Source organism: Cervus canadensis, chromosome 1 (genome assembly GCF_019320065.1).
Source record: "Cervus canadensis isolate Bull #8, Minnesota chromosome 1, ASM1932006v1, whole genome shotgun sequence".
Taxonomy (NCBI): domain Eukaryota; kingdom Metazoa; phylum Chordata; class Mammalia; order Artiodactyla; family Cervidae; genus Cervus; species Cervus canadensis.
This window is the reverse complement of record NC_057386.1, coordinates 112,942,602-113,085,996: the sequence shown is the minus strand read 5'-3', so window position 1 is coordinate 113,085,996 and position 143,395 is coordinate 112,942,602. Positions and strand designations below refer to the sequence as shown.

At 51.7% G+C, this 143,395-nt stretch overlaps 2 long non-coding RNA genes across 4 annotated transcripts; both read right to left on the bottom strand.

Annotated features, from left to right (window-relative positions):
- Nucleotides 1–20,578: 20,578 nt before the first annotated feature.
- LOC122420961 lies at nt 20,579–22,408 on the bottom strand. The gene is made up of 3 exons (XR_006263420.1): nt 22,353–22,408; nt 21,332–21,465; nt 20,579–20,775 (listed from the first exon to the last, which is right to left on the bottom strand). It is a non-coding gene; the product is annotated as an uncharacterized LOC122420961 (long non-coding RNA).
- Nucleotides 22,409–74,451: 52,043 nt separating this feature from the next.
- LOC122421615 lies at nt 74,452–138,004 on the bottom strand. Of its 3 annotated transcripts, XR_006263528.1 has the most exons (8): nt 136,884–138,004; nt 131,442–131,525; nt 130,896–131,315; nt 124,524–124,584; nt 82,421–82,562; nt 79,315–82,251; nt 78,408–78,527; nt 74,452–74,857 (listed from the first exon to the last, which is right to left on the bottom strand). It is a non-coding gene; the product is annotated as an uncharacterized LOC122421615 (long non-coding RNA). The 3 variants fall into 3 exon arrangements; XR_006263529.1 differs by lacking the exons at nt 74,452–74,857; nt 78,408–78,527; nt 130,896–131,315 and having other exon boundaries at nt 79,081–82,251; XR_006263527.1 differs by lacking the exons at nt 74,452–74,857; nt 78,408–78,527; nt 79,315–82,251; nt 82,421–82,562; nt 124,524–124,584 and adding an exon at nt 127,564–128,068 and having other exon boundaries at nt 136,884–137,989.
- Nucleotides 138,005–143,395: the final 5,391 nt, after the last annotated feature.

Sequence of the window (143,395 nt, the reverse complement as noted above, 5' to 3'; positions counted from 1 at the left end):
TGACTTTGTCATTTGCCGAGACGACCCCCAGGAATTCTCCACCTCTCTCTAGGTGGATGGCGATGCCTGGCAAAGCCAAAGGAAACGCCTCTTCAGCCGGACCAGGAAAATCACCCAGAGCTTCCCCCTCTGCCGGTCACATCCCACTCCCCCAACCCTCACCCTCGCTGCGTTTCGCCTGAGCAGGAGCCCATCGTGATGCACGAATATGTTGCCCCACACCCCGCCCTCACCCCTCCTGTGCCCTCATGTGAGTGATGTGTCACCCACAGCAAAGGGGCATTTCCAGCTTGATGGGGCTTCCCAGGTCAAGAGGAAGGAATTTTGCACAGAAGAAATGGAGGTGTTGGCCATCCTTGGAGGATCCCAGAGGAAGAAAAGGTCTTTGATGCTTGCAGGTGACTTCTTTGGATGGGGGATCTGGGACGAATCTTCGGGTTCTGGTGGGAGAGGTGCCCTCAGGTACCCAGGGCTCCATAGAGGGCAAGATGCTTGGGGACAGAAGGGTGGGGGGAGTGGGTGGTGGTTGGTGTCAACTGTGTGTGGCCAGGTCCCCCAGGGTGTTCCAGAAAGAAAGTCCATGGGTTGTAGTGACACTTTGTTGTTGTTTGGTCACTAAGTCGCTTCCGGCTCTTTGAGACCCATGGACTGCAGCACACCAGGCTTCCCTGTCCTTCCCTTTCTCCTGGAGTTTGCTCAAACTCATGTCCATAGAATCGGTGATGCCATCCAGCCATCTCATCCTCTACGGCTCCCTCTCCTCTTGCTTTCAATCTTCCCTAGCATCAGGGAGAAGGGAATGGCAAACCACTTCAGTATTCTTGTCTTGAGAACCCCATGAACAGTAAGAAAAGACACTCTCTCTACTCAAAAAAAATCATAGTTTCTGGAGAATTCCCTGGTGGGTCAGTGGTTAAGACTCTGTGCTTCCAGAGCAGGAGGCGCGGGTTAGATGCCTAGTCTGGAAATTAAGATCCCTCATGCCACGCCATGCAGCCAAAAAAAAAAATAGAAAAAAATCATAGTTTCAGAGTCTGAGTGGGGGCTCCGGGACCACCTAAGTACCTACTGTGCAGAGGAGAAAGCTGAGGCCCGGAGAGAAGAGAAGGGCTTGCCCGAGGCTGGAGATCAAGGTGGTCCTCTGGGACCAGGAGGGTCTTCACCTGATGCTGCTTCTAGGAAAAGATGGCAGTGAGCACCACTCGTGGCTGATACCCACTGCTGGGGCCCCCAGAGAAGGCAGCCCACCCCGGACAGGCCCCAGAGGAGACACAAAGAATCTGAGTTTGGATCTGAGCTCGGCGAACACCACTGAAGCACAGGGCCAGTGGCCTGTAGCCTGAGGCGACATGTGTGCTAAGATTTAGCAGAAGAGCAGAACGAAGGGAAGGAAGCAGACCCACTGGGCTCGTATCCCAGCTGCTTGACATGCTCGCCGACCGTGTGGCCCTGAGCAGCAACCTAACCTTTGTGGGATGGAGTACATTTCCACCACCGCCCTCACAGCACGTCCCCTCCTGCAAACCAAGTGTTTAACTCGACTTAACCCATTTAGCTCTAGTACAGTCCTGGGCTATCATTGTCCCATTTCCGAGGTGTACAAACTGAGGCTCTGGTGCACATAAGGAGACATGAGAAGTCAAGATTCCAATGAAAAATCCAAAGGGTAGCTCATCGTATACCATAGTTGGTATTTCCTACCCACCCCGGAACCGCTGTATCACCCTTCTTCCTTCCTTCTCCCCGCTGGTACCCACTACTTTGTCCCCTGTGTCTGTGGGTCTGCTTCTCTTTTGTTGGATTCACTGGTTTGTTGTACTTTTTAGATTCCACAATAACTATAAATGGAGTATATTTTAAAAACTTTAAAAATTGTGAATGACTGTATTGTACACCTGCAACTTATATAATATTGTCCGTCAGCCATACTTCAATTAAAAAACAGTTATAAACAAAAAAACCAAAGTGATTATGGAAATGAATAAAGGGACAATGTGTGTCATTTAATAAAGCAATGATTTAAGAAGCAAGGAGAGGCATGATTGGATGGTTGGATGGATGGATGGTTGGATGGATGGATGGATGGATGGATGGATGGTGAATATACATTTGTCCTTCTCCCGGGCTCTAAGGCACATTTTGCTTTCTCCTTGCTGGGTGAAACTCGGTGTTGGTGGTGGAAAAGCACGGCCACTTCATTTTCAAGGACCGCAGAAGGGAATTTAGACTCGTACCTCTCCCCTATCGTCCGCATCTGCCAAGAATACGGCTGAAGCCACTCCGACAAATGAAATTCTGACAAAACATGTCACAGGCTTGAAGCATCTGTCACCGAGAGGAAGAGACGCACATTTGAATGTGAGAGAGGCGCCCCAAGCTTTCGAATGACAATTGTGCGGTTCCCTCCAACCGTCCCTCTGACCTTCCGCCAGCAAGGAGGGCTGTCTTCGGTAAACATCCCCCCAAATAGTTTATCTTAATAAAAATGCCGGTGATGGAGACGGAGTTAATTTGAAAGGGTTTCTTCGGCCATTTCTCTTGTCAGCCCATGGCTGGGCGATGGCTAGAGTCAACCACTGCCCATGCCTGGAGGGGTCCTGCAGGACCCATGTCCGTGGCAATAGGGCAACACGACCCTGTGTAATGAAGCTCTGAGGAGCCCAAGTAGGTGATTTCAGCTGGCACGCTGGACTTGACGTCAGACACGGCCAAGGGCCAAACTCTCACACCCTCACCTCTTTGCCCTGGAGTTTAATAGCAGAAGGCGGGCGACTAGATGTCCATTTTACAGATGTGAAAACTGAGGCACAGGGAGAGGAAACAGAAGACTGTGGTCCCCTAGCAAGCTGTCTGGAGGCCTGGAAACTGTGTTTTCCTTCCCTGAACACACGTGCCACTGCCAGCTGGTAACTGCGTGCTGCAGATATAAAATTCAGTAAATGGCAGCAGGAACCCCCGGGGGTCCCTACACCCAGTGAGCGGAAAGAGTAGGGGCTTAGGCGGTGGGAAGCATGGGTTCAGATTCCATAGAGGCTACCTCCCGGCTGGATCACTTGGAGGACGTTGCTTAACTGCTCTGAGTCTCAATCAGAAAAGTCATAATATTTCGCAGGAGAGTTCTGAGGGTCCGACAGCTTTGCACGGGGATATAAAGGCCTCACGCAGTGCCTGCCACAGAGGAGGCCCCGCCAAGTGTAAATTCCCTCCCCCGATTCCTAATCCGGCGTCTTTTCACCCAAACCCGTCTGCATCCCGGTTTTGTCCAGGCCTGAGCCTCCACACTGCCCGACCCCGAAAACCTTGCAGATGTGGCAAAACGAGGAACGCATTAGGCTGGCCAGCGATGGTCTGCACGGCCGTGTTTATGTTTGCAATAAAAGCAAGCAGGTGCTGGCAATTTAACTAATCAGGTACCATCCTGGCCCCAGACGCCCGCCTGCCGCCGCTCTTCACTGTGGGCTAATCTCTGCCTGGCCTTCCCCAAGCCCGCAATTAGCCTGGTCCCCTGGCCCTGCACACGGCTCGGATTACCGCCACGGGATGGATGAATGGACGAACGGACAGACCATCAGTGGTCCAAGACCGGCGGTACAGAACTGAGCACTTCTCAGACCCCTGGAGAAGAGAATGGCAACCCACTTCTTGCCTGGAGAATTCCATGGACAGGGGAGCCTGGTGGGCTACAGTCCACGGCGTCGCCAAGAGTGACTAACACTTTCACTAACTTCTGCTAAAGAGATGGACTCTATCAGGGGTTTGCCCAGGGGAAGATGAGCAATTTCTAGAAGTTGTACAGACCTTCAGACAAACCCTAGTGTGGGTGAGGCTGCTGCTGCTAAGTCACTTCAGTCATGTCCGACTGTGCGACCCCATAGATGGCAGCCTACCAGGCTCCCCCGTCCCCTGGGATTCTCCAGGCAAGAATACTGGAGTGGGTTGCCATTTCCTTCTACAGTGCATGAAAGTGAAAAGTGAAAGTGAAGTCGCTCAGTCGTGTCCGACTCTTAGCGACCCCATGGACTGCAGCCCACCAGGCTCCTCCATCCATGGGATTTTCCAGGCAAGAATACTGGAGTGGGGTGCCATTGCCCTCTCTCCGGGTGAGGCTAAGCCTCCAGAATTCAACCTGATCAACTTGGCCCTACAGAATCTGACAGAACGGCTCGTTTGTGTCTCCCCCAAGGTCCATCCTGCCCCACGGGGGGACATTAAGCATCTCTCCTTGGTTGTAACAGGCACTCCAGAGCTCCTGCTTCCCCTGCTGGTGTAGGGCTCCCCAGGACCCTGGCTCACGGGTCTCATCTGATCTTGTCCTCCTGAGACCAAGTCCCACAGGCCTTCCTGACCCGGCCCTGCCCTCCTCCTTCTTCCCTCCTCCCTGCCTCCCCACCTGCCATCCGTCCAGCCCTCTGGGGTCCAGGCCATTCCTTGGACACTCAGCTTCTCTCTCTTCTTACAGCCTCACCCATGCTGTTCCCTCAACTTAGAAATCTGTTCCCAGAGGACTTCCCTGGCGGTCCAGTGGTTGAGACTCCACACTTACGCAGCAGGGGATGTGGGTTTGATCCTGGTTCCGGAAACTAAGATCCCTCATGCCCCATGGCATGGTCAAAAATAAATAAATAATAAAAATAAAATAACTCAACTTTTTATTTTTATTTATTTGGCTACGCCGGGGCTTCGTTTCGGCATGCGGGATCTTTAGCTGTGGCGTGGAAACTCTTAATTGCAGCATGTGGGATCTAGTTCCTCCACCAGGGATCAAACCTGGGCCCCCTGCATTGGGAGCACAGAGTCTTAAGCCGCGGGACCACCAGGGAAGTCCCTAGCCAAGAAGGCACTATTGTCCATCACTGGCAAACAGAGGTACTGAGGCTCAGAGAAGCTATGTTTTCGCAAATAGCCAAGCCCCCAGCCCTGCCTGTCTACTCTAAAACCGCGCTCCAAACGTTCCGCGTCACGTGACCCGTGAAGTCTCTGGCTGCCCTTAATGTTTGTGGTTACCTGCTTACTGTGGGCTGGGAGAAAGGAGACTCAAGTTCATGGTGGGTAGAATAGAGGGCATCAAAGAAGTCTATCTGGCTAGACCACAGGGCCTTTGTAGAACCTTGGCAGGAACTGGAAAGAGTAGACCCCAAAGGGCCACAAACCACAGAAAAAAATCAGTTCGACTCAGACCCTGAAGGTTTCCCCTGCTGCTTGCTGGGTTCCTGGGGAAGGGTGGGTGACCACGTTCCCCATCCATCTGGGAGGGTCCTCTTGGGGGCACTGGCCTCCCTGTTCAGCTGGCCTAACGTTTTCTATTTAAATGCAAATTTTGACTTTTCGCTTGGCAGCTAGCAAAAGTTTTTTGTACTGGAATGAGGGTCAGGATAATAATTTATCCACCGGCCTTTTTCTAACAATTATTATTTGTTCAAGGGAGAGGGCGGGGGCCCCAGCGATGGGGGAAGGGGCTCCGTGCCAGCACACAGGGTGGCCTGCAAGTGTCAGGGGCAGAGGCTGAACCTCCATCCCTGAGGCACTGCAGCCAAGGGTAAACAGAGGGAGCCCGCCCTGGGGATCCCAGCCCCTGGGGCATACAGAAAGGAAACTGGTGTTTACTTAGACCTCAGCCCTGTGCTGGGACCTGAGTGGGCCTGAGGACTTCTTGATAAGTAAAGGTTGGTCTCAGGGAGCTCCCAGTTTGATGATGGGGACAAAAAAGGAAATAGACCACCACAGTACAGGGTACTGCCAACTTGGCACTGAGGCTGGGACCCTGTTGAGGCTAATGAACTGAATGCAAAGTCTGAGAAGCCTTCCTGGAGGAGATGGCAACTGTTCATAATCCTAAATATGATGAGGGGTCAACCAGGCCTTGCTCATATTCTGGTGGAAGAGTGTCCCTTGGCACCCTCTATGGGGAATAATTAGATAAAATCTATTGATATAATAAATTGGCACTTATATTAGAGAAATTCTCCCATATGCACACATAGATGTATAAGGTTACTCAGTGAACCTTTTAAGTAATGGCAAAATAGTAATGGAGATAACCTAGATGTCCATTAGTAGGGGACTAGACGCATAGATGATGATGCAATGACACCATGGAGTACTATACAGCTGTATAAAATGAACGCAGAGGCCCTTTATTTACTGACATGGAAGATTTCCAAGTCATGGAGAGTGAGGAGAGACACAGTGAACATAGAAGATTTTGTGGGAAAAGCATCAAGTGTAATCTTTTGTAGTATTTGATTACATTTGCAAAAAATGTCTCTGAAAGGACTCATGCCAATTGAACACAGGGTTTGCTTGGGAAGAGGGGTCTTGGAGGCTGGAGGACAGCCCCGGGAGGGAGCTTTTCAGCATGTTCTGTACCTTGATGATCTTGATCCTGAACGTGATACTGATTCAAAATGGAATTTTTAAACAAGGGGAGGCTAACCAGACTGTTAGACAACAAGAGTCCCAGGCAAAAAGGTTAACAAGTGCAAAGACTGTATTCATTCTCCAGAGAGAATGAACTAAAAGGCTAACCCTCCTCAACAATAGGGGTGGCAGCTGGGATGGGTTAATCAGGATGGGCTCTGGCTTTTCACCACCAGCCCCTAGGGTGGGCTAACCCGTTGTGGAGGAGACTTTAAGCTCATTGTTAGCTTAGGGGTTAGTTCATTGCCTTTCCACACTGGGAATACGTCTTTCTAGAATCAGTTTAAGTTTTTCCTTCATTGGGGGTTAGCTATCTCACTGCATCTCTTATCTTTTGGATCTCAGATGAAATGCTATTCAGAGGGAGCTTTTGCATCAGTTAGCTACCGCTGCATAACAAAACATCTCAAATGTCATGGCTTCAATCAGCAGGCATTTGTTTAGCCCACATGTCAGCAGGTTACGTGGGTAGTCCTACTGATCTGGACTGATAAAATGATCACTGCATTTGAGGTCAGTCAGCAGATCAGCCGTGTTCTGTCTTGTCTAGGCGGACCTTGACTGGGATGGCTTTTCTCTGCTCCGTCAAACTTCCAACCTCCAGCAGAGGACCCAGGCTCATAATCAAGGTGGTGGCGGGGTTCCAAGGGAAGAAGCAGAAATGTACAAAGTTCCTGGAGGCCTCTGGTTGGAGATGGTCCTATATTGCTGATACCACATCCTGCTGACCAAAGCAAGTCCCATGACCAAGTCCAGATTGCAGGGGTAGGAAATAAATGCTGCTCTTGATGGGTTGAGATGCAAAGGTGCATTGAGAGGGGAAATGGCTACAGGGAACATTGAAAGACTGGGCACATTTTTGCAATCAACTTTCCCCACCCCCCTTCTGTACTGTATCTAGGGAAACATCCCCAAAGGTTGTCACTTCACCTATGTGGTTTCTCATGTCACACTTTTTCCAATGTGCTCTTATTTATTTAGTTGTTAATTTGTTCTTGTCTAAGTCTTCCACAAAAATGTAAACTCCCGAGGGCCCAGCACAGTGCCTGGCACATAGTGGGAGCTGGAAAAACATTGTTCTGGTCCCATTTCAACCAACATCCACACCGCTCCCCATCCTGGGATGAACAAAATAATCCAGTTCAATTCCAGCTCAGAGTTGGGGAGATGGTGCTGTACCAGCCCAGACATTGATGCCTGGAAAGCAGGGGTACAGAGCTCAACCCAGCCTGGACCACATTTCCCAGAGCCCCCTACCCCCCAAGAGTATTGGCATATCCTCCCCCCACTCCACAACCCCCCTGAGGAGTCTGGGTCTTGCCTCATAATTGCATCTGAATGCAAATAGCTCTGCCAATGTGAATATATTAAAATCCGCGTTGTCAGCAATCACAGTGGAGTGGAGGGGAGGGAAGGAGGCGGAGGGGGACCCAAAATACAAATGACTATCTGGATGATCGCTCCATTCCAGGGAGGCTGGGAGCGGGTACCTCCTTGTGTCCCAGGAGGGTTTCCTGCTTAGCTCCCTGAAGAGACTCACCACTGGGGCCTAGCTCATCCTGGCGGTAAAGTTGAGGCACTAGCAGAAGACAACACCTACCTCCAAAATGATGCAGGCGGTGTCTTTCAAAGGGGATCACCTGCCAGGTAAGGTTGATTTGTGGGAGGTGGATAAAAGAGGGCAGGACCCTGAACCCCAGGGGACCATGAAGTTGAGGTGGTGCTTGTTCACCAACTCAAATAGCTCATTCATTCTTTCATCCGTTCAGCATTCCCTGGGCACCCACTCAAATTTATTGCAGTGTTAGGTCCTTCTTAAAAGTATCTGAGGTCCCCTGCAGTGCCTCACATGGGTGAAGCTTCTTTACCATCTGGCTCCTGCTTCCCTTGCCTCAGCAGCACCCCCTCCTGTCCCCTGCCAGCACAGCACTTCATACAGGCCTTCTCCACTTCTGATGCCACCTCCAAGAAGTCCTCCCAGACTGTCCCCTTGACCACAGCATCTGTATTTCTTCATAGTCCCTGATATCGTCATTTAAATTAATTTACTTTTTCTTATCTCTCTCTCCCCATTAAAAATGTCAGCTCTGTGTCTGTCATTTTCATAGCTGAGTTCCATACGTTCGTTCATGGCCTGCCTGGTACCTGACAGTAGATGTTTGTTGAGTGACTGAGTGAGCGATCAAGAAGAACAGTGGCTGTTACTTGTCGTCGCTGCCTAGGACATGCTGGTTTTCAGAAGACACGGGGAAAGGATGCAGTAACCCTGTGTTCTGAATCAGGAGGTGGGAGGATACAAGTCCTGGGATGAGATTCAGAGATGATCCCCACTACAGTGGGGGAGGCCACCCGTCCATCTCCAGTCCATCTGGAGACACCATGGCAGCCAGGTGGACACAGTCCCTGCTCTCACGGCCAGCATGGGAGGCAGACGACGATGGATCAGACAAATATGTAGTGTGAAGTGGTGACACGTGCCGAGCAGGGAAGTTGAGCTGGAGGAGGGGTTAGATAGTGCTGGGGACATGGGCAGTGTCAGGGAAGGAGAAAATGCTTTTGGCAGAAGCCCAGATGGAGAGAGAGCAGCCCTGTGGGGACCAGAGAGAATTGTGTCCCAGGCAGAGGGACTAGCCCGGCCAAAGGGAACTGAGCTGGCATGTTTGAGAAACGGCAAGAGTTCCAGGGTAGTGGAATGGAGGGACTAGCCTGGGGCCAGGTATGAGATGCTATGAGAGGGATGGGGTTTTGAGAAGGGTTCCATGGTGGAAGCCATTGCAGAGGACAAAGCAGACCCAGGGGATCGGATAAACAGATTCCAGGCTGCACTATGCTCTGTGGTGAGGAAAAGCTGAAGGGGCCCCAGGGAGAGGCAGAGAGATGAGTGAACGGGCCGCTGCAGATGAAGGGGTGATGGAGGGGAGCTGGCGGGCTTGGAGCGTTTTAAAGGCAGAGTTGTCAGGACTCGCCAAAGGGCCGAGTGTGAATGGAGAGGATTCCAGGGTAACCCGGGGTGTGGGGCCTGAGAGCTGGGTGTGGCACGTGGGGGACAAAACAGGCCACACCCAGTTTTCAGTCTGGGCAAGCAGGCTGGCAGCAGGTCCAGGCCCCTTGAATCCTTGTGGCCCACTCCCACGTCACCAGAACGTCCTCGTCAAGTTGCCGTCCAGCTTCCACTTCCAGCCCTGCAGTGACGGAGGGCTCACCACCCAGCCAGGGAGCCGGTTTCCTTGTCACAAACGTTCTTCTTCTTAAACTCCGCCAGTTTAATCCAGGCCAGAAAACCAAGAAATGAAAAGAGGAAGGGAGAAAGGGCGGCCAGGAATGGGAGAGGGTAAAGTTTTCCGAACCCTGGAGCTCAGGGCTTCGGCGTGTGAACCTGGGAGCGGAGATGTAAACCTTGAATCGGTAACATCCTCTCAACAACTTGACTTCAGCGATGTCACCACCCCCGAGTGACAGGCCAGGAGACAGCGGCTCAGCAAAGAGGATGGACTCGCCCAAAGCCTGCAGGAAGTGCGTGGAAGAGTCAAGATTCAAACCAGGGTCGGGATCCCAGCTGTATAGTTCAGTCTTAGCATCCCCCATGGCCTCAGAACAGAACTGATCAGGGAAATTCCTCTGTCCCCCCGTCCTGCAACCCACCAGGCACGGTGATGCCCCAAACCCCCGCCTGCTGGTGTGAGCCTGGGGCCTCCACCTTGAGGGCACGTGAGAAAACAATTTGGGGTACATGGTTTCCCCAGAGTTAGTGGGGGCCACCCTAACCTTTTCTGACACCTGGCCCAGCTCAGGCAAAATGCCTGGTTTGCCAGTCTCTGCCCCAGCCTGTGGGCACTGCCTCACCCGTGCCACACCCAGCGCCCAGCACAGCCCTTGGCACATAGCAGGTGCTCAATTAATGCACGTCTGAATCACGGGGTCAGGTCATGTCCTGTCCCCTCCTCCCTGGTAAGGAGAAAAGATCATCAAGCTCCCCACTTTTTAAAAATATTAAAGATAAAAGCCAGTCCATCCATCCCGGGGTTTCAGTGGCAGGGGCCGAGAGTCTGGGTGGGTGTGCCAAGTCGCTCTGGGACAGGGCGCCCGCGTCAGCCCCACTGCGAGCCTCTGATAAGAGGCACTCGGCCGGCGAATCCAGACGGCTTGTCCATCAGCCTATTAAACACCATTCTTACAAGTTTTTTTTTTCCTTCCCCCTTTTCATTAATACGCAGGGTGAATAGAACGTTGAATAAAAATCAGCCTTTCCCCACAATTGCAGGATTGAAAGGTAACTGTCAACAGAGGGATTTGGGTGACAAAAGGACCAGTTTCGGCGCTTAGCAAATGATTTTCGGCTTGTCATTTCAATGGGCTGTGTTTTTCAGAGATTGTGGGGTGAGTTTTTCTTTTCTCTTTTCTTTTTGAATAGCATTTATTACCATGCTTTTAAAAAAAATTTTTTTTGTGTGTTCTCTTTGCAGCCGTCCTTCCTTCACAGATGCTGTGTTTCCATCCTTCCCAGGTCTTCTGGATGCGACCTTCTCCCCAAATAAAATAAGATTAAATAAGACACACACAGATCTGGGAGGCCAAGGAGGGGAGAAGACGTTGTGTGGGGAGTGGAGAATTTGGAGGTAGGGAACAGAGGGCGGGGGTCTGAGTGGAGGCAGGAGGGGACCTCTGGGGGCGTTAAGACTGACCTGGGGCTCAGCCCGGCCAGCGCTGGCCTCAGACCTCACCGGGGGCTGCCTGTTTTTCTCAGGGTGGAGATTAGTGACCCACCCTTGTCCTGTCTTCCTCTGGGAATTAGTGTCCAGCAGCGCCCTCGCTGTCCAGACCTCACCATTGTGATCTGGATGGCTTAGGAGGGCCCCAGGTCTGTACCATGGTGTGTCATAGGCTGCGGTCCAATGGACATCCGGCAAAGTTCTGATGTGACTACCAGTCTCCCATCGTCAGCTCTCCAGATAGGCAAGAAGACAGAGGGACAGTACACAGCACACATAGTCAGTTAGAATATCAAAAGAGCACCTTCTGCACCTCCAAGCGAAAGTAAGCATCACTTTTTATTTCTATCTTTTTTATTTTGGCCTATGGGGGCTTAGTTCCCTGACCAGGGATAGAATCGAAGCCCCCCACCCCCACCCCACCCCCGCCCGCATTGGAAGGCAGAGTCTTAACCATTGGACCACCAGGGAAGTCCCAGCATACTTTTAAAGAGTTCTTTTAAGAGGGTATGACCAGGAGTCAGGATGAAGCCTGAGGGGGTCCAGCTGCAGCTGGGCAAGTCTGTTTCAATTCCTGGGCCTCTTTTTTCTCATCTGTGAAATGGGCCAGTGGGACCCAATAGTGACTCCAAACATCTTTTAAAAGCCCAGAGCAAGAGATCATGAGCAGTTAGGAAAATGCAAATTCAAACCATGAGGAGACGTCATCACTCCCCTATCAGAGTGGACAAGGCGGCGTCCCTGGGGTGAACAGAGCCAGGGCAGCATTGCAGGAGAGATGCTGGGGCAGGAGGGGCTGAGCTCACGAATGCTTTGAAAGCATCGCTGTCTACAGTGGAAAGGTTCTAAGAAGGCATGGACCGGATGGGACCTCCCGGGTGAGGTTGAGCAGATCCCAAGAGTGTGTGAGGTGCTAGTAACACACCCAACCTCTGGCCAGACTCTGACCAGCTCACACTCACCAGCCCATTTGTCCAGCCCTGCTGCAGCCAGTAGCCTGGACCGTCCACGGGTCCTGAAGACAGCCATGAAAGCCACCCCCCAGGGTATTCCCCATGGTCATCGTCCAACCTCTGAGTAGATTCAGGACTCATCTTTGATGGATCTGGGATCCCCCCCTCATTGAGGGCCCAGAGCCTCTTTTTCCTTAGTATTTATTTACTTTTTCGGCTGCATCAGGCCTTAGTTGCAGCACGTGGGATCTCCGTCACATCATGCCAAATCTTTCCTTGTGGCGCAGGGACTCTCTAATTGTGGTACCTGGGCTTAGCTGCTCCCCTAGTATATGAGATCTTAGTTCCCCAACTAGGGATTGAACCCACATCCCCTGCATTGCAAGGCGAATTCTTAACCACTGGACCACCAGGGAAGTTCCCTCAGAGCCTCTTGAGATGCTGCCGGTTCCCAGAAGGGCCACCGGCACTGTCCCCCTTTCCCTGCCCATCCATGCTCCACACCGTACAGACTGGCCCACCGTCGATGGCGACGGTCCCAGGCCATCTCTGAGACAGGCTGCATTTTATTAGTATCAGAAAGTCGAGTGCTGTGATTCACAGCCTTGGGAAGAACTGGCTCCGTGCCCCAGGCATATCGACAGGTAGACAGGAATTACAGGCTGGTGAAGAGTTTGCATGTAAGTTTCTTGGGAGGGGGAAATGAACTCCTTCTACCAGCCTCTTCCTACCCCACTTCCCACATACCCCATCTTCCAGGTGGAAGCTCTGCTGCCCAGCCCTGGTCCCCATGCTGGGTGGGAGACACTCCCTTGCCTCCTTCCCACTGCTTCCTGTTGGCAAGACTAGGGCCCCCAGCATGGTCCACTTGTGGTGACTGATGGTCAGACCTGGGCCTGGGAACATCCCTAGGGTCCCTTCTTTAATGATTAAGGATGATTATTGCCTGGCAGGTACTTGAGAGAAACTGGAGGAATAGATGTATGGAAGGATGAATGGATGAATGGTTGGATGGATGGATGGATGGATGGGTAGATGTATGAATGGATGGATGGATGGGTGGGTGGATGGATGGATGGATGTAATGATGGATGGATGAATGGATGGAGGGAGGGATGGAGGAATGGAAGGATGGATGGGCAGATAGATGCATGGATGGATGGAGGGAGAGAGGGAGGGATGGATGGATGGATGTATGAATGGATGGGTGGGTGGGCAGATGGATGGGCAGACAGAAGGATGGATGGCAGATGGGCAGGTGGATGGATAGATGAATAGATGGATAGATGGATGGATGGATGGATGGATGGATGGGTAGATGGATGAATGGATGGATGGATGGGCGGGTGGCTGGATGGAAGGATGGATGTATGAATGGATGCAGGGAGGGATGGATGAATGAAAGGATGGATGGATAGATGGGCAGATAGATGCATGGATGGATGGGTGGATGGGTGGATGGATGGATGGATGGGTGGATGGATGGAAGGATGGATGGAGTGGTGGATGGGAAGAAGAGAGGCAGGAATGGAGGATGGGAGGAAGAAAGGGAGGATAGGAGGATGGATAAATGAATGAGTAGATAGGGGGATAAATGGATGGATTCTTTCAGAGTTGAACAAACTCAGATTTAAATTCTTATTCCTCCACAACTTATCTGTGTGATTTGTTCAAGTTGCCTTTTGTCTTTGAGCCTCACATTTCTCAACTGTAAACTGGGGGTGGTGATGTTCAGCTTGCTGAAAGTTCTAACAAAAATCGTACATATGAAGGGACTGGTCTGATTTTCATCACATCGTTCTCAGAGTTTCCTGGCAGTGGCTCATCTGACACATAGTAAGTCCTCAGGAAGCCTTGAGGTTGGGGCTCACTTTTAAGCCTAAGGTCACCTGGCTTTCTTTGGGGCTCTGAAAGCCCTTTCCTCAGTGGAATCAAGGGAATTTCTGATGTTGACTCCCACTGAGTGAGGGGAGCAGGGCTGGGACACAGCCTCTCCTCACTTGTGGGCAAGGTGACCCCTGCCCCAAGCTTGTCCTTCTCAGGAACCCACCAACTTGGAAGGTCCAAGCCCAGCCTCACAGGGGGGACCCAAGGAAGAAAGAGAAGCAGCAGCCCCATTTCTCCAGCCTCCAGCCCAGGAATTGGAAAGGGGGGAGAAGCCGGAGAAGAAACAGGTCCACACGCTGATGTCTAGATCAGACACAAGCTCCCAGCTGCCCCTTCCAAGGCAAAGGGGATATTTGGAAATCTGGGGAATTTTCCAAGTGACCTTCAAACCCACTCTGCTTGGGTTAAATTCAGGAAGTTTCCCAGTGCTGGATATGTCACCTGGCGAAGGGCCCTGCTTGGCTAAAGACCCCTCCAAGTGTCCTGTGAGTGAACCTGGTGGATGAGAAGAAAAGTGCACGATCATTGTTCTCAGCTCTTCACCTGCTCTTAGCTCACCGTCAGGGGAGACCTGCCACATTCCAGACTGAAGCTACCCTATTCCAAACTCTCCAAAGCTTGCTCTGTGAATGGTCCCCGCTCCTCCTATCTAACACTTCCTTCTAGAATAAAGCAGCAGGGAATCCTCCTCACAGACAACATCCTCTAAAAGGGGCCCCGGGAAAGGGCTCTCAGAATAATTGAATAATCCCGACAAGTGTGAACAGCAGTGAAGGAGGCATGTGGAGGGGGAGTCCAAGGTGAAATTTATTTCTGTCAACTGGTGGTCTATTTCCCTGATACTATTTCCTTGTATACAGATAAGGAGTTATCTTAAATGACCATGTCTTTTTCAATTTGTACTTAACAGTCAATCCCATTTTCCTTATATGATGCTATCTCAGCTGGATGAAAAATGCATTCAGTAATCCCTAAGGATCTTCATATATCAATATCAAATGGTCTGAAATTGACCTGTTATAAAATCCAGTCCTTCAAGCTAGCAAGAGACTAAATCAAAAAGAAGCAAATTTTAGCACTCACGGTGTTTTTTGTAAGCTGACTGCTCTGGCACGGACTTTGGAACTTTAATGAGAACAAATTCTCAACATCCATTAAAAACCAGAAAGAAAAAAAAAAAAACTACTCCAAAGAAGTATCTGGATTATTGATACAACTTCCTGATGGATGGGCCTTCTCAGACAGATGGGCCCTGGCAGGAATACTAAGAAACAGAGGGCGGTTAACAAGATCTATCCAACAAAAGTTCTTAGGAGCCTGAGGCTTTTGCCCCAAGAATGTCAAGGACTACACAGGGAAGATGCTTGGGCTCAGGAGAGAAGGCCCAGACACGCACCTCATGAGACTGTCTTTCACGTGCCTTGATCCCTTCTTTGGCAGTAAATATGCAATAGGCATTCTTGCAAATTTTCCCCTGATGCCAAAATAAGAGTCATTGTTCACAGCTCTTCACCTGCTCTTAGCGGTCATCAGGAACTCTATTGGGAAAGCAAGTTTCTTCCTGGCTTCTAAAGTCCCCCGGCTTCTCCCCATTAGTAGATGAAATGGGAGAAATTTCTAAATTCTATCTTATGGAGTACTCCAATAGTTTGGCCACCTGATGAGAAAAGCTGGCTCATTGGGAAAGACCCTGATGCTGGGGAAGATTGAGGACAGGAGGCGAAGAGGGCGATAGAGGATGAGATGGTTGGATGGTATCACCGACTCAATGCACATGAGTTTGAACAAACTCTGGGAGATAGTGAAGGGCAGGGAAGCCTGGTGTGCTGCCTTTTGTGGGGATGCAAAGAGGCAGACATGACTGAGCAAGTGAACAACAAATGGAGTGCTCAGAATAACCCTCTGATGTTAGAGATGGAAAAAGTGAGGCTCGGGGCAGGAATGGGGCTCGTTCAGGGCCACAGACCTAGTGGCAGAGCTGAGGTCCAAGCCCAGGCACTCCTAACTCAGAAGTTCTACCCTTAACCAGTGTGCACTTTATCCCAGTAGATATTTAAATCACATTTGCCAGTGAAAGGAGGGGGAGGGGAAAAGAAAGGAGAAGGGTGGTGATACAGATGGTGCTACAAAGGGTCTGGGCTCCTTGGAGTCAAAGAGAGGAAGGTGAGGTCCCTGGGCTTGGGGCATTCAGTGCAGGCTTCCTGGGAGACGGGGATTAAGCAGTGTGTGGAAGGGTGAAGATGGTGCAGTGGATTCTGCCTGATGGCCTTATGCGATGCCCTTGCTACTAATTAGGCAGCACGTGGGATCTGTAGTGAACCCAGATGCAGGAGACATAGGTCCTGCCTTCCAGGTCAGGACTAAGGTTACCACAGGGAGGGGGAGAATGGCAATCTCCAACTTGCTTTTTGTTTTAAAGGTACTGTTTTTTTTTTTATGTGAACCATTTTTAAAGTCTTTATTGAATTTGTTACAACATTGCTTCTGTTTTATATTCTGGTTTTTGGCCACAAGCCACGTGGGATCTTGACTCCCCAAACCAGGGAATGAACCCACACAGTCTGCTCTGGAAGGTGAAGTCTTAATCACTGGACCACGGGGATGTCACCCAGAACCCCGTCTGTAGTCCCAGAGAAGACTCTCTACTTCCCTCACTGACTAGCTTGGGGCTCCTGGTATGCGGAGCTGGGACTGCCAGGTGGAAACCTTACCCTTCAGCAAGGACAGGTCTCCTCCAAGAAGAGGCAGACCTGGGGTTTCTCTTGACAAGCTGATACTCTTGTGTGGGCTGGATCAGTGTGTGGGGGGCTCCTCCCCGAAGAGACAGTGGCGGTAAGGAAGATAATTTTCTCCGTAGAAGGAATGAGCAGGAAAACCCAACAAGCCTGGTCCAAGTTCCGGTGTGATCAAGCCGGTGACCTTGGGCAACAGCACTCACCTCTCTGACGCTCTCATGTTGGTATTAGAAAGTGAGGCGATCAAACCAACTCTGGGTGGTTACAAGCAGAAAAACCATGTCAAGAGTTCCTGGTATGTTCCAGATGCTCACAAAGCATTGGCTCTTTTTCCATCCTGGGTGGGAAGTCAGCTCTGTGAGGTCAGGTGTGTCTTCTGCATTGTTCGCCCCTGGGTCCTCAATGCTGAGGCAATCAGGGCTCAGTGAATATTTGTCTAATAGGTGGACAGACAGATGGATATAGAGAGTACCAAGCTCTGTGAAAACTAAGTGTTTCTGCAACCTTGTCCCCTCCCAAGGGAAACATTCTGCTCCTTCAAATCAAGAGCCAGGAGTGGGACTTCCCTGGAGGTCCAGTGGTTAAAATCTCACCTTCCAGTGCAAGGGATGTGGGTTTGATCCCTGGTCAGGGAGCTGAGATCCCACGTGACTCATGGCCAAAAAAACCAAAACATAAAACAGAAGCAATATTATAACAAATTCAATAAAGACTTTAAAAATGATCTACCTCAAAAAAGAATCTTAAAAAAAAAAAAAAGCCAGGAGTCACCACTTCCCTGACCCAGACCCTCTCTCAGATCCTTCTGGCTCTTCCACAAAGGGGCCAGGACACCATAAATTCCCACCTGGACCCCCAAAGTGTATGAGTGTGTGTATGGGTGTATCCTGCCAACACTGAATCTGAGAAATGAAAAGAACAGCCAGATAGCAAATCTAAACACATCCCCAGCCAATGCTGGAGTGTTTGATGAGCCAAACTCCTGTCAAGGGTGGGCTGGCAGGTGCAGTGGGGGCATCCCTCTAAACCTTCATTCAGTAGATATCCTCTGAGTACGTATGTAAGAAGTGCAGCCAGCCTGAGAGCATCACTGGGTACCAAGCACTTGGTGAGTAGTTTGGTACATCCACTTACCCGAGTACCACAGCAACCCAGCTTGGCAAAGGCTGCTCTTCCTTACAGCCCGTTAAGGGAAACTGAGGCACAGGAGGTTAAAGAGACTTCTGAGGAGACATGGATGTAGGATGAGATTGAGCCCACATGGAGTGTGCCATCCAGCAACATGGGCATTAGCTACAGTTCCACAAATGTTGGTGTATTGTGGTATATTTGCGTATCCATCATGGATGCTTTGGCGGAAATGCATGTGAAGTTGCCTGAGCAAATGCAAGGAAGGCTTCCTGGAGGAGGTGGCATCTAAGGTCTAAGTCATATTCAATAGTAACAGACACATTTACTGGAAGTTTCCCAGGAAATGGGCAAAATGATATTACTTTTCCTACCAAAAGATATTTGAGAGACTTCTCTGGTGGTCCAGTGGCTAAGACTCCACATTCCCAGTACAGGGGACCCCAGTTCAATCCCTGGTCAGGGAACTAGATCCCACATGCTGAGACTAAAGATCCCATGTGCTGCAACAAAGACCCCGTGCAGCCAGGGCCTTAATTAAATAATTTAATTAATTAATTTAAAAAAGATATTTAAGCCAAAGAATGGTCTCCTTTGAGCCCTTTAACTTCTAACCATAACACCTTCCAAAAACTCCCCATCAGACTCAGAATACAATTCAAACTCTGCTGTAGCCCATTTGTGGTCAGGCCCCTGACCAGCCCATGCTCTCGGCCCTTCACTGAATTGATTCCAGCCACACTGGGCTTCTGCCCATGCCTTGACTACTCTGAGTTCTTGCCGGCCCCAGGACCTTTGCACATGCTGTTCTCCATGCCAGAAGCAGCTTTCTTCCACTTTTCATGTAACCAGCCTTCTCTCATCTTTGGATCTCAGACTTAGAGTCCTGTCCTCGGAGAAGTCTTCCCTGACCAGCCCTCCAGTGTATAGTTGCTGTCCCCTCATGTTCCATCTAAGCCCCTTCTTTTTTCCCTTCTAGGACACTTATAACTTCCAGATATTTTGCCCACTTGTCTCTTGATTCATTTGATCCATCTCCCCCACTGGACTATGGGGTCCAAGGCGGCAGGGATTACACCTCTCAGTCATGGCTGTGTCCCCCAGCCACCATCACACAGTAGGCACTCAATAAGACTTATCAAATGAGGGACTTCCTTGGTGGTCCAGTGGCTAAAACTCCACCTTCCAATGAAGGGGATGTGGGTTCAATCCCTGGTCCGGGATTAAAATCTCACATGCTGTGAAGCATGGGAAAAAAAAAAAAGACATCAGATGAATGAGTGAATGAGGAAACCAACAGCTTCCAAATTTTTAAGACTGGTGTCAAGCTGAGGAATCAAACATCAGACATCCCTTACGTGGCTCTTAAAGATTGAGCCCCCCCCCAAAATATGAGGAGGGTAGACACAGATGGTCACAACGGTGACCTAGCCTATGAGAGCATCAGAGGTGGTTCCTGAAAACCTTGCCTGTGTGCTCAGTCACATCCAACTCTTTGGGACCCCTTGGACCCTAGCCCGCCACACTCCTCTGTCCATGGGGTCCTCCGGGCAAGAATACTGGGATTCGTGGCCATTTCCTCCATCAGGAGATCTTCCCGACTCAGCGATCAAACCTGCATCTCTTGCATCTCCTGAATTGGCAGGTAGATTCTTTACCGCTGAGCCACCTGGGGCACCTTGCCCAGCTGGGCCCAGATGTACCACCCGGAGTGTGCTGGGTCAAGGCAGTAGTGGGTATAGAGCCTTTCTTCCACACCACTCTGTTTTTCAGAGTGGCCCCAGAAACACCCACATCAATATCTCTGGGAAGTGAAATCATGTATTAAAAGTACAAATACCCTGGCCACCTTCCCCATCCTGCTGAATCAGAGCCTCCAGGGCTGGCCCCTGGGCACCTATATTCTTACCAGCTATTGTAGGAGATCCTAAGTACATCTGAGTTTGGGAAATGCTACAAAGATTCATATGGTCAAAACTATGGTTTTTCCAGTAGTCATGTACGGATGTGAGAATTGGACCATAAAGAAGGCTGAGCACCGAAGAATTGATGTTTTTGAACTGCAGTGCTGGAGAAGACTCTTGAGAGTCCCTTGGACAGCAAGGAGATCAAACCAGTCAACCATAAAGGAAATCAACCCTGAATATTCATTGGAAGGACTGATGCTGAAGTTGAAACGCCTATACTTTGGCCACCTGATGTAAACAGCTGACTCATTGGAAAAGACCCTGACGCTGGGAAAGATTGAGGGCAGGAGGAGAAGGGGATGACAGAGGATAAGATGGTTGGATGGCATCACTGACTCAATGGACATGAGTTTAAGCAAACTTTGGGAGATAGTGATGGACAGGGAAGCCTGGCATGCTGCAGTCCCTGGGGTCACAAAGAGTCAGACACGACTGAGCCACTGAGCAATATTTCACAAAGCCAGCCAGACATTCAGAGCCAAACTGACCCAAGAAGCAAGTTGCTTACAAGCAGCTTGATGTTCTGTCATCCCTGCTCCCAGGTCTGTCTACTCTTGAGCATCAGTGCATCTCAGGTCAGCCTTTCCTCCCTCAGGTCAATAACTTCCCCCTTCCCAAGAAGACCCTGACAGCCCCACCCTGTTTGGTTCAAACTGACTTGGTCTGCTCCCAGGTCTCCACGTGGAGCCCCAGGAACTTGCCAGCTCAGGAGAAAGATCTGCAAACAAGATGCAAACATCACTCATCCTGTTTGGTGGTTGAAGAGCTTTTATTTTTTTAAAGAAGAGGTAAAAAAAAATCTCTGATGATTGACTGCGTTTTTGCATCTTCCAGCCATTTGTTGCCATGTGATATAGACATTTGCCTGTCAACAAAAACGCCGTCAGTTTTACAAACACACTGATTCCACTGGCCTCGTCAGGAGGGAGTGTTTTGACTGGCTTCACTTGTTGAGTGTGTGCTGCTCTGCCCCGACCAGCTGCAAGAGAGATTGAGGCCGCCTCAAGCTTTCTCTTCCCGACAGATCTCCACCCCTTCAGGCGAGCAGAATCCGACCAACAGACCTAGTCGGTCCATGAGAAATGGGTGGGATTCAGGAAACCAGGCCTGAAATCATACTGTAACATCTTCAAGACTTAGACAAGTCACTTGGCTTCTCAAGCCTCAGTTCCCCCTGTAAAATGGAAATCAGCCTCCAACATTCATTGTGAAGATTAAGCTAGATCATCTATGAAAAGGACATAGTGTGTAGGGGAGCCAGCCTCCAAGAAGGTGCCCCGTAATCCTTGGTTTCTGCTAGCCATGCCTCAGTGTAGTACCGTCCCACGGGGAATCAGAGCTAGTCTACATGATCAAGACAATCCAGTGGGTACAACGCTGTGGGACTTCTGAGGCTAGGTCACAAAAGCCATCGTAGCTTTTGGACCACCCCTTCTGGGCAAAGCCAACCACCGTGTTGTAAGGACGCTTGAGCGTCCCTGAGGATAGATCTACATGGAGACCAGAGGTACTGAATCCCCTGAGAACCAGCCTACCGTGAATGAGCCATCTTGGAATTAGACTTCGCTGTCCCGGGCATACTTCAGAGATGACAGCCCCAAACATCTGACTGCAACCAGCAAGAGCAATCCTGAGCCAAAACTGCCTTCACCCAGCAGCTCCCACATTCCTGATCCACAGAAACCATGAAAGATAATAAATAATTACTACGGTTTTCACACACACACACACACACACACGGTTCTAAGCTACTAAATCTCGGGGTGATTTATTGCACAGCACTAGGTAACTGATGCACAGAGTAACTGCATATACAAGATTTGGCGTACACCTCTACCTCAAGATATTTGTTGCCAATACTTATTGCTTCCTGTGCTGCAGACACAGCGCTTGCTCATTTGCATATATTTACATAGCTCACTCCATCCTCACCCGACGCCTGTAAGGTAGACTCCAGCACGAGGGTTGTTTTAGAGACGAGACGCAGAGACACGGAACAGCTTGCCCGAGATCAATCACACAGCCTGGAAGTGGCAGAGCTGGGATTTGAACCCAGGCCTGTCTGCCTCTGAAACCAAATTCTTCGCCAAATTCTAGGTCATCATATCCATTCCAGAGCGCAATGTGACTTGTCATTATTATCACTATTATTGACTATTGAATGGGGTGTTTTTTATTTTCCCCAGTAAGAGGACTAGTAGAAAAACCAAATTATCTCCAAGCCTCCCCCGATTCCCCGGTCCTCCAAGGCAAATGGGACACACCCCAGACTCCCCTGTCCTAGGGGCTTAAAGTCAGGTGGCCTCAGGGGACGGTTTGGAGGAGACACAGATTCCCAGTAGGAGCGGCCTGTCTGCTGGCGGCACAGCCTGCCTGCCAGGGCTGCAGGGGTTAAAGAGAACAGCTCGGCTGCAAGAAAATCTCTCCGACGGTGTTAGAGCAGGGGAAAAAGGCAAAATGATTGTAAATTCCGCCAGGGGAATTCTGCCATGAATCCGGCTCACCTTTCGCGGACTCCCCCCGCCGCCCCCCGCCCCGCCTGAGAGGATAACTGACCTTTGGAGGGAAATAATGAAAAGAAGAAATTCCTTGGAGAAAATAATGTGTCCGGGCCCCAGTAATGAGATCGGCTCCTTTTATGTTGCCATGGCGACGGCAGTCATTTTATAATACAAAATACATGAATGGGTGCGGGCAGGGGCAGCCTCATCAACCAAAGGGGTGGGGGCGCGGGCCACTGGGCGGTAGGGAGGGGGTTAGCCTCTTGCAGGCTGTGGTCTGGGGGTCGGGCAACGGCTAGGGTCAGGGGCCACCGTGCCTCCTTTCCCCAGAGAAGCAGGCCTGGCTCAGGGTTGTGGTGGTTTCTTCCTAGGCTGGGGTCTGGGGATGCAGAGAGGGGCTGGGGGGCCTGGGGGCGGCATCAGCTTCATAGCCTGCGGAGATGGGGCAGGGGACCCAAGGTTCTGGCATACTCATCATTTTAACACAAGCCCCCGTTTCCCTGTGTGTATTTCTCTAGGACAGGATTTCTCTGTCCCTGCCTAGGAGAGAGGGAACAGTGGCTCCATTGTACAGATCAGGAAACTGAGGCTCGGCCAGGTGAAGCAACTTGTTCAAAGTGACGCAGTAGGGATTCCAGCTGAGTTCCCACCAGGGCCACTGATTGGGGTTAAGATCGTGGACTCTGAGTGGGGCACAAGGGAAATTTCCAGGGTGTTGTCGTGGGCAACGACTGGTGTAAAAATGCATTGAGCTCTCGCTTAAACTTTGTGCATTTGGTAGTTTGTAAATTAAACCTTAATTTTTAAAACATGTTTGTGGGGGGTGGGGTGGTGGATGGACGTCTAATGCCACACGAAGATGAAGTGTGGGGTCTTGGCTGTCAGTTAGACCAAAACTCAGACCCCAGCCCCTCCCTGCCCAGCTTCCTCCTCCGGGTCCCCCGTCCTTACCTGTAAAGTGATCCAGTAACGTGCCTACATCCTAGGGTGTCAGAGGGTGTTACCCCGGGATGGACTTAGCTCACGACCCGGGATTCAGGAAAAGCCACAAAGTGCAGCTAAGAGTCTTCACTCTCTCCTGCTGTTGTTTTGTGTGTTATGATGACCATCACAGGCAGAGCAGGTGGGGTCAGGAGACATCCAGAGAGAGAACAGGAAGAGAGGAGAGAAAGGGAAGAGGAGGAAGGAGGAGGGGGGAAATGCAACAAGGGGAAGAGGAGAAAATTAGGTCAGAGAAGAGGCAGTGGGGCCCAAGGTGTGAAACTGGGTGTCCAGAAGAACTGTTCGCTCTTGTGCTGTATGGCCCTGGGAAAAGCGCTGTCCCTCTCTGAGCTACGGCTTCCTCGTCTGTAAAAGGGTCATCAGGGAGGCCCAGGGTGCACATAGTAGGTGTGCAGGCTACTGAAGGAGGAGAGAAGGAGAAGGGCCCGGGGTAGGGGGCACCCTTCCTCAGAGCATACGTTTAACAACCACCACCTCCCTGGGTTTGTATTCCTGGGTCAGGAAGATCCCCTGGAGAAGGGAATGGCAACTCACTCCGGTATTCTTGCCTGGGAAATCTCATGGAGAGAGGAGCCTGGTGGGATACAGTCCGTAGCCCTCTTTTCAGGGGTCAAAAAGAGCCGGACATGACTGAGCAACTAACACACACAGACATACACACACCTCACCCCTGGCTACAGTTGCCACCATCTGTCTATTCCTCACCCTTGAAAGCCAGCTCTGAGCTCTGTCACCAGCCATGGGAACCAGAGGCCAATTCCAGAGGGGACCCTTCGTGGAAAACACAGTGACTGTCCTTAAAATAACAGCCCGGTCAGGTTTTTACAGATATAGGCCTGAGGGGGTGGTACAGAGGCCCACCGCAGGGGTCCCTGTCGAGAAGAGATATTAGGACAGGCCAGCGGGTGTCTGCAGAGGACCCGACGTCAGTTCTGGAGGGACGGCCTGGAGGACCGCATCACTCAGCACCCAGCAGGCTGGCCTGCAGACAGAGCCAAGGCAAGGGGCAGCCTGCCTCTAGCTCCGACCTGGCCTCTTGCCTTTGAAAGAAGCTGGGCTACTTTGGTGTGTCCCTTGGCTCTCTGAAAAATGGGCTTAACATCCACGAGCCAAGAGCTTCCAGCGCCATCTTCCCCCAGCACTGCACATCTGTTATTTCTATGAAGTGTCACAAAATGTGATCATTTCCCATTTTACAGATGAGAAAACTGAGGCTCAGAAAGATCAAGCAATGTGCCCAAGGTCACCCAGCCAGTGAGAGGCTTGACGGGAGTTTGAGCTCACCTCTGGCTCACTCAGGAGCCCACAGTCCTGAGACTGTGAAGCTCTGCCTCCCAGGTGCCGTCTGAGGAGAGGCCCAGCTGTGTGCAGAGCTCACGACCCTGTCTGTACACAGCTCACTGGCCCTGTCATCCTCACCACTGAAATCCCTAAACTGGACTGGAGAACCGAAGGTGAAATGTTCTATCTAGGGTGTTAGTACTGGGGCCAATTGAACGTTTCTTGGAAAAATTCCATCTTGCTGGTCAGTAATCCCTGAGAAAAATATCTTGGGGCAGAAAGGAAATGTCAGAACAAGCCTGCTAGTGAGAAGACAGAACAATCTTTTCATTCCCGTGTTCTATTACATGTCGCCGCTGCAAGAGCTGGTTACGTTAAATATAAAAAGTTATCTGGCCAAGATTCGTAGGACCTGGTTTCTGAGCCCTATTTTGCCATTTGCCTGGCAGCATGATCACGGGCCTCGCTTTCCCCATCTGCAAATTGGGAACTAGGAGATCTTTAGGAATCCTTTCCATTTCTAAGTGTCAACAGTCCCTAGGACACCCTTGTGTGGCCAAGCTGGCCATGCTAAGCCCATTGCACAGATGGGGAAACTGAGGCTGACAGATGGCAGAGGGTAGCCCCGAGCCCCACAGTGGTTTTGAGCTGGATTCAGCCTTAGGGCTCCTACCTGGGGAACAAAGCTGAGCCCCCTGGTCTTCAGTCCCTGCCCAGTGAGAGCCCGTTGACCTTGCAGGGCATTGGGACCCTTGTGGGTGTCTGGGTCCCCTAACCCAGGGCTATATGCAGTGTCATGGGGACATCTGGGGGTCATCTGGCAGCCTCCTTGGCCTCTGGGTCTCTGAGACATCCTGGGGCGTCACGCACATCTGGCCGGCTGGCGGGAGCTGCAGCTAACATCTGGGGGAGAGGAGGAGGAAGCAGCGGAAGGAAGCTGATGCTCCCAGGGTCTGAGGGATGGAGTCCTGGCCCTGCTCCAGCGAGCCAGGTGAGCGCTTCATTTTCGGGTCTCGGAATGTATGTATGAGTGAGTGCAAGTGTGAACATGTGTGCGCACGTGTGTGTGTGTGCACGTCTGTCCGTGTGATTGCACGTGTGTGGACGCATGCGTGTCCAGGTGACTCAGCGGTAAGACAGCTCAGAAACCAGCTCCACCACTTGCTGGCTGTGTGACTTCAGGCCAGTCGCTTCACCTCTCTGAGCCTCTCCATCCGAGATGAGGGGTGGCTGACAATTACCTCCTCCAGCTGGTGAGGTTTGCTGAGTTAATGCACAGAGACCGACTAACACCAGCCCGCTGCAAGAGCTGCACAAGTGGCCACGATTAGTCCTCTTTTCTTTCCTGCCCGCTGTGTGTCTGGGGGCTTCGACGTTCCCCACGACAGGGCTGGCCCATTTGGCTGTGGGTCTGTCCGCCGCTCCCCCGTAAATTCAAGAACCGTCTGCTACAGGAATGCCGTATTTCTATCATCTCCCAGACAGCGTCAGCCTTTTCAGAGCTGTTTCCCTTTGGCCTATAGCCAGGTTTAAGAGTTTTACGAAAATTCCCAAGACCTTTTGCCGTCTGGACTTGAGAAGACAGGGCTGCTGGGGCCAGAGAGAAAACTCGAGGCTACTGAAGGCAGGAAGCAAGCCGGATTCCTGGTCCCGAGGAGGTACGGCCAGGCTGGCGGGAGGCTCTGAAAGGCCAGGACATTCTTCCCCGAGTTAAAAACATGCAGCTTGTCAGCTGCAGCACAGCCTCTGAACTAAATCCATTCCAGAAAGCAGCAAGGTACAGCAGCATCTACACTTTAGCCTGGGAAGCAAAGGAGGGAGGGCTGGCTCCCAAAGCTGCGGGCCCCCAGCTGGCCCGTGTCCACCACGGTATCAACACTCCTGGCAGCAGCATTCTTTCTGCTGGGTCTTCATATCCTCAGCCACTCTCCCTGCCACACGACACCCAGTTCCGGGGTTCAAATCTCAGCTCCGCTCCTCGCTTGCTGTGTGTCCTCTGGAGAGTTGCTCTACCTCTCTGAGCCCCAGTTCCCTTCACTTTAAAATGGGACCATCAGATAACCAACAAGGACCTGCTGTACAGCACAGGGAAATCTGCTGTTCTGTAATAACCTAGATGGGAAAAGATTTTGAAAAAGAATAGATACGTGAATATGTATCACTGAATCCCTTTGTTGTACACCTGAAACAACAGTGTAAATTCACTATAATATAAAAGTTTTTAAAATTAAAAAATATGAAACTAAATCACTAAAAAACATGAAAATAAAAAATAAACTTTAAATGGGACCAAGAAGGCATGCCTCCAAGGATGAACAGAGATGGTGTCTGTGAATCTCTGCCTGCTCTCATTTCAGAGTCAGGCGGGACCCACCCTGGGAGGAGCTCTGCCTTCCCTGATGCATGCATGGTAGGGGATGACCTCAGACCTGGGAGACAGGAGGCCTGAGCTGTGCTGGTTGTGTGGCTTTGGGTAAACTCCTGACCTTCTCTGTGCCTCCATGAAATAAGATGGTTGAACAGGATCAGCAAGTCCCCAAATGATTTTTAAACATCAAAGTGGCCAAGAGATGGTGGTAGGTGGCAAACAAGCAAAAAAAAAAAACTTTTATTTTAAATTCTCAAATATTTGTTTTAATACATCTTAAAAATATCACCCCTTAAGTCCTGGAAAGTGATGGATCTTGTTGCTAAGGCTGAGGCTAACATCTTTTTTAAGTGACTTAATGTAAAGTTGATGTAAAACATGACATTGGATAAATACTAGAGCAAGATATCGGGGTGGTACAGGAAGGTTTGAGGTTTGGGGACACACTCCTGGTGTAGCGGACAAAGGAGTCCAGTTCAAATCCTGGCTTTTTCCTTTCCCAGCTTCAAAATCAGGAGCCAGCCACCAAGTCTCTGAGCCTCAGTCTGCCCCACTAGGTTGGACCCCAGCGGGGACCAGGCGTGGGCATGCTCCTGTGTGTATTGGGTATGTTTTCAACAGCTCACATGCTTGTGTGCTGTGGTGGGTACCATGCATGAGTCGGGGGACAGGGGGTTTACCCGGTGGCTCAGCAGTAAAGAACCTGCCTGCAATGCAGGAGACCTAGGTTCGATCCCTGGGTTGGGAAGGTCCCCTGGAGGAGGGCACAGCTCCAGTATTCTTGCCTGGAAATTTCCATGGACAGAAGAGCCTGGCAGGCTACAGTCCACAGCGCGGCAAAGAGTTGGACATGACTAAACCGACTGAGTGTGTGTGTGTGTCTAGGGCAGCTGTGTGCTCACCTGCTGGTGTCCATGGTCTCCAGGTCCCGTGTGTGAGACAGTGAGTGTGTGCATCAGGGGAAGATGCTCCAGAACTAAATCCACTGGCTGGAGTCCGGGAGGGACCTCCCTGCCAGCCTCCCAACCAGCCCCTGTCCTGCACAGGCTTCCTGGTTCCATCACTCTGTGTAGAACCCCCAGGTGCAGGAGAGGAAGGCACCCCCCGTTGCTGGGCCCCCAATATCCTGGCGCATAGATTCCTTCCACCTTCCCCGCTCCCTCCCAGAGGTGGGTCCCATGACGCACCCTCAGCGTACAGCGGTGAGCCCAGGGACCCACAGGGTGGGAACTGGGATACCACACTAGGCCCCAGAGCCTGGCGAGATGATGGTAAGCCCTGCCTGTTCAGTCTCTCCTCCCAGCCCTGACCCCTGCCTTCGCCTCATGGGAGAGTTTTCGTGATCCCCACCCATGTCCCATCTGTCCCACCTAAGATTTCATCTTCTCTGAGATCACTGATCAGGGACTTCCCTGGAGGCCCAGTGGTTAAGACTCGATGCTTCTAATGCAGGGGGCGCAGGTTCGACCCCAGTTCTGGGAACTAAGATCCCACCTGCCGAGTGGTGTGGCCAAGAATAAATAATAAAGTCACTGATCTGATGGGAAACTGGGGCCCAGAGAAGGGATGTGACCTATCTAAAGCGAAACGGTGAATTTTTAGTGAAGGAAGGAGGTTTGCAGCTGTCTTAAATTTGTCTCACCGAAGGTGGGGAAGGAGATGCAGGCTCCTGCAGGGTACAGGAGGAAGAGGGGCTCTGGAAGGACAAGGCCTCAGGGACGCCTGCCCCACTTTAGACACAGGCTCAGGTGACGGGCGGGAGAGGAATCACCAGGATCCTGGGGGATCTCAGGGAAGAAGCATGCCCGTCGGTCACTACAGACACCCAGCCTTCTGTCAGGAATCAGAAAGACAGTCTCTAGGTTGCGAGTGTCAGGGTTGGGCTCTGTTCCCTCGTCAGAGGGGACTTCCTCATCACCCAGGCCCATCCAGGTTCCCTCAGAGAGGAAAACTTCATCACATTCAGGTAGACGCAGAGGGAGTCCAGACTCTGTGAAGAGAAGCATCTGCTAGGAGAGGATTAAGGCACGGCTGATGGGGCAGGATTCGAACCCAGGCAGCCAGCCGCAGATTCTGGGTTTATACTCCACCACCCCCAGCCGGAGGGGGCAGGGGACTTCCCTGATGGCTCAATGGTAAAGAATGCACCTACAAAGCAGGAGACCACTGCAGTGCAGGAGATGTGGCTTCGATCCCCGGGTCGGGAAGATCCCCTGGAGAAGAAAATGGCAACCCAGTCCAGTATTCTTGCTTGGAGAATCCCAGGCACAGAGGAGCCCGGCAGGCCACAGTCCTTGGGGCTGCAAAGAGTCAGATACAACTTAGCGGCTAAACAACAACACAGCAGGAAGGAAGGTCCCCTGGCCAGTGCCAGAGGGAAAACCCCAGAGCTCTGGTGGACCCAGGGTTCTTACAGACGCCACATCGCAGGGTTTCCACCCAAGGGACCCGCCCAGAGAGGAGACAGAAGCAGCTGCTGGGTCCAAAGAGCGTGGAAAGGGCCAAAAGTCAGTGGGCTCAGAGTGGGGCCCAGATCCAGCGTTGCCCCGGCAACCCCAGACAACAGCCTCACAAACAGGACGGGCCGGGAGGAGCCAGGGAGGGAGGGAGGCCTTCCGAGGCGAGGATGCGGGGCGCCTGGCAGAACCTGACAGGTTTGAGGAGCCAGAAGCCAGTGTGATGCTGGGAGCAAGGAAGCCTGCACACAAACGGGCCCAGAGCCATCAGGCTCAGGGCAATTCCATGGGAGAGGATCCTGGCCAGGGTCCAGGCAGCAGTGCCAGACGCCCAGGGTTGGGAGGGGTGTTAGAAGTCCCTCAGTCAAACCCTCTCACTGGTGCCAGGAGCCATGTCAAGGATTTGTCTCGAATCTGGTTGCATGTCTCCAGTGACAGGGAGCTCACTCCCCATTTCAGGTACAGACAAACCTGTGGCATATGGAGCTTCATCACTTCCCACTCATCCATCCGTCCTTGGACCACACTGAACAAAGGCTGGAAAATGCTCAGGTCCCATGTTGAATGGAGCTGAGGTAACATACATGAGGTGACGTACAAAATCCATGACTGAACAAGATAGACCAGGTTCTACCCTCAACGGGCCTACAGTCTGGCAGGAATTCATCAAATAACGAACTGGGTCAGGGCTTCTTGCCTCTAACCCATTCCTCACTCTGAATCCAGAAAGAGCCTGAGAAGACCAGATCCTTGCCCTCCCCCCCTCCACCCACCCACTAGACTAGGGGAAAAAAAATACCCTGTCAATCATCACTGCCCAAAATGTAAACGGTTAGAGGATTTTAGAAAAGCAATCACGTGCTTCATCCCTGAAAATGTAAAACCTACCTTAGAGACCAGCAAATACCTGTCCTGGGAGTCTGTCCCACAGAAACAAATGCACAACGCTGAAGAATATGCGTCGCCCGCAGCGTTCTCTGTCACGGCCAAAAACCAGATAGGCAAGGCCAAACCAGAGCGCTTTGGCCAGGGAATGGGGAGTGCTTGAGGGTGCCTCTGTGGCACCGAACAGTACCAGCCCTCAACAGGAGGGAGCAGAGCTGTGCCAACCAGGTCAGGAGACGCCCAGGAGACTTTATGAGTGAGCACAGCAAGGTGGAGAGATGTGTTTGTAACACGATCCCATCGCTGTGAAAGGAAATCAATCACAGAGTCTCACGTGCGTGCTTGCACGTGGCCGACGACACTGATGGGAGCGCGGGGGGACAGGTGTGACAGTCGTGGGGAGATTAAGACCAGGTTGTTAACTTGGGTGACCCAGTTGGGAGGAGGGGAGGAGGAAGCCAAAGAGAAAGAAAAAAAGAAGGAAATAAAACTGTCAGCACTAAAGGAACGGCTCCGCAACAGGACATTCATGCAGGTATATAAAATTACACACGTGGGTAGCGTATAAAGGAATTAAAGATAGAGACTGAAGAGACAGAAGATGCTAATCTGCCCCCCACCGCTCCTCCCCTCCCCAGCCTCCTCATCACCTGCAACATCATGCTGTCCTGACCACACCCAGGTTCTGCCCACCTCCAACCTTCCTCCTGCATTGCCCTCTGCCCCGGACGCCCTTGCCTGCAGGCCACATCACATCGAAGCTTCTTTTGGAGGATCCCCGAGAGATGCTCTTTGAGCCTTAAGACCACACGGGTGAGCACCTACCGTGGACCAGCCGTGGGGTGGGCTTGGAGAGCCGGACTCGCCGGCTTCATCCCCGCACGGCCCCAGCTCTGTCCTCTGCTCCACTGAGCATCGTTCTCACCAAGCGCTGACCCCTCCATCCAAGCCGAACACCCCTTCTAGACTCTCAGCCCTGCCTCATCATTCATTCCAGTTTGAACTTTTTCAGCTTGGCAGGCAGGGAGGCCAGGAGGGTGCCGGGAAGAGGGTGTTTAGGGAGGCAGGTAAATGTTAGGTGAGCACAGGGGTGATGACCACAGGCTGAGGAGGAAACTGAGGTTCAGAGGGGCAGGTTCACGTGCCTAGGATTACGCAGATGGGGAGGTGGGCTTTGGATCCAAGACACTGACCGTTAGAGAGTTAGGGAGACTGGAATCGACATGTACACACTGCTCTGTTTAAAATGGATAGCCAGCCAGGACCTCCTGGACAGCACAGGGAACACTGCTCAGCGTCATGGGACAGCCTGGACGGGAGGGGCATTTGGAGGAAAATGGATACATATATATGTATGGCTGAGTCCCTTCGCTCTCCACCTAGAATTATCACAACATTGTTAACTAACTATACTCTAATGATTCCCTGGTGGCTCAGACGGTAAAGCCTCTACCTGCAATGCAGGAGACCCAGGTTCGATCCCTGGGTCGGCAAGATCCCCTGGAGAAGGGAATAGCAATCCTCTCCAGTATTCTTGCCTGGAGAATTTCATGGACAGAGGAGCCTGGCGGTTAGAGACCGTAGGGTCGCAAAGAGTCAGACACGACTGAGCGACTTCACTTTCACTTTTCTTTCAATGTAAAATAAAACCTAGAAGAGAAAGAAAAAAAGAGATTCTGACCTTTAGGCCCAGCCTCCTTCCTGGGTGCCACTCTGCTCACTGTTTGGAGGAGGACAAGAAGAGAACTTGATTTAGTCAAAGCCGTTTCAGGACTGAGGTTGCTCATCCAGGGGGGCTCCTTGCCTAGACTCGGGCTCTGGAGTTGGGGGCTGGGGGTTGAAGCAGCTGTCGGGGGCCCCCAACACGGTCATGCTCGGGACCCCTCCTTCAGGCTTCCCAGCCAGGAGACACGCTCCACCCTGCCCCCAGCCTGTGGTCATCACCCCTGTGCTCACCTAATATTTACCTGCCTCATTAAACACCCTCTTCCCGGCACCCTCCTGGCCTCCCTTCCTCCCAAGCTGAAAAAGTGCAAACATCGTGGCCCGTGGAGCAGGCCCATAAATCAATGGGGTTTGGCAGAAGCACTGCTGCGTCCCCGTCACCTCTGGCTGGGAGGCAGAGGCCCGCCCTGCCAGGACTCAATCACACACTCCCGTGCATGGACTCTGCCTGGCTAGGGACACCACAAGTTTCCCAGGAACCTGGGGACAGAGATGCCTCGACAAAGCCTTAACATTAGGCGCCTCTGCAAAACGAGCAGGCCTAGGTGCTGTAAGCCACTGTTGTCCACTGGGATCTCTAAGTGGGTGAGTCCCAGCCCAGAGAGGGAGAGAGCCTTACCTGAGGCCACACCGCAGTCCGATCAAAGCGGTTCCCCAGTCATACAGGAGATGGCCACGATCACCTCGACAATAAGAATCGATACCACCACCATCACTGTCATCACCATCATCACAGCCATAGACCATCCTGGGACCCTTGCTAAGCCCCCATACAATGCTAATTACTTTACATGAGCTTCTTCTGAATCCAACACCATTGGGCCATCTCCCTGTGTCTGCCTTCCCCAAATACTCCTCCCAACTATTTTTTCATCTTTTCTTAAAAAATATTACCTTGTTTTTTCAACCTCAGTCTCATCTGAAGCAATAACATCCATGAAACCACTGGGAAGATGTACTTGTCAGATCTGTGTCTAGTATCTATTAAAACAAATACATGAACATGAAAAACTGAAACTTTACTCATCTCCTGTCCTGCTTGGCGGTAAAATGCAGACCACCCTCTGGCAAATGCTGAGTTCTTTTGTTTAATCTTCACAATGACCCTTTATGGTTGGTAGACTCTGCCCATTTCACAGATGAAGCAAACTGAGGCTTGGAGGTAATTAAACAAGTAGCCTGGCCAAGCAGCCCAGGAGAGGCAGAGCCAGGATTCAGAGGAGGGTTTGTGTGAATCCAAGGGTCAGCTCAAAGCTCCTCCTTTGGCTGCTTCTAGAAGTCAAACATGCCAGGAGCCTTTAAAATCTATTCAGTAGTCATAGATTATTAGAGGCAAAAACAACTACTCCCTCAGCATTGCTCCCATTTTACAGATACAGAAGCTGAGGCCCCAGTGGGCAGACCCTGCCACCCAGCACCCTCACCCCACCCCCATAGCCACACAGGTCCTTCCCCAGAGCTGTACTCAGCACTCAAAGCAGTGTGTGACACATAGGAATTCCATGAGGGTCTGCAGAGAAAGCAGAAAGGAGAGAGGGAAGGAGGGGAAGGGAAGGAAGGAAAAAGAGAGAGACAGTGAGCCGTCACATTCTAAACTGGACCGAAGCCCAGAGAGGGAAAGAGATTCGCACAAGGTCACACAGCAAGGTAGGAATCAGGTCACCGGATATTGCAGTCTCTCCACACAGAACCCCCCGTCCGCCTGGTCCCCCGTCTTCCACACACACACCAGGACGGCCTGCACCGGCCCTGAGCTGGGGCCTGGGGAGATACGGTGGCCAGCTGCCGGCCAGGGCCCAGATAACGCAAACCCGGACTTGCAACTCTCTGTCCCATGAGCCACGCCATCCCAGTCGGAGAGCTGTCAAGGAAACCGGCCCTCTCGTCACAGCCAAATGAATTTCAACCAATTTATCTGTCAGGACGGCACTCCCAGGCCCGAATCCTGGAGCTTACGACTGTAGTCAAAATACACCCCTGACTCCCTCCCCTTGTGAATTACGGGCCAGCATCACAGGTTCCTGCTGACCTGCTTCCTTCTCCTTGCCCACTGGGAGGCTGCAGGCCATGGCCACGAGGGTCTCAGCTCCCCATGGACTGCTCCTGTCCTGCGGCTGCAGGAGGGCTGGGCGCTGGGGTGACACCAGGCTGGGCCCTGCCCGTGCTCAGACCCAGAGCCTCCTGCCCACCATGCCAAGGCCTTGGTGCCCCTGGCATCTAGATGGAAGGACTGGAGTTGGCAGCTGGGGGCTGGAGGGAGCCTGTCAGGGAAAGAAGTCTGCCCAGGGCCCCTGGTCACCTGGCTGGGGAGAGGCCACAGCGTCTGCTGATCAGACCTAAAGAACAGAACTGAGAGGCAGGGGTACCTGCCAGACCTCCGGGTCCTGGTGCTCCAGCCACGGGTTCTAAGAACACCCATTTCCTCCACTCTAATGTGTGACTTCCCTGGTGGCTCAGATGGTAAAGCGTCTGCCTACAATGCTGGAGATCCGGGTTCAATCCCTGGGGTGGGAAGGTCTCCTGGGGAAGGAAATGGCAACCCACTCCAGTATTCTTGCTTGGAAAATCCCATGGACAGAGGAACTTGGTAGGCTGCAGTCCATGAGATAGCAAAGAGTTGGACATGACTGAGTGATTTCAATCACTCACTCACTGTGTGCCAGGCTTTTTATCAATGCTGCCTCCCACAGCCGCTCTGCAAGCTGGCTCTCACATCACCCTGTGGACAGATGGGAAAACTGAGCCTCAGAGAGTTAAGTATCCACCCAAAACCATCCAGGTAGGATGGGAGAGAGGCAGGACTCAGTCTCAGTTCCCTGCATCTTCTCATTCAGCCTCTTCCATGCCTTCAGGCCTGGGTCAGGACACTGTGTGGGTGTGGCAAGCAAATTATACCTGTGTGTGAGTGTGCTGAAGCTCCAATACATTGGCCACCTGATGCAAAGGGCTCACTCATTGGAATCGACCCTGCAGCTGGGAAAGATTGAAGGCAGGATAAGAGGGCGACAGAGGACGAGACGGTTGGATGGCATCACCGACTCAATGGGCATGGGTTTGAGCAAACTCTGGGAGATGGTGAAGGACAGGGAAGCCTGGTGTGCTGCAGTCCACGGGGTCATGAAGAATTGGACGTGACCTGGAGAAGGAACAGTGACAACATGAGTGTGTACGCGTAGTAGAGAAGCATGTGTATGTGTGCAAGTATGTATATATGCCCCATGAGTGTGTGTGAGCAGCCTGCAGTGTGGACACATGTGTAGGGGTCCTGGTGCATGTGTGTGTACATGTTGGCGTGCCTGCTGTGATGCTTGCGGGTGTTTGTACACACATGTACTAACGCTGGTGGTGCGTGGTCGTACATGGGTGACTGGGTGCATCCCTGTGAATGTGTGTGTAGGTGTGTGTGCACAGGTGGGCATGACTGTGTGTGTGCACCGTAGCTGGGTGTGAATCCACTCACGTGTGTGTTACAGTGCATCCATCCATGTGTGCCCACTTGTGTGTGGATGTGAACGTGTGTTGCGGAAGGACCCACACACGTGTGCACCACCATACCTGGGCAGCCTCAGCCGAAATCCCCAGAGGCCACAAACTGGGCCTCACCTTTCGTTTCAGTGCCTCTCAAGCGAAGGGCTGGACTCCATCAATACTAGGAGGACCGGAGTATGTTCAGGTAGTGATTTTCATATAAAAACACGACAGCCTCATCAATCAGGTCGAAGCTGCGGTCATCACAGCCTCAGGATTAAACACACCTAGTGGCTTGTTTTGGCATCAATCACACACATTTGCTTTGGGCCAGGCTGGGCGAGGCAGGTCACGTAAGAGCAGCCCAAGGGGGCCACTCTCCTCCCCGGGTGGGTCGGGCCCAGGGCCAGGATCCCCGCTCAGCCGCTCCCCAAGAGGCAGGTGCTGGGGGGCTAGTGAAGCGGGGGTCAATAGGCGCCCAGAGGACTGAGGAAGGCCGAGACTGAGGGAGGGAGAGACTGGCGTTTATGCCCCAGGCCTGCTGCTGTCCGCTGTGTGTCTTGAGGCAGGTCGTTTGACCTCTCTGAGCCTTAGTCTATGGGGATACTGGTCTCACTTCACTGGGATGTTATGGAATCAGATGAGATCACACGGCAAGGGTCTGGCCCTGCACAGGGCGCAGAGTAGGAGCGCAGCCCGTGTTCCCTGTTCTTTGCCGTGGAAACCAGCTCAGATCTGGGGGGAAAGGGACCCACCTGGCCCAGCTCACTTCGTCTGAACTGATACTGCATCCCTGGAAACCACAGGTTCCTGTAGGTACTGCCTCCTAAGGTTTGCGACTGGAGTCTGTAAGGTAACCCGTGAAAAGCTTTTGCCATACAAACAGTGCTCAGAGAAGGCCCAGCTGCTATTATTATTTTATTATTATTATTATATCTGTCATTCATGGATGTAACTCCATTTGCTCTTCCTGTGAATTTAGGGCCAGCCTTTCCCATCCTTTCCCCATCTCCCTCTCTCTCTCTCTTTCCCCATCTTATTGGTGCTTGCAGCTTCTGGGGCCCCTCTAGGCAAGAGGCAGGCCTGGGGGCAAATATGGCCTGAGGTTCCTTGGAGGCATCGTGACAGCGGCATTCAAACTCTTAGCTGCACCCAGAATTTGTTGTTGTTTTTCTGTCACTAAGTCATGCCCAACTTTTTGCAACCCCATGGACTGCAGCACGCCAGGCCTCCCTGTCCCTCACTGCCTCCCAGAGTTTGCCTGAGTTCATGTCCATGGAATTGGTGATACCATTCAACCTTCTCATCCTCTGCACCCAGAATGGGGATCCACAAAGGGCTAGATGGAGACAGTGGGAAGGGAGTTCCTTCTGAAACAACCAAACAACACCCACCACAACGGGAAACCAGGGGTTGGAGTCCTCAGGTCCTGGGGGAAGCAGGAGGGCAGCTCAGAATCCTCCTTGCCATCTCTGAGCCTCAGTTTCCTCATCTATAAAATGGGACTGTACTCACCCCAGCACTGGTTGGAGGTCACCCTGCCTGTCTGTGCCCACTGGGATCAGGGTGCTTTATTGACCATCAGCCCCATGCACCCCACCTCCCAAGCCCAAAGGGCCTCAAATGATGACTTGATTTGGACAATGCCTCCCACGGAGCTCAGAGATCTATTATGGAAACACGTGACCAGAGCTGATGGCAGAATGTGTTCAACTTTAGCTGGTACCCAGACCACACGCCTGAGGTGCCTGCAAGTTTTTGTTGCTTTTTTTTAATGAAGTGATTTTTCCCAAACAACTTGACCTCCCTGCCTCACAACCTCTCTGAATTACAAACTATACCTCGGTGCTGGTGAGCATGGAAAAGATGCCTGGATGCCTATAATTTTGCGACCCCCTGTGGTTGATGATACAGACCAGGAGGTTCAAATGGCTGAAGCAGCCGATGGGCCTCCACCTCTTCTTGTTGCCCTCTGCCTCTTCCTAGACTACGGTCCCCAGGAACTGCAGTTCACTGCTCCCCATCACTCACCTGCAGTGGGCCCCCCACTCCCAGCTTTTTTAAACAGTATATGTCATTTAGTGTCATTTCTAGAAAGAATAAACACCAACAGACATATACATATCAAGGGTCACCATTCACAGTTGCCCAGGTTGTGCACTGGACAACTACAGTCACTCCTAACACAGAGTCCCCAAGTCTTTCCTCTCCAGTCTCTATCTTTCCCTTTTGCTTTGGACCTGGAGCTTCATGGCCGTTTTGCACGTGATTCTGCTGCTGCTTCCCGAACTCTCTCAGTAAGGGCTGCCAAGCCACGTCTCTGTTTCTCTCTCCGCCTCTTCCACGGCCTCACCTCTGTCTGTCATTGCTCCCTTCTCCTCACTCTTCCCCTCTCTCAGACTCCCAGCCAGGCCTCCCCAAATCCAAGGCCTGTCCCCTCTCCAAAAGCCCTGGGTTCAAATCCCACCTCCTCCTTTTCTCAGGGATAGACCTTACTTAGACAGATGACTTCACCTCTCTAGGCCTCCTTCTCTCTAAACTCAGAATATTAAAAGTTTCTACCTTTTCCCATTGTTGAGAGAATTTCTTGAGTAGGTGTACATGAGGATTTTACCACGTACCAGTGCACAGTGAGTGTGCAGTACACATTTATGGCTGTGGCTGTGGCTGCTGGTTCTCCTGCCTTTAGTATTGTTACTATTATTATTACTGGGGCTTCCCAGGTGGCTCAGCGGTAAAGGATCCGCCAACCAATGCAGGAGACACATGAGATGCAGGTTCGAGCCCGGGGTTGGGAAGATCCCCTGGAGGAGGAAATGACAACCCACTCCAGTATTCTTGCCTGGGAAATCCGATGGACAGGGGAGCCTGGAGGGCTACAGTCCATGGGGTCGCAAAGAGTCAGAGACAACTGAAGTGACTCAGTACATTATTGTTATTATTACCCTCAAGCAAGAAAAAGTTGGGAAGGGTGATCCGGGCAGATGGAACAGTGAGGGTGAAAGTCCCGAAGAGTGATGGAACGTGGCTTGTATGGTGGATCTGGGGGAAGGGATCATCGAGGCCCCTCAGAACTTGTAAGAATGATCAAGGTCTGCAACATGATGAAAGATCAATTTCCCCCAGGAACCAGGGCAAAATTCTCGTAAATCACCCCTGCTAAATGGAGCCAGCAGAGTCAAGGACTCATTCTCAATTTCCACCAAGCCGCCTCCCAGGCCTCTCTCCTCAAAATAGCGCCCAGATTCCAGGGCTGGGAACCGTGCGGCCCTGCTGACTCTGGAATGCAGTCAGGGGGGGACCTGGGACCCCCTCCTTGCCTCCTGCCTCAGACGGAAGCAGTCTCGGGCATAACCACCCCGGGAGACCGATTTCTCTTCCATAGTCTGTCCTGTTCCCAGCAACCAGCCCCCACTGGGCCCTGCTTCTCTCCTGCTCAAGAACATTCCACAGCTGCCCACTGCCTGCCAACCACTGGCCGACTCTTCATGCTGACACTCGAGACCCTTCCCAGGCGTCTTTTGCTTTTCCACTTCATTTCCTCAAGCCTCCTCTCTCTCACCACCCACAAACCTCCTGCTTTAGCCACATCAGGTTCTCCAATCTTCCCCCAAAGGCCTCCCAGTCTTTACACCTTCAGGCCACCTGCACAGGCTCCTCCCTCTGCCTTGTATTCCATTTTTTCCCTTACACTCTGGAGAACTCTCACTAAGCCTTCCAGATCCACTCCCAATGGTGCCTTCTTGGTGACCTCGGCCCAGAGTCAGCCTCCTCCTTCTGCGTGTGCCCTCACCTGCTTCATACACCTGTGGACAGGCAAACCTACAGCAGCACCCATGGAGACGCAGGATATCACAGCTAAAAGGGCTGTTAGGAATCATGGAGTCCTAGTCCTACTTTTTAGCAGCAGAATCTTTTGTTCAAACAAAATTTTTATATGGAATTCCAACATATAGAATGGATAAACATAGCTTGGCCCTAGTCCCACATTAATTGCAACTCTTTGGGTCGTAAGCTACAGAAACTCAACTCGAACTTGCTGAAGCAAAAATAGAAATGTATAGGCTCAAATAACTGAAAAGAAAAAAAAAAATCCAAGACATCAGGTATGGCTGGATCCAGGAGCTGAAATGATGATACTGGGAATCTGTTTTGTATTTTGGTTCTACTTTCTGCAGGAGACCCAGGTTCCACCCCTGGGTTGGGAAGATCCCCTGGAGAAGGGAATGGCTACCTACTCCAGTATTCTTGCTTGGAGAATTCCATGAACAGAGGAGCCTGGTGGGCAACAGTCCACGGGGTCACAAAGAGTCAGACGTGACTGAGCAGCTAACACTTTCACTTTCACTTCCTTTCCATTGTCTTCATTCTCAGACAGGCTTTTCTCTAAACCATGGTCAAGAATGGTCTCCAAAGCCTGATCTTCCATCCTCTGGCTCAGCCACTCCAAGGGAAAAAGAATCTCATTCTGAAGTTAGAGCAAAGGTACCATGAGAAAGTTTCGTTGGTTCTGATTGGCCAGATGCGAGTCATGGGATTGGTCCAAACCAATCACTGTCAGGTCACTTTGCTGATCTCACCAGCCCATCCTGTGTCACTGGCCACCATCTGCTACCAGGGGTCAGTTAATCCCTTCAGAACTACATAAACTGATGACAAGGAGGGAAGAGAGATTGCCCAAGGTAAAATCAGGGGGAAAAGAATGTGGACAGGTTCCTCCAACATGATACCCCTCCACTGAAACCTCCTCCATTCTCATCCATCTGCCTTTCTTTTAGCCTGCAAGACATGTTCTGAATCCTTAGGACTTCTGCAGGACGTGATTTGAAAATCACAGATCTAATATCATTTTATAGAAAAAAATTGAAGGCCCAGAGAGGGAAAGTGTCTCCCCAAAAGCCACACAGCACTTTCCAACATCACATTCCCAATTCCTTGAAAGTGCCTGTTGCGTCCTTGATGAATCTCCTCCCTCTCTGGGTCTGTAGCATCTCCATTACCGGGTTTGGCTGAAAGGATTTGTCAGTTGTCGGCTTGCTTGTCTAACTAAATTAATGTTTTACATTTCTCCACCAGTTTGCAAACTTTTTAAAAATTAATCCCATCATTTCAACAAGTGTAACAACTAAATTATCATCTTTACATGATTAAGGAGCCTGCCGCGTCTTCTCTTGGCAAACACTGCATGCACATAATTTTACTAAATGTAATAAACCAACCATAGAACTATTAATTTTGCCATGGTATTCATAACAATTAGAAACGCATGAACCTTAAAATGATAAAAACTGAATGGAATACTGAAATCATAGGAAATTCCCAATCCTCCCTCTGCAGGCTGAAGACAATGTCATGAGATGCTGAAGAAGGTCGAGAGACAGAAATTGAATGTCATCAGCCTCTTAGCTACACTGCAACACACCCAGCATGAGACAGATCAGGGTGAGAGCACTTGGCTAACTCAATGAGGCTTTTCTCAAAATCTAGACATCTATGAGGAACAAGATGGCAGGAAAAATTCCCTTCCTTTTCAGAGCTCTAACAGTCTCCCAAAGAGTCCAGTCCTGGAATAGCTAGTACATGGCAAAGGTACCATCACCTCACTTCCCACACCCATGGCAGACATTATTAATTGATCACAGCACTCTTTCTTGCCAACTGTAGATAACTTGGAAGCTCAACACAGTCCTGCCAGGCAGGAATTACCAATCAATCACAGAATGATAGTGACTGTGATTTAGTCCAATCTTACTAGCTTACAGGGAGAGAAACTAGGTTGCAGAGAGGGAAATGACTTGGTCAAAGTCAGACAGAGATTCAGGCTGGAGTCTAAGGCAGAAGCTGGGATGATGTGACTTTATTGCTATAGGCCAGGAGGCTGACCTCTCACTGACAAACTGCTCCTCTTTCAACCTCCTAAAGAGAAAGTCTGACCTACAGGCCACTAGTGGATCAAATATCCCAAAATCCCCTCTCTTTTTCCTCCTCCTGCAATTTTATCCAATTTACACTAACCCTTTTCTTCCCTGCATTATTGCTGGAAATCTCCTGGAGAACAATTTTGCAGTTTGTGTTTCAAAAGACTCATATATCAAATATGCTCTTGCTTGAAATTCCTAGAATTTATCCCAAGAACTTAAATATACAAATGTCCCCAAAGCATGTTCATCATGCTTTGTTTTAAATAAAATGGAAATAACCTAATAATTTAACTTATTGTTTTAAAAATATTTGGACTTCCCAGGTGGCTCAGTGGTAAGAATTTGCTTGCCAGTCAAGGAGACACAAGAGACACCGGTTTAATCTCTGGTTCAAGAAGAGCCCTGGAGTAGGAAATGGCAATCTAGTTCAGTATTCTTGCCCAGAAAATTCCATGAACAGAGGAGCCTGGCAGGCTACAGTCCATGGAGTCGCAAAGAGTTGGACACAACCAAGCATGCACTTAAAATGAGATATTTGTTAACATAAAAAAAATTGATCATGGTATGTTTTCAGTGAGAGACGCAACTTTTCAAACAGCATATGTTGTTTGATGTCAATTCTATAAAGAATAAATAGCAACAGACACACACACACATATTTATATATATATATAATCCCATGGACAGAGAAGCCTGGCAGGCTGCGGTCCATGGGGCTGCTAAGAGTCGGACATGACTGAGCAACTTCACTTTCACTTTTCACCTTCATGCATTGGAGAAGGAAATGGCAACCCAGTCCAGTGTTCTTGCCTGGAGAATCCCAGGGACGGGGGAGCCTGGTGGGTTTGCCGTCTATGGGGTCACAAAGAGTTGGACATGACTGAAGTGGCTTAGCAGCAGCGTATACCCAAGGTTGCCATACATAGTTGCCCAGGTTGTTCACTGGACAACTACAGTCACTCAGAATGCAATATGAATGGTGCCCAATGGAATAGGGCTGTGCCCCATCCCTGCATATAACTTAAAAAACATGGTGGGTTATTTACCAACATGGTAATAGTGGCTATTGTGGAGAGGTGATTTTTTTAAATGTTTGTCGTCATTCTCTAGTATTTCTGTAATGAACATGGTTCACTTGTGTAAAATGCATACAATAATAACTTTTTCATAGCGCTTTCCTGCTTGTGACCCACTTATGACCTAGGCTGGCTTATTTCACTACCTGCCCTGGCTTACTCTGATGCGTGTGTATGTGTAACAGTAGTAAATAAGCACTGATGCAGGACCCATAGGGGCCAGGTATTGTGCTAGGGCTGCATCTCGGCCTTCTCGATTCTCAGATCCAATGGAAGGGACAGACATCAAGCAAATCCTGCAAACCACCGTGGGCCAGAGCTGTTGGGGGGCGCAGAGCACCCTGCCCAGCTGCGCAGTGCCAGGGGCTCTCAGGGGGCATCCTTGGGGTGTTCTCTAAGGTGTATTGCAGGGCCACCTTGCCTCCCCACCAGACCAAGCATCTATGGGCACATGCTGTGCCTTATCAGCCTTTTCAGACCAGAGAACTCAGACACCTTCCAACAGAGGCTGGGGCTGGCCAGCTTCTAACATGGCCCTGAACCTGGCACCTGGGACTCTCCATAACATTCAGTTAAATACCACAGAGCTGGGACTTCCCTGGTGGTCCAGTGGCTAAGATGCTGAGCTCCCAAAGGAGGAGGGCCTGGGTTCAATTCCTGGTCAGCGAACTAGATCCACACGCTCAGACATGTTCACATGACTCAACTAAAGATCCCGCATCCTGCAACGAAGATGGAAGATCCCGCACGCTACAACCAAGATCCCAGCCAAATTCAAAAAGAAAACCTCAGAGCCCTGAAGCCAGCAGAACTGGGTGTAAATCCAGACAATGACTGAACCTCAGTTTCCTCATCTGTGAATTGGGAAGAACCACAGTTCCTAACTCCTGAGGACTCAGTGAAGTAAAACAGGCAATGTGTAAATGAACGCAGGGCTTGGAGCAAGTGTTCCATGGATGGTAGCATTTATTATTTATTGTTACCATTATTATATCAGGGCCTCGGCTGATGAAAGGACCAGACATCAGCTCCACCCCATTCTTCAAGACAGGGCTGGAAGGGGATCAGAAAGAAAGCATTTTCCCAACCTGGCCATGGACAGAGGGCTGGGCAGCTGCTGGCAGGAGATGTGACCTAGATATTTTCAAGGTTCACCTCCCTTTGTCCCCCCTTCCTACCTGTCCAGTCTCCAAGCATTTGGCCCCAGACATTTTTCCGCTTAGATGGCAGCTCGTTTCCTCGGAGGAAATTGCCGTCTGTGTATCTGTGACTCCCACCCTTCAAGAAAAATTGAGGTGACCTGAACAGGTCTGAGAACTGGCGTCTCCCTACCTGGCCCCGTATGCCTCTTTGTCAGCCAAGAATTTCTCGTTTTCCTCCCCAAAATGTATCACAAGGCTGGTTCCAAAGGAAAGGAGCTGGACTCGGAGTCAGAATCCCTGGCTTTCAACCCGGCTCTGCTGTAAGACGACAGGCAGGTCCTCTCATCTCTGAGTCTGCCTTTCTGATACTGCACTGGTCTTGGCTCAGACAACCCCAGCATTGGATTCCTCCTGCCTCCCAGCCTGGAGAGATTTTCCTTTCAGGCCTCTGTACCTTTGTAAAGTCCACCACACCTTCCAAAGAATGCCTTCCCCAGGCAAAGTTGCCTCCTCCAACCCTAAACAAGATTCCACCCACCTTTTCCTGAGAATCACCCCTGAACAACCTCATGCTCCCAGATGAAGAGACTCAACATCTAAGTGGTGGTCATCCCCAACGTCTAAGACTATCTCTGCACGGGTGGGCCCGCAACACTCCTAGGCTGGATCTCCAGACCCCTGGGATTACCATGTGCTTGGGCAAGTCCCCTGTGCCTGAGACCCCTCTTCTGAGGGCTTGGTTGACCAGCAGGCTGGAGTCATTTCATCCTTCAGAGAATACACAGTCTGAGTGATGTGCTCAGGTGTGGATTGGGGTGCCAGGGGTGCAAAATTGAGTAAAGCCCAGCCCAGTGTCCAAGGAGCTCCCAGCCTGGGGCAGGAGGACAGAAAAGCAGATCATTCCAACACATCATGGCTTTCCAGGCAGAAAGGGCGCAGTGGACAGGCAGAAGTAAAAGAGAAGCGGAGGGAAGGTGAAGGTGGCTTGGTCATGAGGGTGGACGGGTGAAGGTGGGGGCTGTGGAAGAGGCGGGTGCTGATGGTCCAGACGCGGCGGCTCCTGAGAACCTGGTGGAAGGATGTGAAGCAGGGAATGAGCTGCATTTCGCAGTGATGCCTCTGGCTGCCGTGGGGAGACGGGCTGTCGGGGGGCGGAGCAGGACCCGGGAGCCGGATGTAGAGGGAGAAGACAGAGGCCTCAAGGGGCTGGAGGCAGTGGGGGTATGGAGATGCATATGGACTCAGGGGAGACTCAGAAGGTAAACTCTCCAGGCCTTGGGGATAGTTGTTAGGGTCTGGGGGTGACGGGAGGAAGGAGCCTGGGGGGGTGCTCTAGGACCCTCTATTCAAGAGACAAGGGGGTCACTTCCCCCAGAGGAGGTGGAGGAGGGAAGGAAGGGGACGGTGGGTTCAGTTTGGAACATGTTGAGCTCAAGACATCAGCTGTCCACAGCTAAACACAGTGGATGCTCCAGAACAAACACGAAGACACTGACATCATCGTCATCAGATGACTCAGCAGATGAAGGACAGGTGTATGCAACAGGAAACTGGGACAGGGGGTCCGTGAAGATTCTGGAATCTGGGTGTCTAAGCCCCCAAGATTGGCCAGGAGGCCCCGCTTTCAACCAGAGACCTCGGCTCACCTGGGCTGAGTTGGGTTGCCTGTGTCATGGGGCAAGTCCCTTTAGTTCTCTGAACCTCCTGGGGTTGCTAAGAGGATCAGAAATAAAATGGGAAGTGTGTAAGAGCGAAAAAGAAACTTTCTCAGGGGCATCGTGGAAAACATTGGGTGAATCATGCTGAGTATGGTTATCAATGTTATCAATGACCCCCCCACCAGGTGCCAGGCCTGTGCCCACCCAGCCGGGCTGCAGCCCAGCAGGCCCCTGGTGACCCAGCACCCTTGGCTTTGCTCCACAGAGAACCTCTTCAGCCTCCCTGATGACGATGCTCCCCAGAGACGCCGGAGCCTCCATTTGCAAGGAACTAGAGGAAAATCAATGAGAACAATGTAGTCAAAACAGTGTCGGCAGGCGTCGGGCCGGCCAGAGTGAACATTACCGGGGACTCAATCGTGCCCCTTATCTGGCAGTTTGTTCTCGAAAGGGAGCTCTAGCCTCGCTGCGAACCCCATAAGTCTTTCAGTTTGACTTGAAACCCTCCATTTTTCCTCTTTAGAAAAATGTCACCGACATTCTTCTGTTTCATTACTCTTGGTCTCCAAGGCTCTGGCCACAGGGAAATTGTTAGCGGAGGGAGGCAGCCTGTGCCCGCTGGCCACCGCGGGATCCGGCCCCAGCTGGCAGGCCAGTCCCTGCTGGACATGGCCTTCTTCACCCCGACTGTCACCCTGCTCGGGCTGGCAACCCCCACCCAGCTGTAGAGCCCCGCTCTACTCCCACTCCCTGTGATAAACCCAGCCGAAGCCCCCCAGAGGCCCCTGCTTTCGGGCCAGTGGACATCAGCTTCCCCCTCTGTCCGGCCCTGACCACGTCTTGCCAAACCGATCTGTCTATCTCCATCTCTGCCTCTTTTTTCATCTCTCTGCTTGTATATTCAACAAATATGCATTGAGCACTTAGGCTAAGTCGCTTCTATCATGTCTGACTCTGTGAGACCCTATGAACACTGACTGTCTCCTCTGTCCATGGGATTCTCCAGGCAGGAATACTGGAGTGGGTTGCTATGCCCTCCTCCAGGGGATCTTCCCGACCCAGGGATCAAACCTGCATCTCAGGGGATCTTCCCGACCCAAGGATTGAACTTGCATCTCTTACAACTCCTGCATTGGCAGGTGGGTTCTTAACCACTAGCGCCACCTGGGAAACCCATTGAGCACTTACTACTTGCCAGACGCTTTCAAGAAGCTGCAATGCAAGAGACCTGGGTTTGATTCCTGGTTCGGGAAGATCGGCTGGAGAAGGGATAGGCTACCCACTCCAGTATTCTTGAGCTTCCCTTGTGGCTCAGCTGGTAAAGAATCTGCCTGAAATGTGGGAGACCTGGGTTCAATCCCTAGGTTGGGCAAATCCCCTGGAGAACGGAACGGCTACCCACTCCAGTATTCTGGCCTGAAGAATTCCATGGACTGTATAGTCTATGGGGTCACAAAGAGTTGGACACAACTAAGCAACTTTCACTTTCACTTTCAAGAAGGTGAGCCTATGCAGCAAGTGAGACAGGTCCTTGTGGTTCTGAGACAGGCAGTAAATGAAGAAGCAAATGCATAGATGCAGAGGATTATATTTTCCAAACAGGGTCACACAATCTCCTCTGTCTCTCAAGAGGTGGGTCTTTTGTCTCCTTTCTCCTTGAAACTGGGCAGGCCTTCATGACGGTCTGACCCACAGAGTAGGGCTAAAGTTTTGCTATGTTACTTCCAAGGTGGGGGTCATAGCAGCATCACAACTTGCACCGAGTTCTTTGGGGAGATTCGTCCTGGAGCCCGGCCGCCATGCTAGGAGGAAGCTCAAGCAGCTCGTGGAGGCCCCCACATGTGGGGGAGGAGAAGTCCCCAGACAACAGTCATCCAGTCAGACACACAAGTGAGCAAGCTTGGACAGGAATCTTTCAGCCTCCAAACTATTGTAGCCAACCCCACGTACAGCAGAGAGGCGCCTTTTCGGCTGAGTCCTACCCAGATGACAGAGTTGTGAGCCAAATAAATGATCCTTGCTGTTTTGAACCACTCAGTTATGGGGTAGTTTGTTACGCAGCTGCAGATAATGAGAGCAGCCTATGAAATCACGAGTGGGGGGTTAGTGATGAGTGCTAGCAAGAAGAATCAGACTGAGTGAGGAGATAAGGAGAGTCAAGATGAGAAGCAGGGGGAGATGGAGCCTGGCAAACCTGGACCTCCATTCCAGCCCTGCCTGGTCCCAATGGCCAAAATATGTTCACCAACCCCACGGACGTGCTGGGGACACGTCAGCTGAGGAAGGAGGAGCTTACAAGTAGTCTCACTCCCAGAATGCAAATTCCAACTGCAAAGCCCCCAGCCTCCGCTTGCATACTTCCAGAGACAGGGAGATCACTCCCTACCCAGGCACCCCATGCTGTGGGGATGGGCTTCCTTCCACCAAGGGAGGCTTGCCTCCCTGCACGGCCCTCTGGGGCCTTGTGAACACGAGACAGGGACACGTGTCCCCGTGACTGCCTAGCTCCACCCACATCCATGGTGGTCCTTAGAGAACAGAGCTGGTAGGACCCCTGGAAGCTTCCTGAGTGTGTTCAGGAAGGCATGGAGTCACAGTCAGGGAGGACATTTGTCATCACATGGGGGTGTAGGTAACGGAGGACACGTGGCAGGTGTAAGCAGAATAGGGCTTCTGAGCCTCAGTCACCACGATGTGGCTGAAACTGTAGCAGAATCATGCCTACACGGTCACAAGTTCTTTTGTGGGAACAACTCACCAAGGGGATCCTGACCCCCACCTCACCCCTAAATGGGAGCAACTCCCAAAATAAATGCTTTGGAGTCATGAAGACCTAGAGTTTGGGTCCCTTCTAAGCGACATGCACTTACTGTGTGACCTCGGGCAAGTCACTGACCCTCTCCGAGCAGTCAATGCCAAAACGACAAGTGTGTGTTTGTGGCCTCCAGCAGCTTTTCCAAACCTCACTAGTTTGTGTATCTCCAGGTTAATTTCTGCCCTCTTCCTCCTTCCTGTCTGAGGTGACCTACTTAGTATTTTTTCTCTAAATTGATCTCCTCCTTCTGCAGAAATAAACATTTTTAAAGAAACTTTTAATCACCACCTCAAGTGGGAAATGAACATTAGATGCCATAAATCAAAAGGTACCCTAAAAATGAAAAGAAAAAACAATGGTGCTGAGTTAGAGACAAACCCTGTTGCCCTCTCCACCCTCCCCCTCAGCAAGGCTTTTCAAAGAGAGATTAGCAAACCTTAGAAAGAAGTGTTAAAGACACATTAGCACCCAACGGGGACTCTCTCTGGTGTTCAGGGAAGGTTGCAGGAAACCACTTTCTCATCACTGGTTTGGGAAGCAGCTGCACCCCTCCTGGCCCCGGGAAGGTGGTCCAGCCCTTTGGAAGCCCTGAGGTCCTGACCTACGTTGACAGAGGCAGGGAGCAGCTGATCTAAGGGGTCACAATAATGGCTTTTTGCCCCAACTTCCCCCTCCCAACAGTCCAAGCAGGGGCAGAAGGTCCCCAAGCTGCAGAAATCAAGAATGACGTCCTGGGGATAGTGGGGACATGTCACCCTATGGATGGCTATAGGCTACACAGGCACTGGCCACCAGTCAGCATGGCCACAGCCCAGCTCCAGGAGATCAAGGGGGTGGTGGAGGCGCTGGGTAGGGGCAAGCCTGGGGACCGCGAGGGGCTGCCCCATCCTCCGGGGGGAGCCTGGCAAGCACCTCCCATCCCCCACCCTCCACCTAGGCACTCGCTGGGTCTTGGTTTATCCCACTCCTTTGCTACAGGATGTGTGTCCCTCATTCCTCTTTGAAACTCAACTCTCTCTCCCTCAGTTTCCCTTCTGCACAGAACCAAATTATCCATCAGGTACGGTAGTGATCTCGGGTGGTCTCAGCCTGAAACGGTGTGGAGCGGGGCTTGGGCTCCCAGCCAGAGATTGAGGCCAGGTCACGGCGGTAAAAGCACCAGATCCTAGCCACTAGACCAGTGGTCAGTGACAAGGGCCCTGGCCCTTCGGCTTTGCAGATAAGAATTTTCACCAAGACGGAAAGTACTGAAACAAGTAAAATGTTTCTTAAGAGGAAAAAAGAGTACAGTGCGTGTGGCTAGATACGCACATGGGCAGACCCAGAGGGAGAATTCCTGAGTCGCATCCTCGTGGCGATTTGAATTACTTTCATGGGGTATTTCTTCCGGGTTTCCCTTAGCCAGTCATTTTGATTTGCCTGGTTCACAGTCCGTATTTGGTATAGTTCACGATCCTCCCAAGTCAAGATGGATTTTACCGCAAAGGCGTCTGGATAGAACATCCCTTGACCTAACTCCCCTTTGGCCTCCAAGAGGCCTTTTCTGCGCACGTGTGGTTGGGGAGGTCCCCTGACTTCCGGAAAAGAAATATGTGGTCTGGGCAGGGCCCACCCTCCTCACCTTAATTGTCCTGCTATTCTCAGCTTGGAGTTTCCATCCACAGGGAATGAATCTCCAATCGCTTTACCCTGGGGGAGGGAAGGGGGGCTCATCTATCTCCTGCCTCAATAGTCCCAGAGCCTCGGGCCCACAACAGTTTTAGGGTTTAGTTTTTCTCATTTTGAAAAACACAACTGTTTTTCAAAAACTATTTTAAAATGTTTTCATTTCTTCTAAAATCCGAAGGGGGAAGGAGGCTTTCTGAAGATCATGTTTTAATATCTAAAATTAATATTTTCATCTTTAGACCAACAGTCATAACGTAATTTTTAATTTTTTCAACAGAGAAAGAGACCCACGAATAATAATAATAATAATAACGTGGCCTCTGTAAAACGAGGAAGAATAAAAGCACCTGCGTGGAAAGCCTTAGGCCGGAGACCCCGGCACCTGGGATGGATCCAACAAATCCTTCTATTGTTCTTCTCATCGGTGTTGTTCTTAGAGAGGTGAGCACTCATGTAGAAGACAGGGTGCAGGGTGTTCTGGGCCGCTCTGTCCCCGCTCTGTGTGACCTTGGGACGCTGTCCCCGGGCTGGCCTCAGTTTCCCCCACTGCTCAGTGAGGGTCCTGCAGCCTGGCATCCTCTTTGTGCTCCTTCGCTGCCTCTCCGCCTGGGGAAGTGAGAAGCCCCAGCCCCACCACACCCCTGGGGGAGGCAGACCAGCCGGCAGTGATGGGACGGCCCACTGTCCAAAATCATCTTGTCCCCCCTGGCAGGTAATATTACAGTTTCAGACAATAATTGCGGCTTCTCTTCTTTTGTTTATTTTCTTTAATTCCCGGATGTTTGACTTGGCCAGGGCCCAGGGCCTGGTGTTTTCACCTGGGCCATCTCTCATTCCTGCTCCCCGGCATCAGAGCTCCCTGTAGGAACGGGTCAAGCATCTTTCAGGGGCCTGGTGGGCACAGCCTGGGCTGGGGGAGGCTCCTGATGGAGTCTGCAGAGTGTAACCAAGGTGATCACTTCCTGAGCACCCACTCTGTGCCCGGTGCTGTTCCAGGCCCTGGGATTCAGCTGGGAAGATCAGAGGCATCTCTGGTGGGTGGTGGAGGGGGGGCTTCCTCAAATCTCAAGGCAGAGAGTAAGGCAGATATAGAGCAAGTAAAGTGTTCCCTCTTATGAGAGGGGGGCTGGGGAAAGCAGGGGAAGAGAAACAAGGAAACGCCTAAGAAGACAAGTGTAGATGAGTCTGCAAAGGTCCCCCCAAAAGTAAGTGATGGTTCAACATCACGGATGCATGCACAGCTCTCAACTAGGAGGACAGGGAAGGAAGGGCACCCAAGCCAGGTGGAACAGAATGTGCGAAGATTAAGGTGCTTTCCAGCCCAACGAGGGAGGTGCTTTCCATCCCACTCTCCAGATGAGGAAACTGAGGCTCAGAGAGGTCACATAGCTGGTAACTGGCAGAGGTACCACTTGAACTCAGGGCTGCCTGATTCCAAAGCTGGTTGGTAACCACTAGGCTATGCTCTCCCCCTCCCACAACATCTTCCACCCTTCCAACATCCCCATCCTCAACCAGCCTCACCGGAGGAAAAGGTCAGAACCCAGATCACCTACTTGGATTGGTTTTAGGGTCTCCAGAGAGGCCATTACTTCTGTGTAAAAGTAACAGCCAGTTCCTCAAATGCCTCTAGCAGAGTCATGAGGCCCATCGCCTATAAAATATGACACCCCAACCCACAAGGAGTCCAGAGAAAACCCAGGTGGGAATACTGAGGCTGAGGCCGCTGAAGGCTTTGCCCAAGGTCACCCAATGTCCGGAGACAGAGAGGTGGAGTCCCAGGGCGCAGGCCCCTGAGCCCAGCCCTGTCCATGGGCAGGACACCCCCTCCCCAGCCCTCGGTTCAGGCCCCAGCCCCCTCCTTTCCCCCAGGACAATAGGGCCTTTCACAGCCAGACAAAGGGAAAAAGTTTAAAAGGCGAGAATTATGTTTCCACCAAGGCAAGGGGGGTGGGGCAGGGGAGCGGAGGAGCCGGGCCTGGGGAGGAGCTGCGGCGGCCGCAGAAACGGACCTGTGTGTATTTATTCATGTCTGACACAACACAATTTGATTTTCCACATAAAAGATCAAATAATATTTCAGTTACAGTTAATTACACACCCCAAAAGCACATCAAAGGACGGTCCGCGTCCACCCAGCCCTTGCTTCGCCGCACCGCATGCGCCCAGATTTCACGCCTGGCTTCGAGGCGGCTGCAGCACAGAAGCTCCGCGGTTCACGCCCACATGGACCTTTGAGGCTGGGCTGGGGGGCTCCAAGGTGCCTCCTGGGCCCTCAGGCCCCTCGCTGGGCTCCCAGGACCGTCCAGTGCCCAACTGATGCCCGGCCTCCCCACCAAAATAGTAGCCCTGGTGCCAGTGTTTTATAAGTCCTGCTCTCCCACAGAAGAGAAACCCCCCCAGTGACACCAGCACTCCCCCTGCAGGCTGGGGAAGGGAGCAAAGTGGGCACCAGTGTCCCCATTTGTTTGATGAGGAAACTGAGGCCCAGAAAGAGGAAGTGATTCACCCGAGCTCACACAGCCTGAAAAAGTCGGGCAGGGATTTTAGGTGAGCTGGATGACTCCAAAGAACCTCCCCTTCATGATGTACCACACCTTGCTGAAAAAGAGTCCTGGGTCATTTTTATGTCGTCTGAATTGAAGCCTACAAATTGCCAGAGAGATGGCTTCTGTGTCGTGTTTGTTGAATGAATAAATGATTGAATAAAGGAGAAAGAATGAGAAAGTGAAGAGGAAGGACGGGAGACAGGGAAGAAGGAATTGGTTTAACATCAATCACATCAACAGAATCACCCTTTTCTCAGGAAGCCCTGCTGACCGACCAGCCACAGGGTGAACCCCTTTGGGGTGCAGGAGCAAGGCTGAAGTGGGAACACTTAGGAAGTGTGACCTTGGGGGACCGTTAACCCTCCCAGAGTCTTAGCTTACCCTGCGATGCTTCTCCGAACACTCACTGTGCCTCATGGTGGAGGAAATTCTGGAAAGACCAAGTCTGGGAATCCCAGAGTCTTAGAATATCGAAGGTGACAGAATCTTAAAATCAGGAATCTCAAGAACAAGAAGAGACATCCAAGTCCAGAGCTATCGTGAGGCCCAGAGAGGTTGTGTGCTCAGCTCAGGATAGCACAGCAGGCGGGGTTGGGCTTCCTGGCACCTCAGGTGCAGTTTGGGGTGGTGGTCAGTGCACCCCGGAACCTGGACAGAGCTGCACCCTGCCAGAATCTCCCATCGGAGTCCCTACCTTTAGGAAAGGCCTTTAAAATACCTGCAGAAGGCCTGTCCCTGGCTCCTCCCCGGGGTGAGAGCTTGCTGGGAGCAGTGCCTGGGGGAGTGGGGTGCAGAGACCAGAGCTGGGGGCCCCCAGAGCAAGGTAGACCTAGATCTGCTCAGATGGCAGCTCTGCCAGAGGGAGGCAAGACCCCCAAAAGCTGTTCCTTCTCCCCCTACTCCAGATCCTAAAAGAGCCACGGGCCTTGAGCTGGAATCAGGGTCTCGCCGGGCCAGCCACATCCCCTCTCTGAGCCTGTTTCCCTTCTGCGAACTCAGGCCCACAGGAGGCTCAGAGGATGATGCCTCGCTCGTGAAGGTTCCCGGCTATGGGCACTGGGGCGGGGGGTGCGGAATGGGGGTGCAGAAGGGCTGGCGGGAGGCCAGGCAGAGAGCAGGGGCAGGGGGAGGGCAGGAGCTATTCTGGGCCCCTCTCCCTCCCCGCACCCATGCACCCATGCTCAGACGGCAAACGACCATCCTGTTTGCCAGGCAAAGATGTTTCCTGTGCTGGCCGCAGCCAGGCTGAACCTGCCTGGTGCCCGCCGCAAGCTCTTCCCAGAAGCCTCTGCTTTGCGGCCACCTTGGGGCCAAGCCCCGCACAGCCAGCCTGGCTCCCGCTGCACCCCTCAACTGTCCCATACCTCCAGCCTCAGTTCCCTCGTGCCCCAACCAGAGTCAGAACTCCCAGACCTCACGGGGCGGGGACGCTCAATAAATAGGATCAGCCAAGTAAGGCCTGGCACGTGGTAGGTTCACGCTTCAAATCAGTGGCTTGACTGTCGATATGTCTCACACTTGCTGGCACACAGCAAGCCTCAGACACAAGGGAGTTTTAGAGCGATGGTAGGTGACGGTGGCCCCGTTGCCGTATTTACGCTCCCATCCTCGGCATGGAGTGCACGGTTCTGTGGACAGCGGGTGCCTTTGGGGTGCGTGCTGACCTTTTCCCTCATCACCTTGTCACCATTTGTTTGTTTCCTTGAAGGCAGGGCTATGTTTTATTTACCTTTGTGCCTTGCAAATATTCACGAGTATTTATTGAATGGATGGTAGATGGAAGGATGCATGGACAGATGGACGGATGGGTGGGAGAGTAGGTGGATAGGTAGCTGGAAAGAAAATGAGTGGATGACATTTTGTGGTAGACATTTATCTGTAGTTGGATCTTTTACAACAAGAATATATTACTTTTTCAATCAATTTATATTTGAAGGAAAGATGCGAATAAAGTTGTGGGGTTCACTCCAAACCTACTAAATTAAATTTTGAAACAAACAAACAAAAAGAATGAGTGGATGAGTGAATGGATGAGTGGATGCTGCTGCTGCTGCTCCTGCTAAGTCACTTCAGGCGCGCCCGACTCTGTGTGATCCCTTAGACGGCAGCCCACCAGGCTCCCCCGTCCCTGGGATTCTCCAGGCAAGAACCCTGGAGTGGGTTGCCATTTCCTTCTCCAATGTGTGAAAGTGAAAAGTGAAAGTGAATTCACTCAGTCGTGTCTGACTCTTAGCAACCCCATGGACTACAGCCCACCAGGCTCCTCCGTCCATGGGATTCTCCAGGCAAGAGTACTGGAGTGGGGTGCCATTGCCTTCTCCTGGATGAGTGGGTAAATAAAAAGAAACCAAGGGTGAAAAAGCACTCTTTGGCTAGAGGACTCAGAAGTCCTAGATTCAAGTCTGCCACCTCAACTTATTCTGCTGTGTAGCCTTGGGCAGTGAAGTCAGCCTCTCTGAGCCTGTTTCCTCATTTATCAAAGGAGCCTGGTGACTCTGCTCTGGCAGCTTCCTGGGAGGTCTGGGAGATTCCTTGTGAGGCTGGTGGAAATTCCTTCCTAAACTGTAAAGCTCTCTGCCCTGGGCAGGTGGTGGCCAGTCCTGAGTCTCCTGGGGAGGCAGGCAGAGAGAATGAGGCCTGGGGTGGTGTAGCCTGGCAGGCGATGGAGGTCCTGAGGCCTGACACCCTGGTGGGCTCTAATCCTGCGTGGCTTCACTCACGGGCAGAAGCTCTCACTCTAGTAAAATTTTATGGCCTCTGAGAACAGGCAGAGAGCTGCCAGCAGCAACTTGCTGGAAATTTATGACTGGCCTCCTCCCTCCTGACCCGCCCTTCCTCAGCCCAGCTCTCACCAAAACTCAGGGCTCTGGGCTTGGCACAGAGACCTGAGCCCCTCACTGGGGCAGGGCAAGAGGGGCTGAATTAGGAGAGGCCAGAACATTGTGGTCAAAGGCAGGACAGAGTCAAGCTGAAAGACCTGCATCTGAGAAGCATTTACTTGTCAAGATTGTGCAAAAGACTGTCACACCTTACATGAGGTTACAAAACAGGCTCTTATCTAAGATCCCTTTGGAGAAAATAGGAATGTGGCGACAGCAGCCACAAGTGTCTCATCTAGTCCCTGAATATATCTTTTCCCCCCACCCCAGGGCCTTTGCACATGCTGTTTCCTCTGCCAAGACACCTTCTCCCCAAACTATGATTTGCGTAGTTAGCCAGACTGCATGTGTAGAACTGATATGGGTAGGCACACATGTGCATGATGCTTATGTGAATGAGTGGGTTTCTGACACCTGTGGCATGTCTCATGAACAGGAAAACCAGAGGGCTAGGTGGTGGGGCTGCATACATCTGAGGCAAGTGCTGCATGTGGCCCCAGGTGGGATGGGAAAGGGGGCAGCACCCCCATTTCTGGGAGCTGACAGGTCCCCAGCACTGCATGGCCTATATGCGTATGAGCCCATTAATCTGACATCAGGGTTACTTATTTAATCTGTGTTTCATAGAGGCAGAAACCTAGGCATCCAAGATCTGGCTAGGGGATTTGAACCCTGACTCTAGACGGGTTCAGCACCCCCATCCAAAGCTGGAAGAGCTAAGGAAGGGTTCTAAGGGGGCTCCAGCCCCCCCCACCATCACTGCCAGTGTGGAGGCTGCATGGAGAACAAGCAGGGAGTGAGGGGACCGCCCGGGACCAGGCTGACGGTGGGGAGGGGAAGGAGGAGGACCAGAGACTTAGAGAGCCTGGGAGGGGGCAGGCAGGGCTGTGGGGCGGCCCCTTCCAGGCCAGGCTGGGACCCGCTTCCCCCGCCAGCCCTGCCCCACGCTGGCTTCGAGGTGGCGCTCTGGTGGCGCAGGGCCGCCGTGGTCAGCGCCCGTCAGGCTGATTTACGGGCGCTCCCCGCCCGCCGCGCACCGGCAATCAGCCGCAGCCGCCAGATCTATTATTGATGAACTTTCTGAGCCCCGCTAATTAACTGCACGCACCCACTGTGGCGGCCAGCTAAAATACGGGCCTGGACACACCAGCCAGTGTCACGGGCACCACCCCCTGACCCGATGGGGCCCAAGGCAGAGAGTGGCCCCCCAGAGGAATCTCAGCTAGCCCAGACTCAGCCCCCCACTCCCAGGCCCCTCCAGGCTCATGCCCTGACCCCTGGCAACCTGCTGTGTGACCTGGGGCCAGCCACTTAATCTCTCTGATCCTCAGGCTCAGATCACCTACAGCAGGCAGCAGGGGACGGGAGCTGAGCGTGCTGCAGATGGAAGGGGTATGAAGATTACTGTCAGTCCTTTGAGGGAAAAAGGCCGAAAGCCCCATAGTTAAGGGCACAGCTTTGGAGCCATACAGACCTGCGTGCAACCCTGCCTCTGCCGAGAGCCAGCTGTGCGGCCTTGGGCACGTTCCTTCCCTGCGTCTCAGTTTCCAGATCTGTGAAATGGGTGGCAGCAGTCCCTGCCTGTGGGTTGTTGGAAGGCGTTAACAGCTGGGGCCCGTGTGACAGGTTGTTGGAAGGAGTTAACAGCTGGGGCCCGTGTGACAGCTCAAACACAGAGGAGTAGACAGTCGGCGCTCAGTCATGCTCCCTTCCCTCTGTCCTTCTGCAAAACAGGCGCCTCTGGCCTCTTGCCAATAACAGCCGCCCCGGGGGCTCCCGGCTCCCCCCTCCCCCTTGAGAACACCTGTGCAGATCCCCTTCCCCGGCCCCATGGAATGAAAATTATGTAGAGAGGCCCACACTTCTCCCTTGCAGACAAAGACTGAAAAATAAAAATTCCACACTGTCCCAGGAGGCAGCTGAAGGCTCAGGAAAGACCCCAGCCAAGACCCCTCCTCCCCCAGGGCACGGGGGCTGGCCGCCAGGACCCCCGTTCACCCTCACAGCTGGTGGAGAGCCAGGCAAAATGGTCCAGGGTGGGGAACCCCCATTCATCGGGAGAGAAAAGTGAGGCCCTGAGACCGGAGCCAGTGACCCCCAGTCTGGCCCCCGAGTTGCTCCCTGGAGTGTGATGTAAGGACGCTGAAGGCTTGCAGGGGCGACCAGGAGGGAGCTGAAATGCGCTGAGCGCCTTCCTGGGAACTGGACTGTGGATTCAGATACCGCAGAGTGGGCCGGGGTCTGTTCACAGACAGCGAGGAAAACACCACTGAAGGGCAGGACCATACCAGCCCTCGTGGTCATCTCCCAGCTCTCCTGATAACGGCACAGAAAACCCCACCCGAAGGCTACTGGGTCTTAAACATCTAATGGAGGGAGCTGTCAACCTGGGCCCTGAGGACAAGCCACCCCGGCCAGCCAGTCTGAAATGCGCTTGCACATCTAGCTCAAGAGTGAGTTTTCACTTCCGGCAAGTCGTCAATTCAAAGCAGTGTTAGAAAGTTTCGAATTGAAATGAAAAGCAAGTCCCTTTAAATACACATGAAGTAAGAGCAGCGCAAACGCAGTGCTGAGAAGGGCAGCATGGGGAAGGACACATAGCAGCTGGGGAAGCAAGTTTCTTTCCAGCTCAATAGATGGGTGGCTTTCGGGCCTGCCCCTCTCCCAGGAGGATGCCCACACCCAGCCCGTTCACCAGTCATCAGCTAACAGGTAGTAGGTACCAGCCACGCGCCCCGTGCTGGGCTGGCTGCTCACAGTACTCTGCAAACAGATGAAGCCCTGCCCTCTGGGCCTTATAATCCAGCAGAGAAACCGGTGTATCGGATCCTCATGGACGGTGATGAATGTCCTGAGGACCCCAAGCTGTGCTAGAGAAAAGCAAAGGGTGGGTGGGATGTGGCGGGCCGGTGGACAGGAAGTCTTGCCATACGTAAGGGGAACCCAAGGGACGAGAAGGTGCAGGCTCTGCTGACAGCAGAGGAAACAGCAAACACAAAGGCCCTGAGGCAGGAAAAACCACCACCACCCTCTTCCCCAGAAGGATTGAAGGGGGGCGGGGGTGGGGCAGTCAGAGATAAGGTAGACGGGTCCCAGCCCACTCAGGACCTGGAAGTTTCCAGAGGATTTGGGCTTTGTTCTGGGTATTATTTGGGCTTCCCTGGTGCCTCAGACAGTAAAGAATCTGCCTGAAGTTTGATCAGGAGATCTGGGTTCGATCCCTGGTTCAGGAAGATCCCCTGGAGGAGAGCATGGCAACCCACTCCAGTATTCTTGCCTGGAGAATCCCGAGGACAGAGGAGCCCGGTGGGCTACAATCCATGGGGTTGCAGAGAGTCAGACATGACTGAGCAACTGACATTTCACTTCACTTCTGGGTATAATGGGGAACTACTGGGTTGTCTTTATTTTGTTTAGTTTTCTTAATCAGGAGAGTGGCTTGCTCCCGTTTGAGTTTTAAGCAGACCCCCCAGCCAGTGTTTGGATCACGGACTGCGGGGGCCACTGTGGAGGAAGGGAGGTCAAGATGAGGGGGCTTTGTCTGTGGGGGTGGGGGGTGCAAGCAGGTGCCAGAAAGCAGTCAGACCTGAGGGTGATATGGAGCAAGGAGCAGCAGGGTTGGGTGTATGAAGTTGACAGGTATTTATTAAGCACCTACTGTTTACCAGACCTCAGGCTGGGCACCAAGGAAACCTCAATGAGTGACACTGGGAAGGAATCCGGTCCTCACGGGGCTGGCTTTCCAGGAGAGGGGGAGATAGCACACGGTACGCCCACACCTGTGAGTGTCACACACGCACTTGCACACATGCAGAAACGCACTCTCCCCCTCTCCCCCAGGCACACACGTACACATGCATGTGGGCCCCATGCGCCTGCCTGCACACGCCTGGCCCCCGTCACCTTTGCACACGTGCACGCACGCACGCAGTCCTCGGCTTCACTTATGAAAATAATCTCGGTGATGACGCTGCATCGGGCTGACGTTGGCAGGGAATAATTGAGATCCCCTCGCTCCCGTTTTACCAGGTGATTCATTGAGAACGCAGTTCGCCCTCGCCTCAGCCCCGCTGAACGCTGCGAGCACTAAGAATACTTTCTTTTATTGTAGCGAATGACATTTGAATTCATTTTCCTCCCCATTATGCGCCGAGATGGCAGAGACGGAGGGGTTATTACCTGCCCGCCATTATGTAACATGACAGAAATCCGCCACGGCTCACTGCAGTCAGATGCCTCTGGGGCCGCCGACCCCAGGCCTCCTGGCTAAGAGGGGAGAGCAAGCGTCTGTGGGCCAGGTCCCCATGAGGCTGTGCAACTGCCAGGGGGCTGTGGCCTTCACTGTGTCAAAGCTGAATTTCCTGGTTCCTAGAGAGAAACCAGTCCATCCCATTCCAGCCCAATAATACAGGCTCTGGCGCTGCTGAAATCTGACAGACAACCTGGAGAGCTGTCTCCTTCCCCCTCCCCGGGAGTGGGAAGGGTGCCCAACACTGGGAGGGAAGGGTCGAGGGTGACCACTTGAACCTTGGCTGGGAGGGTGGGTATCACCCTAAGCACACTGGCTGAGCCAGGGACCCAGAATTCCAGGAACGGCTGGGGGATGTCCACAGGGGTACCCAGGCATCCCCCCAACAACAGGTGGCCAGCTGGGTGGTCTCTGATATGTGGGGTTCTTCCTGAGGGCAGCCTGGCATTCTGGACCCAGTCCCGTGCACAGAGGTGACCCTCAGCCTTCCTCAAGTGCATCCTCAACCCCAGATCACATTCCTCCCATTCCACCCGGCACTCGGGCCTCAGCGCAAACTGTTGCACTGTAATCAATGACGTCACTTCTGCAACCCTGTCACCGAGGACCCACAGGCCCACTGAGGGCTGTCACTGAGCCACCGCATGGGCGTTGGAGGGCCTCGGAGGTTTCCCAGGCCCCCGTCCCGTTAGAAACAGGAGCCAGTTTCTGACACTGTTGTAAATGGTCCAAAGGCCCTCGAGGATTTCCTCTGAAGGCCCTGTGATGGGACCCACGTGCCGTCGAGTTAAACCTGAGTTGGTCAAGACACCACTGCAGTTTATTCAGATTGCAAGGTGGGAAAGAAATGGGCAGAAAAAAGAAAATAAAAAGGCAATGACAGGGCTTCCCCCATGGCTCCGTGGTAAAGAATCCGCCTGCCAGTGCAGGAGACACAGGTTCGATCCCTGATCCGGGAAGATCGTATGTGCTGCAGACCAACAAAGCCCAGAGTACCACAACTACTGAGGCTGCGCTCTAGAGCCCGGGAGCTGAAAGTACTGAAGCCCATGAGCACCCCTAGAACCTGTGCTCAGCAACAAGAGATGCCACCGCAATGAGAAAGCTGCTCGCCACAACTAGAGAAAAGCCCGTGCAGTCACAGGGACCCGGCACGGCCAAAAAATAAACAAGTAAATAAATAAGGCAATGACAGGGACTTTTCCTACTTCTTAACAATTTCTAGTGTGTTTGATGAAGTCGATTGTACCCACAAACGGAAGAAAGCCTCCTTCACCTGGGGTGGGCTCGGGGGTGCTCCTTTCACTTCCTCAGCATCCCACCCCCTGCCTACAAAGCCTTCCCCTCCCCTCCCCTTTAAGCACTGATGTCTGAAACTCCTTTCACCAGCACAGTTTGTTTGCTTACAAAGCGCCACTGGCCATTACCAGGTCTAGCCCTTTCCACCCCCCACCCCCCTGCCCCGCATCCCTGCCACCTGGAGCATCTTCTCCTATGGGTCCTGGAGGGCCCTTGAGGACATCAGGGGTCTTTGCTGGCATCCCAGCCTTTGGAGAAGCTGGGTTTGACAGCAGGACAGAGGCTGTGCGGGCCAGGACCATATGGATCCTAAACGCTGCATCCAGATGGGGATGGCTGGGCTCCCTGATACTCAGAGTCCAGAATTTCTACAGTGAAACAGGAGAAATCTCCCCCTTTGTCATGGATTAAAATTCCAGATTTGACACCTTGGTCATGGGACTTTGAAATGACGGCCAAAGCATTAACCCAGAGCTGGACAGCAGGAGCCTGGGCTCCTAGGACGTTAAACCACGTGTTCTCAAGGAGCTGTCATCTCTAAGTTTTGGAAGATGTGAGCTCTTCACTTTGGAGAACTTTGAATCTAGGCCGTAGAGACCTTTCATCAGAAGGATTGGAGGGCTGCCTCGTCATCACCCACACGTAATTTCACAGTGTCACCAAGAAATAGCATGTGTTATTTCTTTTATCAGATGTAATATACTTATTGAATACATTTTAGAAAATACCTATAACTGTGAAGTCATGAAAGAAAACCACCTAAAATCATCAAGTCTGGAAATCACCGAGCTTATCATATTATTACCTTTAAACTTGTTCTCCATACATATGTGGTGCATATTTATACAAAATGGGATAACATGGATAATTTGACATCAGTAACATGATCTTTCCATGTTGTTAAGTGTTCATTCATTTGTTCATCCTCCGACAAATTATCGAGCGCCTACTGTATGCCAGGCACCATCTTAGATCCTGGAAATGCAACAGTTTAAAAATGAATGGGTAAGGATTTCTCTGGTGATCCAGTGGCTAAGACTCCACGCTCCCAATGCAGAGGGTCAGGGAACAAGATCCCGCATGCTGCAACTAAGGGTTCGCATGAAGATTCTCCATGTTGCAATGAAGGTAGACGATCCTGAGTGCCACAACTAGGACCTGGCACAGTCAAGTAAATAATTTTTTTTTAATTTTAAATAAATGGGAGAACTAAAATCTTGCCTGCTTAGAGCTTTTCTTCTGTTACATTCCGCTAACCAGCAAGTTGGTCATATGATATCCCACCGTGGGGATGTAGCATTATTCATTTAACCAGTCCCCTGTGGTTGGACAGTTAGGTTGCTTCTTCTCTTGCTGAGATGAACATGCTTTTATAGCTGAATCTTTCTGAGACACAGTGATCGTTGATTTCTTAAAGAGGGAGCCCTAAAGATGAAAGGGCTGAGCAGAGAGATAAATAACTACATATTTATGTACATTGCTTTGGATGTCTACTTCCAAATTGCCCTCCGAAATAAATTCTATCCATGTGGATGCTTGCCAAGCAAGGAGGGAGGGTACATGGTTGTAGTGGATTTATTTAGACTAGACAGGAGAAAGTTAAGGAGTTTCTCAGTCTTTATTTATTCATTTTGGGCTGTGCTGGGTCTTGATTGCTGAGCGCAGGCTTTGTCTCACTGCGGCAAGTGGGGGCTACTCTCTAGTTGCAGTATGTGGACTTCTCACTACAGTGATGTCTCTTGTTGAGGAGCACAGGCTCTAGGGCCCATGGGGTCAGTATTTGCAGTTCCCTGGCTCTAGAGCACAGGCTCAGTAGCTGTGGCACACAGACTTAGTTGCCCCAAGGCACGTGGGATGTTCCTGGACCAGGAATCGAACCCATGTCCCCTGCATTGGCAGACAGATTCTTAACCACTGGACCATCAGGGAAGTTCAGAGTTCCTCAGTCTTAAGAAACAAAAGTATGAGATGGTTCCCAAGACCTTGAAGGCATGGGTTAAAGGCCATTTTCTAAGAGGCTGGAGACAGGGAGTGAAGTGAAGGATGAGGAAACCCCATCACTGCAACAGGGACAATTTCCTTCTCGCAAACAGCTTTGGAGACTCAAAGTCACTTGTGTTCCCAGAACAGAGTACCACACTCTCCAAAATGACGTCAGCTTAGAAGATGATCCTCCACATCATATATATCCAGGGATACCAAGTCTCAGAAAGAAATTATGCAAAAGGGACTTGTGAAGTCTGGGAGTAGTGGAAACAAATTTTGGAGCAAGTCAGACCTGGGTTCAAACTGGTTTGGTTATTTTCTTCCTTGTGGTTGTGGAAGGCAGTAAAATGCCCCCGACCCACGTTCCTGAGATGTCCATGTCTTAATCCCTGGGAACTGTAATGTGTTACCTTACATGTCAAAAGAGACTTTGAAGTTAAGGATCTTGAGTTGGGAAGATTATCCTGGATTATCTAGGTGGGCCCAATGTCATCATGAGTGTCCTTATAAGAGGAAGGTGGGAGGGTCAAACAGAGAAGGAGGTCAGAGTGAGGAGCTTCAGAAATGCAAGAAGGAGCCACAAGCCAAGGAGTGTAGGTGAACTGTAGAAGCTGGACAAGGCCAGGAAGGTTATTCTCTCCTAAAATGTTCTGAATGAATGCAGCCCTGATGACGCCGTGATTTTAGCTCCATGGAAACAGTGACAGACTTTAATTTCTTGGGCTCCAAAATCACTGTGGCTAGTGCACTGCAGACTGTGACTGCAGCCATGAAATCAGAGGATGCTTGCTTCTTGGAGAAAAGTGAATTAAAAAGCAGAGACATCATTTTGCCAGCAAAGATCTGTATTGTCAAAGCTATGGTTTTTCCAATAGTCATGTATGAATGTGAGAGTTGGATCATAACGAAGGCTGAGCACCAAAGAATTGATGTTTTCAAACTGTGATGCTGGAGAAGACTCTTGAGAGTTCCTTGGACAGCAAGGAGATCAAACCAGTCAATCCTAAAGAAAATCAACCCTGAATATTCATTGGGAGGACTGATGCTGAGGCTGAAGCTCTGATACTTTGGCCACCTAATGCGAAGAGCCAACTCATTGGAAAAAATCCTGATGCTGGTAAAGATTGAGGGCAGGAGGACAAGGGGGCAACAGAGGGTGAGATGGCTGGATGGCATCACTGACTTGATAGACATGAGTTTGAACAAACTCCGGGAGATAGTGAAGGACAGGGAAGGCTGGTGTGCTGCAGTCCATGGGGTCACAGAGAGTTGGACATCACTGAGTGACTGAACAACAACAATTCATTTTGGAATTCTGACCTCTAGCACTGTGGTGGTGGTGGTTTAGTTGTTAAGTTGTGTCCAACTCTTGCGACCCCATGGACTGTAGCCTGCCAGGCTCCTCCTTCCATGGGATTTTCCAGGCAAGAGTAGTGGGATGGGTTGCCATTTCCTTCTCCAGGGGATGTTCCCAACCCAGGAATCAAACCCGGGTCTCCGGCATTGCAGGCAGATTCCTTACTGACTGAGCTATGAGTAAACTGTAAGGTAATATATACCTGTGTGGGAGGCTCTGGGTCTAAGTCTTAGTTCTAGCCAGGGGCTCCTTCATGTCCCTTCTCTGAGCCTCAGTTTGTCCATCTGTAAAGTGGGGAGGTAATAGTAACCTTCCCCCAACCCCCCGAAACAGACGATATGGATAGCACAAAGGAGAAAGTGTTCACACACCATAGAGAGAGATGCCCACCCGAGGAGCCTGCTGTACCTCCAGCCCCCTACCCACCCACCGGGAAGGGAAGGAAGAGGTTATTCCCAGGGCCCAGCCCAGATGGGGCTTAAACTCCAGCCAGACAGGAGCCAATTTCCCCAGCTCATTATCCCAAACCAAATTAGGAGCAGCCTGGACTGCGCCACTCCTGGCTTAATTGGGGCTCACAGACGCCCCTGCCCCGTGCCTCCTTTCTTCCCCCACTCCCCCGTCCCCAGCCGGGCCGCGCCTTGAGGGGGCCAGAGGCTATGCAGGCCTTGCCACCTGGGCCCGGGCGGACGCCCCAGTGTAATCAATTAGAGCCAGGCCAGGCCGGGCGCATAATGGGGCACCGCTGGGCAGCTGGGCCCGGCTTCGATCCCGGCCGCCCGTGACCCCCAGGGAGGCGAGGCAGCCAAGACAGGTCTGCAGATGGCGGTCCCCAGGGCCCTCTGCCCCCACCCCGACCCGGGGCTACCCGGCGGACGGATGGAGAGGCTTCTGCTCCGGGTGGACCCCCCGACAAGCCTGGGACTCTGGACTTCGGTGTTTGGTCTCCAAAAAGAATGAGAAATATTCAGGAAATACTGCCTTGCTGGGGTCTCAGTACCCACCCACCCCCCAAACTGGAGCATCTTTCATCCCTCAGAACCACTGGATGCTCCCCACGGCCCCCATGCTGACCAGGCCCAGACCCCCCAGGGGAGCCCCTGCAGATGCAGCCAGACTGAGACGGGCCAGAGCTTTCTTTGAAGAACCTTCTCCAGGGCCTCCTGGGCCCCCTTCCCACCACAAAGGTTGGTTCAGATTGGCAGGGGGCATGGGGAGGGGGTCACGGGATTCCCATCTGGGGACCACAAGGAAGCCTGCATGGGGGGGTCTCTGCCACGGTTTCCACCCAGGATGCTGCCTCATCCCCCACACAACTGCCGTCACCCCAGGAAACAGGGGTGCAAGTTGTGGAACCCGGGAGGGGTGTGGAAACTTAGGGAGGTGGCAGGACTGGGGGGAGCCTCCTGCATAGATAGGGGTGGGGTTGAGGATGTCAGGGGATATTGTTGAGGGTTGGGGGGGGAACATTGCCTGAGGGCAGGGACTTCTCTGGGATTACCCTGTTACCCCCTGTGAGGACACACAGGAGGTGTTAAGAACTATTTGCTGAACTTGTGTGAATGGGCCTGTGAGGGAGGGAGTGTGTGTGTGTGTGTGTGTGAGACAGAATGTATGCAAGTGTATATGACTATGCATAAGAGAATGTGACTGTGTGTGTGTATTTGTGTGTCCCCGTGGCATTTTTTTCCCTCCCTCTGGGCCAGTGTACATATCTAAGAAAAAACCCGAGGGGTTTGCTTCCTCTGGGAGACTGCAGGCCCCAGAGCACCCCAGCCACCTGCTGTGGGAACTTCCTTGCCCAAGTGCGGGTGAAACACAAATTTGGAAAAACAAAAGTGATGTAAAAAGACTAAAATACAAATCACCTCTAGTGACACCACTTAGAAACGTGCCTGAGCAGAAGCGCTCACCTCGCAGCCCTGCAGGGCAGGTTCTGCTAAAAGCCCACTTCACAGATGAGCAGCGTGAGGCTGGGGGAGGCCAGGGGTCAGGGTTGAGCTGCCACGGTGGGGTGCTGAGACCAGAATAAAGCCAGGCCTTGAGGAGAACGCTGCCTTGCAGACAGGAAGGAACTTACGATTCCTGAGGGCTTGGTGCCCCTTGGGGCTGAATTTTCTAAGTCAGGTGCCCAACACAACAGTGTGAAATTGAATCAAACCCAACCCAAGAAACTCTAGCAGGCTTTCGGTCTCACACCTGCTACCAACTGGCTGTGTGACCTTGGGCAAGTTCCTTACCCTCTCTGGTCTGTTTCCCCATCAGCACTGCTGCCTCCAACAGCTTAGAACTCAGGGAGGGCCTATTCTATTCTCCTTCCTAATATAAAAACCCTCTCTCCTTCCCCCAATAATTCGTGCGAAATCTGCCCAGCCACTGCTTACACACCTCCCCCAAGGGGGAGCTCACTCTCTCAAAAAGCGCCAGGTTGTACAGTTGGCCAGTTGAGCCACACAGAGAGGCACGTGGACTCAGAAGCTGGACTGCCCGACTTCTAGGCTCGCCTCTCATCATACCAGCTGTGTTACTAACCCAGCAGTGCCTCAGTTCTCCCATCTATAAAATGGGGATATTTCACTCACAGGGCTTCAATGGTTTCAGGAAAGCCAGTCTGCCTCAGCAGCTGCCTTAATGCTATTTGAACCGCTGTGCATCTTTCCTGCACCCACAAACCCCCTGCAAAAAAGGATGCTTTCAAGCCAGAGTAGGATGGTGCGGGGTTGACTAGTCCTGGGCACTGAGTGAGGGCCATCAAAGTGCTCGTTACTATGATCGCTCACAAAACCCTGCCCTGTGTTCAGAGGTATCTTCCTCCTTGTCCCTTCCACTTACTAGTCCTCAATCAGGAATCAGCTTACCCATTTGACAGATGTGGAAACTGAGGCCAGGGGGGATGAATCTACGGCCCAGGTTACCTCTCAGCACCCTGAGCCACAGGGCTGCTGTCACCCGGGGCTGGGCCTTCCATTGTCCGCCCATCCTTGTCTGCTTGAGTCCTAGCTGGATGGGCAGGGAGGCCAGAGAGAGGGGGTTGGGCTGAAGCTCCCCTCCCCAGCCAGGAACACGGTGCCGGGTGAGCAGGCTACGGTCCAGCCACCAGCGCAGGCTGCCTAATTGCCGACGCGCGGCCGCTGCCCTGGCCCGTGACACGGGCCCCTGACAGACGTGATTTATGAGGGCCCTCGGCAGAGCGGAACCCACTCAATTGCCTATTACCTCACTTAGCAGACACCTTGTCACCGCCCGAGAGCCGGGTGTTAAAAATACAAACCAGGCGGCCAGCAGGCCCTGTGCTCGGGCCCTCCACCTGCTCCCAGCCAGAGAGCCACTCCCCCAGCCCCGCACTGGCCAGGCGGCCCGCTGATCTCCAGTTGGGCTGGGCTTCAGGAGAAGTGGCGGAGAGAAGTAGGTGTCGTCGGCCTTGGCGGCTGAGTGGAAGCAGGACAACTGGAGAGGGGACAGAGCTGGAGTTTAGCGTCTGTGAGCCCCGCCCCCCTCAAGGCAGGGACCGTGGCTGAGCCAGACGCCCAGTGTTGTTGCCAGGGACACAGAGGCCCTGAGTCAGATCCCGTCTCCACCCTCTACTGGCTCACCGACCTCAAGAGACTCCCTTAGTCTCTCTGGGCCTCGGTTGCCTCATCTGTAAAATGGGTGATGCAGACGATGAAGTGAGTGAATACAGGCTGTGCAATTAGGAAAGTGTCTGGAACATCGCAGATGCCCAGGAGTATGGTCCTTGTGATATTCTTTTTCTCCTCCTCCCAAGCACTCAGCACCTGGCCAGGGACACATGTGTTCTAATCAACTGATATACCATCATCTGCCTGCAACACAAGAGACCTGGCTTCAATCCCTGGGTCGGGAAGATCCCCTGGAGGAGGGCTTGGCAACCCACTCCAGTATTCTTGCCTGGAGAACCTGCAAGGACAGAGGAGCCTGGTGGGCTACAGTCCATGGGGTCTCAGAGAATTGGCCCTGACTGAAGTGACTGAGCACAAGCAAGCACATCATCATCATCACCATCAGCACCATCACCATCATCATCACCATCAGCACCATCATCATCACCATCACCATCATCATCACCATCAGCACCATCATCACCATCAGCACCATCATCACCATCATCATCACCATATCACCATCATCATCACCATCATTACTATCATAATCACCATCACCTTCACCATCACCATCACCATCATCACCACCATCATCATCACCTTCACCATCACCATCATCACCACCATCATCATCACCATCATCACTACCATCATCACCATCATCACTATCATAATCACCATTACCTTCACCATCACCATCATCATCACCACCATCATCATCACCATCATCACCACCATCATCATCACCATCATCACCACCATCATCACCACCATCATCATCACCATCATCACCACCATCATCATCACCATCATCATCACCACCATCATCACCACCATCATCATCACCATCATCATCACCACCATCACCATCACCTTCACCATCATCACCACCATCATCACCACCATCACCATCACCATCATCATCACCACCATCATCATCACCATCACCATCATCACCATCACCACCATCATCACCATCATTACTCAGAAAGATGGGTCAGGCCATTCTTGGCAGTGGGAACCGCTCATCTTGATGATGAGAATAACCCCTGACATTCACATGGATTTGTAAAGCCATCGAGAGCTTACCCAGATGCTGTTCCACTTCCTCCTCCAAGTCCTGAGGAGACGCGGGAGCCCGGAACTCTGTCCCACCTGGCTTTGAGGCCACACTTGGCAAGCTTACCCACTGCTTATCCACCCCTTGCCATGCAACTTCTGGCCAGTGCAGTGCCTCTCTGAACTCTGGGAGGGGTGGGCAGCTCAGCCTCCAGGAGTGTCAGTGCAGCCCCAGATCAAGGAATCACTACTCAGCAGACAAATGGCCTGAGGTCCTGGGCTAATGGCCAGCATTCCTGGGCCTGGCAAGACCACACCTGCTTCCCTCGTGACTCACCCACCTTCCTGGGGCCCCGGCCCAGGTCCCTCAGCCATATTATGGTTTAGAACCAACATTAAAAGAAGCCACAGTTGAGATTTTTCTACAAAGTCGCGCATTCATTCAACAAACATGAGATAGAGGCAATACGGCATCTACTAAAGGAGCTCACACTTCAAGTGGGAAGATAGTGGCTTCAGTTAGAACAAGGGGCTTTGTGGGTTCCGTCAGGGACAGTCACAGCAGAGGAACTAAAGCAACACTATGAAGGAGGTGGAGGAACTAACTAGAAGGAAGGAGTCTCAGGGAGAAGGAACAGCACATGCGAAGGTCCCCAACCTGGAAGAAGTGCCAAGAACTTAGAACTGGAGCAGAGAGAAAGAAGCAAGAGAGGCTGGCCTTTTCCAAGACTTCCCACATTAGAAGGCAAAGCTGGGAGGGACTCGGTCATGTGATCATTCATTCATTCACCCTCTTGGTCATTCAACAGTTACTGCTTATACTCCCTGCCAGACCCGACTGGGAGCTGGAGACAGGGAAATAAACAAAGGAACACGTGAGACAGGTGAGGGAAGCCCAGGGGTCATGGGCGGAGCCAGTGGGAAAGGCATTAGGGAAGACTGCTTGGAGGAGGGGGCTCCAAGCAATCTAGAAAATGCCTCCTTGTACTTCTAAACTGAGCTCAGGTGTCAAGGGCAATATTGGTCCCAAAGTTCTCCCTGCTGTCAAGGGTGAGGAAAGTCCAGATTTCTCTGGTAAGTTGGATATTCTCATTCATTCATTCATTCATTCTCCCAAGTGGAAAGACAGGTAGAGGTAACTCAGACCCAGCCCAGCATTCACCTGTCTCCATGCTGCTGCAAAGGAGACAGGTGAGCATAAACAAATGCAAATTGGTGACCGGGGTGATAGAAGGTGGACACCCAGTGCTAGCTGGTCACAGAATCAGTTGGAGCCTTGAAATGAACAGACTGTCAGGCCTCACCTTGGGTCACTGACTCTGCCTCTCGGAGTCAGGGCAGAGAATCTGGATCCTAAAACCCCTCGGAGGTTGGAGAGGACTCAGCCTGGCACTAGCCTGCCAACTGTCATTTCAGAACCCACCAGGCCGGGAGCACTGAGCCCCCGAGTGGCTGAGCTGATCTGATGGCAGGCAGGACCAGCTCCTGCTGACTTCAGGTCTTATTTTAGCCTCTCGTGTGTCCCCAGGAGGCCCAACGGGAGGAGGTTGGATATTTTACAAGGGGGATTTGCACGGGTATTTTCAGTCCGGATGGAGGATCAGGCTGGTCCTAGCTGGCCAGCTCTGCAAGAAGAGAAACCAGGTGCTGAAATTGAATACGACTCCCCACCCTTCACCCTCTCTGAAGAAGCTGGTCCCCCTAAGCCTGGGGTGGGGGCTTTCCAGTAAGCGATGGACCAGAAGAACCCATGTGGGATGGGTCAGACCTGTCACCTGGAGGTTCCAAATAACTTGAGACTCCTTGGTTGCGAAAGAATGGGGAGGTAGGTGACATCGTCCCCATTTCACAGATGCAGAAACTGAGGCTTGGAGAGTCCAAGGCCAGCATCTTAGGCACACTCAACCCCAAATCCTGTGACAATGAACTAGATTTTTCCTTAAAAGGCAGCATCGGTGCCTAACAAACATCACTCCAAGCTGGTGATTAATAATAATTGTGACAGCCAGAGTTTACATGGCTTTGTTCTAAGCACTGAGTACATTTTGTTACTACCTTCTTTTCATCCTCGAAAAAGCAAGAGAGTTCCAGAAAAACATCTATTTCTGCTTTATTGACTATGCCAAAGCCTTCGACTGTGTGGATCACAATAAACTGTGCAAAATTCTGAAAGAGATGGGAATACCAGACCACCTGACCTGCCTCTTGAGAAACCTGTATGCAGGTCAGGAAGCAACAGTTAGAACTGGACATGGAACAACAGACTGGTTCCCAATAGGACAAGGAGTATGTCAAGGCTGTATATTGTCACCCTGCTTATTTAACTTATATGCAGAGTACAGCATGAGAAACACTGGGCTGAAAGAAGCACAAGCTGGAATCAAGATTGCTGGAAGAAATATCAATAACCTCAGATATAATGACACCACCCTTATGGCAGAAAGTGAAGAGGAACTAAAAAGCCTCTTGATGAAAGTGAAAGAGGAGAGTGAAAAAGTTGGCTTAAAGCTTAACATTCAGAAAACTAAGATCATGGCATCTGGTCCCATCACTTCATGGGAAATAGATGGGGAGACAGTGGAAACAGTGTCAGACTTTAATTTTTTGGGCTCCAAAAATCACTGTAGATGGTGATTACAGCCATGAAATTAAAAGACACTTACTCCTTGGAAGGAAAGTTATGACCAACCTAGATAGCATATTAAAAAGCAGAGACATTACTTTGCCAACAAAGGTCTGTCTAGTCAAGGCTATGGTTTTTCCAGTGGTCATGTATGGATGTGAGAGTTGGACTGTGAAGAAAGCTGAGCACCGAAAAATTGATGCTTTTGAACTGTTGTGTTGGAGAAGACTCTTGAGAGTCCCTTGGACTGCAAGGAGATCCAACCAGTCCATCCTAAAGGAGATCAGTCCTGGGTGTTCATTGGACGGACTGATGCTGAAGCTGAAACTCCAGTACTTTGGCCACCTCATGCGAAGAGTTGACTCATTGGAAAAGATCCTGATGCTGGGACGGATTGGGGGCAGGAGGAGAAGGGGAGGACAGAGGATGAGATGGTTGGATGGCATCACCAACTCGATGGACATGGGTTTGAGTAAACTCCGGGAGTTTGTGATGGACAGGGAGGCCTGGCGTGCTGCGATTCATGGGGTTGCAAAGAGTCGGACACGTCTGAGCAACTGAACTGAACTGAACTGAACCACCTACAAAGCAGGTACTGATAGGATGCCCATTTGATAGATGAAATAAAGCTGCCACCCAACTTGGAAGTCAGGCAGAGGGTCTACAGAGCCCTGAGTTTCCAGAGACCCTCTCCCTCCCCAGACCACCTCCCCAAACCCTCCCAGCCCTAATGCCGTCTCTGATGAGTCCTTGAGGCGGAGGCCTGAGAGTACGTTAACAAGACACAAGACACACAGCATTCTCCAGGCCTTGGTTATACCTGCCATGTGGGAGCTGACAGTCTGGGGTTGATAGGCAAAACTGGAAGCCTGAGTTTGAATCCTAACCCTGCTCTGGCCCGGCTGTTGTTCGTTTAGAAAGGTCTCTGGCCTTGGGACTTCCCCACATGCCCCGTGGCCAAAACACCGAAACATGAAACAGAAGCAATATCGCAACACATTCAATAAAGACTTTAAAAAGGTCCACATCAAGAAAAAAGAAGAAAAGAGAAAGATTTCTGGCCTTTCTGAGCCTCAGTTTCCCCTTCTGAGAAGTGGGAGAGTCTCTTCCCACCCAATCTACCCCCCAGCATAGAGGACTGGATCAAGCAAGTGGGAAAACACTTCCCAGGCTGCAGACCAGGAGGCTGAGCAGAGAGGGGCTGGGAGACACCCGAGGCCCTCAGCTGGGCAGGGACCACGTGGGCCCTTACAAATCCATACGCCACTGTCAGAGTGACAGTTAAGGGGGAGTCAAGGAAATGGAACCCCACTCCAATATTCTTGCCTGGGAAATTCCATGGACAGAGGAGCCTGGTGGGTTACAGTCCATGGGTTTGCAAGGAGTCAGACACTTCTGAGCGACCAACATACCCAGCCCATGGGTCTCAGGAGGACGGGGTGGGGAAGATGGGGATCAAGGAAGGGCCCCCAGAGGCCTGGGTGTTGGAAATTGCAGGGCTGGCATTTGCAGGAATGACCCAGAAGGGCACCTGAGTGGAGGAAGCCGGACACGCAAAGGCCTGGGGGGGACTTCCCTGGTGGTCCAGTGGTTAAGAATCCGCCTGCCAATGCAGGGGACACAGGTTCCGTCTCTGGCCCGGGAACTGAGATTTCACATGCTATGGAGCAGCTAAGCCCCTGTGCCACAGCTACCGAAGCCCCGGCTCTAAAGCCCGCAATTCACAAGAGGAGCCACACAATGAGAAGCCTGTGCAGGGCATCAAAGAGTAGCCCCGCTCGGGGCAACTAGAGAAAGCCCACGCACAGCAAGGAAGACCCAGCACAGCCAAAAATAAATAAATAATTTAATTTTTTTAAATAAAGAAGGCATTAAAAAAGGGCGGGTGGAGGCTAGAGGTTGGACCGCGGGAAGGGGCATGCATAGAGAACAGCAAGGCGTTTGGACGGCTGCAGCTAAGGATGCGTGAAGGTCTGCAAATAGGTGTGTGAAAGGTGGCTTTTCACCCGTGCCAGTGCGCGCGTGTGAGCCTGAGCGCGTTCTCCGTGCCCCGGATCCCCCAGCAGCGCTCGCCCCGGCATTTGTTTGCTCGGTTCCGGCCCTCCCCCGCCCCCCGCTGCCTCCTGGCTCCCCCGTTTGCCAGTCGGCTCTCTCTCCCTCTCCCGGGGGCTCCATGGGTCACTGAAACCGAAACAAGCGCCCGCTCTGATGGTTAAACCAGATGCCCAGACCTCGTCCCGCCTGGGCCCCATCCTGGGTCAGGAGGAGCCTCGGAGCTGCTGGGGAGGCCCCGCCCCGGCAGCATCAGACCGTGGGGGGCCTCGGTCCCCAGAGGGACAGGGCCAGACGAGGGGAAACCCAATCCCCGACACATGGAGATCATTTGCAGGAGGGACCGAATCCGTGACCAGCGGAGGGGAAGGAACGTGAGGTGGGGGGTGGGCCGGCTGGGGAGCAGGGGGCGGGGGGGGGCGGGGGGGGGGGTGAGGGGGCGGTCAGTGAGAGAGGGGCCGGGGCCAGCTCTGGGCCAGCCCCAGACCAGGCTCCAAGGCTGGGAGCCCGAGGGCAAGGTTCCCACCCTCTCTGGGCCTCCATGTCCTCCTTGCAAAGACAGAGAGGACTGCAAGAGATAGCTCGCAGCCGTACCTGACCCTGTGCCCAGCACACAGTCAGCCCCCAGCAAAAGGGGCTGATGCAGAGCTGAGGCCCAGAGAGGTTGTGTGACTTGCCAAAGGGCACACAGCGAGTCAGCACAGGAGCGGCGCTGGAATCACTCAGAAGCCTCTGGGGAAATGACGCATCCGCAGGGAGAGCTCAGAGGTGGCGGCCGGCCACCGTTGGCCAAACTGGGCACAGTTTGAGTGGCCTTTGTCTCCCTGTGGGCAGGTCTTCCTTCTACCTGTTTCACTGGGAATCCGGGGACCACCCTCCCCTCACCAGAATGGCTCCTACCCATTTTGTTTGGCTTTTCATTCACATAGGACACAATTCACCCATTGGAAGTGTAAACTCAAGTTTGGGTATATTATATGATTAATTTTTTCAATTGTAAAATATACATAGTGTTAAGTTCACCACTTAAAACCATTTTAAGTGAACAATTCAGTAATATTAAGTACATTCACAATGTCATAATCTTGTGCAACCATCACCACTAATTCCAAAATGTTTTCAGCACCCCAAACAGTAACTCTGTTCCCACCAAGCAATGAGCCCCCACCCCTCCTCCGCACAGCCCCTGTTAACGTCTACCCTCCCCCTATGGATGAGCACATCTAAGTGGAAGCACACAGTATTTGTCCTCCTGTGTCTGGCTTCTTTCACTTTGGGTTTTCCATGTTCATCCACGTGGTCGCCTGTGTCAGTATCTCATTCCTTTTGAAGGCTGAATCAAACTCCGCTGGAAGAACAGACCGTCTTGTGCTGTTTTCATCTGTGATGGGCACTTGGGCTGTTTCCGCCTCTTGGCTCCTGTGAATAATGCTGCTGTGAACGTGAATGAACCCTGCTGGAGTCTCTGTTTATGAGTCCTTTGGGTGAGCGAGTACCCAGGAGAGGAATTGTGGGGTCACAGGGTGACACCATGTTCGCTTTTGAGGACCCACCAAACTATGGCTGCACCAGGAGTCGGCAGCCCCCTGGCTTGGAGTCCAGCCCATATAAAGACGGGGGGACCGGGGCCCAGAGCTGGTCACCTCTCGCCTGGACTTCGCAGGAGACTCCTTGCTGCCCCTGCCTCTGCCTCAGCTCCTCCTGCCAGAGACATCCTCTCCAAACTCTCGGAACCCACGCGTGGCTCCCCATGGCTCTCTGGATAAAATCCTCAGACGTGGTGCCTTTCATGGAGCCCTCCTGACTCCAGGCTGGGTGGGGGTCCCCCCTCAGTGTCCCACCTTTGCATCTACACCCACCACAGCACTGATCAGGTGCCCTAGGCTTCCTGCTGACTCACCTGTCCCTGTCTCCTCATGGTCCTGAGTGTGGGAGGTGCTCAGTAAATAAGTATATTTCACAGATGAGGAAAGGGGACTCAGAGAAAGAAAATAACCTGCCTGAGGACAGCGAGCTGAGAAGCGAGGGAAACCTGAAACGGGTTACCTTCTAATTCAAGAAGATAGCAGGCGTCAAGTGCCTGGCACATAACTGGTGTTCAAAACATATTAAGTGCTGGTTTCCTTCCCATCCTTTGCCTTGAGCCTAAATGTCCCTGGGTCCAACCCAAGTGTGTGTCAGTCACTCAGTCGTGTCCGACTCTTTGCGACCCCAAGGACTGTAGCCCACCAGGCTCCTCTGTCCATGGACTTCTCTAGGCAAGAATACTGGAGTGGGTAACCATTCCCTTCTCCAGGGGATCTTCCTGACCCAGGGATTGAACCCAGGCATCCTGCATTGCAAGCATATTCTTTACTGTCTAAGACACCAGGGAAGCCCAGGTCAAGCCCAAGCCCTCCCTCTAACTCACTATGTGACCTCGAGCAAGGCTGTTGCCCTCTCTGAGCCTCAGTTTCCCATCTGTGATCTGGGGGCTGGAATTTGAGGCTTCTCCAGCCGCCACCACCCCCCCACCTCCGAGCAGATTCCTAACAGCTCAGCTGGACCCCCTCGCCGACCCCTCCTGCCCACAGGTAATTAGAGGAACGCAGTGGGGGTCGAGGGCAGGGGGAAGCCCCAGCAGGCAGCTCCTTCCTCTGAAAGGGGCCCCTCAACACTGCCGGCCCAGCCCCCGCTGCGAGAACAAAAGGCCTTGTGGACGTTCAAAGCGAGGAACCGGGCGGGAGGCCAGCGTGGGCGGCCGCAGAGATGGCCACGGGGCTCGTGGCGGGGATGGCCGGCAACTGGAAGCTGTCCCCATCCATCAGTCAGCGGTGACAGCTCCCGGGGCCCTGCGGCCCCCTGCAGCCCAGCCAGCTGACCATCCCGGCTGCACGGGCCACCCGGCCCCCTCCCGTCCGGTGGCTCCAGTCTGATGACCTGAATAATGGAGCCGCCTTGAGCGTCCAGCCACAGTGACAGACACTTCTCTGATCCAGGCCTCTCACTCTGCCACTGAGCGTTACTGTCTCAGCCACAGCCCCGGCCACCAGCCCCTCGTGTGAAGAGAGAGATGTGACATTCCGACGGGGCTGTGAGCTGGTGTGGCCAGGGGCCTGGGAGTCCAGGAGATGACCAGAGCTTGGCCTTGCTTGATGCCAGCCCCCTGTGTGACCCTGGGCAAGTGTTGATCCCTTTCAGGGTCCTCAGTTTCCCCTTTTGTGAAATGAATGTGTCACATCCCAGCTTCAGTGGGTGAATTCTGTGGTGCTCAAGGGTTTGGGGAGACAAGTGAAATTGAAGACCATCCACTCACTTTTCTGAAATGAGATCATCATTGTAAAACACTCAGCCCAGGGCCTGGCCTGAATCTTACAGACACAGACCATCAGCCAAATGACTAGTTAATACCTGGGAAGGAAAAAGAGTGAAGAGTCCAGGAAGGGTCCTGAGAGGCAGGGTTGGAGATGAGCCTGGAAGAGCATTCTGGGCAGAGGGAACAGCTGGTGTGGATGCTCAGAGTAAGGATCAAGCTTGGGGTGGGGGTGTGTTTGAGGGATATGGTAGAGGGGGATGATGGAGGGAGGCAGACCAGGCCATGCGAAGGGACTGGCTTTGCTGCGTGTCTCTGGGAGGCTGTTGGCCTCTCTGGTCTCCACACTCTGTCTGTTCCATGAGCTCCATGCTGGGATCTGCCACGTGGAGTACGAGGAGGAAAAGAGACAACGGGCTAAAGGGCTCAGAACGGCCTTGCATGAAATAAACACTCAGGATCTGGGAGCTATTTTGTATCATCGTCATCCTCGCCATTGTGCAGCACGCTGAGCGCTTTGACAGATCATATCGGCTTTCTGTCTCCAGGTGCTTATCTTTGAGAGAACACTGGAGGCCAGGGATGTCGACGGGTACGAGAAAGTTCTTACAGCTTGGGTGGTAAGAGGAAGGGGGAAAAAAAAATTGGAAAACAACCTAAATGTCCATCAGCAGGAGGATGACTCAATGAATAGTGACATTTTCATACCGTGGACGAGTCTATCGCAGTGACAGTGTGGCAACTGGAGCGTCACGTATCAACAAGGATCAGTCTCAAACGAGGATGTCGAGCCAAAAAAGCAATCACGGAAAATACATATGGGATGCTTGCATTTAGAGAAAGTTTTGTAACATGACAAGCCGCGCCGCAGACCACGTGTGGATATGCAGGTAGGTGGTGGAGGATAAAACGGGGTGGGGGAGTGATCAAACCGACTCAGGGGAGCAGTTCTCCTGCGTGGGGAGTAGGGGGCAGCCCTGGGGGACTGGCCAAGCCCCAAGGCTCCCTTCCAGCATCCTCTGCTGTATTTTTATGATTATCTGACATGGTATGTATTGTAACCTTTTTTTGTTTATCATTAGTGTTCCTTACTAGAATGTAAGCTCCATGAGGCCAGGGATCTTGGCCTGATTAGGTCTGTGCTGTGTCCCCAGAGCCTAGAATGGTGCCTGGAATATAGGCTCTCTGTAAATGTGTATTGAATGGGAAGGAGGGAGGGAGAGGAAGAAGGAGGGAGGGAAGGAGGGAGGAAAGAGAAGAAGCACGAGAAGGAATAAATTAGCATTGCAGAGAGAAACACAAGGCCTTCCTTATACAAGACTGCCCTGGTGGCTCAGACAGTAAAGAATCTGCGTGCAGTGCAGGAGACCGGGGTTTGATCCCTGGGTCAGGAAGATTCCCTGGAGAAGGGCATGGCTACCCACTCAAGTATTCTTGCCTGGGAAATCCCTTGGCAGAGTAGCCTGATGGGCTATAGTCCATGGGGTTGCAAGGAGTCGGACATGACTGAGCTACTAACACACACACACAATAACTTCCTTACACAAAGGAAAACATCAGGACCCCAGGGGAAATCAGAGGGTGGCTTGAGAAAATGGAGGAAGACCACCCCCTCTATTACCCCTGCCTTCGAGGGTTCCAGCCGCCCCACCCCGTGGCTCGGGGGCCCCCACGCACCTGACATTCTCCCTGGAGCTGGTGGGAAGGGAGCCTATGCTTTGAGGTGAACCCTCTCTCTCCTCTGTTGGGAAAGTAGATAGGAGACGGGGTCCACTGGGCCACAGGGAGTCTGCCTGCCTGGTGTGGAAGAGGTTTGTCATCTCCGAGTCAGGGTGGCCCAAGAAATACAGATGCCCTGAATGACCATGTTCTTTGCCACCATGGCCTCCCCCAATGGCCTGAGGTCAAGATCTCCCAACAGACTTAAACCCGCCAAGCCAGACACCCTGTGCCCCAAGCCCAGGTCCCCAGGGTCCCACCCTCTAAAAATTTTTACCAGGTGCATCCGGTTTTCTCCATCCCCAGTCCCCCTCTCTGCAGGATTCCACTGCAGCCTCCTGGCTCATCTCCCTAAGACCCCCTCTGACCCCTCCCAGCCCTCTGCTCGCAGTTGACCAGGTCCCCTCTGCTAGCCCTGCCTCCATGGCCCCCACAGAACTCAGGACATAGTCTCTGCCACAGCCAGAGGCCCTGCCTGCAGCTCCCCAGAGTCACCCCCGCCACCCCCAACCCACACTCTGCTCCAGCCGCTTCCCCCGAGGTCCCCTCCCACTTTGTACACACCGGCTCCTTCTCTCCTTCTCTCCTTTCCCCGACCCCGACACCCCCCATCCAACTCCAGGCCACCAACCCCGAACGTTCCTCCTTCTCCTTCAGTAACTCAGCTTATAAGCACTTGCCCCACCACCTCCATCAGGAAGGCTTCCTAGACTTCCCAGCATAGGTGAAGGCCCTCTCTGGGACTCTGCCAGCACCCTGGGTTTCCTGTTGCACTCGGCAGAGTGAGATGCAGTGGGGCAGAAACCATGTTCTGTGCATCACTGCACCCCCAGTACTGGCCCCGGGAAAGGCCCTGGTTACATACCTGCTGAATGAATGAATGAATGGACGAATGAGTGGATGAATGAACAAATGAACAAACCACATCTGTCACACCTGGATTTAAGCCTCAGGATCCTTTGGAAGGTCTAGATGCAGGGATTCAAAGCCATCTGAACTCGAGGCCTCCGGGGGGTCTGCCTGGCCCCACAGCCCCTTCTTGCAGGGAATAAAGACATAAGGAGTTTATCGCCTGTTCCGAGCACTTGTCCAACCCCACCTGTAATTCTCCTGCCAAGTAAAGTGAGCATGATATAGCTGATAAAACTGCTTTAAAATTCCCCTTGGCCCGATTTCCCTACAGGAAAATGGTTGGAACCCTAAATCTTGATGGGCATGAAATACAGCCAGGGGTGGGCAAGAGCCACGCTGCTGGGAGGAACCAGGGAGCAGGGAGCTACAGCCTCATAAATTGCCTGGAGCTGCCGTCCTAGAGGCTCAGCCCAGAGGAGGCTTCCTGAGCAGCTCCCATGGTGGGGGTCGGCCGGGCGGGGGCAGGGTGGGGGGGAGGTGGACCCTTCCCCAAGCAGCATGGAAGACTGTCCAGATGAGATAGGCATGAAACATTTCTGGAGGGGGCGGGGCAGGGGGAGGAGTTACAAACCCTAAGCCTTCAGCCCCTCTGAAGCACCTTCTTTAATTAATCCCTACAACAGCCCCAGGAGGAAAGTGCCTCCATCATGTCTGTTTCCAGATTTGAGGCTCAGAGAGGTTCAGTGACCTTGCCCCACCTCACACAGCTGAACAGGACAGAAGAGGAAGACAGAGGCCAGGCCTAAGGATGGTCTGGTATGGGGAGAGGATGTTTAAACATTAACTTTTTCCTTTCCAACCTCTCTGTATCCTTACAACTTCCTGTCTTTGGCAGCTCCCACCACCCTTCGCAACAAAGGGGGTGCAGACCTCGAGAGATCTCAAGGAGGAGCAGGGTTCTCCTGACAGTGTTTTCTTCCCACTGTGTTTATTTTTGAAGACACCGTCTGTTGGCAGCCACGATATCAGTTTCCTGTTATGTTCGGCGAGATAAAGCTTCCCTTTTAAAAAATCTCTTTGTGTGTTTGAAGTGAGTCAACTTAAAGAAAATACTAGGTAAGTAATACAGGTGGTGATGAGTTATACCCAAATCCGCAGCCCGCACCTCCTCTCCTGCTGGGTCAGCTCCTTGCGTACAGTCACTGCCTCCTCCCTGGGGCGAAGCCCAGGAGGTAGGGATTGTTGCTGGCTTAGTTCATGGGTCTCTCCCAAGTGGCCTAGTGCTCAGCACTCAGTAGATGCTCAATAAATAAATGTGAAATGAAGGCAGTGGCGATACAGGAGTGGGGTACTGAAAACTTGCTCAGCCAGCCCCTTTCCCTGCAATTCTAAAATCCTCCGATCCTGATATTCTGTTGTTGTCCGGGATTTAATGGACTCAGATTCTAGAGTCCTAGGGTGCGGGGAACCCAGGATCTTGGCTCTGTGGTTCTCTAATGCCAGCCTTCTCTGTCCCTAAGGCCTTCGGTGGCTCAGATGTGTGTGCAGTTGCTCAGAGACTCTAAGAATGTGGATGGATGGATGATGGATGGATGAGTGTAAGAGTGGATGGACAGACAGGTAGATGGATGGAAGGGTGGTGGGCAGTGAATGGACGGATGGGTGGATGGAAGGATGGGCAGATGGATGGGTGGATGGGTGAGTGAGCGAATGGAAGAACGAGAAGGAGAGAGACAGGATAGTTTAATGGATGACTACTTGGCAAACCGTTCATTTTCATGAAGAGTGCCTCGCCCCTCTTCCAAAATCTTCCAATCATCCACCAGCTTCTTCATCCCGATCCTGTCCAAGACACGTCCCTTTAACATAACATCAAACTAATGACTGCAAGAAAGAATTGCAAGAAGATAAGAACGAAGCTTCAAATACTGGTGAGACCTGCCAGACGAGAGGAAACCAGCCCTGAGAACATAAAGAGGAATGAACGGCTTAAGCATAGACCTGAGGCAGGAACTCAGTGGCACTCGGAGTATTTAAGGAGCGGAACTGAGAGCCATGGGACTGGGGCTCTGCAGGAAGGAGAAGAAGAGGGCCTCGCGGGCAGAGTTTGCACTGGGCTTGATGCCGCGGGTTTCACACAGGGGGCTGACCCGACCACCGACACGGCGCCCGACTCACCATTGCTCCCTGGGGAGGAGGGGCAGGGGTGGGAACAAGAGAGGGTGGCGAGGCAGGGAGGCGGCCGAGCACGGGCTCGGGCATGTTTGGAGGAGGACCCGTCAGGTCTTAGTGATGGGTGGCCTGTGGAGAGCGGCCAGTGCAGGAAGCAGGGGTGACTCTCACATCTTCTGGACTTCAGCTCTGAGAGCGCGGTGGGAGCCGAGATGGAGCTAGGGAAGCCTGGTTTGGATTGTAGATGGGACGCCCAGCGCTCTCCTCTTCCTCCATCCACAGAGAAATGCTCGTGGTGCACCTACTATGTGCCTGGTCGTGCCCTGGACTCACAGACAGAACTTACCAACTCCCCCACCTCCCGGCCACCCAGCACATCATGTACCTGACCAAGTTCCCACCAGCTCACCAAATCCCCTGGGAGTGACAGGACCAAGTGTCCGGGGGTGTCAGATTCCCCCCTGGTCCCTCCCCCCCAGCAACCAGCTGGCCCCATGTTCACGGCGCCAGGCCTCGCAGAGAGCAGGCGACCTTCCCGAGTGGCTGGGGCCCTGGGTGCTAATCCCTGCCCCGCCTCCTCCTGGAGGGCACACCCAGGACTTAACACAGTGTTGGCCCGGGTCACCCCAGGAGGTCATGCCCTCAGAGAAGAGACAACAGCTACCCAGCTGGGCCTCACCAACTGCGTGACCTTGGGCGGGCCACGTTCCAGAAAAGATCACCCTTAGAAGGTGTCATCTGTTGACCCGTGTTCACATGGCACCTTCTGTGTGCCAGGCTAAATGGGAACAAAAGAGACCCCTCTTGTTGGACCCCCACCCCCCACCACCAACATCCTACCCAGAAACAGATGAATCGAGAAAGATTTCCAGAGTGAGGGCTTCTGGGGAAACCCAAGAGAAGGCATAGATCATCACAGATTACATACATCCCTTCTTTCATCTCACCTTCACGTTACCCCCCAGGACAACCAGGGAGACATGGGGAAATTGAGGTCCTCAGAGCTGGAAGTTCCTTCCGAGGTTGCATACATATCACACCTGCCTTTTACAGCTGATCCTGAAGTGTCCGTCTGGGTATCAGCTTTATCTGACAACGAGAGAGGCAAGTGACCACGTGACCTGGAGGCTCTTGGGCAGAGAAGAATACACTAAGAAATGGAATGTGTTCTGGGGCTGTCTGATGGAGGACTCGAGGGTCTCTTGCCTCCTCTGAAAGCCCCCTCCTGACCATGCTAATTCTATCCCTTCCAAAAAGGATCTGAGAACTCCCCAGGTCCCACACAAGAGCCAGGGTTGGAAAGATGAATCGGTCAGGGTTACACAAGGCTTTGCCTGTTGCTAAATTTACAACTGCAATGTGAACCTCAGGACAAAGTAAAAACACTTGGGGGGAAAACTGGGGCCAAAGGGAGAACTTCAGACACCTCTCCAGGCCCTCTGAGTCCAGCAGAGCGAGGCACTTCCCAGTTGGGCCCGGAGAGAGGCTCTCGAAGGCAGCCTTGCAAACAGTAGGAGAGTTACCAGCCTGCCCAGCCTGAAGAGCTTTGCAAGCCTGCCCTGGTCACCGGAGCTGCTGTCTGCTCTCTGGCTCCTGCCTGGAGGGCCTTGTTCCTGATTCCAAAAAGGAAGGAGAGAGAGAGAGAGAAAGACCCTCTTTACTGGCCCTTGAAGCAAATATTTTTTGGTAAAAGGAACATCTCTCCCTACAAACATCTCCACACGAATGAAGATATTAAGTTCATGAGTACTGATATAAAATGTTCGGAGCAAGCACAAATCCATACCTTACAAATATCTACTAGGTTTGACCTAGTAGATGAGTGGACCTACTCATCATGAACATACATTTCACATGCAATGTTCATAAATACATTAAAAAAAAAGGATGTGCCCGTGTGTGTCTTGCTTATGTGTGTACAGACACTTGCCCCCGTGGCAACATGAACGTTCAAAGGTGATAAGCACAACATATGTGCTCACATAAGATTTTGGACCCAATTTGCTGCACACACACACACACACACACACTCTCTCTCTCTCTCTCTTTCCATCAACATCATAGGTAATTCATATAGAGCTAACTGTGTACCAAATGGGCTTTCCTGGTGGCTCAGTCAGTAAAGAATCTGCCTGCAATGCAGGAGATGCAGGTTCAGTCCCTGGGTCCAGAAGATCCCCTAGAGAAGGGAGTGGCTACCCACTCTAGTTTTCTTGCCTGGAGAATTCCATGGAGAGAGGAGCCTGGCAGGCTATAGTCCATGGGGTCACAAAGATTCAGACACCCCTAAGAGCAGCTAACACTTTCACTTTCACATGGACCAAATACCGTTCCCCACAGCATGCCCGTGTTCTTTGCGGCCCCATGGGCTGTAGCCTGCCAGGCCTGCCCTACCTAAACAAGGGCTCCTATGGGCATGGCCCCCCACACGGAGAAAGGGCGGCCCCAGCCCCCAGCCCTTGGCACTGCCGGGGTCTCATCGGCTCCCAGTAAGACACGGCAGGGGGCTCCGGGGGCAGCTCTGCAGGTGGGGAGGGAAGTCCTCTATGCCCGGGGTCCCCAACCCCCAGGCCGCCGACCGGTACGCTACATACCGCCGCATCAACACGCTGGTGTGAGGCTGTCATTTCTCTGACAGGGAAACAAAGGCACGAGCCTCAGAGTCGCCCGCCCAGGGTGCCAGAGCCAAGTAAACAAGGATGCTGGCAGGTCTAGCATCTCCAGCTCCAGCCAGCCCCGAGGGCCCATGCCCGTTCCTGCTCCCAGCCCCCCGCCCTGGGTTCCAACCCCAGACAGTGCCATTTTCTTCCTGCTACCCAGATGGTGCCTTCTCTTTGTCTTGAGGGGTTTTCTCCCTTCCCTTTTCTTTTTTTTCCCTCCGCTTTCTTTTCCACCTCCCCCCCTCCCCAGTTCAAAGGATGAAGGAGCAACTCCCAGGATGGCATCTGAAAACAAAAGTGGCTGCTGTCACCCAGAGCTGGGGGATATGGAAATGAGCTGATGGGTATGCAAATGAGGCTCCTGGGTGATTTGCATAGAGGCAGCCGGGGCGGGGCCGAGGTGGAGCAGGTGGGAGAGGCTGTGGGAAGACCTCCTGGGGGCCCTTCCCCCAGGTACCAGGCTTCTCCAGGCCCACCTCCCCGCCGGGAAGGTCTCCCTCAATGCCCGGCCTCTGCAGCGCGAGATACCTGGACAGCTGTTGGGGTTTAATCGTTTCTCTTTGGGTAAATGAAATTAAATTTCTGTTTGCTATCTCATGATGCAAACACATGGCTGGTTGAATTTTTTTTTTTTTTAATCAAGTTTGGAGTGCAAGTTTGGGATGATTTAACAAGATATTCTTGGATGGAAGAAGGAAAGTGAAAGGAAGGAGGGAAGGAGGAAAGAATAAAGGTAATGGATGGATGGATGGATAATGAGTGGATGGATAATGGGTAGACAGATGGATTGATGGATGGATAGGTATGGATGGATGGAAGAAGGAAAGTGAAAGGAAGGAGGGAGGCAGGAAGGAATAAAGGTAACGGATGCATGGATGGATAATGAGTGGATAGATGGATGGATGGATATGGATGGATGGGTGGATAATAGGTGGACAGATGGATGGATGGGTGTATAAATACAGATGGATGGATGATGAATGGATGGGTAGATGATGGATGGAAGAATGAAATGATGGAAGGATAGGTAGGTGGAGAAAAAGAAAGAAAAGAGGAAAGAAGGAAAAGGGATTGGAAGGTATACGGTCAGCTTGGGCCGCCATGACAAAATACTATAGACTGGGTGGCTTGAACAACAGAAATGTATTTTCTCATCACTCTGGAAGCTAGAAGTCTCAGATCAAGGTTCCAGCCAATTTAGCGTCCAGCGAGGCCTTGGTTTATACCCTTCTCCTCACTATGCCCTCAGAGGACCTTTCCTCTGTGCATACAGGGGCAGGGAGAGCTCTCTGGGCTCTCGTCTTAGAAGGACTCCAATCCTATTGAATCAGGCCCCATCCTCATGATCTCGTTTAATCTTATTACTTCCTTGCTGTGCTGTGCTTAGGCACTCAGTCCTGTCTGACTCTTTGCAACCCAATGGACTGCAGCCTGCCAAGGCTCCTCTGTCCATGGGGATTCTCCTGGCAAGAATACTGGAGTGAGTTGCCACGCCCTCCTCTAGGGGATCTTCTCAACCCAGGGATCGAACCCAGGTCTCCCACATGGCAGGCAGATTCTTTCCCATCTGAGCCCCCAGGGAAGCCCTGTGTTACTTCCTTAGAGGCCCCATCTCCAAATACAGCCACACTGGAGCTTAGAGCTTCAGTGTATGGATTTGGGGGGATACAAGCGTTCAGTCCACAGGTAGATGGGTGATGGGTGGGTGGGTGGATGGAGAAGCTTCACATCCTTCCCTGATATTCCTCCAATTATCCAACAAGCCCTCCTGAAGCATCTGCACTGAGCTCCAGTCCAGGTCCTGGAAACACAGGAGGAGGCTTATTTTCAAGGTCACGTGCAGGGAGGGAGTAGGGACAGTCCAGGCTGCCTTCGCCTCCGGCCAGCATGAAGAAGGCTTGCGGGTGGCCAGAAGGCAGCTGCTCCACGTCTCACTCCCTCCCCCACCCACGAGTGGAGGGACGCCCGTTCCCTCCTCTGTCTCTGTCTCCGTCTCCGCCCAGCCCTCGCGCCATCAATCCCCCGCCAGCCGTGGGTCCGCGCAGGCGTGCCGTGCCCTGCCCTCCCCTGCCCCTGGACGTGCCCCCTGGAGAGCTACACTTCGGGGTGGATTTACTGCCCGGCCATCTCCACGGGGCTCTTCCAGTGGATCTCCCAGTGATTTAAAGTCTTGTTCGTATTCTATCAATAAACGAAGTTCTTGGGCCCACATTTTGATGTAAGCACTCCTGAGCCTCTGGAAGGTGGAAAAAAAAAAAAAAAAAACTCCTCACGAAAATGCAATGTCTCGTCGAACAGGATTCTATGACTTACAGTTCTCTCCTCTTCGCTGCACTTGAATATTAAATGTTGTATTAATAGCTCACTCTTAATTATCCATGAGTAATGTACTACAGCTCAGAAATTAATGAAGGCAAAGACCCAAGCGAGACTATTTCCCACTCCTCTGGGGGCTGCAGGGCTGATGGGAGTGGGGGGTAGATTTGCATAAGGTTTGTATGAGCCACTGTGGGTCTGGCGGTCCTGGCTGGGAGGTTGATAGGAAGACGTGAGATGCAATGTGGGGGACTGCCGTGAATAGACCCAGCCCCTTCCCAGCACTTTCCAAAGAGAGAACTCACTTCTCTCACTCCCACCTCCTAGCTCGTGCCCATTTGATCCCCTTGCCAGGAATGTCCAACCCACACACCTCTATGGACAGAGGACAGAAACTATCTCAATAGCTACCATCCCAGGTGATGCTAGTGGTAAAGAACCAGCCTGCAAATGCAGGAGACTTAAGAGACGCAGGTTGGGAAGATCCCTTGGAGGACGGCATGGCAACCCACTCCAGTATTCTTGCCTGGAGAATCCCATGGACAGAAGATGCTAGGGGGCTACAGTCCATGGGGTCGCAGAGTCAGACACATACACAAGGACAATTCATTTCAGACACACATACAAATATATTTATATCTGTAGCACGCATGTACAAATGCAAATGTCCATGCACACACACACATTTACTACCATTACAAAGTTCAGGAGCTTCCCTGGGGGTCCAGTGGTTAAGACTTCACCTTTCAATGCAGGGGGCAAGAGTTCAATCCCTGGTAGAGAAGTTAGGGTCTCACATGCCTGGAGACCAAAAAACCAAAACATAAAACAGAAGCAATATTGTAAAAATTCAACTAGAAAGACTTTAAAATTGATCCACATCAAAAAAAAAAATCTTTTTTAAAGAAAGTTCGGAAAACATATGGTAAATATATATGTCTCAATGCTATTCTCTCAAATCATCCCACCCTCACCTTCTGTCATACAGTCCAAAAGTCAGAAAACAATCGACAAAAAGTTCAACTTAGATTTACCATAGGACCAAGCAATTCCTCAATTGGGCATCCACCCAAGGGAAATGAAAACACATGAACATAGAAAAATGTACATGAATGTTGAAGGCAGCACTACTCATAATAGTCATAAGGTAGAAATAAGCCATATGTCCTTCACTGAAGGAATACGAAACTATGTGTGATGTGGATTCATAGGATGGAATATTATTCAGCCACAAACAGGAAGGATGTACTGATGCGTGCGCCAATTTGGATGAGCCGTGAAAATCTCATGCTGAGTGAAAGTAACCACTCACAGAAGACCATGTTGCATGGTTTCATTTATAGGAAATATCCAGAAGGGGTGAACCTATAGAGACTAAGTCGATGAGCGGTTGCCGGGGGTTGGGGGAGGAAAGAATGAAGGGAGTAGGGAGAGCTAGCGGTACAGTTTCTTTTTGGTTTTTTTTGTTTTTTTTTTTTATTTTTTTATTTTTATTTTTTTTTTCCAGTGGGTTTTGTCATACATTGATATGACTCAGCCATGGATTTACATGTATTCCCAATCCCGATCCCCCCTCCCACCTCCCTCTCCACCTGATTCCTTTCTTTTTGAAGTGATGAAAATGTTCTGAAGTTCACTGTGGCGGTGACTGCATCCTTCTCGATCACACCAAGTGTTACTCGCTAAGTCGTGTCTGACTCTACGCTACCCCATAGACTGTAGCCCGCCAGGCTCCTCTGTCCATCGAATTCTCCAGGTGAGAACACTGGGGTGGGTTGCTGTTCCTTTCTCCAGGGGATCTTCCCGACCCAGAGATTGAACCCAGGTCTCCTTGCAAGTGGACTCTTTACCGTCTGAGCCACCAGGGAAATGAACATACCAGAAGCCGTTGAATTGTGCACTTCAAATGGGTGAACTGCGTGGTTTGTGAGTTATATCTCAGTAAAGAAATTACAATAAAAACCCACACATTGGGTCTTGCCTGATGGTTCGGTGGTTAAGAATCCACCGCGCAATGCAGGGGACCTGGGTTCGATCCCTGGTGGTGGAACTGGGATCCTACATGCCACAGAGCAACCAAGTCTGTGCAGCACAACTAGAGAGTCCACAATGAAAGACCCCCCATGACACGACTAAGACTCAACACAGCCAAATAAACAGCACTAATTGTAAAAACTCACGTATTTATGTCCTGTCCCACCTAGGACTTTGCATATGCCATTCCCCCTGGTGGAAACACCCTTTCCCATCTCCCTTCCTCTGACCAGTAGTGATATCCCCTGGGGGCTGAAAAGCAGAGCCTTGGGTAGGGCACGTGGGGTCTGCAGAGACCTGTCGTGATGACCAGCTGCTGGGCTGTGTGATGTCCTGGGCGAGTGACCTCGCAGCCCCGAGGTCTGCTGAGTCTGAGTGTGGGGAGCATGCATGAGCTGGTGAGAAGAAGGCTCACGGACCAGGCTCTGGCCTCCCCTGGGTGCCCAGTGAGCAGTGGTCCTCAGGCCACCTCCTGCTTGGTGCTGAGGTCACAGGGTCGCTGGGAGTCCAAGCAAAGCAGGATACGGCCAGCCTGGCTCTGGGTGATGCCCAGGAGTGGGGGTGACACAGGGCCTTGCAAGCGGGCAGGGCATTGGCTTGGCCAAGGAAGGGATTTGCTGTTCCCAACTCCCTGCAGTGGGGGCAGGCGGTCTCCCACCCCCACAAGTGCACGGGGCCCTTGGCCTGTGGCCCAGCTGATGGACCCACCTACGGGGCACACGCCCCACCCCAAGGATGCCAGAAAGGAGGGCACGGGGGAGGGTCCTTGCATCAGGAGGCCGGCAGACTGCCAGCCACAGCCCCATGGCAGCCAAGGACCTTTCAGAACGTGGATCCGGTCACGTCCCTCCCCTACTGAAACCCTCTGCTCACCTCTGACGGCAGCCTGCGTGTCCTAGCCGTGCCCAGCAATCTAACCCCACCTCCTCCCGCCCTTGTCCTTACCCAGCCGAGCCAGCCTCCAGGCCTTCACCCTTGCCAGTCCCTCCAACTTTCTCACTCCCTCCATTCCTCTGCCCCAGCTCAGGGGTCACCTCCCAGCGAGACCATCTCCTCCCGCACTCTCTCTTCTCCACCTGACCCTGTCTTCAGCGCCCATCCCTCCAATCATAAACTCCAATTGCTCAGGCCTCTGTCTGATAACTGGGGTTTTGCAGCCACCCTCGTAGAACAGAAGCTTCCGGAGAACAGAGACCGAGTCTGGTTCCGCCCTGATCCTGCAGGCCCAGCCCAGCGGCTGGCATACACCTGGTGTGCCCCCTAATGATTGTCCAATGAACGGGTGAGGCAGGCAGCCTGGGTCCCAGCCTCGGGGCTGCTCCTGATTTGCTGAGAGACATTGAACAAGTCATGCCTCCTCTCTAGATGACAGGCCCGGCCTTTATGAAGCCAAGGAATTCTCCTTTTTGATCAAAATTCTGAGTGGCCCCACAATATCAAAAGCAGCCAGAGACAATTGTTTGGGCTCAGAGTGGGGGGTCTGGGGCCCCAGGTGCCCAGTCCCTCCTTTGCCATCCTTCCCTACAGAACTGTGGGACTTCTCGAGCCCCAGAGATGGGTCGTGTCCATCGGAGATCCCCACACTTGGAATATTCCAGTGCCGAGTTAAGAACCACAGGGACTTCAGTCGATATGACGTAAAACTAGCACAGTACCAGATTGTACATCCAGGATGAGGCCAACCATGTAAAGAGAAGTATGGAGCGCAAAATACACCCAAATGCCACCATTGATTATTCTGACGGTAGAAATACGGGGGTAGCAGTTTCTGTTCCTTCATACTTTGATCATTTTTTTCATTTTCCCATGATGAATAGTTCTTGGTTTATCAGAGATAAAAGATTATTTAAAGGAAAAACTCCAAAACATCATCTGAGAATGCAGAGCTAGATAATGTCTCAAGGTTCCTCCAGGTATAGAAAAGGCAGTGAGGAGCTTGGGAAAAAAAAGAGTGAGGGAGGCAGAAGGGACTCTTGTCTTTTTCAAAACAGATGAAACACAGATGGGGGAATTTCAGGGAGGATGACAACGTGGTGGAACAGACATCAGTACATCATGCTCCTTGATTATTTCTCATTCGAGGTCTGCAGAACTCTCCCCTCATCTTGCCCATGGGCTTTCCTAGTTTCATTCATTCATCCATTCACTCATTTTCTCCCTTAACTCACATGCATTGAGCACCTCCTGACCTTAATGTTGCCATCTGAGAAATGGGTATATTCCTAGCACCCACCTCTATGGTTCACTGTGAGAACTAAAGATCCAGACAGCTGCCTGGTACCTGGCACTGAAGAAACTCGAAATAAATGTGTTACTGTGAAGAAGACAAAAGAGAGAGACATAGCTTCACTATCAGGAACAAATCTAGACAACATTTTGGTTTACTTCCTTCCAGATATGTTTTCTCTGCACAGATTTATAGAGATATAAAATGAAGTTGTACAACAATTGGAATCATGTGATAGTTCTTTTCTGTCATTGGATCCTTTTTTCACTTAACAACCTGGAGGTTATCGTGTCAATACATTCTCTTTGGAAGCTGATTTCCACCGCTGAACAACATTTCAGGATGCAGCCATACCATAATGCATTCAAGCAATACTAGTCAAATTAGTCAACAGTAAGAAATAGTAAATAAGCAGCGAATAAGCAACCATGATTTCTTTTGTGTTCATCTCTTAGTTTGTTTCTACCTGTTCAGTATAAACAATGGGATACTTGTTGATAAATCTTTGTCTACAAGAAAGAAATGCTTTAGGATTTCCAAAGATACAAATCCTCAAAGCTGAGACTACAAATAAGCTTTCCTGAGTGTTGTCCCCAGGATATGCTAACAGAGAAGGCGACCAATCTGTTGGGTCATATTTTAGGTAGCAAGTGTTATGCTTTGCATCTGACCAGTCATTGAGTCTCCATAATAATCTGAGAGGGTACTCTTACCTCCATTTTCCCCATTTTAGGGCTTCCCTAGTTGCTCAGATGGTAAAGAATCTGCCTGCAATGCAGGAAACCCAGGTTCAACCCCTGGGTCAGGAAGATGCCCTGGAGAGGGAAATGGCAACACACTCCAGTATTCTTGCCTGAGAAATCCTATGGACAGAGGGGCCTGGCAGATAATAGTCCACGGGGTCACAAAGAGTTGGACATGACTGAATGACTAACACCCCCATTTTCCAGATTAGGAAAGTGAGGCCCACAAGATTATAATATCACCTTGCACTTATAAAGACTGTTCATGTTTAGTTACGTTATTAATGGGTGTGCAAAATATTAGCTAACTGCTCCCCTGACAGTTATATGTGATAAAGCCTCTTTGCCCCCACTGTTACCCATTGCCAATGTTGGGTATCATGATTTGTGTCAGTCAGCTATCGCTGTGTAACAAACCACCACAAAACTCAATGGCTTAAAACAGTAAGCATTTCGTACTGCTCCTGTCCCTACAGGTCAGGTAGGCGGTTCTGCCAGGCCCACTTCTGCACTATGGGTTGGCTCTATTAGCTTTGACTGGGCACTCTTATATGTCTGGAGCTTGGTTCTGCTCCTCATGGTCCCTCGTCCTCCGGGAGGCTAGCCCAGGCTTGTTCACGGCACAGCAGCAGGGTCCCAAGAGACCAAGCAGAAGTTGCAAGGCCTCTTGAGGCCTGGGCTCAGCTTGGGCACTGCCTCATGTCTGCCACATCCTATTGGCCCAAACAAGTCACGTGGCCGAGTCTGGTTCAGAGGGTGAGGCATAGACTCTGTCTCTTGATGGGAAGAACTGCAAAGCTCATTGCCAAGGGGATAGATACAGGGAGGGCCGGAGAATTGAGAATATTTTTGCAACCAATTTAATCATATTTTTTAATCATTTAAATTTTTTAATTTCTACGAATTTTGTAACTTAAAAATTTTTTATTTTAAGGTGTATTTTTGGATCACCTACTACTGTGATGACCTTTTTTTTTTTCCCTTCCCATCTGCTTATTGAGGGGAGATTGATTCCTTGCACCCAAACACTAGTCTTTACATCCACCTTGGCTGGCCCACGGTCCCCTTGGAAGTCCTGCTCGTGCCCCTTCTGGAAACCAGCTGTCATCCCCACATATCAGCTCCTCCTTCCCATAATGAATAGCCCAGGAGCCCGCAGGAGAGAGAGCCCTGCCCGCCCCCTGCCCGCACTACCCCCTGGGCAAGCCCCGTGATGACACCATCCATCACTGTCACCCTCAGAGGCTGGATGCCCCGGGCCGGGCCAAGGAGGGGAGGAAATGCTGCCCACAGCTCAGTGGAGCCCTTAATGATTACGTCAAGTGGCAAGCCATCTATTAGTCTCCTTAGCGGCCAAAAAAAATAAGACCCGAGAAGCCGGCAAGAACATTGGGGGACTGCGGTTTAATTTTTTATGACGGCGTCAAGCCTCAGACACGGAGGGGGATACGGGCCTTACTGGTCGGGGGTAGCGGGCAGGAGTTCTGGGCTCTACGCCTGTCTCTGCCAATAGACGTGGGCACTGAGAGTTCCTGTGTATCCTGTCTGAGGTCTCAGAGCGCCTAGGTCAGGTCTGTGTCCCTGTTAACAGCCTCCGTGAGGAGCACTGCCTCCAACACATTTATGGAGTTTGGCAGCTAAAAATCAGCTGAGTGGACACAGGTGGGGAAAAATAGAGAATGCTCCGGGGACTCCCTGGAGCCTCACTTTTTCTCATCTGTGAAATGGGCGTGATCAGGGTCTGCTTTAGGCATGTGTGGTCTCTGTGGTGAGAAGGGCTCCACACCGGCGTTCACATTTTGCTGACATTGTCTCAAAATTCATTACAATTTTATCTTAGAACCTGTGTTTTGAAAGTGAAGTCCAATGAGACAGTAGAGGGTAGGCATGAGCAAAAGAAAAGGAAGATTTTATATTTTAGTTGTCTATGGGGACAACTCATGCTGTTTGAACAAGGAGCCCTGCATTTAAAAAAAAAATATTTATTTATTTCTCTGGCTACTTTGGTACATGAGTTTTCTCTCTTTGCTGCTGTGTGAGGACTTCGTTGCTCCATGGCATGTGGGATCTTAGTTTCCCAACTAGGGATCGAACTTGTGTCCCCTGCATTGAAAGTCAGATTCTTAACCACTAGACCACCAGGGAATTCCAAGCCCTGCATTTTTGTTTTCCACTGAGCCCTGCAAATTATTTAGCTGGCCCTGGGCATGATGATCTCTCCCAGGCTTCTCTTGTACCTACAAGCCTCGCTGCACCAGGCAAGGCCCCTACCTCCCCCTTCCTCATTTGGTTTGGCTCCTCACCTCCATCGGGACCTGTATCATTCCAGACAATGCCCCCTCTTCTCTGGCTACATCCAGACCAGAACCAAGTCCTTCCATGCCGCCCCCTGCTCTAGCTCATCACTGCCCCTGCTCTGATCTAGTCCCCCAGTATGGTACCCCTGGATTGTTTCCACCTGACCACACCCATCCCCACATACTCACCCCCCAGGGACAAGTCAAACCCCCTAGACCCTTCCCTGGCTCCCCAGGCTCCCAAACCAGGCCCACCACCTCCCACTCTGGGCTTTAGACATTCCCCTCAAACCACCGGCTGGCAGTTGCCAAGTTCCACGTCTTTTACTCCCCACATGCTCTCAACAGCTCATGTTTTATTGAGCATCTACTGTGTACCAGGTCTTGTGGATTAGCTAAGCACCCTACATGGATTATCTCGTTGTCTTCTGAGGATATAAGCACCATGATATCTTCAACTTACAGGTGGGGAAACGGAGGCACAGAGCAGTTCTTCCACGTGCTCCAGCTCACATAGCAAGTGGCAGAACCAGGATTTGACCCCATACATCAGCTCCAGCACCCACTCCCTTAACCATCATAGAACTCCTCCCCGGTACCTTAGTACAAGTCAAGCCTTCCTCTGGAACTGCCCTTCCTGAAAGACTTAACCTGCCCAACAATATTTGCCAAAACGGTGAGTAAATAAATGATTCTGCCCCTTGTTTGCTGTGTAGCTTTGGGTAAGTCACTGACCATCTCTGGACTTCCATCTCCTCTCACATCCAAAGAGGGTGAGCTCAGAACCCCTCACTGAGCAAAGCAAAGCCTCAGATTCACTGAGATTGGTCGCAGCTGCTTGGGAGGAAGCTAGACAGAGATACCGCCTCCTGGGGCCGAGGTTATATCTGGGCCATGACTAAGCGTGCCCAGCCCTGTCCCATCTGTCTGTCCCTGTCCATCACCGCGGGGAGGGGTGGAGGGTGGCATCCCTGAGCTCCAGCCCTGCAGGACACCTCCTCCCAAGAGGGTAGAGCCAGGTGGTCCAGGCTGCCGGCTTCTCAGCCATCCCACCGCACGACCACAGCCCCTCCAGGGCTCATGTCCATCCTTCCTGGGCAGGAAGGGCCAGGAGGAGCTCTGGACTGGTCCCAGCTCACCCTCTGCCAGGACCTTGAGAAAATCCTCAGTGCGACCAGGGAGCAGGTATCATTGTGCCGCTCATCCCGCTAGCCGATGCCAGGTTCTCAGCCAATGCTGTGTGTGTTACCTCCCTGAACTCCGCACCACCCCCACCAACCCAACCTTGGGATGTGCGTGCTCATATCAGACCCATTTCACAGAGGGGGCAAACTGAGACGTGCAGAGGGGTTGGGACCATTCCGAGGTTAGACAGAGGCTGTGGCTGGAACCACTGGGCTTTCCTGCCCACCTTGTGCAGACACTGGCGGGAGAGAGGGGATCCAGGGCAGACGCAGCACCCATCACCCTCAGAAGGCTTCTAGAAGCCAGTGCACTCATGCAAGGGACCCCGTCACCCCTCCTCACCAAGGCAAAGGGCCTGCCTCGACCCAGGCCCTTGTAGGTGGAGACAAATGGGTGCCCTTCTCCCTGCCTGTCCAGCCATTGGCGAGCACCTGATTTCTTCCCCACTTCAAGGTTAAGCTGTGTGACCTTGGGCAAGTCACTCTGCCTCTCTGGGCTGCCCTTTTCACCTTCATCAACAGGCTTGCAGATGCAGTCAACCATGTGACTTGTCTAGATGGAGCCTCAACGCCACCTGTAGAGGTTGGTGGGTGATGATTCCCATTATCCAGATGTGGAAACTGAGGCTCAGAGAAAGGGAAGCTACTCGCCTGAGGTGAGGAAGTGCATTCAGGGAGCAGCAGAGGATGTGGGTGTCCACAGGGCCTAGGTGCTTCCTGCCCAGGGCTGAGGCCAGGGCCAGCCAGAAGGGCGGGACAGTAACCCTTTCCTGGCCGTGCTCCTCCCTCCCACCCTCCTCCCCCTGCCCCCTCTGAGGCCTCCAAACAAAGCTGCCTTTATCCAGAATGTAGCTGCATTCCTCAGTGACACGTGAGGACAAAGGCAGGGGCCACCGGCAGCGACAGGAAAGCCCTACCGCCCCAAACCAGTTTGCAGCCTTCCCACGCCCTGCCCCCACCCGCAGGGCCTCCCCAGGGGCCTCCAGCCTAGCCCGGGGAGGTCTGGGAGGAAGCCTGACCAGGGCCTCGGGCCTCGCCTGTCCCCACTGGGGCCGCGCTGGTCATCCTGGCGAGGGGCTGGGCGCACGCAGCCGAGGCCTGGGTCCCTCCACAGGTCTCCTCCCCGCTGGCCACTGTTGCCCTGTTTGTAAAATGGGGGTGGATGTCTGGGAGGGCTCAGTGAGATGACGCCTACGGGAAAGAGGACTATTGCTGTTATTACTGATTTCCCATCTCCGCTCACTTCTAAGCTGGTTTCCGTCCACTCTCAGAGCTTTGCATATCCATTCCCTCCTGCCCTTCCGCCCTCCCAAACTTCACTCCCGCAGGCGTTTCCCTAGACACCCTCTCCTCCAGGCAGCCTGCCCTGACAGCCCCCACTCTTGGCTGGTTTAGGGGCCCCCTGTGGGCTCCCACGTGCCCTGTACATCCCCAACACAGCCCCCAGTGCCCTGAATTATCGTCTCTCTGGACCTACTGTCACCCCCAGCAGGCTCTCAAGGGCAAAAGCACAACCACTTTGTTCCCTGTTCAATTCCCAGAACCTGGCACGGGCCTGGCCCAGCTCTGTCAGTGTTTGTGAGGTAGATCGGGTGTGGTTGGATGGATGGATAAGTGGATGGGTGAATGGATGGACAGATGGATGGATGGATGGATGGATGGATGGATGAACGGAGGGGGGATGGATGGATGAATGAAAGGGTAGATGAATGGATGAGTGGTTGGGTGGATGGATGGATTGATGGATGGAGAGATGGATGCATGTGTGGGTGGATGAGTGGATAGATGGAAGGATGGATGGACAGATGGATGAATGGATGGACAGATGGATAGATGGATGGATGGATGGGTGGATGGGTGAATAGGTGGGTGGATGGATGGATGGGTGGGTGGTGGATGAGTGGATGGGTGCATGGGTGGATGGATGGATGGATGGATGGACAGATGGATGGATGGAGGGATGGAGGGGGGATGGATGGATGGGTGAATGGGTAGATGGATGGATGAGTGGATGGGTGGTTAGATGGATGGGTAGATGGATGGATCAATAGATCAATGGGCAGATGGATGGGTGGGTGGATGAGTGGAGGTGGATGGGTGGATGGATGGATGGATGGATGGAAGGACGGATGGATAGATGGATGGATGAATGGATAAATGGATGGATGAATGGATGGGTGGATAGATGAATGGACAGATGGATGGGTGGGTGGGTGGATGGGTAGATGGGTGAATAGGTGGATGGATGGATGGATGGATGGATGGATGGATGGATGGATGGATGAGTGGATTAAGTAATAGGTGATTGCAGGACCCTATTTCCTGAGAAGGAAGGAAGACAGTAAAGCAGTGGTTTGAGTCCTGTGGGTGGGAAGGGAAGGGCAGGGCTGGTCACCTCTCCAATCCACCAGAAGGTTGTCAGGGGAGGTCTCTGAAGCAGAACTAGCTCCCCAATCCCACCCTATCTCCATTTTTGCCTCACCGATGGCAGATTCTGAGGCCAAAGTGTTTCCATGAAAATAAGAAGTGCAATAATCTCTCCCCTTACACCCTCGACCCTGGCCCAGCTCTCCCAGGAGAATGAGCTCCCCTCGGACAGCCAGAGCCCTCCAACCAGATCCTCACAGTTTGGGACTCAGACATAGCTGACTAACAATTCACTCACCTCATTTCCACGTTCTTTTCTGGAGTACCTTCTATATATTAGACAAGATAGAAAGATAGAACTGAGTCCAGTTTTCCCAAGAACTCACAACCTGGACCCGCAGCTCGAGAATGGGCCTTTGAGATGATCTGGTCAGATCAGAGAGGGACAGATATTCACCCAAGGTCACACAGCAGAGTACAGCAAAGTGAGAAAGAGGACCCAGGTTCTAGACTCCTAACCCCATGCTCCCTTCTCTACAGCACAGGTCCAGGTGGGGAGAAGTCTGAGTGACAGAGACCAGGAGAGATGGAGATGGATCAGGGATGAGAGGAAGAGGTTCTAAGCCCCTGCTGCGTGCCAGGCCAGTGCCAGATATTTCTCTCTCATCCAGGATGTTGAGACCTCTCCCAGCCACCCCTGGAGGCTGATTTTATCATCCCCATTTAGTAGATAAGGAATCTGAGGTGCTATGGCAGGAGTGGGACTGGGATTCAATCCCAAGTCTGCTGAATTTCAGAGCCTGGTCTTTTAACAACAAAAGGATGCCCATGGAGAACAAAGACGCTGGCGTTGCAAGCACCTGGCCTGTAGTAGGTTCTTAATACACGGTGGTTAGAGGAAGGAAGGGAGGAGAAAGGGTGAGACGGCTGCCCACGAGTTGTTCACAGTGGAGGGTGGATGGAAGGACCTTCACGCGGACAAGTCCAGGGCTGCCTCAATGCAGGAGCGCGGGGTGGCCCCCTGGGCTTCCCGAGTGACCACCTGTGAGTGTGAGCAGCCCCGCCTGGGGGTCACCGTCCCCCAAGCAGCACCCCCAGCCCCGGGACAACCTTCCGCCTGCCTCCAGCTTGGATGGGCGGCTCCAGGGAGGCCCCCCGGGGCCTTTCAGCTGGACATAAAGGCTGTGTCTAAAAACAAATAAACGGCTTCCGGGGCAGAGGGCAGGGAAGCGGTTCCAGTGGGGTGTTTGGGCAGCACGTCGGCCATTCAGTCAGACCCGCTGGGCTGTGAGGGAAACGGCGGAGAATCAATCATGGGCCGTGTGTGTTTGCTAAAGGACGTGTGTGGCTGTGACAGCAGCAGGAGCCCCCGGGGAGGCCCCCCGGGGACACGTGTCCACCACCTGGGCTCCCATGTCCGCTCAGCCCCAGAGGCCACAGCTGCTTAAATACAGATTCCCGGTCCCCGGACTACAGCCTTGCAACTGAATTGCCAGAGATGGGGCCCAGGACTTGGCAGTTTTCCTCGAGGGTCTCCCAGGCACTTCTGGTAAGCAGCCAGGTTTAGGAGCCCCATTTGAGTCCATCAGCAGTAGTTGGGACCACCCCATCTCCAGCCATGTTTGGGCTACCATGAGAGTCCCTCAGACAGCCAGGAGATCAAACCAGTCAAATCTAAGGGAAATCAGTCCTGAAGATTCACTGGGAGGACTGATGCTGAAGCTGAAGCTCCAGTACATTGGCCACCTGATGTGAAGAACCGACTCATTGGAAAAGACCCTGGTGCTGGGAAAGATTGAAGGTGGGAGGAGAAGGGGACAACAGAGGATGAGATGGTTGGATGGCATCACTGACCCAGTGGACATGAGTTTGAGTAAACTCCAGGAGTTGGTGATGGACAGGGAGGCCTGGCGTGCTGCAGTCCATGGGGTCGCAAAGAGTCAGACACTACTGAGCGACTGAAGAACAACAATGGGGTCAGAAAGCAATGTCGGGGCCGAGGAGAAGCCGATCGGCTGGAGAAGCTGCCCCCTCCCCGCCTCTACTCTGAAGCCATGAGCACGCTGCCTGCACCTGGGCTTCCACCTTGCAGAAGTACGGCCACCGCCTTCATTCCAACCAATCCCTCCCCCTAGACCTGGCCATCAACCATCCTTTTCTGAGCCCTGGCCCCCACCCCTGTCCACTGCCACAAAAAGACACCCACAGGACCGAGCCACCCACTGCACAGATAGGGAGATGGGCAGGGAAGGGAGTACTGGCCCAGAACTGCCCAGAAAGTCTATGGCAGCCCTTACGACCTGGATCATGGGTGGTTTTCTCTCTCAAAGGCAGCCTGGAACCCCAGACTCTCAAAGGGCATCCATTTTATTCGAGTCCATGCCCCTCCCCTACAGATGATGTTACAGATGATGACTACAGATGACAACCCAAAACCCAGAAAAATAAGATGACCTGCCTGGAATCACATTAGGACCACCACTGAGATTTTTCTGACACAACCCTGGTGCTCTGGATGGTGCAGGGGGTGTTGGGATTATAAATGAAGAATTGGTTAATCAAGAGTTAAGTCCTTCATATGCTCGGCCTTGCATCCTATGTACATTTAACTGATTTTAGTTCAGTTTGGTTAAGGTCAACTTACCAACACACATTGGCTGCCCTTCCTCCCAAGGCGGGGTAGGTTTATAAGATGAGGGATTTCCCACACCCCTGGCTTTGAGGTGTGTCTTCCATATGCCATGACCTCACCTCCAGTCCCACACATCCCTCTGGGTGTGAGCACCAATGACTCCGGCTCTCTGTGACCCTCACAAACTTCTTCTTTATGTGGAGTCTGAACGAGAAAAAGCGTGATCTGTCTTCACATGGGAGGAAAAACTAGCCATGCTGGATTTATTGAGAGATGGCAATGGGCTCTAACATGATGGCTTCCCAAGGAACTTTCAAGGGCGTTGAAACTATACGTGATTTTCCCCTGGCACACTTGTCCTCTACATAAGATGCAATCCCATTGGCTCACTGGCAATGAGAAAAGAAACAAGAGAATTCGCTTTTTTTTTTTTTTTCATCTCTACCAAGGTATAACCTACACAGAAATGCACACATTGCAGGCATACAGCCCAACAAAGTTTCACCTGGTGGACATTCTCAGATAACCAGCCCCCCTCACACCTCCTCCCAGTCACTGTCCCCCTAGGGTAAGCACTTTCCTGACTTATCTCATCATAGATTACTTTTACCTATTTCTGTACTTTATGTATAAATGGAATCATACAGCATGCATTCTTCTTGGTTGAGCTTCTTTTGCTCTGCATGGTATCTGAGGTCTCTCTACATCCTGTGTTCAGTTCAGTTCAGTCGCTCAGTCATGTCTGACTCTTTGTGATCCATGAACTGCAGCACGCCAGGCCTACCTGTCCATCACCAACTCCCAGAGTCCACCCAAATCCATGTCCATCGAGTCGGTGATGCCATCTAACCATCTCATCCTCCATCGTCCCCTTCTCCTCCCTCCCTCAATCTTTCCCAGCATCAGGGTCTTTTCAGATGAGTCAGCTCTTTGCATCAGGTGGCCAAAGTATTGGAGTTTCAGCTTCAGCATCAGTCCTTCCAATGAATATCCTGCGTAGCAGTAGTTCATTTTCCATACTGTATGTTATTCCCTTGTGTGACTGTTCCTCATGTATATTACTTTTGAGGATGTATCAATTACCTATTGCTGTGTAACAAAGCATCCCAAAGCTTAGTGTCTTAAAACAACAGCCACCTAATTAGCAAACGCTTCTGTTAATTGATTTGGACTGGAATCTGCTGGGTTGTTCTTCTGGGCTAGGCTGGGCTGATCTCAGCTGGGCTCACTCACGTGTTCATGCACGTGTCTGCCATCTGCAGCTGGGGCTGGCAGGTCTAGGATGATGTCAGCTGGGAAAGAATATCTCTGCCCCACCCATCTCTCATCCTCGAAACCACTAGCCTGGACTTCTCACATGGTGACCACAGAACAAGGAGAAACGTGTAGGGCCCCTGGAATTCTGGGCTGGAAAGAAACACATATTCTGCCACATACTACTAGCCACAGCATATAACTAGACCAGCCCCAACTCAGAGGGAGAAGAACAGACTCTGCCTCTTAATGAAATGGGCTGCCAAGAACTGAAGCTGTTTTTGCAGTCTACTAAAACAGGCATTTGGTCATTTTCAGTTTTCAGCCGAGATAAATAATTCCATTGTGAACATTCTGTGCTTGTCTTCTGATGACCGCAGGACTCATCCCGAGTGGTGACGTTCCTAGGGGCGAAGTTGTTGGGTTATGGAGAGAGCTTTCACTCAGCCAGTATAACTATTTGTCCAGACGAACAGAAGCTGCTATGAGATTTATCTTTAGGAAATCCCTTAAAGGGGCATGTGCGCATTCTGAAGCCCCTCCCACCTCCAGACAAGCCCCTTCCTCATGCGAGAACTGCCCTGTTACCCTCTGGACTGGATTGACTAGTGCCCCTTCCTCAAAATGCAGGTCCACCCAGAACCTCAGAATGCAGCTCTACTTCGAAATAGAGTCTTTGCATGTGTAACCAAGTTAAGCTAAGGTGCTTATTTGGTGATTAGTGTCCTAAGAGACAGGGGGTTGTTTTTTGGAAAAAGAGGCAGAGACACACCAAGGGAATGCCTGATGACGAAGGAAGCAGAGATTGGAGGGATGGATCTATAAGCCAAGAAACAACAAGGGTGCCAGCAAGCGTCAGAAGCTAGAAGAAACAAGGAAGGATCTCCCCCTAGAGCTTTCAGAGGGAGCACAGCCCCATGGGCACCTTGATGTCAAACTTCTAGCCTCCAGAATTATAAGAGAATAAATTTCTGTTGTTTGACACTCTCCAATTTGGGGTACTCAGCTACAGCATCCTTGGGAAACGAATATACATACCCTCCTCCCATCTTCTTCCTACTCTGTCTTCTGGTCCAGAGCAGGAACAAAGGGCAAGTTCCCTTTTGCCCCTTGCACTTGACCTTTTCATGCTGCTTGGTCCCCCGGGTCACCCGTGTAAGCACGTTACTCGGAAGATTTATCCCAAAGCACGCACAGGGCACGGGTCCCGTGCAAACACTTGCTGCTGGTTTGACGTGATTTACTCACAGATTACCCTCCGATGGGGTTGGGGGAGGGGAGCGCCCAGCCGATAAGCCTCTCTCATATATCAAAAAGGAAATCCTGAAGACGTCCCTATAAACGCAGCGGGGAGGAGAACCTGCCAACGCCATAAAGTGACGCGATGCGGTGGAGTCAGATGGGCCATCTGCTTCACTCTCCCATCCAGATGCGAGCAGCAGAGTGGCTCACTTCCAAGACTCCGTGCATACCCCAGACACCCCCTCTCCCCATCTTCTGTCTGCACCATCAGCAGTGGGGCAGCCCACAGGAGGGTCACAGCAGGGTATCGAGAGGATCTGAATTACAAAGCCAAGCGTCTTCAAACCTCGGCTGTGCCACAACAGTGCCATGAGTCCTGGGCTTGAGCCACGCCTTCTCTGAGTTTCCGCCATCCTGTCCACAAAATAGGAGCCCTCCCCAAGATTACAGAGCAGAGGGGAAACTTGAAGGAGAAAGTGGCCACCCACCCCTCCTCTCCACTCCTCACTGCTAGATGGTATGACCAGGACTCCTGGTTGCAAGGGACAGAAACTCAACTCATGGTAACTTAAGAAACAAGCAAATGAGAATCTGTTTTCTCACTCATATCTGAAAATTTTCTGAAACTACACCTTCAGGTATGGCTAGATCCAGGGTTTCAACAATGCCAACAAGAACCTTCCTCTCTCTCTCTTTTTTCTTTTCTTTTTTCTTTATTTTCCAGTTTTATTAAGACATCATTGACATATAATGTTGTGTAAGTTGCTGTCTGTCTCTCAAGTCAACTTTCCTCTTGATTGACTTTGTTCTCAGGCCAACTCCCCTTGGGGTAGCTAAGCCAATCCAGCAGAAGAGAGGAAGATCTCGCCATATGCCCTGGACTGACATGAGAAAATTCTGATTAGCAACAAGGATATGACGAGGTGGGAACAAATTCCCAGACTCATGTAACGAGATATTTGTGAGATATTCGCCATTGCTTTTTTTCACCCTAGTCAATCTTTGCATCCTCTCAAAAGACAACACGTTTGTCTACAGGCCCATGACTTCTGCTTACTAGACAAGGTCCCCATTGTCCTCCACGGGGTACCATCTAATGTCACTCTGCCCCCAGCCCAGTTCCTGCCCTTTCTTCCGGGATGACAATAACCACTTTTGCCTCAACACTCTTCCAAACTGTCAACTGGGAATTTTGTGCCCTGGGTCCTTCAAGGCTTAGCCTATTGAAGCTCAAAAGCCGGGTTCTAGTAACTTAAGACAGACTTTTGAAATCAAAAAGCCACAGACTTGGGCTTCCCTGGTGTCTCAGTGGTTAAGAATCTGCCTGCCAATGAAGGAGACACAGGTTCGATCCCTTATCTGGGAAGATCCCACAAGCCGCAGAGCAACTAAGCCCATGGGCCACAACTACTAAGCCTGTGCTCTGCAACAAGAGAAGCCACAACGAGAAGCCCGTGCATTGCAAGTAGAGAGTATCCCCCACTCTCCACAGCTAAAGGAAAGCCCATGCAGCAATGGAGACCCAGAACAGCTAAAAAAAATTTTTTTTTTAATTTTTAAGCCACAAAATTAACTCTTTTATTTTTCTTTGCTGTTACATCCACTATTTAGGCAGAAAATACATAATGCCCTGTGGCAGCCTGAAATAGAGGAAGGATGGGTGGGGAGCAAGGGAGACATTGGTTAAAGTATTGAAGCATCACCCTGATAGTTCCCACACAGAGCTGGCACTCACCCCGGGCCACACTGCCTGCCCACCATCTGCTCTCAGGGAGGAGACCCCACCCCACCCCAGCTCATCTGAGTCTCTCTGCCCTCCAGTCAATGGAAATACCTCTTCCTCCATGATGCCCTTCTTGGTTTGCCCAAATAAGAATGGTTCCTCTACTTCCTTCCTTCTCTTGAGAGTCCCTTGGACTACAAGGAGATAAAACCTAAAAGAAATCAACCCTGAATATTCATTGGAAGGACTGTTGCTGAAGCTGAATCTCCAATACGTTGGCCACCTGATGCAAAGAGCTGACTCACTGGAAAAGAATCTGATGGGAAAGACTGAAGGCAAAAGGAGAAGCAGGCAGCAGAGGATGAGATGATTAGATAGAATCATCAATTCAATGGACATGAATTTGAGCAAACTCCAGGAGTTAGTGGAGGACGAGGGAGCCTGGTGTGCTGTAGTCCATGTGGTCACAAAGAGTCACACACAACTTAGCAACTGAACTACAACAAACCATGTTTTAAGCAACCTGGCATTTACAGATTAGTTTTATAGCATGATGATAACATGCCATGTGAGATCTAAATGTGTCTCACTTCTTCTAAAAGACCCTGAGCTACTTGCCAGCAAGGGCCTGTTTTATTCTCTTTTCTGTCCCTGACACCTGGAACTCAGGAGCCACCCTGTTTCCATAAGACAGAAGGGAGTGACTTCCTTATTTACACCCAGAGCCACCAAGTGAAAGTGAAAGTCCCAGGAAGCAATCTAAGGAAAGACTTGGAACCATCAGAACCGTGCAGAGATGCAATCGCCTGCCTCATTAAGGGGTGAGCTCCCTGTCACTGGAGGCAGACAAGCAAAGCCAACTTGACAGAGACATTTGAAAGAGTATTCAAGTTTCAGATGGGCAGTTGGTTACCTAGAATCTGAGTCAGAGAACTGAACAGCTGAATGAATGAATGATCTTTCATGTACCTTTCAGTTCAAGATCTGATATAAAATTCCAAGTCCTGCATGTCCAGGGAGTCTGTCTGTCCCATTTCGTCACACTGCCAGAATGACAAAAAGCCAGGGCTCCAAGGTGTAATGGGGCAGACCAAGGGACAGACGGAGCTTCTGGGGTCTCTGGACCCCAGGTCAAAGTAACCCCAGAGACCTGGGCTTCCCCACGAGGTGCTTACAGAAGCAGCTCTCACCCCTGCAGAACAAAAGGAAATTGAACCCATTGGCTGGGGGTGACCCCATACTGGGCTCCACCTGGAATCTGGCAGGCCTGGAAGTTTGGAGGCAGCCCTGGGGTTCCTCCAGGGCCCCCAGAGAAGTTTAGCCCCTAAGGCACCAGGAAGCTTTGAGCGCCTTCCCTGTGCTGGTTTCTTTCTCCAGGAGTCAGTCCAGAGAAGTGTCTGGGCGAGAGCCTGGTACACAGTAAGCATTAAATAAATGATTGCTGGCATTACCTTTGTCCCTCTTCATGGTGACTCCATGCATCTGCTCATCCCTCTAACATCTACTGCATGTCGCTGCATGATAATGAACAAGAGAGCCAGGTGGAGAGTTACAACAGACATCAACCTTGCCTGGGCGGAGCTTCCGGTCTGGACGCAACCCAGGAAAGACACCAAGAGATGCTGCCAAGCGGTATGTGCTATGTAGAAGGTGCCAGATCTACTGGCGAGAGCCCTGGGGGCTTGACCTGGCCTGTGGAGGGGAAAGATCTTCTGCCTCGGTCTCTCTGATTTCTCAGTCTGTCCTGGGGTGCACTTGAAGAGGGGACGTTCCCCTGCATGGACCCTGCATCCTGGCAGATGGATGTCCAGAACCAGCCTGAAGCTGGCAGTTCCAGCCTGTTTCAGCACCCATGGGCTGGTCCTCCTCGGCCCCTGGCTGCTGCAGCCACCCTGGAGTTGGGTAACTTGCTGAACTGGGAAAAGTCATCCCAGAGAGGTTCAGTGGCTGCAGGTCAGAGTGAAAAGCAAGGCTGGTCTTGGTGCTTCCTGGACCTATAGCCAAAGACAGAATTGCCCTTTCCTTGGGCCACCGGAGGAAGTGTCACGGCCCCCGTGTGTCTGGTTGGCCACTCCAAGAGCTGAATTTCTTCCTCGTGTACCTCTTTGCACACTGCCATGTGGCTGCCTCGGCTGGTTGGGGCCCTGGGTTCCCTGAAACCTCTCTCTCTCTATTTGCTGGTGCTCTGCGAAGCTTTCTGCATGATTGGTTGACTGTGACATTGCCCTTGACTTTGTAAGGGCCTTAGAATGAATGAGGGGCAGGCACCTGAAAGGGCTGGTCTGAGGGCTGAGAAGGGAGAATCTTGTAAAGCTGACATTCTTGGAAACCCCAGAAGGAAACCCCATGGAAGAGGCCAAAAGTGGCAAATCAGGACTTCCCTGGCGGTCCCATGGTTAAGACTCAGAGTTTCCAAGGCAGGGTCATGGGTTCGACTTCTGGTCAGGGAATCCCCCATGCCATGCGGCATAGCCAAAAAATAAAAACGTTTTTTAAAAAAGATTTTTTTTTTAAGTGATGAATCTCTCACCTCCATCAGCTGCTTACTGGATTAAAAGTGGGCTGGCTATGTGTTGAACTGTGAGAAGCAAAAGCTAAGTGGATGCATATAAAATCCTGAAAAAGGGCTATCAGTGACTTGGCCTAAACATGGTCCACTCAAGGATTTAATAACACAGTTTAGCTCTCAGGGAATAAAATCCCCACTTTTGTATAACATACGAGTTTATTGCTCAGTTTTCACTCATTTGAATTTCATATCATGCATGCTCATCTGTAGCATGAAATTGGGGGATTGGAGGGAGGCATGTCCTCAGCACAGAGCCTCCCCAGGCTTGCTCTAGGGCTGCCAAGAGCCCAGGGACCCCAAAGGACTGGGAGGAGCTGGAATCCCGACAAGGGCCCAGCCATCGGCTCCCGGCTCACCAAATCTGGAGGCCCTGAGTCCACCCCCAGGAATAGAGGCCAGTCAACCTCGCCCTCCCGTCTGCAGGCAGCCCCAGGAGCAGGTGATGTGGCCGTCTGTCCTTCCATGAGCCCCCGAGGAATGAGAGGAGTGGAAAGCGTGTAAGGAGCCCGTGCGTCTTCCTCAGGAGGCCAAGGGCACCCGGGACGTGGAAATTAAAAAGGAGGAGGGGAGGCCCAGCATATTAACCTCCTTAATCTTTCATTTCTGACACAGATTGTGGTCCCTCATTTCAAAGAATTTCAAGCTAATGTCTGGAGGGCAGAAAAATCTATTTCCCAATATGCGGCTGCAGCTTTTTCACCAATCGACTGCCCTTCCTGGTACAATCAGCCGAGCATTGATTTTTTTTCTTTCTTTCTTACTCTCTCCCTCTCTCTCTCTCTCTTTTTTAATCCTAGAGCATCATCCAAAAATCTATCAATACGAACAACATCTTTGGGGAAAATACTGGCAAGTCCCAAGTTGCTTCTCCATTAACTCCAGAGCTGCTGGCTTGAGACGGTGGGGTCACTCCTGGGAACCCCAACACTGGGGACGCATTTGTGCTTCTTCTGAAAATGTTAGTCTCCCCAAGGTTGTGTGGATGTTGGAATCTTTAGTTTCCTTGTGTCTTACTACTTAGCCCTAGAGCTACAAGTGGCGATTTCAATGTAAATTAATTGGCATTACATAAAAAAAAAATAGTTTCTCAATCAAATGAGCCATATTTCAATGGCTCAGAAGCCACATGTGGCTTGTGGCTACCCTGTTGGATAGCACGGGCCTAGAATATTCCTAGAAAATTCTGCTTTAGAACTTCTCTAAAGAATCCGATCGTTTTGACTTTATGGACCATACAGCCTCTGTTGTAACCACTCACCTCCTGCCACGTTTGTAGCACAAAAGCAGCCATGGGCAATAAGAAAACAAATGGTTGTGCTGCATTTCAATAAAACTTTATTTACAAAAAATAGGCAGTGAGCCAGACTTTGCTATCTCCCGGTTTAACGACTTCTTCAGAAAACTTAAGGGTCTCAGAAAGAAGGTTAGAATAATCTAAAACACTAGAAAGGGACATGTAGGAGCTGTCAGGGGCTGGAACTATTTCTTATCTTGATTCAGGCAGTGGTTATACAGGGATAATGTAATATCTGTGTGTTTACTTGATTCAGATGGTGGTTATACAGAGATAATGTAATATCTGTGCATTTTACTGCTCATGGGCTTCCCTGATAACTCAATTGGTAAATAATCCACCTGTAATGCAGGAGACCCCAGTTCAATTCCTGGGTTGGGAAGATCTGCTGGAGAAGGGATAGGCTACCCACTCCAGTATTCCTGGGCTTCCCTTGTGGCTTAGCTGGTAAAAAATCCGCCTGCAGTGTGGGAGACCTAGGTTCAATCCCTGGGTTGAGACGATCCCCTGGAGAAGGGAAATACCTAACTCCAGTATTTTGGCCTGGAGAATTCCATGGACTCTATAGTCCATGTGGTCACAAAGAATTGGACATAACTGAGCAACTTTCACTGCAGTTACTGTGCATAAATTGTCTTTCACTTTTAAAAATTCTTGAGAATGTTAGACTGTTTTAGGGAGATAGAATGTCTTCAGGATACGAGACAGGACTTGGAGCTTTGTGGGTGACAGGGGGATGGGGCTGGGCACAGGAGTCTCTGGGACCCCCAAGTCCCACTTTGGCCAGGAAGGTTCCGTCTTCTGTATTATGCATATTGAGTTTGTGAGTAAGAATGTGGCTATATAGAAGCTCTTTTTCAAGAGTTTGCTGACTACTGCCTTCTGGTTTTGGAGTCAGAGTATTTTAGCTCAAAGCAAGCAGCAGAGTGGAGGGCTAAAAGTACAGACTCCAGAGCCGGAAGAAGAGTTCAAACCCCAGCTCCAGCTCTGTGACTTTGGGGCAGTGGCTTCCCCTCTTTGTGCCTCAGTTTCCTCTTCTGTAAAATGGGGTCAGTGATAGGAGCCCCCCGCCACCATCACAGGTTGTTATGAACATGCTTGAACAGCACTCTGAACCGTGCTAAGCATCTCTTGTTTGTTAAAGAAAAAGGACGTTAGAGTCTGTCTAGGACCACCTCCTCGCTGCTTAAAGATCCCCTTAACAAGCTCCACTGATGGAGAAGCCAGGCCTGGAGACGGGACATCCTGGCCAAGTCACAGCAAACACCATTCTCTCCTGACTCCCAGGTCCCACCCACTTCCTGCCTTGCTGCTGCTCCACCACACGGGTCCCTGGAGCCAGTGCCAACAAAGACCAGCAGCTCAGCAGGAGACCCCACTCCCACCCAGGAACCGGCTCTGCATCAGGGGTCGCCAGTGTCCGATGTCCCCAGCTGAGCTGGGGAAGGAGAGGCCCCCTGGCCCTGACCTGGACTGGGCTGCCTCCAGCACCCCTACACCTGCCCGACTCCCTCTCCCAAGACTGGATCCTGCTCCCTGTTCCCCCACAGCTAGAGGAAGCCCCTCTCCAGGCCTGCAGGTGGCCTGAGGTTCTTTCCCCCCAAACATTCACCTGCCCATCCATCCATCCTGATGACTTCTCAGACCTGAGGATCCCTCATCCTCAGTCAGTCACTCACTTAACAACTATTTATAGAACACCTTTGCTGTTGTTGTTGTTTAGCCGTTCAGTCACGTCCAACTCTTTTGCAACCCCATGGACTGTAGCCCGCCAGGCTCCTCTGTCTACGGGATTTCCCAGGCAAGAACACTGCCATTTCCTCCTCCAGGGGATCTTCCCAACCCAGGGATCAAACCTGCGTCTCCTGCATTAGTAGACAGATTCTTTACCACCGAGCCACCAGGGAAGCCCATAGAACTCTTACTATGTGCCAATTTGGCTCCCCAGGATCACAGGGAATAAGAGAAACACAGTCTGCCCTCATGAAGTTTCCATCTAGTTGGAAACAAGAAATAAACAAGCCGAGACCATTTCACCTGGAGATCAGTTAGGAGATGAAAATAATCCAGGCAGAATGGGAATGGATGTGGTCAGGGAAGTCTTCCTGGCAGAGGTGATAATTACACAGACACCCAATGGAAGGAAAGGAGCCAGACAGGCAGATCTAAGTGAGGGGCATTCCAGACAGACAGAAAAGCACATGAGAACAGCCAGTGCCCTCAGTAGGCCTCTTACCTGTCTGCTCAGCCAAAACCTTGCTTTGATCTTCAAATGAGCTACCATTTATTGACAGAGCCTACTAGTTACCCTCTGCAGGCTACAACCACAGGGGTCTGGGTTCAAATCCTGCTTCAGCTGCCTCCCAGCTGAGTGATCTCAAACAAGGCTCCTCCTGGGCCAGGCCACAGCTTCCTCACTGGAAAATGGAGAGACTCAAGCATCTGCCAGGGGCTTAGAGTGAGGGTCAGAGTAAGGGTGCAAAGGGCTTAGCACAGTGCCTGCCATGGGGGGAGTGCCCAGCCAACATGAGCCAAGACAGAAAATCCGTCACCCCTGACGCCAGGCGAGGCCTAATTATAGATGCCAGGGTCACTTTCCAGGTCCCTGTGACTCAGGGCCAGGGCCAAGGAAGCTCAGGCCACCGACCCAAGGGAGGTTCTCCCTATGGTCACATGGTCTCTGCCCACAGGCCGGCCCGCTCCCGTATACCCACGGCTCTGCAGGACATGGATGGCAAGAGGCAGCATAGGGCAGCTGACAGGGCAAGAGATGAAGAGCCCAGCTCAGTTTCCCTGCCATCCATGGAGCCCGCTTCCCAGGGCTAAGTGTGGGTTCAGGGGCCCAGCACCCGGAAGGGGCTCTGTCAACCCCCACAGCCCACAGCTATGCACACAAACAGGACCATAGCTGTCATTTGGATAAATTCTCCCTCGAGGCTTTCTTCTCGTTAATTCAACAAATGGATGCCGAGACTCTTGGTGTGTGTCTGGCTCCGGGTTAAGTGCTGGGTGGACAAAAATACCCATGACAGCCACCCAAGGCTTTACAGAGCCAATGAAAAGGGTCAGTGAGGTCGCAGGGGCATGTTTAACCTGCTCAAAGAACAAACTAGAGGTTCCGGAATGAACAATCTTTTTTCTTTGTTCTTCTGCTGGTTTGTTTGTTCAGCGTCGTAGGAACCAGACGTCGTCCATCATGCCTCGGTGTCTGAAATCTGCTGGCAGGAGAGGGGAGGTGGAGGGTCCCTTTCCCCAGCCCCGAGAGTGGGACCCTCTGCGTGACCCTGGCCTCCAAGATGACCGTATTCACCTCAAGATCTGAGTTCCAGTCCTGAGTCTGCCCCTGCCCCACTGTGATACCTTGGGCAAGGCACAGGGCCATGTGTGTACCACAACTTTCTCATCTGTGACAGAGGTGATGGTACTAATAAAAACACTCTGTATGGGCTGTTTAGGGGGTGACTGTGGTCACGAGGGTGCTCTGTGTCCCGCAGGCTCTAGTAGGAATCAAAGCTCTCCTTACTGTCTGTCTAGGAGATGATGGTGATTCCAGTTCTAACATCACCCCAAGTCAAGGAGGGGAGACACATCCCTAAACAGCCCCAGGACCAGCCCCGCTGGATAACTTTGGGCAGGACTGTCCCTCTCTCAGGCCATTTCCAGGTCACCCTCTGGAAATGAGAGTGCAGGGCTGAGTTGAAGTGACCACCAAGGAGACTTGCTCTCTTTCCATATCATACAGTTGTTGCTGGGAAGTAGCGGATCAGGCTGGGACTACATTTCCCAGCACCCTTTGCCTCTATTTAGGGTCATGTGACTAGATCTGGCCAATAGACTGTTAGAGGAAGTGGTGTGTATCACTTCAGGACTGATGTAGTTAACAGGTGGGTGTGTCTCCCCATCCTTTCTTCCCCACCTGCTAACTGAATGGGGTGGACTCCAAGCCACATGTTGAAGATAATAGAGCCACAGATAGAAAGAACCTGGGTTCCTGAATCACTGCATGGAGGAGGGTCACCCAACCAGGAATGCCAGCAGTAGGCTGTGACATTAGTGAGAAATCAACTTTTATTGTGTTAAAACACAGAAGCATCAACTATATCCATGCAGCTAGCATTGCCTTAACTATGACATACACACTGTATATATATTTTTTCAGCTGTGTCTTGTATACTTGTCTCCTTTGGTACTCGGCAAATTTCTAACATCAATAATACAAGTTTCTAGTGTTTTGAGCACTTAATTTGTGCCAAATCTGGGGCAATCTGGGTGAAGTCTTTTGCACATATTTCCTTCTTTGTCTTAACCACAGTTGCATAAGGTGGACTCACAGGATTATTATTACTATTATTCCCAATTTTTGATGAGGAAACTGAGACTCAAGAACATTCAGAAGCCTGCCAGGGTCATCAGCTAATCAGTGGGAGTATCTGCATTAGAACCCAGAGTTTACCTTATTAGTTGTTACACTCCATGCCTCCCCACCAGAGAACCCAATAAGGTAGCTATTACAAGCGCTGAGTTACAAGTGAGGACACCAGGGCTCATAGGAGATCCATAACCTGACCGTGGTTACAGAACTAGTAAGCAGCAGTGACTGGCTTAGAACCCAGAGCTGTCTGGCTCCCAGCCTAGTGTACCTGCCTGACCCACACTGCTGTCTCAGTTGCCCTCTCCAGTGGGCATGTAAGCCCTGACCCTGTTTCCATTCACCAGCGTTACTGTGCCATGGATGAAGGCAAACTTGGCAACCACAAAGCCTGTTATGACGCTAAATAAATTTTTCTCTTGGCAGCCTTGGCACTTATTAAGCACCTGGGAGGCTGTTAGTGCTTCATGCTGTCCAAAACATTCTTAATTACTGTCTAATGAAGATATCTTTCACTGTAGGAAAAAAATAAGACAGATGATAAGAGGAAACGTTCATGCATGCAACTTTCGAGTCCTTCCTTGTGCATTTCCCCTCAGCCATTGTATCTCCTGAATCTTGGTAAGGGAAGAGAGTAAAGAAATGAAGATGGAAGAAAATTGTCACTGAAAGAGGCTTTGCTTTCCCCCAGCAATATAACTTCCTAGACTTGATCTGGAAGTTGACTGGAATGAGTAAATGGTGAAGATGGACTTTACATGGCTGCTGGTCATAGGGAAAAATTGAAGACATCTAAAATTCCTACTGATGGGGCATGGGTTAAATAAACTTTGGTTCATTCATGCAAGGGAGTACTATGCAGTTATTAAAAGAATGACCTGGAGTGCTTTGGAGTGATATGGAACAGTCTGCAGAAAAAGCAAAATGCAGAACAATAAACTTCCTATGCTCCCAGTTGGGTAAAAACAAAAGGACATTTGTTGTCATTCCCAGCAGTGACTGAGGGCCTAATATATCACATTTATTGCTTCATCTAATTCTTTCAAGAATTCTATGATATAGGAACTTTTATCATCCACAGATAGGGGATGACAATATTGTGGCAAGCCAGGCAGAATCAAATGCTAAGCCTCCCCAGAGAGTACCAGACACATCGTCAGCCATGGCACCCAGGATTCCCACAGTTACAGCCACGCCAAAGATGAGCTCACAATCCCAAATTATAAAACATATAGAAAGCAAACCACCACAAAAATGCCTGGCAAGACACAGGAAGAACCGATGGCAGTGGTTGCCTTTGAAGAATAGTAAGTGGACGCATAAAGTGGAGCCACACTTCGGCTTTTCTTTCTTTTTTTTTTTTTTAATTTTATTAGTTGGAGGCTAATTACTTCACAACATTTCAGTGGGTTTTGTCATACATTGATATGAATCAGCCATAGAGTTACACGTATTCCCCATCCCGATGCCCCCCTCCCATCTCCCTCTCCACCCAATTCCTCTGGGTCTTCCCAGTGCACCAGGCCCGAGCACTTGTCTCATGCATCCCACCTGGGCTGATGATCTGTTTCACCATAGATAATATACATGCTGTTCTTTTGAAATATCCCACCCTCACCTTCTCCCACAGAGTTCAAAAGTCTGTTCTGTACTTCTGTGTCTCTTTTTCTGTTTTGCATATAGGGTTATCGTTACCATCTTTCTGAATTCCATATATATGTGTTAGTATGCTGTAATGTTCGGCTTTTCACTTAATACATAAGTTGAGGCAGGTTGAGTTTGTTAAAATGAGTTAATGCGGCTTCTTCCCGTTTTAAAGTAAGAGATATTTAAGTTGAAAAGAAAGAAGGGAAGGGATGCAAGAGAATGATGGGGAAAGAGGAAGGGAGAGAAGATAGCTAGCTGTTTGTGGCACCAGCCCCCACTCCAAGACCGCTTCCCAACTCTACTTTTGCTAACTATGGCTGTGGCCACTGGCTTTAGTAATGCTTCATAGAACAGGACTTCATAGAACCTTCCTAAGTGCCAACGATGTCTTCATATAAGTGATCAGCTACTTTATCTAATATGCCCTAAAGTTGCCTCCAACAGAAGGGAGGCCCCACTTTAATTCCTCTGCTGACATCAATCTATCACCAAGTTCCTTGTTTCCACATAAATATTCTTCAAGCCCCGCCACCTTGTCCTCCATCCCCAATCCCTCCTCTGTCCAGAAATCATCTCAGACCTTGCTCTGAACACAGTTCCCCTGGCTCTTCGGCTGACCCTACTGGCCCATCCTAAAGCCAGCAGCCTGAGAGATCTTCCCAAGATGCAAATCAGATTACCCCCTTGCTTGACTTGCTCCATCAGTTGCCCTCCTGCTCAGAATAAACCACAAGTTCCTGGGTGACCTGGTCCCCACTGGCCAGCCCCACATCATCACCTACTGTCCCCCCTCTCCCCACCTCCACTCAGTCTGCTCCATTCTGTGCCTGACACAGCTGTAATCCCATGTCTTCCCGCTGGAACTGTCAGCCCCATGGAGGCAGGGCTGCGTTCCTCTCCTTTCCCTTGTGTCCCTGGAGTCTGGCATAGGGCCCAGCATGCTGGGCATCCTGGATAAACGTTTGTCTGGTGGCCAACTGAGTAAATCAGCTTTTTAGATATAGTGGAGCGTCCTGCAGAAAGCAGAAAGCATTCACACTGCCAACAGCCTCCTAATTGGTCCTTGGGGGCTGCTTTCATGGAGCCCAAGTTCCAGCTACAACCTCCCTCTGCATGCAAATATGGGAGGTGCCAAAATCCTCAGGGAGTTTGCTCTCCTAGATGGATTAAATGTGCCCTCTGCCACCAACACCTGCTAGTACAGATCAGGCTTCCTGACCCCTGTGGGTAGGACTAAGCCACCGGGTGGGCTCACCAACTCCTGATGACGAGTCCGCAGGAAGATCTCTCCTCTTAGCAGAGGTCCTTAGCCAGCCCTCCAGGGCTTTCCATGACTTTGCACCTGCTGAGCTTGCCTGCCTCCACTTTCATATCCCAACTTCCCTCCTGGATTCCAGCCTCTCCAGACCAGTCAGTGGTTCCTCTTTATCCTCTGCAGCTTTGCACATGCTGGTCCCTCTGCCTAGAACATCATTCCTCTCTTTCTGACCCTGGAAAATGTATGCTCAATACCCAGCTAAAATGTCCCTTCCTGCAGGAAGTCCCTCTGTCCTGAGCATCCATCTCTGATTCTGGTCTGTCATTCTGGCTCCATCTCCCTCACCGGCCCGGGAGGTTCTCAAGGGTGGGGACTGTGTGTGACACCCTCATGGTCAGTCACGGTCAGTACCAGGAAGTCCTTTGGAGCCACACACCTTAAAGTCCTGAGTCTCAGTTTCCTCAGAGAATAGGATCATCACACCAACCTCAGCACCATGGGGAGGGGGAAACAAACAGGGCACGTGGAGCCCCTCAAGGAAGATGAACAGAGCAAGAGAAGCCACACCTCACCCCAGCCAGAGCGCCGAGCAGGGCCCGCCTCCACCTGGCAGAGGGTGAGGGTGCATTAGACTCCCGCTGGGATAAGAGGCAGCAAGCACAAATGCAGACCCCGTAACCCTCAGAGCCACCTTCCTCCCCTTCCATCCTCCCCGTGACCCTGCCGAGCCCTCCCTGCCAGGTTAACACTCGCCGACCTCATACCACACCGGTCAAGAGACCGAAAGGAAAACTTGTCCCCAGTCCAGGGCCAGCTGTCCTCACGGACGTCACGAGGCTGGGCACCGGTGAAAGCTGAGCCTGAGAGTCGCCGAGGCTCCTGCCTCCTGCCCTTCGCCAGGCCGAAACGGAGACAGAACTGGGCCGGGCACCCCCAGTTCCCGAGGGTGCCACAAGCTTCCCAAACGTCATCTCAAATGCCCACACCAGCCTGGTGAGGTGTGTGCCCTGAGCATCCCCATTCTACAGATGGGGAAACTGAGGCTGGGTGTCAAGGGATGGGTCCCAGGTTTCACAGCCACGGGGCAGTTGGGGGGGTCAGTGGTCAGGATGTGACCCTGTGTCTGTTGAATGTCCCCAGCCTCCCGGCTTCCTCACCTTGGAAGCTTTTGTTGGTGGTGTTTTCAGCCAGGGCACACCCTCCCCTCCCCCAGGTTCCCATTTTGGTTCTGTGTGTACAGCAAGGAGGCCCAGAAGAAATGGCAAATGAAGACGTGGGTTCTTACCCAATGCGCCTGGGGGTCGTCTGCCTCCACCAGGGAGCGGGGGTCAGGGGGTCCTAGGGCTCCTCCTCTCAGGACCCAGCCGAGCCACCCCTGTCCCTCACAAACAGAAGGAACTTGGGCCAGAAGACTGAGCCCCAGTTCACTCAGCTGCTGGCTGGGGAGGGTCAGGATGAGGCCCAACTCCATCCTCCCACCCCGTGACCTGCATTTATTGAATGTCTACTATGGTCACCGTGCCCAGGGAGGGCCTTTCCGTAGCTTCCTTGCATGTACCCATCATGATCTCACCTCCCAGACTTTATACCCACATGTCCCCCCTCAGTCCCTCAGGGCACATCCACTGATCATTAGGACAGAGCTGGGCAGAAGTTGGACACCGTCCCTGCTCTATCATCACGCGGAGAAGGCAGACAATACACAGATAAGCAAACCCATCGCTAAATATTAATAAGTAAAGATTGCGTGAGGCATGGGAGAAGTGAACAGGGCACCATGTAAAGACCACAGACTGTGGGGAAGTCAGAGAAGGCTGCCTGGAGGAGGAGGTCCCTGAGCTGAGAGCTCAGAAATGAGAAGCAGCCACCATGCAAGAGTCTGGGAGAGGAGCATGGGTTAGGGTGAGCAGAGTGAGAGAAGTCTTTGTCCAGCCCCTGCCACAGACGGGGCTCCATCGAGGTCACTCTCGAGGTCTGCCTGGCCCTCCGCAATGTGACCACACCATCCTTCAGCTGCTGGGTCTCACACCGCAAAGCACGTCATAGTTTACAACCCCTGTTCCTCCTCAGGACCTTTTTTCAGTTCCTCACATCTACCCTAAGAAGTGTCGACGAGGAAAATTGAGGCTCAGAGAGGAAAATGTCAGCCAAGGTCACACGGCCAGGTGTCCCCGTCCTGGCCCAAGCCCTGGCCCCACTCCACCTGGCTCTCCACCTTCTCAGAGGGCAGTGGCTGGAGGACCCTTGCCCACACCCCCTCCCAGCCTCCCGGGAGGGGAGCGGTTCTGCAGGAGCCCATATATAACCCGCTCCACGCGCCTTCCCTGCATTAATAAATGGGGAACCAAAGGGTCATAAATCCTGGTGCTGCCGATGTCCCCGGGACCAGCTCTTTCTCTGGCCACGCACTAGTACTCTTTACAACCCATTAATTAGTCCCTCTAATAAAGTTTGACAAAATGATAACTTGCCCATGAAAAGTGTTGTAATAAATACATTTTCCCTAACTTTCGACCACTCGAGCATGGCTGCCCCATAAACCCTCTGCCACGGTTCACCGCCTTATTGTCTCTCTATATTTCTCCATCACCGTCAAAGTTCGGGGCCTAGGGCCTCGTGGGCTCCAGATAGACCTGGGCCTGACTCCAGGTCCCTGCCATCTCCAGGGAGACCGTCATGGGCAGCACCTCCCCTTGCTCCCAGACCCGGCAGGGCTCTGCTGTCCAGGACAAGCCTCCCCCAAACTCCAGTCCCATCTTCCCAAGTCCTGCTTCATCCCTGGGGCACCCAAAGGAACAGGGTTTGAACATTATGTTTTCTTCAAATCGATTCCCTTAAATAAACTTATTTTTCAAGAAAATTTTGTATCAGCATTAGAGAAAACTGGAAACGCAGAATAACAGGCCCTGAAGAGGAAGTCAAGATAAATCCAATGAAATAAAAGGATGTCGCTGAATCCCAGACAAGAAGTCCTCCTGTCTGCCGTGCATGCCCAACCCGGGGGCTGCCTCTGTGTCTTCTACGTAAGGGGAGAAGGACTCCGTGGGCGCTAGAGAGGAGCCGGTGATGCAAGTGGAGACGTTCTCCCCCTGCAATAACACAAGAGCAGACACTCTCCTTGGGGTGGACGGAGGGTCTGATGGTAGATTTCAAGTGGAACCATCTTCTCCCTTGGAGAACCTCTGTAGTTGAACCCTGTATACCACTAAGAGGGGTTTCATGGCTGGAGTGGTACCCAGGGTGGGCCTGGGGTTGGGGAGGAGCTGGGGCCCAACTGGAATCCCCAGTTGCTTTGTCAGCCCACCATGTTTCAGGTTAGTAATGAGATAGAGTTCTTCAGGTTCTTCCCATTTTACAGAAAGTGGGGCAGTCAGATATCATTCATAGGACCGTAAGAACTCCAAGGTATGGTTTGCAGGGTGCAGGCTGAAGTCATATCAGAGTTCACCCTCAACCCCTCAAAATCAGTTGTCCGTTCTCCTCCCGACAAAGGATTTAGAATGACCTAAGCTTGCCACCAGTGGTCATGTATGGATGTGAGAGTTGGACTGTGAAGAAAGCTGAGCGCCAAAAAATTGATGCTTTTGAACTATGGTGTTGGAGAAGACTCTTGAGAGTCCCTTGGACTGCAAGGAGATCCAACGAATCCATCCTAAAGGAAATCAGTACTGGGTGTTCATTGGACGGACTGATGCTGAAGCTGAAACTCCATTACTTTGGCCACGTCATGCGAAGAGTTGACTTATTGGAAAAGATCCGGATGCTGGGACAGATTGGAGGCAGGAGGAGAAGGGGATGACAGAGGATGAGATGGCTGGATGGCATCACCGACTCGATGGGCATGAGTTTGAGTAAACTCCGGGAGTTGGTGATGGACAGGGAGGCCTGGCGTGCTGCAATTCATGGGGTCGCAAAGAGTCAGACACGACTGAGCTACTGAACTGAACTGAAGCTTGCCACCAGTTCAGCACTGACCTGCCTGGGGTCCCCAGATACCAGACCCAAGATCTCTTAGATCTCCCCTACCCCCATCAGGTCACCATCCACCTCGGGGCTCCTGGCATTTCTCACTCCTGTCCCTCAAGGTGAGGATTTGGGCGTAGGGTTATTATTCTCTCTCTGCTCCAGTGCCTGTCCCTACAAAAGGAGGAGGGTCCCACTCATTGCCTGAATGAGTGACTGAGGGAGAATCTGGACGTCTGGTGATGGATCATCCCCATTTCACAGATGGGCAAAGCAAGGCCTAAGAGGAGGACAAACAGGCCCAGGATCCCAGAGAGTCTGGAGCAGAGCAGAGATACTAGAGCTGCCCTGCCTGTGCCCAGACCTGCTTCTCCTGCAGCCATAAAATCCTCTCGGGTGTCTTGGCTCCAGTCACTGCCCACATCTTGGGACCCAGCCCCCTTGAGCCCACCTGGACTGGCAGGGGCTTCCTACCTCCAGGCCAACCTCAGAGATTTGCAAATCCACCAAACCAGTATGGCTTGCTGGTAAACCACACTTGCTGACACAGAAAACCCAGCCCCAGGCTCAGGCCACCGCCCATCACAAAGGTGGCTTTGAGTTCTGTGAGCCACACTGTCGGGGAGGCGCTCTTCCTGTTTGTCACTGTTGAGCTTCTCAATGATCCTCCCCAGATGCAATGACTCTGCCCATTTCACAGGTAGACAAACAAAGGCTCCAAGAGGTGAAGGCGCGGGCCCAGTCCCAAGCACGCCAGTCCGCACTCCTGTAGGGTAATCATCGGAGCTGACCCAGTTGTGAGACACAGGAAATATGGGAGACACACTCAGTGCCTAAAAGCCCACCATTGGTCTCACCCATTTGTGATAAAAGAACCTATTGCCTAAAGGCCTCCTTAGCATAGAGCAAGGAAACCTAGAACAAAGGCTATGGCCAAAATAACGTATTAAAAAGCAGAGACATTACTTTGCCAACAAAGGTCTGTATAGTCAAAGCTATGGTTTTTCCAGTGGTCATGTATGGATATGAGAACTGGACAATTAAAAAGGCTGAGCGCTGAAGAACTGATGCCTTCGAACTGTGGTGCTGGAGAAGTCTCTGGAGAGTCCCTTGGACAATAAGGAAATGAAACCAATAAATTCTAAAGGAAATCAACCCTGAATATTCATTGAAAGGACTGATGCTGAAGCTGAACCTCCAATACTTTGGCCGCTTGATGCAAAAAGCCAATTCATTGGAAAAGACCCATGATGCTGGGAAAGACTGAAGGCAGGCGGAGAAGGGGGCAGCAGAGGACAAGATGGTTGGATGGTATCACCAATTCAATGCACATGAGCTTGAGCAAACTCCGGGAAATAGTGAAGGACTGGAAAGCCTGGCGTGATACAGTCCATGGGGTCGCAGAGTCGGACATGACTGAGCAACTGAACAACAAGAAAGAGCCTTGGGTCAGGAATTAAAAGATCCAGATTCTAGTGGTAATTTTTCTATTAACTCTGATCTCAGCTAAGTCTATCCCACCACCCACCCTGGCCTCAGTCTTCCAGGAGAAGAAACAGGGGAGAGGATTGGAGGAGAGCATGGTTTCCCACGCTATGTGGGGGGGCAGCACCCCGAGAGATGATTTTAGGAATATGTGTGGACCCAGCATTAAGAATTACCTAAAGAAAACATTGCCTCTTTTCTGATCACTTGCCCAATTTCTAAGAAGACAGTCTCGGTTTGGTGTCGATGTGTCTTTAACGCCTCCGCTTTGGCTACCCTCTTTTTAACAAAAATCCAGCAGGGCTCAGAGCCTTCTGTGGACTGCAATGCCTGGCCGGAATTCTCAGAGAATCACTCTCCTCTGTTTTCATTGCATTTTGGTTGAAGGGCGCCTACTATTTAGGGCAAGTGGAACGCACTTCCCATTCACTGCAGCCGTATAAAATGTCCTTTGTAAATACACTCCTTGGAGTGGAAAGAATGAGTTGACAGAAAGCAAAGCACTGAATAAATGTGGGTGTTGGCAAAACTGGAACTGGGGAGACTTGTGAGTGGAAGGTGAGTGTGGGTATAGGGGAGACCCCAGCCCAGGGGCTCTGTTCAGGGCAAGTGGGGGCGCTCTGTGGACGGCTAGTCATGAGCACGTGCTTGAGTCACAGTTTACAGAAGCCCTTCCCAAGCACAGCTGTGGCTGGTGCCCCCCAAGCCCAGTGACCCCACTTCACAGGCCCTTGCCCATGGCCATGTCCTGGAAGCATCCCAGCGCCAATCACAGGCTCTGATGGGCATTTTGCAGGTATCCTTGAACCGTGCCCTACGCCTAGCCTGGGAAAAGGGCATGACATGAACCCTACCTGCCAGAGGAGGAAACGAGGCTCAGAGAGGCTAAGGAACTTGCCCAAAGTCACACTGCCATCTCTCAGTGTCCTATGGCTTAAAACAACAGGCCTCGTTCTTTCACTCTTCTGGAAGCCAGAAGTCTAAAATCATGGTGTCAGCAGGGCTGCAAGCTCTAGGGGAAATCTCTCTCTTGCCTCCTGCAGTTTCTGGGGGTTCAGGGGCTCCTTGGCTCGAGGCTGCAACACCCCAATCTGCTTCCGTCTTCCCGTGGCCTCCTCCACTGTGTCACTTCTCCTTCTGCTTCTGAGGACACTGGTCATTGGATTTAGGGTCCACCATCTTAATCCAAGCTGATCTCATCTGGAGACGCTTAACCTAATTACATCTACAAAGACTCTTTTTCCAAATAGTGCTGTGAACTGGTTCCAAGGACACCTTTGGGGGATCCGCCATTCAATTCACCACAGGTGGGATCAGAATTGATGCTTAGAATGGAGACTCCTGGTTCCACACACACACACACACACACACACACACACACACACCCCAGAGCCTCCCTCCCCTGCCCATGCCATCACAGACTGCCCGTCCCGCCACCTTCATGCCCAGGCATATGGGGCTCCGGGGGCAGCAGGGCCCAGCTCTCAGGCCCGAGTTGCCATTTAATTAGGACAGAAGACTGAACTCGGTTCAGTGATACCAGCATCAACCCACCCAACCTGCCTGGGGACCTATCTCTTTGAGGAAATTTATGGCCATAATTTAGCGGGGAAATTATGGCTACCAGCATGAGAGCTCTGAGAATCGCCCGGGCACATTAAACCCACCCACTGATGCCCCTCAATGCCAGAGCTGCCCTCACAGAGCCTGTAAAGCAGGAGATGGCAGAGAACAGGGCCCCCGAGGGAGCCACCAGGCCCCCAGGATTGTGGCAGCTTCTGGAGCTGGGGACTGAGGCCTGGATCTCCTCTGAGCACTGCCTGGCTGGGTGAGCCCTAGTGGGCCCCATGCCCATCCTAGGTGCCCAGTGGCCTGGTGGCACTGAGGGGAATGCATGGAGTAGCAGCAATAGCATCTCAGAGAAGGTTAAAGATGCAGGAGCTTATATATACATATTCAGTTCAGTTCAGTTCAGTTGCTCAGTCATGTCTGACTCTTTGTGACCCCATGGGCTGCAGCATGCCAGGCTTCCCTGTCCATCACTGACTCCCGGAGCTTGCTCAAACTCGTGTCCGTCGAGTCAGTAATGCCATCCAACCATCTCATCCTCTGTCGTCCCCTTCTCCTCCTGCCCCCAATCCCTCCCAGCATCAGGCTCTTTTCCAATGAGTCAGTTCTTCGCATCAGGTAGCCAAAGTATTGGAGCTTCAACTTCAGCATCAGTCCTTCCAATGAATATTCAGGACTGATTTCCTTTAGGATTGACTGGTTTGATTATGCATGAGATGACTACAAAACTCACGTTGCAGTTTTTCTTTCTTTTTTCCTTTTTTTTTTAGAGAGAGAGTCATGTATCAGAGGTTAAGAAGCTCAAAACATTTTCGGTGATCACCTTGCTCAGTGCCATTAAGACTGCCACATTGATTTTTTTTATTTCCTCAGACCTGAGCTTTTAAAAAGCTTAGGACAAAAGAAATCCTATTCCACAAAGAAGATAAACATATAAAAGCTGCTGACCGGTTGCAATGACTAGATTGACGACAAGGGTAAATAATAGCAACAGCAATAATGGTAACGTAGGCTACAGTCTCCTAGAAGGGGTTTTGTGGACAGGCCTCTGACCACAAGAGAGGCAACTCAAATTCACATAAAACAACCTCGAATCACAGGCAGGAGGCCACAAGCTGAACTGGGATGTGGGGAGATTCCAGAGGCTGCTGGTGGGGACTGTGGCAATCCAGGAGGACTTCCTGGAGAAGGCAGCCTCTCCTCCCCTACCTCACTGACCTCCACTCCCTCCTGTGGCAACAGACAGGCTTTCTGTCTGCCTGGAGCCTGAGTCCAGGTTTGCTGGCTGCTGACCCACATCAATCACCCTCTGCAGGTAGTTCCAGTCTCCTACACTCTATCAAGGTGAAGACACACTCAGAAGCCAAGTCCCCAATTAGGTTGTTTGGAATTCCTAACTGGCGCAATTAACGGATCCCAAACACCGTTAATTATGTTTCCTGTGGCCAGTGTACACAGAGGCTGATCAATCCACCCCGTGCTGCCAATTATGGAGGCACCACAGCATCAAGGCTCCTGGGGGGCTCCGAGGAAGGCTTCAAGCAGACCCACCAGACACTTCTCTGGCAGTCCAGTGGTTAAGACTCCATGCTTTCACTGCAGGGGGTGTGGTTTCAGTCCCTGGCCTGAACTAGGGAACTAGGATCCCATGTGCTGTGCAGCTTGGGATAAAATAAAATAAAAACCAACTTACTTTGCTGTATGGTTTTTCCAGTAGTCATGTACAGATGTGAGAGCTGGGCAATAAGAAAGGCTGAGCACCAAAGAATTGATGCTTTTGAACTGTGGTGCTGGAGAAGACTCTTTAGAATCCCTTGGACAGTAAGATGATCAAACCAGTCAATCTTAAAGGAAATCAACCCTGAATATTCACTGGGAAGACTGATGTTGAAGCTGAAGCTCCAACACTTTGGTCACCTGATGCAAAGAGCCAATTCATTGGAAAAGACCTTGATGCTGGGAAAGATTGAAGGCAGGAGGAGAAGGTGATGACAGAGGATGAGACGGTTGGATGGTATCACTGACTCAATGGACATTAGTTTGAGCAAATTCCAAAAGATGGTAAAGGACAGGGAAGCCTGGTGTGCTGCAATCCATGGGGTCGCAAAGCGTCGGACATGACTGAGCAACTGAACAACAACTCTGTTGTATACCTGAAATATTGTAAAAGCAACTAAACTTAAATTTTAAAAATTAAAAAAAAAAAAGCAGACTCACCAGCGTGCCTTTGCGGTGTGGCACCAGCAAGCTCAAGTGGGCCAGAGCCGGACACTCAGACCTAGAAAGCAGGAGGCCATGAGACCACGCGTCACCTGAGAGGGCGCAAGTGTCCTGACTCCTGTGTGTGCCACTGTGTGTGTGCATGGGGTGTGTGCATGTGTGTGTGTGTGCAGGATACGTGACTCCAGGTGCGTGTGTGCAAGCATAGGCAGGGGCAGGACCAGAGGGATCTTTGAAGGCGTGAGTATGTGTGCCTGTGTTGGAGGGCTAGGTGTCCCTGTGAGTAGGTGCATAGAATAGGCTGAGTGTGGGAATGTGTGTGAAAGACGTGTGCAAGTGAGTGTGGGGCCCAACCAGGAGCTCACAGAGTCCTGGGAGAGACAATGTTTGTGGAGTGCGGAGAGTGTTTCAAATTAGAGATGTATGGAGGGACTTCTCTGGTGGTCCAATGGCTAAGACTCCTGCTCCCGATGCAGGGGGCCAGGATCCAATCCCTGGTCAGGGAACTAGGTCCCACACGCCACAGCTAAAGATCTCGCGTGCCACAATGAAGAGCTGGTGGAGCCACATGAATTTTTTTTTTAAAAGAAAGAGAGAGGCTTGTGGACTGACTAGAGTGTATATCCTCTTTCTTAACTCTTCCTACTTAAAGTAAGTTCTTTTCACTTTATCTCCATAGACCAGAGGAAAAGAACAAATTCCCCCTGGAGAACCTAGCACAGAAAAGGGGTGCTTTTTTAAAACTACTTATTGAATGAATGAATGGGCACTGGAGATCCAATTCATGGTTGGCACTCAGGTCCCCAACTGCCAGTCCCATGCCCGTAGCAGACATCACAAATCAATTCCAGCATGCTGGGCCGTAGATCCCTGATTCAGTCTCTATATTCTTAAGTCAACAGCCCAGGCAGCCACCTCCAATCAACATCAGCATGGAAGAAGAGGTGAGATTTAGCTGAACCTGTTTTGCAGATGAGGAAATGGCAACTAAAGAAGGTCCAGTGAGAAGCCCATGGGGACCAGCTGGTATCCTCTGGCTGCCTGCTTCACCCAGCCTCTCCAGAAGTTCCAGAGAAGCCCTTGTCTGGCTGGGCAGGCCGGGGTGCCAGGGAGGAGCACAGCTGGGCAGCTGGCACGGGTCCCTTGCAGCATTGCCTGTCCGCGCCGCGTTCGCCACTCTGGCGACGTCCCTGCTGTTTTCCGTTGCCCTCTCCCCACAGCTGCTCTTTTGAAAGCCCTGCATGGGAAGCTGTTGATGCGTCTCTCTGTTCCCTTTTCAGACCATTGTCCTCTCATTGGCGCCAGCCGTGTTCTTCTCTTGGCCGCTTAATTAACAGTATTATTAATGCCAAGAGGAAAGAGTCACCCAGATCCTTTCTCATAGCAACTTGTGCTTGTGAGTATGAGCTGCGGGCAGACAGGAAGCAGGGGCTGATGCCAAGAGGTGCCCTCCTCCCCGCCCGTGGGGCCCTTCACTTGCCAATGCCCAGCTGGACCCCTTGGCTCCGACTCCCAGGGGCAGCCATTGGGGGTCAAGGAGATGAAAAGTGAAAGTGAAAGTCATTCAGTCAAGTCTGACTCTTTGTGATCCCATGGACTACACAGTCCATGAAATTCTCCAGGCCAGAATACCGGAGGGGGTAGCCTTTCCCTTCTTCAGGGGATTTTCCCAACACAAGGGATCGAACTCAGGTCTCCTTCATTGCAGGCAGTTTCTTTGCCAGCTCAGTCACCAGGGAAGGCCAAGAATACCAGAGTGTGTAGTATATTCCTTCTCCAGCAGATCTGCCCAAGCTGGGAATCGAAACGGGGTCTCCTGCATTGCAGGGGGATTCTTTACCAGCTGAGCTACCAGGGGAGCCCCAAGGAGGAGGTGGTTTGCAGCAAATCTGTCTGGAGGTCCCCAAGCCTGGTTAATAAACCCTGCTCTGAGCAATGGAAGCAAGTTAAATCTTTGGGGAGAGGGGCTAAGGCCCCACCCCTGGGATGAGGTGGAATACAGTCATGTCTTCTACATGCAGAGAAGCAGCAGAAGCAGATGGAAAACCTGCAAGGAGCTGTGTGACCTTGGGCCAACTCACCACTGTCTCTGTGCTCACCTTCTTCTCTGTAAAAAGTGCTGACCGCACGCATGTCCCTGGGCTAAGCCCCCTACGGCACTGTGGCACCCATCCCTAGTTCCAGCAATCTACTGCTACACTACACATCACCCCAAACCTTCGTGCCTTCACACAGTGACATTTTGTTTGCGCGTGAATCTGTGATCTGTGCAGGGCTCCGCAGGTAGAGTCCACCTCTGCTCCACACGGCATCAGCTGAGACAACTCAGCTATGGGGCGGGGGGGCAACTTTCAAAGGGGCTCACGTGCATGGCTGGCGGGTTGGCCCCCGCTGTGTGCCGGCAGCTGGGCTGGGCCTGTACATGGGACAGAGTGGGGCAGCGGGGAGGGAGTCTGTCTCCTCTCTGCAGGCTGCCTGGGCTTCCTCACAACACGGCGGCTGGGTTCTGAGGATAAATATCCAAAGAAAACCAGGCACAAGGACATGGCATTTTTATGGCCTAGCCTTGGAAGTCATAGCATCTCCTCCACTGTGCTCTGTTGGTTGAAAGTGAAAGTGTTAGCCGCTCAGTCATGTCTGACTCTGCCACCCCATGGACTGTAGCCCGCCAGGCTCCTCTGTCCATGACATTCTCCAGGTAAGAACACCGGAGTGGGTTGCCATTCTCTTCTCCAGGGGAATCTTCCCAACCTAGGGATCAAACCCGGTTGAGGCAATCACAAATGCCCACCCAGTTTCAAGGACAGGGGATTTAGACTCCACCTCTTGCTAAGGGACTGGAGAGGGATGGGAAATACTGTTGTGACCGTCTTTAGAAGATACAGTTGGTCACCTCCTTCAAGACAGCTGCAAGGTAGGTATGATTCTTATTCCCATTCTACAGATGAGGAAAACCGAGTTTCAGAGAAGTTAAGTAATCTCCCCAAGGTCACACAGCTAAGTGAATGAGCAAAGATTTGAACATATGCAACCTGACTTGAAAACTTAGGGCTTTGGTCTTTTTATTTTTCTTTTTTAGATGCAAAATTCTTCTAAGAAAAATCTTTCAGGGAAAGACCTGTAAAGGGAGGCAGGGAAGCGGTGAGGGGAAAGCCATGACCCCATTTGGTCTTCAGGAGGAGTCCTCGGCCATGGGATGGATGATGGACTTGGGGGGGGTGCAGCTGGACTGGGGGAGTCCTCCTGGGGCTGCAGAGCAGGGCAGGGCCATCCGCCCTGGTGCTCGGTGGGGATGGGCACTCCCGGTGGAAGATGGAGTGGAGGGTCCCTTGTCCTCAGGAAACGCCAACGAGACAGGCTCAGGGAGAGAGGAGCTGAGACGTGACAAAGAGCAGGTGACTCATCAGAGCGCCCCCCCTCACCCCCAAGCTGCCAACCGGGCTGCTCTGACGTCAGCCTGAGGCCTCTGTCTGCCCGATCGTCACTTCCCAGAATGCCTGGGCTGCTCCTTATGTGGTGGCTTTGACGTGAACATGTCTTTCCTATAAAAAGAAGAGTTTAAAAATAGCCAACTTGTCATGAGGTGTAGGGAAGACAGACACCCCCTCCCCACCCACAGGAGTGAGGTGGAAAGTCCCCATCGCTTGGCAAAGCCGTGCTCATCACTGCCACCCCCTCCTCACCACCCAGAGCCACTCAAGGCAAGTTCACAGAGATTTACTAAAGTCCTGAACTCAGGAATCTTCCTGCTACTTTAGGCAAATCATCCTGGTGATCAATAATATGACAGCCACCAACTTCTCTCTCTCTCTCCTCTTAGGGATCAGTGAGGCTGAGAAGAAATGCCTGAAGTCATCCAGGGGCCAGTTGGTATCCAGGAGAGCCCGTGGGGTGGGGGTGGTTAGTGCTCATAGACTGGTTCTGGTCACCGGTGCATCTGAGTTCAAGTCCTCTCCCTTTCCCTTCCTCACTGGGTTTGCACAAGTGATCAAACCTCTCTGGGCTTCAGTTTTCCCATCTGTAAAATGGGTCCTGATGAGAGTTGGACCATAAAGAAGGCTGAACCTGGATTAATTGATGCTTTTGAATTGTGGTACTGGAGAAAACCCTTGAGAGTCCCTTGGACAGCAAGGAGATCAAACCAGTCAATCCTAAAGGAAATCAACCCTGAATATTCATTGAAAGGACTGATGCTGAAGCTGAAGGTCCAATACTATGGCCACCTGACGTGAAGAGCCGACTCATTGGAAAAGATCCTGATGCTGAGAAAGACTGAAGGCAGGAGGAGAAGGGGATGACAGAGGACCAGATGGTTGGATGGCAACACCGACTCGATGGACATAAGTTTGCACAAATTCCATGAGATAATGAAGGACAGGGAAGCCTGGCGTGCTGCAGTCCATGGGGTCGAGAAGAGTCAGACAGGACTGAATGACTGAACAACAACAAAATGGGTCCCATAACACAGGGAGACAAGAGAGGCATTGGTGAAGAGGGGAGAGGAAGATGTGGAAACATCTAGAAGGTTGGAGCTAGAATCCCCCTCATCCATCTTGCAGGTCCAACGAGTGGCCTGCTTCCCATGCGGACACTCAGCAAAGAGCATGGCCCATGGGAACAGCCTGAGCACCTTCAAGCTGCTTGATGAATGTTCCATTTAGTGCAATAAACAACACAATTACTCAACTCCTGCAAACTCCACTCTGAGGGCGGGGGGCGGGGGCAGGCAGGATGGGCCTTCTGAGTCAACCCTGCTATTAATTAAGGCACTGAGGCACAGTTCTAGAAGCCTATGTCACACCTTCTCAGCTGCTGAAAGGGTGGGTGCGGGGGTGGGCGAAGATGGTATCTCGTGGCCCTTCATTATGGCGCCCACAAAGAAGGCACAGCCAGCGATGGCCTAAGAAAGATACCCTCCCCTTCGCGCACCACTGTCACTGCTGTTCTCTTGGTCCCAATAAATCCTCATGATGAAACAATGACAGCATCAGCGGCATCCAGTGCTTGGCTGGGTTTCCTCTCGGGTCTGGGGCTGAGCTGGCTGTTGGCTTATCGAGGCTGGCCTGGGCGACTCAGTTCTGTTCCACATGGCTCTTGTGCTCCAACAGGCTTTGTTGTCCAGTCGTTCAGTCACTCAGTCCTGTCCAACTCTTTGAGACCCCATGGACTGCAGCACACCAGGCCTCCCTGCCCTTTACCATCTCCCAGAGGTTGCTCAGACTCACGTCCATTGAGCAGTGATGCCATCCAACCATCTCATCTTACTGTCATCCCCTTCTCCTCCCACCCTCAATCTTTCCCAGCATCACGGTCTTTCCAATGAGTCCCCTCTTCAGGCTAGCCCGGACTTATTCTCATGGAAGCTGAACAGGAATCTGAGAAATGGTAGAACCAGCAGACCCTCATTAAAGCCAGCTTGGAACCGGCATAGTTCCATTTTCAGCACCGTCCTTGGCTAACACAAGTCACATGACCAAATCTAGATTTGAGGGATGGAAATAGACGTTGCCTCTTGATGGAAGAAGATGCAAAGCCACATCATAAAGAGGCACTGAGAGAGGAAGGAACCGGGAAAATGAATTGAGGTCTTTTCTAACACCTCCAGCCCCCTGGTATAGAACTTATGTGCGCCATCTTGGAATAGCACAGGCAACCTGGGTTCGCCACTTTCTATCCATGTGACATCTGATAAGTTGCCAACCTTGCTAAGCCTCTTTGCCTCACTTGCAAAATAAAATAAAAGGAATAAAAAATGGGATTGACCTTAGGGGCCATCATGAGAACTGAAAGACACGATGTATCTGAATTGCTGACCACACAGTATGTGCTCAGTAAATCTCTGCTCACCATCATCAATACCACCATCACAGACCAGTAACAAAGGGGTTGAAAACTTGACCTGAGTTTGCAGTCTGGCTCTGCCACTTGCCAGCTGGCAGTCCCTTAGCCCCTATGCCTCTCCATTTCCTTATCTGTAAAGTGAGGATATTAATACACACTGCCTCCAAGAGCATGGTATGATGCAATGAGATAATTCCTACAAGAGGCTTAGCTCAGTGGCTGGTACAACATTGTGTTCTTGGGAAATAGGGATGATTATGATTATTAATGTCCGTAAATAGGAATATTAATACTTATCTCAGAGAGTGGTTCTGAGGAACAATGAGGGTAAATGAATCCTGGAGACGCCTTGGAGGCCAGGAAAGGCTTGCATTTATCAATACTGTTTGAATCTTATGAGACAGAAACACAAGTCCAAAGCTTGTGTTTGAGCTTAAGCGAAGCAAAAGATGTTCTTGGCTCTAGTCACCAAAAATTCTGTGAGGAAGACAGGTGCCAACCTGTCTTCCTCCAGGATGCCAACCTCACCTGGACACTTCCTTTGTCTTCATCTGCTTCTCTCTTTACTGGGCACCTTCTTTCTCTCAGACCTGCCTCTCCACAGAACAAAGGACAGCTCATCTCATGGAGGAAAAGAACTAGCCTTCATCCAGCCCCAAAGAAGAAATCCCAGAGAAAGCTCTGACTGGCCCAGTGTGGGTCACATGCCCATCTTTAGACCAATCACTGCAGTCAGTGGGTGGGACATTATGCCAGAGAGGGCTCTGATTGGCCCAGTGTGGGTCACATGCCCATCTTGAGATAATCACTGCAGTCAGTGGGTGGGACATTATGCCAGAGAGGGCTCTGATTGGCCCAGTGTGGGTCACATGCCCATCTTGAGTTAATCACTGCAGTCAGTGGGTGGGAGATTATGATTGGCAGCCCCCATCATAAGTGTTAAGATGCCTGGAAGGAAAAGGAAGTCGAATAAAAACAGGATACTTGCTTTGGTTCTGCCTGACACTCCCCAGTTCTGCCCGCCCACATTTCACAAGGGAGTCCCTTAAGTCTAAGCAAGGTCAAGAGACTCACTCAGAGGACTTCGCTGGTGGTTCAGTGATCAAGACTCCACACTTCCACAGCAGGGGTCAGATTCCACATGCAATACAGTGCAACCTCCAAAAAAAAGAGAGAGACTCACTCAGGTTACACAGCAGGAAAACAAACCCCCAGTCCTGACACTATGTGATGCTATTTCTCACAGGGAAGAGTCTCTTGTGCCTGGGCAGCCCTGCTCAGCACCTCGCCCAGCCTGGCTGAATTCCCCCTGCATCTTGGTCCCTATCCATGTGTCCCTGGCACAGTCACAGGACGAGCCGTGGCGTTCGGTTGCTCGCGCCTGGACCGGCTGCCCTCGCTCAGCACTGCCGGCCGTTCTGCTGAGTCTTGGAGTTGTCAAACATCTCAGAAGCAATCGCCCGCATATTTTAGGTCTAGCCAAGGCCGCCTGCCTTTGTCCAGCATCATTTGCTGTATATTCCAAGAGAAATTGGATCCACATGGACCAAATTCCTCTACACTCATCTCACACTGGCAAGGGTTTGGCACAAAAGAAATAAGGACTGTGGAAAGTCTTCTTCTCCTTCCCTGGGGACCTCCACAGCCTCCAGTGCCAAGGGGATGACAAGCTCCCGGCCGAAGGTGCAGTCTGTGCCGTCAAAGCCGAGACTCCTAGGGTCAGAGAAGGACAAAGGCCAGAGAAGAGGGAACCTGCTCCCCCGGCCTCCTGGGCTGGGGGAGGGATGGAGCACACACAGCCGGGCCACCTGGTGCCTGGAAGCAGGAGGCGTGGGGTCCAGGGCTCTATGCTCAGCTGTTAGACCAGCCTGGCACCCCACCCCACCCCACTCTGCTAGTCTTCAGCCAGGTGGCCATGGGCAAGCCTCAGTTTCCTCATCTGAAAAATGGGGATAAAAATGAAGTCGACCCCACGGGATAGTGGTTTAATCATAACAACGAGGTGAGGAATAAAAAAGTCAAGATTCGTCAATAGGAGTATTTGTGCTGTTGTGGGCTTCCCAGGTGGCTCGGTGGTAAAGAATCACCCGCCGGTGCAAGAGATGCAGGTTCCATCCTTGGGTCAGGAAGGACTAGGAAATGGCAACCGGCTCCAGTATTCTTGCTTGGAAAATTCCATGGACAGAGGAGCCTGGCGGGCTACAGTTCACAGGGTCGCAAAGTGTCGGACACGACTAAGGGACAACGCACACAGTTGTGCTGTTTCCACCACGGATCACTGACACCATCATTGTAACCATCATCCCCACTACCAACACCATTACCATGTCACCACCATCAACATCATTACATCATCACCATCATAATCGTCGTCACCAGCACCACCAGCACCATCACCGCCACCATCATTATGACCACCTTCGTCATCCCATCATTACCATCGTCAACGCCATCTTCGCCACCATCACCATTAGGCAAAGCCTAATCGTCAGGCCGGGCTTCCCTTGTAGCTCAGTCAGTAAAGAATCTGCCTGCAATGCAGGAGACCTTGGTTTGATTCCTGGGTCGGGAAGATCCCCTGGAGAAGGAAATGGCAACCCACTCCAGTATTCTTCTCTGGAGAATCTCAGTAATCTTCTCTGGATTGAACCCACGTCTCCTGCACTGGCAGGCAGATTCTTTGCTGTTGAGCCACCGAGGAAACAGCCACTAAATTCTAGCCAGACAGCACAGCCTGCAGAAGGTTCTGGACTTCTTGGTTAAACCAGGAGTTGAGTAAGAACTGGAAAGAGATGTTAAAGTCACATTAGCACCCACAGGAGTCTTCCCCTGATGTCATGGAACTGGGAGGAAATAGCCGTCTCGCTAGGGAATTCAAACCGATTCATCTCATGTCCCGCCCAGGGGACAGCACCCCACTCTTCAAGACACACTGGCAGGTATGATGTGCCGCATGGGGAGCTTGGGGCAGGACTCTGTCTCCCCAGCGTCCTCTCTGAGCCGAGCCAGTCCCACACGTTTAGAAGGTTCGCTGTTTTTTACGGCCGAAGTTACATCATGTGTCCTCTGAAGCAGACATTCCTAGTGTAAATCCCTGCTCCGCCCTTTCCCGTCTATTTGAAGGACCTCGCTTCCTCAACTATACAAGGCTGGGTTGTAGCAAAGGACCTCAGAGGACCCTTCCCTTCCTATCCTGAGCGGGGGGTCGCAGGGCTTGGAGCCCACAGATCTGTCTTCCACCTGGCAGAGCCACCCACCCTGACCGAGAGCGTCGGGGCTCCCCTGCGGTGAGCTGGAAGCTGCACGCTTGGACCTCGGTGTGGACGGCGGCCTCCGCCCTGTGCCCGGCGCCCGCGGAGTCTGAGCTGTGCTTTCTGAGCACGGAGCCTGGCACAAGCGGAGTCGGTGCCAACACGGGCTGGGTATGACTCAACGCTCTCTCCCGCCCCCTCCCAAAGTGCAGTTGCCTTGGGCAGGAGGGGGCTTGGAGAGGGAGTCCGGGCAGGCTGGACGCCCGGAGGGGCCAGACCCCATGCCCACCAGCTCCCGTGACGCTCCTTTTAGAGCTGTAGGCTTCGTGACAGAGCATTTGGCTGGAACCTCCACAACTAAATAATTTCAGAGAGAATGCAGATGACACCGAAAAATGAGCTGCAGATGGTGCCTGCCGCCCAAAAGAGGGCCTCCCAGGCCCCTCCCGGGTCCTGCGTCAGCACCCCTCAGGCCCCGCTCCCATCCGGCTGGCCCACTTTGGCCTGGAGGAGGTGCCCTGGGGAAGGGGCAGCAAAGTGGGGATGGCCCAGCTGCGTTCCTGCGCAGAAGAGAGGAGGGAGGGGGCAGAGCTGCCTGTCACCCACCCGCTGACCTCCTGGGTGCCAGGCCCTGCCCTGGGACACTAGAGGGACTTCATCTGATCCCTGTGGCCCAGGAGGGAAGCAGAGAACCCCAAAACCACAGTGCCTCAGGGGACGACTCTACGTGAGGCTGGCCCGCCTCACAGGGTCACCTCCAACCACCCTGTCCTCTCTCCCCTGCTCTAACTGCACTGGCCTCTTCGCTGTTCTTGCACACAGCAGGCACTTCCTGCCCCAGGGCCTTTGCAACTTGCCCGTTCCTGGGCCTGGAGGGCGCTTTCAAATTGCACCCCTTCAAAAGAACTTCTCTCATCACCTGGAGCAATCCCAGCCTTTCATTCCTTATTAAAGCACACCATTTATGTCCTTCGTACATGTCTTCACAGTTAGGAACAATGCATTAGTGTGTGTTTACTCCTCCTGCGCAGAACTAGGGAAGTTTATTCATCTGTGTTTCTCTAGGACTTGGCACCATGCCCTGGAATATAGAGGTACTCAGGTATTTATGGGATGGAGAGGAGTTTGGCTGCTTAAAGAAGCAAAGAAAAGGCCATCTGAGCAGGGTTCTGAACAGTGAGTTCAACAGGTGGAGGGAAAAGAGGTGATGAGGCAGAAAAGGCAGTGAGGTGTGAGCAGGCAGGCCTGCAGCAGTCTGGTCTGGTGGTTCCGGACACACAGGGAAGCATCGAATGGCCTGGGCTTAAACCCGGTTACCCCATTCACAGTGACTCTGGGGGAGTCACTTCAGTTCTCTGAGCTGTTTCCTCATCGCTAAGATGATGGGGTGGAGGAAGGGGGATCTGGGGAGAAGACACACAGTCTTGGCCCTGCACTTAACACACAGTCAGCTGGATAAGCAAAGTCGCTATTGTTTTCATGTAGAGACTCAGCTGAAGAACTTCTAGGACCCAGGCCTGGGAAGGAAGGAAGGGAGGGATGGAGGAAGAAGGAAGTGGGGTGGGAAGGAAGGAAAGAGGGAGGGAACAGAGGAGGAAGGGAAGGAAGGGAGGAGGGAGGGAAGGAAGGGAGGAGAGGGGGAAGGAAGGGAAGAAGAAGGGAAGGAAGGGAAGAGGGAGAGAAGGGGGTAGAGAGGGAACAGAGGAGGGAGGGAAGAAAGAGGAAAATCTGGCACATCTCATCCATGAGGCCAGGCTGTCAGGGATCCTTTGGCTCCGTACAAAGAGCCAAGTTCCAAGGAGCAATCTTGGCTGGGGGCCTGGCCCAGGAATCATCCTGTTGCGGGGGGTGGGATTTAGAGTCACATGACCTTGGGGCTCTCCTCTGGGGCCTCTGGCTCAAACCTCCACCTCTGCCTTCACTGCTCCTCCTCCAGGTTCTAGGCTTTGGCAGCTTCCCCCTGAGACCGTCTCTAACTCCAAAGCCTTCGCCCAGGTCATGACCTCTTCCTAGAATGCCCTTTCTTGAGCTGTTGAAATGCTCAGCAAATTCGCAGCCCGTCTCTGATGACACATCGGTCAGGGGCTGTCACTTACGTCCCACCCTCTGGCCACCTACCAAGGGGTGATGAGAGCTGTGGCCTCTGGCTTCAGGGTGTGAGCAGGGCATGGCCCGAACAGTGAATCTAGGCTGAAAGAAGGGCCCCGTCCCCCAGATCCGAAGTCCCTCAGGACTAGGATCGGGTCAGTCACGCCTGGCACAGAGAACATAGTCAGCCAACATGAGGCATAAGTAAACGAACTTATTGAACTACAGGAGTCAGGATTGTAACTGACCTCTGTAAACTCGATCCCAGTGCTTCCCTGGTGGCTCAGTAGTCAAGAATCCACCTACCAATGCAGGAGACGGGGATTCAATCCCTGGATCGGGAAGATCCCCTGGAAGAAGGCATGGCAACCCACTCCGGTATTCTTGCCTGGGAAATCCCATGGACAGAGAAGCCTGGCAGGCTACAGTCCTTGGGGTTACCAAGAGTCAGACATAACTGAGCGACTAAACAGTGACAAACTCAATCCCGCTTCTGTTCCTCACTAGCACCCCATCCCCGTGAGGCAAATCTGATGACCTCCAATCCAATCTGGAGGATGCTGAGGTCCAGGAAGGTCCCAGTCTGGCCATCCATGACCTCACCTGGGCCCCTGCTCCTCCATGGGCCTCAGTTTCCCGCTCTGAAAGGGAAACAGTGTCCTCCGGAACAGGGCCAACTTCTCAAGCTTGTGACATGTCCAGTCTACACACCCCATGCTCTCCAGAGTCCCACAGTTGGTTTAACATTTTGCTGTTGCTGTCTTTAAATTCCTGATAGTTTTATCTGAGAACATGTTTTGTCAAGTGAAGTCTCTCGGGACAAAGGAGCACGCATGCAAGCAGACGAGATACATATAATATGGGTGTCCACTGCTGTTTGTTGCTATGCGGTACCCGTGTAGCTTTCACGATGCCCCATGAGCAGAGTTCAAGTGGACACCTCCTAAGCATGGGGATTCAACAAGAAGCAAATCAAGTGCAAGGTGAGGAGTTTGCATCTAAGATTGAGTAAGCAGAGGAGGTTGCCAGGCAGGAGAAGCCCCCTTTCCCACCCGAACTTACTTCACATGCAGCAGGAAGGCACTATGAAAGAGACAGCCAAGGGGTCTTAGTAACCTTCCTGACTCGTGTTTACTGATGCCGAAAACGGCGGCAAAGGAAAGGGAGAGTAACTTACTACTACTCCTTCTTTCAGTAAGCCTCTCTCCAAAGGCAGGGTCTTGGAAGAATGTGTGTGTATCGAGAAGTGAAAGGAAAACAGCCGGGTTCGTTTTTTTGAGCAGCATTTCCACAGTTCTGGTTACAATGCATTTGTACCAACTACAAATGCAAGTTGTGTAATTTCAATGATTCCGCACATAAACACTCTTGTATTTGTGCTTTGAACTGGTGTTGCACAACATGAAACTGAGTGGTGAAATTCACGCTAATAACTTAAAAGTATAATTTTTCTTCACTTAGACCCACATTAAATAGCAAAGAAAAAACACCAGCAGTCGGAGGAGCCACCACAGCAGAAAGGGAGAAGCTCTGCATGTCAGTGCCTTTTTTGTGGGTTTTGCTTCCTGCTCTTTGAACAAGGGGCCCATGTTCTTATTCTGCACTGGGCCCCCAGAGCTGTGTAGCCAGCCTGTCCCCAGTGGCCAAGAAGCCAGCCCAGCTGTGTCTGAGCTCACCGCCCGCCACCCTTGGCCTTCCATCTCTGTCGGAAGCTGGCCTGGCCACCCTGCCCTCCGTGCTACATGGGGTCAACTGCCATCAGGACAGTTGCTGGGGATGGGACTCTCAACCTGAGTTTCACCACCTGGCCCAGAAGCCGGCATGTCAGACCCCACATCCAGAGAGTCAGGTCAGAGCATCCCGATGGGGACCAGGGCCTCTGCGGCCTTTCACACGCCCCCCGTCCTCGCTCTGAGCGGTCCAGCTGTGCAGTAAACCCTGGTCTCCCGACCCCAGAAAGAAAAGCCACTTGGTTTCAGAGCCTGGGCTGCTGCAGGCTTTCTGCATCCAGCTCAGTAACTCCAGTCCTGCAGGAAGCCCTCCCAAGGAATCCCTGAGCCCACTTTACAGCTGAGAAAATGGAGGCCCTGGAGGCAAGAGTCTGGCCCGCCCAAGGTCACACGACCAGCAGAAGGTCCCACAGGACTCAAATCCCACGCAACACCCCAGTATCCACACAGCGCTCGTCCAGCCCCAAATGGGGCCAGACTCTGGGCCCACTGACCGTTCGGGCCCTGCCTTGCCTTCCATGAAGTCACTTCACGGCCAGACCCGTCTCTTCATCTTCAAGCTGACCATGACCATGGTGTCCACTTCACAAGCCTATCACTATTCCATCGCCACGTCCACCTTTAACACAACACAGGGAAGGGATTCTAAGAAAACCTGAGTGTTTGGTGTGTGTAACACGGGCTTCCTCATCTGTAAACAAGGTGTGCATGCTAAGTCACTCCATCGTGTCCAACTCTTTGCGACCCAGTGGACTGTAGCCTGCCAGGCTCCTCTGTCCATGGGATTCTCCAGACAAGAACACTGGAGTGTTGTCACTGGAGAGGTTGTCATGCCCTCCTCCAGGGGATCTTCTGACCCAGGGATCAAACCTGTGTCTCTTATGTCTCCTGCATTGGCAGGCAGGTTCTTTACAACAAGTGCCACATGGGAAGCCCCATAAACAAGGTGTGATGACCCCACAAACCTCCAAGTACCTGTAGACACAGGTACAGCCAGTTACCCCACACGTCTCAGCGTGAGGGCCGTGGGGCAGAGGCTTGCTCTGCTGTTCCCTGTTGGGTCCCTGAGACCTGAAGCAGCGTCTGGCATGCTCAATAACTATTTGAGCATGAATGAACTGTTTGCAAAGGAACAAGTGAATGAACGAATTATAGCAATAAAGGATCATATTCTGTTACATGCAATCCTGAAATCCAAAAGGGCTCTAAAAACAGACAGCTGTCAGATTCGCATGCCTGGAGGTCTTCAGCCTGCTAATGAGAGTATTCTGATGGTTTCTAACATTTGACAGCAGCCCCACCACCACCCAGGAGCAGGGTGGGGTGGGTCACAGAGCACACAGTATTAGTCCCGTCTGTGTGTGTGTGTGTGTGTGAGTGTGTGTGTGCACGCGTGCGCATGTGCACACTCAGTCGTGTCCGGTATAGGTCCTACCTTACCCAAATTTCTAAGTTCTCCCAAATTCTGGATTCAGAAACACAGCTGGCCCCAAGGGTTGGATGCAAGACGGTAACAGTACCTATATGAAAAACATTCAACCCAGTACATTGTAAATACAATATAACAGTTACAGGTGATAACCAGCCACTATGGACTCCCAATCACCCCATCTCACAGATGGGTAAGTCAAGGCTCCCAGAAGCAAGGTCCTCAGTAGTGTGGGGGTTGGTGGGGCACAAGCAGCCTTGTCAGCTCTTGTCAGGGACTCCGCTCTGCTCCTCCCCCGCCTGGCCTTGGAGCCTCAGAGAGAGCCCTTTGTCCTCCGAGAGGCTCAAAACTCCTGAGGGTTCCTCGATGGGACAAAGGCTGCTTGGGGTGGCTGGCAGGGCTCCAGAGGCACAGCAGGAAGAATGTGCTCCCGCAGGTGAGATTCCCGTGGGTCTGGCTCCCCCAACACAGCGGGATAGGCAGTCATGGTAGGGTGAGGGTGGTGGCCTCAGGGCCCGGAGACAATGACCCCCATCCCCACAGCTCCCCAGCCCCTACTCCAGCCCCCAACCCACCGGCCGGATCTGCAGGGCTCCAGCCCCAGGAGGAGCCATCCCTACCTCCCAACAGTGGGCAGGAGGGGGGCTGCAGGGAGCACCCACCTGGCCCAGGCCAAGAGAGGGTAGGCACTAAAATCAGGAGACAACTCCTCCCCAGCCTCTCCTCCCAGCCTCCTTAGCCAACAGCAGCCCAAAGGATGGGAGATTTGACCACGCCCTGTCCTTAGAGGACAGAGCATTTACCTAGTGAGCACTGTATGCGGGGCACAGAGCAGGGCAGGCAGAACAAGACAAGACCTGACGCCTTAACCCGAACGACCCAAACTGCACCTGTGCCCTGCCTCAGGCAGGCTGTGTCCTCAGGTAAGTGGCCATGCCTCTCTGAGCGTCATCTGTATCATCCATTAGGGGCTGGCCAGTCCTGGCCCTGTGCTGAGCATGATTGACTCCTCATGGTCCCAGGAGGGGGAGCTGCCACATGCTGCCCAGGTGACCTCAGCCAAGTGGCTTCACCTCAACTTCCTTCTCCAGAAAAAGGGGCTCATAATAGAGCCAGCCTTCAGTGCTGTCAATGTAACTCATCTGTGGAAGTAAAATGCTTTGCTCAAGCCCCTGCACATTGCATCACGTGAGTGTTTCCTGTTATTGTTTATTATCACTAGGTCTGTTTTGAAAGGGCTTCCCAGGTTGCTCAGTGATAAAGAATCGGTCTGCCAATGGAGACACAGGACACCCAGGTTCGATCCCTGGGTTGGGAAGATCTCCTGGAGGAGGGCATGGCAACCCACTCCAGTATTCTTGCCTGAAAAATCCCAAGGACAGAGGAGCCTGGCAGGCTATGGTCCTTGGGGTTGCAGAGTCGGACACAACTGAGCAACTGAGCACCCCAAACCATTGACCAAAAAAGTAGAGCCCCCAGCTCACGTCAGGGAGCATCACAGCTGTTTCCCTGGAGCCTCCAGGAGTCCCCTTCCCCACATCCCCGGACCCTGGAGCTGTCCCCTGGGGCCTGGCAGCCTCTGCACTCACACAGACATCACACAGATCTTTGTGTCACTCCCTTCAGTAAAATAAAGTGAGGGGAATGGCTGAGAACTAGTGAACCCTGAGGAGAGCCAGAGAGTCAGAGACCCCGGACATGCATCAGGCCCAGGGAATCAGGTAGCAAGTGGGGTCAGAATGCAAACTCTGGGAGCCCAGGAGAGAACAGTGAGACAGAGAGGATGTTTTTTCAGTGATTGTCTGCAGATGCACCAGAGGACAGGGACCAGTTTCTGAAAGCCCCTTGCTGCTCTGCCTCTCTACAAACTCTGAGCCCATCAAAATATGGTCGTCCTGACCACCACAGGGCCTTTGCACATGCTTTCACTCTGTCCAGATATCTGCTTGGCTCACTCCCCAACTTTCTCAGTCTCTTCCCCAGGCCTTCTCCGACGAGGCATTCCCAAGCCACCCTACTTCTTTCCCCAGCTGTATTAGTCTCCTGATAGAATTCACTCGAGACCTGTGGTGGGTTTTGTCACCACAGCCATGAGTGTATTTATACATCAGCCAGAGTCTGAGTCTTAGCAGTCAGCTCTCACCCCCAGACATGAGCCCTGTTCTCCATCCATTAACCCAACAAGGGGGGCTTGGAGCAGGAAAGCGGGAACCACCAAGGGCCCCTCTTATTCAGCCTGTATCTAGTGCAGTCCTACTGTGTGCCAGGCCTTGTGCCAGTTACTGCAGATACAGAGCTGAACAAAACAAGCTTCTGCGTGGCGCTGCCCTGCCCTCCAGTTAGCCTGGGACTATGTCTGAAGACAAGGAACAGTTAGTGACAGGAGGCAGGGTATTTGGTTCTGGCTCTGTGGCTGCCCGGCTGCCTGACCTTGAACTGGACATTCTGAGCCTCCGAGTCTTCGCGTGTAAAATAGAGAGGTTGAGCAACATTTCTGGGAAGTCTGGGGCAAGATGGCACATGAGGTGCCCAAATGAGCCTTGAGCAATCCCCAGCCTCCTAGTGATGAAGTCACTCCTTTTTCAACTCTCTCCAAGCCCTTTCCATTGCTGGAAGGAGGATGTCTCCGCTCACTGCTACTCCGTCTCTAACATCTTACTCAGGCAAGTTGACCTCATTTTCAAAAAAGACAGAAGTTCTCAGGCCGGGGGCCTTCAGCAGGAAACAGTGACACTATCCTGCTGTCCATGGGGCCCCAAAGAGTTGGACAGAACTTAGTGACTAAACTGCGGCAGCATTTTTTTTTGAGAGTTTTTATGTGAACCATTTTTAGAGTCTTTTCTGAATTTGTTACAATATTGTTTCTATTTTATGTTTTGGTTTTTTTGCCCCAAGATATGAGGGATCTTAGCTCCCCGACCAGGGATCAAACCCACACCCCCTGCATGGACAGGCAAAGTCTTAACCACTCAACCTCCAGGAAAGTCCCTCAAGGCAAATAAATTCTAATTTATTTTACAATTATGGAGGACACACTATAATCTCTTCTAGACTCCCTCTCTTGTCCATTCTTCAGAAAGAGCTTACCAAAATTTCCACCCTAGCTTAAAATTTATACATGTAGCAGAAAAGGGGCAACAAAATCAATAGACTAGAGGGTTCAAAAATAACCCCCTACAAATATGGTTAAATGATTTTCAACAGTGTTACCAAAACAGCCTATTGGAGGAATGGAAAAATCTCTTCAACCAATGGTTCTGGGAAAATGGAATATTCTAGAAATAAAGAACTCTTTTTTATTATTTTTCATTTTCTGCCCTGTGCTGCATGTGGGATCTTAGTCCCCTGACCAGGGATTGAAACTGCACCCCTTGCATTGGAAACGTGGAGAAAGAACCCTCACCTTTGCCATATGCAAACCTCAATCCAAATGTATCATGGAAAGCTCAACGTGAAAGCCAAACATAAAACCATAAAGCTACTAGAAGAAAGCAGAATCCCAGGGAAGACACAGGTGACTTTCGCCCTGAGAAACGATGAAATGTACTTTGGGGAACTTGTGGAATATTTAAACATTTACACTTCAGAGGACACCACAAGAAAACCACAGACTGGGAGAAAACACTTGCAACACATGGAGAAGGGACTTGTGTCCAGAATATATAAAGAACTTTTAGAATTCAATAACAAAAAGACATGCAATCGTACAAATAATTGGGCAAAGGATCTGAACAGACATTTCACCAAAAAAAAAGATATTCAGCAAGCAAATAAACACATGAAAATACACACAACATCATTAGGGAAATAAAAGTTACAACCTCAATAAGATATCACTGCACACACACTAGAATGGCCAAGTTAAAAAGACAGATAGTAAAAAGTGTGGGCAAGGATGTTAGAAGGAACTTGGAGCTTTCAGATGTCACCAGTGAGAATGCAAAGTGGCACAACCACTTTTGAAAAATGGTTTGACAGTTTTTTAAGAAGGAAAACATAGACCTCTTATATGACCCACCCAAAAACTTGGTGGCTCCAACGATAAAGAATCTGTCTGCAATGCAGGAGACCAGGGTTCTATCCCTGGGTTGGGAAGATCCCCTGGAGAAAGAAATGGCAACCCACTCCAACATTCTTGCCTGGAAAATCCCATGGACAGGGGAGCCTGGGGGGTTACAGTCCATGGGGTCGCAAAGAGTCAGACACAACTGAAGCGACTAAGTATACAAGCACACAAAAAAAACTTGTACACAGATCTTTACACTAGCTTTATTCCTAGGATGGACAGACTGTGGTATATCCATATGATGAAATACTACTCAGCAATTCAGTGTTGTTTCACTGCCTACTCTGGGCTGAGACTCCCCTCTAGGAGGGAGCTGGGGACCCCAAGAGTCCCCTGCTGGTGGCACTGCCTCATGATGCCTGCCTGGGGATGTTGGTAGGACTCTTCCACTGACGTTACCACAGTCCCTGTGTGACTAGACTCTTTGATTTGCAGAGTGTGTTCTAAGCCTTTGCTTACATTAT